Source organism: Sinocyclocheilus grahami, unplaced genomic scaffold, assembly GCF_001515645.1.
Source record: "Sinocyclocheilus grahami isolate Dianchi unplaced genomic scaffold, SAMN03320097.WGS_v1.1 scaffold141.1, whole genome shotgun sequence".
Classification (NCBI taxonomy): domain Eukaryota; kingdom Metazoa; phylum Chordata; class Actinopteri; order Cypriniformes; family Cyprinidae; genus Sinocyclocheilus; species Sinocyclocheilus grahami.
In genome coordinates, this window is record NW_015505320.1 from 761,965 (window position 1) to 905,849 (window position 143,885).

At 36.7% G+C, this 143,885-nt stretch overlaps 11 protein-coding genes and 1 pseudogene across 18 annotated transcripts in view; 5 read left to right on the forward strand and 7 right to left on the reverse strand.

Annotated features, from left to right (window-relative positions):
- Positions 1 to 21,991, reverse strand: part of insra (insulin receptor a) — a 67,876-nt gene extending 45,885 nt beyond the window's left edge. Inside the window, exons 1-2 of the mRNA XM_016280491.1 lie at positions 21,340 to 21,991; positions 13,827 to 14,375 (exon numbers count right to left, since the gene is read on the reverse strand). Coding sequence (XP_016135977.1) covers positions 13,827 to 14,375; positions 21,340 to 21,415 — 625 coding nt within the window. The 5' untranslated portion in view covers positions 21,416 to 21,991. The remainder of the gene's footprint in view (positions 1 to 13,826; positions 14,376 to 21,339) is intronic.
- Positions 21,992 to 32,815: 10,824 nt separating this feature from the next.
- Positions 32,816 to 48,955, reverse strand: mfsd14a2 (major facilitator superfamily domain containing 14A2). The gene is made up of 10 exons (XM_016280571.1): positions 48,752 to 48,955; positions 46,855 to 46,950; positions 40,073 to 40,135; positions 38,823 to 38,950; positions 37,980 to 38,094; positions 37,511 to 37,733; positions 36,042 to 36,186; positions 35,359 to 35,456; positions 34,427 to 34,593; positions 32,816 to 34,342 (listed from the first exon to the last, which is right to left on the reverse strand). Exons 1-10 carry the CDS (start codon positions 48,833 to 48,835, stop codon positions 34,130 to 34,132), a joined length of 1,332 nt encoding a protein of 443 aa, XP_016136057.1. The 5' UTR covers positions 48,836 to 48,955; the 3' UTR covers positions 32,816 to 34,129.
- A 1,198-nt stretch (positions 48,956 to 50,153) lies between these two features.
- Positions 50,154 to 75,422, reverse strand: LOC107591353 (unconventional myosin-IXb-like). 4 transcript variants are annotated; one of them, XM_016280493.1, is made up of 41 exons: positions 74,545 to 75,421; positions 69,322 to 69,416; positions 68,966 to 69,028; positions 68,748 to 68,847; positions 68,378 to 68,478; positions 65,837 to 65,960; positions 65,227 to 65,316; positions 64,889 to 65,005; positions 64,608 to 64,742; positions 64,394 to 64,515; positions 63,832 to 63,973; positions 63,513 to 63,708; positions 63,347 to 63,422; positions 63,156 to 63,248; positions 62,821 to 62,928; positions 62,602 to 62,641; positions 61,910 to 62,032; positions 61,598 to 61,678; positions 61,389 to 61,499; positions 60,070 to 60,192; positions 59,821 to 59,970; positions 59,080 to 59,204; positions 58,529 to 59,005; positions 58,118 to 58,205; positions 57,500 to 57,676; positions 56,189 to 56,277; positions 55,939 to 56,030; positions 55,548 to 55,732; positions 55,262 to 55,369; positions 54,976 to 55,146; positions 54,615 to 54,656; positions 54,403 to 54,514; positions 54,242 to 54,315; positions 53,882 to 54,071; positions 52,840 to 52,968; positions 52,642 to 52,747; positions 52,424 to 52,555; positions 52,053 to 52,176; positions 51,249 to 51,355; positions 50,862 to 50,989; positions 50,154 to 50,629 (listed from the first exon to the last, which is right to left on the reverse strand). In XM_016280493.1, the coding sequence occupies exons 1-41, from the start codon at positions 75,382 to 75,384 to the stop codon at positions 50,379 to 50,381; spliced, it is 5,937 nt and encodes a 1,978-aa protein (XP_016135979.1). In that variant the 5' UTR covers positions 75,385 to 75,421; the 3' UTR covers positions 50,154 to 50,378. The 4 variants fall into 4 exon arrangements, with proteins under 4 accessions (XP_016135979.1, XP_016135980.1, XP_016135981.1 ...); XM_016280496.1 differs by having other exon boundaries at positions 50,550 to 50,629; positions 50,850 to 50,989; positions 74,545 to 75,422; XM_016280494.1 differs by lacking the exon at positions 62,821 to 62,928 and having other exon boundaries at positions 74,545 to 75,420.
- Positions 75,423 to 82,165: 6,743 nt separating this feature from the next.
- LOC107591354 (unconventional myosin-IXb pseudogene) lies at positions 82,166 to 84,142 on the reverse strand (annotated as a pseudogene).
- Positions 84,143 to 87,334: 3,192 nt separating this feature from the next.
- Positions 87,335 to 91,827, forward strand: myadmb (myeloid associated differentiation marker b). Of its 3 annotated transcripts, none has more exons than XM_016280593.1 (2): positions 87,335 to 87,402; positions 90,609 to 91,827. In XM_016280593.1, exon 2 carries the CDS (start codon positions 90,703 to 90,705, stop codon positions 91,582 to 91,584), a length of 882 nt encoding a protein of 293 aa, XP_016136079.1. In that variant the 5' UTR covers positions 87,335 to 87,402; positions 90,609 to 90,702; the 3' UTR covers positions 91,585 to 91,827. The 3 variants fall into 3 exon arrangements, with proteins under 3 accessions (XP_016136079.1, XP_016136080.1, XP_016136082.1); XM_016280594.1 differs by having other exon boundaries at positions 87,356 to 87,402; positions 90,613 to 91,827; XM_016280596.1 differs by lacking the exon at positions 87,335 to 87,402 and adding an exon at positions 88,523 to 88,587 and having other exon boundaries at positions 90,613 to 91,827.
- Positions 91,828 to 97,820: 5,993 nt separating this feature from the next.
- ftr66 (finTRIM family, member 66) lies at positions 97,821 to 102,045 on the forward strand. The gene is made up of 6 exons (XM_016280597.1): positions 97,821 to 98,402; positions 99,134 to 99,229; positions 99,495 to 99,716; positions 99,811 to 99,961; positions 100,097 to 100,156; positions 101,477 to 102,045. Exons 1-6 carry the CDS (start codon positions 97,821 to 97,823, stop codon positions 102,004 to 102,006), a joined length of 1,641 nt encoding a protein of 546 aa, XP_016136083.1. The 3' UTR covers positions 102,007 to 102,045.
- A 3,261-nt stretch (positions 102,046 to 105,306) lies between these two features.
- Positions 105,307 to 117,864, reverse strand: nfatc4 (nuclear factor of activated T cells 4). 2 transcript variants are annotated; one of them, XM_016280497.1, is made up of 14 exons: positions 117,278 to 117,864; positions 114,557 to 114,708; positions 111,462 to 111,968; positions 111,266 to 111,348; positions 110,774 to 110,866; positions 110,098 to 110,260; positions 109,247 to 109,347; positions 109,054 to 109,155; positions 108,785 to 108,972; positions 108,521 to 108,661; positions 107,958 to 108,013; positions 107,738 to 107,864; positions 106,186 to 106,878; positions 105,307 to 105,636 (listed from the first exon to the last, which is right to left on the reverse strand). In XM_016280497.1, exons 1-14 carry the CDS (start codon positions 117,411 to 117,413, stop codon positions 105,566 to 105,568), a joined length of 2,613 nt encoding a protein of 870 aa, XP_016135983.1. In that variant the 5' UTR covers positions 117,414 to 117,864; the 3' UTR covers positions 105,307 to 105,565. The 2 variants fall into 2 exon arrangements, with proteins under 2 accessions (XP_016135983.1, XP_016135984.1); XM_016280498.1 differs by lacking the exon at positions 110,774 to 110,866 and having other exon boundaries at positions 111,173 to 111,348.
- A 2,891-nt stretch (positions 117,865 to 120,755) lies between these two features.
- ltb4r2b (leukotriene B4 receptor 2b) lies at positions 120,756 to 125,454 on the forward strand. The gene is made up of 2 exons (XM_016280572.1): positions 120,756 to 121,038; positions 124,749 to 125,454. Exon 2 carries the CDS (start codon positions 124,771 to 124,773, stop codon positions 125,452 to 125,454), a length of 684 nt encoding a protein of 227 aa, XP_016136058.1. The 5' UTR covers positions 120,756 to 121,038; positions 124,749 to 124,770.
- Positions 125,455 to 126,147: 693 nt separating this feature from the next.
- sdr39u1 (short chain dehydrogenase/reductase family 39U, member 1) lies at positions 126,148 to 128,525 on the forward strand. Its single transcript, XM_016280574.1, has 3 exons — positions 126,148 to 126,171; positions 127,388 to 127,580; positions 127,849 to 128,525. Exons 1-3 carry the CDS (start codon positions 126,148 to 126,150, stop codon positions 128,271 to 128,273), a joined length of 642 nt encoding a protein of 213 aa, XP_016136060.1. The 3' UTR covers positions 128,274 to 128,525.
- A 1,911-nt stretch (positions 128,526 to 130,436) lies between these two features.
- LOC107591358 (methyltransferase-like protein 17, mitochondrial) lies at positions 130,437 to 134,874 on the reverse strand. The gene is made up of 11 exons (XM_016280501.1): positions 134,782 to 134,874; positions 132,827 to 132,977; positions 132,552 to 132,701; positions 132,366 to 132,453; positions 132,171 to 132,252; positions 132,015 to 132,076; positions 131,765 to 131,805; positions 131,613 to 131,683; positions 131,418 to 131,525; positions 130,899 to 131,007; positions 130,437 to 130,789 (listed from the first exon to the last, which is right to left on the reverse strand). The coding sequence occupies exons 1-11, from the start codon at positions 134,860 to 134,862 to the stop codon at positions 130,767 to 130,769; spliced, it is 966 nt and encodes a 321-aa protein (XP_016135987.1). The 5' UTR covers positions 134,863 to 134,874; the 3' UTR covers positions 130,437 to 130,766.
- Positions 134,875 to 135,004: 130 nt separating this feature from the next.
- On the forward strand, positions 135,005 to 140,508 carry parp2 (poly (ADP-ribose) polymerase 2). 2 transcript variants are annotated; one of them, XM_016280499.1, is made up of 18 exons: positions 135,005 to 135,100; positions 135,347 to 135,435; positions 135,700 to 135,903; positions 135,986 to 136,159; positions 136,431 to 136,504; positions 136,668 to 136,718; positions 137,179 to 137,275; positions 137,371 to 137,446; positions 137,528 to 137,630; positions 137,716 to 137,869; positions 138,021 to 138,159; positions 138,611 to 138,674; positions 138,787 to 138,921; positions 139,054 to 139,181; positions 139,346 to 139,445; positions 139,585 to 139,683; positions 139,939 to 140,063; positions 140,153 to 140,508. In XM_016280499.1, the coding sequence occupies exons 1-18, from the start codon at positions 135,009 to 135,011 to the stop codon at positions 140,310 to 140,312; spliced, it is 2,064 nt and encodes a 687-aa protein (XP_016135985.1). In that variant the 5' UTR covers positions 135,005 to 135,008; the 3' UTR covers positions 140,313 to 140,508. The 2 variants fall into 2 exon arrangements, with proteins under 2 accessions (XP_016135985.1, XP_016135986.1); XM_016280500.1 differs by lacking the exon at positions 135,005 to 135,100 and having other exon boundaries at positions 135,205 to 135,435.
- A 2,663-nt stretch (positions 140,509 to 143,171) lies between these two features.
- The window catches only part of LOC107591359 (protein lifeguard 1), a 5,204-nt gene continuing 4,490 nt past the window's right edge, over positions 143,172 to 143,885 (reverse strand). The window contains exons 6-7 of the mRNA XM_016280502.1: positions 143,740 to 143,883; positions 143,172 to 143,642 (exon numbers count right to left, since the gene is read on the reverse strand). Coding sequence (XP_016135988.1) covers positions 143,490 to 143,642; positions 143,740 to 143,883 — 297 coding nt within the window. The 3' untranslated portion in view covers positions 143,172 to 143,489. The remainder of the gene's footprint in view (positions 143,643 to 143,739; positions 143,884 to 143,885) is intronic.

Genomic DNA, 143,885 nt, shown 5'->3' on the forward strand with positions numbered 1-143,885 from the left:
GAGGGGAATAAACTGAACTCACATGTTTGTAGAGAGACGTGCTGATGCATGTTCACACACACACACTTCTCTCTCTCTCTCTCGATCGAATAATTAATTCAAGTAGCTAAATGTTATAATTAATTAACTCAAATAAATGTGATCTTACCACACTATTTCATCTGTCTGATCTGAAGTGGGCAGAATACTGAGCTAACGAGCCATAGCTTCGCGTCAGTCTTGCCTTCACGTCGTGCATTAATATAGTTTAAAGCCGTGTATTCGCTCTTTAGCAGCAGTTTTTACGACAATATTTAACTGACACCCTGGTCATTCGGTGTACCCGAAATGGTCCCACACTATCAACTTCAGGCATTTCTCTGGTGGAAATAAAGGATCGCTGTTTGGTTCCTCTGTCATAGTTCATCTAGTGTGTGTAGTATCCTCCGTGTCTCTGATAAGCACAGCATTTTAAGCTTGTGCACCGCTAGTGTAACTTTGCTTTCGTTTTGACATAAGAGGGAACAAACACTTTGGCTGTTAATCGGCCATGCAGGCACGGTCATCAGTCAATTTCAGATAATCACATCAATAGGTGATTAATGGGCCTGGCTGATACATCAGCACTGCACTGTCAAGCCAAAGAAACAACAGACGCAGGATGACTCTAAACACAGACAAAAAAGCAACATTACATCTTTGTTCAACAGGTTAAAGGGTTAGTTCACCCAAAAATTAAAATTAGCCTGTGTTTTACTAACCCTCGAGGCATCCTAGGTGTATATGTCTTTCTTCTTTCAGACGAATCATATCGGAGTTATATTAAAGGGGTCATATGATGCGATTTCAATTTTTCCTTTCTCTTTAGAGTGTTACAAGCTCTTGGTGCATAAAGAAGATCTGTAAAGTTGCAAAGACTAAAGTCTCAAATCCAAAGAGATATTCTTTATAAAAGTTAAGAGTCAACCACGCCTAATTAAATAATGCCTGGTTCTAACACGCACCCACATGACTACGTCACGATGTGGGAAGATTTGCATAATGCCACCCAAATGTTCACGCAAAGAAAGAAGGTGTAACTTTTATTCTCACTGCAGTATTGTTGCCGCCGCCATGTCGTGAAGGCGCTGTGTGTCTCACTCAAGACACCGGGCCTCCGCTCACTCTAGCCCGCCGTGTGTGACGCTGTGTTTCGTTGTGAAAGTGAAACTACTTTGTTTGGCCTTCCAAAAGAGGACACGCCTAGAAATCAGTGGTTAAGTTGTATTTACAACACTGTTCCAGAATAGTTGGAGGACTGTTTCCTGATCCTGGTAGAGTAGACTACAATGCTGGCTGTTCTGACTCACAGTCTGTAAGTAAGTTTTTTTTATATTTATAGAATTTGCCACTGACGATTCAAACAAGTTTTGAGCAGTGTAGAGTAGCGCTTGTTCTTTGTCATTTCTCCAATCACAAATGCAGACATGGTTTTTATGTTTACGCGGCGCGATGCAACGCAACGCGTAAAAAGACAGTACAAGTCATTATAATCCGTAATTATGTCCCCACTGGATGCAACAAATGCCTCATTTATAATGGGTTTTAATGTTTTGTCTCGTCTCTCCGGCCTGGACAAGGCATCACAGTATGTTAAGGGACGTAATATTTCCGTCACACGCTTGAGGTATTCGGCCAACGCACTGGATAGCTGGCCAATCAGAGCAAATCTCGCTTTTCAGACCGATGAGCTTTGTAAAAATCAAGTGAGAAAAAGTGTTTACTACGTTTGAAATTGGGATATTTTTCTTATAAAAATGCATGGATTTGCTACGGGAGGCCTTTATTCACCCCCCGGAGCCGTGTGCGGCATGTTTTATTATGGATGCGCACACTTTATTTGATGTCTTGTTGACTGTTCAACAGAAACACCCGCTGACTGCAATGATGGAGCTTGGAATAGCCAGGACAATTTTTAATATAACTCCGACTGGATTCGTCTGAAAGAAGAAAGTCATATACACCTACGAGTAAAACACAGGCTAATTTTCATTTTTGGGGGAACTAACCCTTTAAGATTGATGATCATCATATCGTTTACTCTTCCTATTTCGGTTCATTTTTTATGGGTTATTCCTAGTCAGTTATGTGCTTGTGCTGTTGACCATTAGGAATGTCTTCTTTTCCTAGCTGAATTGCAGAAGGCTAACCTGCACGCAGACATCTAAACACACTGCTCAAACTACACCTCACATGTGAAGACAAGACTACTTCTTTACTTATGGGCCTCTCTGCCAAAGCAACTTGAGACTGATGAACACCTCCTGTCCAAATAACACACAATTCCAGAGTAAGGCGTTGTTTTATCATAAACTAGTGGGATGTTCTGTACTTCAACTGTAATATTTCCCAGCCTGTCATAGAGTCATTTAAATGTTTCATCCAAACAGTGAAGAGGAATTACAGTAAAGTTTGGATGACCCTTTAAGTTATAAATATTGTCAGACTAGTGGTCTACTACATATGCACCTGCATTCAGAGCCCTTTATTTCTTCAACATTTTCTGGTTATGAAGTTACTTCCGAGTGGATTAATTAGATTTCCTTTCCCATCAATCAATACTCAGTGCTGCATAATGATTCGGTAAAAACATTTAGCAGTAAAAATAAAAATCATGAAGGTGATTAAATAGAGAAATATCATTTTTGGTGAACTATGAAAAATGAAAAAATTAAAACCCTTTACATTAGATTTCAGGCCATCTACTTCAAAAATTTGACTTGTGTAATGTGCTTGCTGTAAATTCACTGTGCTGTATTTAGAAAGGCACATGACTACAGGAGGTTTCACAGTTCATGACAGGGCAAAACCAAGCCATGAACTCTCTGCAGACCTCTGAGGCTTTCTCACCTTTGAGAAGAATATAAATTTAACATTCAAGACTCCGAGGCGCAAAGTCAGAGAGGTGAGGAAGCACCCAATGGCCCCTTAGAGCTCCCGAGTTACTGTGCAGAGCTAGAAAAACATCTTGGAAGGACAATCAAGTCTTTAAGCAAGGACTGAGAGACTGGCTCAGCATCACACAGCGTCACACTAGAGAGGACATTTAGTAAGACAACAACTTGAAGCACACAGCCAAAACAATGCTCAAGTCTCTCAATGCCCTTGATAGCCTTGTTGTTGTGGGCATTTGTGTGTCGACTGACAGCAAAGAAATCTTTTCGATTCATTTTGAACTGAAGTCTATGGCTGCATTTTCCAACAATGCACCAAAAGCACATACTTCATTTGTGATAGTATGCACATAACATACTTATGATACTGCAGATATACTTACATATCTGATTCACACAATGATTCCTGAATAGGCAAGAGGAACAAGCCATTTAGAACATCAGGCGTTTTAAGAAATAACCGTCCCAATGAAACTGATCAAACAACTAAATAATCTTATATTGAGTGTACCTGCGTCAGAGAGTGCACATTTGGCTCAATAGCTGGCAGTCAGTCAGTTCTCTTGGCCTTATCACGTGCATTTGGGTCCTTGTAACCAGTTTAGTCTGACAGGATGCTGCTTTAATGTGTGCTTACACATTCATTAAGCGCATCGATGAGGATGTGTGTGGCCAAGAGGTCCTAACGTGTGATATGCGCTTGTTCTACGATTGGATGAGGACTGTGAGAAGACGACGGATTAATGAGATGCTACAAGGACAGCTATTATTTAGTCTCTGTGTTTTGGGGTTAATCGTGGTTTCAGAGAGGTGACAGGACTATGTGACACACTGCAGGCGGTGAAACAGTGGCTACTAGCAGAGACAGATGCTGTAAACACTTTCATTAGGCAACCAGCCACCCGTAATGGAGGAAAAACACTCCAACATCACGATTGTACTCGTTCAGGTTTTGTTTTTCATTGCCACCGGGTCGAGTATTGCAATGACAGGCAAGATATCTAAATTCGACATGAAGATCCAGATCACAAACAGTGCTGCATCAACCGCACTAATGTGTTGATGAATGACACAGGGACATCATGCAAATAAAAAACATCTACACAGGAAATTAGTTTCTCCTACATTGTGTAACAATCATTTATTAAGACTGTAATGAATATGAAATTAAGTAAAACAAAAAGCATTGAAGGGATGATTCACCCAAAAATGAAAACTGTCATCATTTCCTCAACCTCACATAATTCGAAGCCTGTATGACCTTTTTTTCTGTGAAGCACAAAAGATGATACAATGGCCGGTCCATACAGTCAATACAGAGTTATTTCAGCAGCACTGAGATACTTTATTAGATTTTTTTAAATATTTTGAAATAGTTATTATTTATATATTTCCTATTTTAATTTTAGTTATAGTTTTAGTAATTTTGGTTGGTGTTTTTGTCATTTTAAATTACATTTTGTTTCTGTCTAATTTTTATGAATTTCTAATTCAATTTTAGTTTTAGTTAATTTAGTACACTGTTCAACTATATTAAAATGAAATGTTTTTTTGGCAACAAGCTGAAAATAATATGTTAAATAAATATGTTTGTGCTTTGTTTCGGTTTACGTTTATTTTTTCAAGTAACAAAATGCGTTTTTATGGTTTTAAATTTAGTCGAGTATCTAAATCTAAATTCATCTAAATACCATGTGCTATGTTTAGCAGAGCAAAGAAAGTCATACAGGTTTGGAATGACACAAGGGTGAGTAAAATGATGACAGAACATTTTTTAAGGTGAACTATCCTCAGCATGAAAGCAGATCTGCAGATGTGAAAAACATCTAAAGATCCTGGCCAGAGACGTCTTCACAGAGAAGCTTTGAGTGAAAAACTGTTAAAAACACTGATGAAATGCTCGTCTGCTGAGGTTTAATGAATGCCTGGGATTTCTGGGATTCCAGGAGAAGGGCTTGAGCAGTAAGGGTTTTGACTGAGTTAATACCTTTGGCACTCAATGGGCCCGTCTCAGCCCTAAAGGAGGGGCTCCACTTGAGTATACGGCCTTGATAATCAGCCCAGTGAGAGCTCAAGCATCCAAAAGAGCCAAAAATGTATGTGGAAACTTAATCAGAGTTAACCAGATCCATTAAACAGGCTGTTATCAGCCAATTATAATCAATAATCATTGACTTACAATTTGCAATGACGTATAATTGAGTCTTTTAAGTGGCTGAAGGATCCCAATCTTTTTCCAGACCTTAGTGACCTCAGAAGTGGGAAGAGAAAACCTTCAAAATGTGTTTTTGGCTTTCTGACAAAAACTCCACCTGATGATAGGGCTGTGCGATTTTGGGGGAAATATCAAATTGCGATTTGTTTTGACAGATATTGCGATTGCGATTTGATTTGCGATTTTAAATTTGCAAAGTCAAGCTTCAGCTCAATATTGCCAATAATGTGCAGCACAGTATGGGTATCATTACCCTGTTGAAAAAAACAACAGAAACTATCACAGAAATTCTTATAGTTTCCATTAAACCATTACAAAATTCCTTTTTGTTTTGGGCATTATTCCAATAGGAATTACTGTTGTTCTATTGGTTGCCATCTGCCAGATTACATCCCACCAATAGAATCCATCAAATAGACACCGTTATAGTTTACATTAAAACCAATACAATTCCCATTATAACCCTGAAATCCATTAAATTTTTTATTGTGTTTTGGGAGGGGTTCTATTTTTAAAAAAAAATTTCAGCAGGCAAGATTATAATGGTATAACTACTTTTACAGAATTAACTTAATTACTGAATTTCACAGAAAATATTTGTTTATTTTTTATAAATAAAGAACTGTATTTCTTAAGTCAGTTATTAAAGTATTACATATGTTACATAGGCTGATTTATTCATTTTAAGTATTTGGGATTTTAAGAACAAGTGGAAAATGTGCTGAATGTTTCATTTCATCTAAGTGAAATTAGCAAAGCAGTTAGACTGAAATTACATTCGTTTTAAACGGGGAGCCAGGCACGGGTCGACACAGGTTGCACGCGTGCATCAAGGCACATCCATACTGCCAGATGCGCTCATGGAGACTTGCGGTGCGGAGCTGGGTGCGAGTATAAACGAGCATTACGAGACAGGCTGCGTGTTCTGGAACAGAGTAATATCGCGTCCACATCACAGGCTTTGCGATTAGGAAATCGCAACGTCTCAAATCGCGATTTCGATTAATCGCACAGCCCTACCTGATGAATACATATGTTGTTCATCCACTAAAAACTGCACAGCCCATATAATTTCAGTGGATTAATGCTGAATATGGCATGATTCATTTCCTGATATTACAGAAGGGCTATTTAAAGAGGCTTAAGAAATCACTTTTAGGGATGCATGTTCAGAAGCAATGTTCAAACATTTCACCAAGAGGAAGAACGTTTTGTTGAGTAAGGCCGAGCTAAAGAAAAGATTGGCTGCAGAGTAAGTGCATGGTTTAAAAAAACAGACAGTGATGACAGAGAGAACAAGGGTGAGAAAGGAAGAGTGTAAAAGTGATTCATTTAGAGGCAATGATGTGGCTCTGGCTGGTGTTTTAGGAGGCTACAAGGTGCGTAATGACAACATGCTATGGAAGAGTTTTGAAAATTACTTGTGCAGCAGTTCTACATTTTGAACGAATGTCAAAAAGCTGCTTTAATCCTACAAATCGGGTCAAGTGAACATTCAAATATTCATCAATTTACTATCAAAGTAAAGATGCTGAAGAGGAACTGGCTCCTCAAAATACTTAAGAAATTAAATCGAAATTGTTTGAGTTGTTTTGGCCTTTACTCTATGTCTGTAAACCTTGAGGCTAATCTATATGTTAGTGTACTCCAAAATGTTGACAAAATTCATTTATATACATAAATGTCTTTGTCTTTCAGGAAAAGACCAAAAATATTGACTCATCCTATGCTACAAAGGTTTTGACTAATCAAATGGTAGAACGAGAATGTCCCACACCCAAAAAAACAAATAAAACTGACTAGAAAGTACCTAAACATGGCTACTCAATTTTACCAGTATTATAGTATTTATTAATGTTTTGAATTTGCATTTATTTTCATATTTCTCATTTTCATTTTAATTGTAGTTTAAGTTTCAGTCAGTGTTTAGTAATTTTGTCATGCGCTTTTGTATTCTTTTTATTTTTTATTTCTATTTTAGTCATTTTAGTATGTTAACAAAAACAAACACTTAACAGGTTTAGGTAAATTAACAATAACAACACTGAATATGACATGGTCTCATCTACACGTCCAGTGTGCCACATACACACAAAGCAATACTTTAAAAGATATTACACGTATGGCTAAAAATGTTGCCCATATTGTTCAACTGTATTTAAAATAATCACTTTTTATTTTTGGTGGGGTGGGTGAGGTTGTAAATTGTATTATTAGGCTTGTGTTTTTGTGCTTTTTATGTTTGCCTATATGTCTTGCTGCAAAACTAATTGCCCCTTGGGGGACATGAATAAAGTTGAATGAATGAATGAATGAATAAATTCGATTTTAACATTTTCTAAAGAAAGTGTGAGCAATACTCGCCTGTGCCAACTTTCACATATTTTGTGGGTGGTTATGGAGTTTCTATGCGACTGCTAAGGTGTTTGGTGGTTTTTGTCAAGTGTCCATTCTCCGTTTCTCTCAAATCAAGCATGGTTCATGTGTAGATCCTAACACGTCTTGGTCTACCCTTGAACTCTGGGAAAAAACATCCTCCCCACAGCGAAACGGAGCACTGGAAAGGTTTGGTTCCTGTCTAATATTGTTGGTGCTGATGGTCAGAGGGTCTAGGAGCTCTGCCCCTGGGACCATTCATAACATCCCACTAGGAAGCTGCCTAACAATGCCCAGAAACAATTGGGACGAACATTCTGTGAAGTTCGGTAACAGCTATTGTTCCATGCTGAGATTGAATTGGCGCCAGTGTATCCTGTAGTATCGGAGTGTCAGGCAATTGAGGGGGAAACGGGGGACTCGACAGTGAAGCCTCCTGCCGTAGACGATCCTTCCTTTAGGATACACCCCTGCGTGCACTTTATACACACTTTCACCCCAGAGTTACTTGTTTCTTAGCAGCACTGAGAAACAACAAGTGTGTACATAAGATCTCATTTCCGCACATAAATAACAGAAGCATAGGTGAGTTCTTTTCTAGCTGACCCTTACGGGCCCTCAGAGATTGAAACGGATGGAGACGTGAAGGTCGCTGACGTATGTGAATCTGGAATCATCTCACATGGAAAAAACTACAGGAAGAATCACACTCCTCAAGGTCTAACACTTATAAAGAGTGTTAAAAATAAAACGGCTCCATTAAAAATGTTTATTTCAGCCTTTATCGTCATTTCTCGTGCCATTAATATCTTTTGACATGTTCTTTTGCAGAATCGGTTCCATTTTTTTAAATAAGACAAGAATAGAATGACGTTTGCATCTGTTAAAGGTTCCCATACGTGTTTTATTCCACCGATGTGTGCAGAACCACAGAGACACACTTTGCCATCACGGGTATAATATAATATTTCACAATAATACAGATTTGACTGCATTTTTGATCAAATAAATGCAGCCGTGTTGTAAAAGAGACTTCTTTTACAAACATTAAAAAAATCTTACCGCCTCCAAACTTTTCAACAATTATGTACTATAAATTACTTTGTTTCCTAAACTAAAACTCCCTTAAATAGCATCTAGTGAGGTATTTTGAGCTAGTTGCTTTATTAGTAGCTTGTAGTGTCACAAACTACTTTTTAAAAGGGTAGACAGTCGTTTAACGACTTTAATTTATGTGTACCTTGCAGCTTAGGAAGCTACAGTTTCAAAGTAGTTTCCTTAACATTGCCGCGAGTGAACAAGTAGTCAGACAAACTATATGACCCAGACTGAGCCTTGAGCAAATCGGATACGAATGGCTACACAAAGCTCATTATTCGAATAACTAAAAAAAAGAAACATACTATATTAGCTAATCAAATATGAGCCAATTCTCTAAGCCAAATACAATCTGTCACCAGGGAGGTGGACGTTAAGCCACAAATTTCAACATTTAGCTACATGTAGTGTTTCTATTCTCCCAGTCAAATTACTGTTTCTCCATCCCAGCTGTGTTTCTAATCCCCTCTGAGGACAGATAACGAAGATAATTTTTAATGTGTGTAAAATATTCAGTGCTGGGGGAAGCCCAGCCTCATTCAGCACAGGCTGACAGACTCAACAGAAGCCATGGCGCTCCCCTAACAGATCTAACACAAAACATGGACTTTAGCCTACACAGACAGTGAACTTCACTGGTATGAAGAATGGGCAGAAACTGTTCCCAAATCACCAATGTTCTCCTCATTTGTCCTTTACATGATTACACGAGTGCCTTTAGAAAAGCATTCAAGTATATTATCGTCCTTCAACGGTTCCCGTTTTGCCCATATAATGACTGAGTTCCCCACAGGGCAGCTGGCGGGCACAAGAAGTCAGGCCCATTGCTGTGTCATCGTGCAGGATGATGCTCGGTTATTCAGTTTGGCGCAGTTGGTTGGTATAAGCGAGCATCAGGCATTTAAAAACCCCAAAAAAGGGCCTGATCTACTGTCAGACTTTATTAATTCCTCAATGGCGATAGATTTAAATCAGTTTTACTGCTTCCAACAGTCAAAATATGTTCACTGAGCAAAAGCTGCTCAGGAAAAACCAGTGCCAACAATTCCAAAACTATTCCAAATATGAAACAAAACCGCTTTTGTACGGCTGCCAACAAAACCGCGGAAATCTGCAAAAGAAACTTTGGCAGCACGTCCCTGCGCAGTTACGACAGGCTTTTTTTCTTGCTATCTCTTTCCCTCCTTCTCTTTTAGAGGCAGCTGCGCAAGAGGCCTGCTAAACTGGCCGTCCTCAGTAACTTTCCTCTTTCTCTGGATCACACACAAGGAAGGGTGCGCAGCTGCTGCACTTGCCGCTGATCACCTACAGACAGAATTAAGCAATGCAACTCTGCAACTCCCTCTAAGTGGTGCAGGATTGAGGGCGAGGGACACGCTTGGATTCCTGTTGAAATCCAGCAGCTGGATAGACGTGTGTGTAAGACAAAATCTCTTAACGTGATTCAATATTATGCAAAGAGGCATTTGGGATAAAGGGACCTTAGCAAATGAGCAAGAATGCTAGAGAGAGAGACAGTACGTGTAAGATCCTCCACGCAGAGGGATTAATGAGCGAGGAAAACTCACCTCACTAACAGCTTAATCCCACTGTGATTAACGCTCTATTATGGAGCTCATCAAATTGATACGTTGTGTAGAAGCCCTCATGTGCTTTAAATGTACAGAAACAGTAAATGTTTATGCATCCCGAATAACAGCAACCAATGGTAATAATTCACCTGCCAACAAAACAAACACTTTGCCAGTTAAACGCATCTTACAAAGAAACTAACTTGCTGAAAACATCATTCAGGAAATAATTTTTGTGGAAAGCGTAATACAAAATATTTCTATTTTAAATAAAGTATGCTCTTTTGAACGTTTTATTTATAAGCCAATCCTGAAATAAATGTAACACTACAAATGTCTTTACGGACACTTTAAATTCAATGCATGCTTGATGATGATTAAAAGCATTTATTTCTTTTTTTTATTTTATTTTACTGACCCCAAACTTTAAACCCTCTGATGCTGCATTTTTTTTTTTAAAGATAAAGAAATTAATGTACTATGATTTAGTCTTATAATGTTTTTTTATTTATTTAATATTTAGTATTTTTAGGGGATTTTATGGCACTCAATTACATTTATGCAGTAGTTAAAATCAATTTATTACTTGTTAACCACTTTTTGAGCATTAAATTCCCAACTTAAACTGTGAAATTAAAAGTTTAAGTTTATTGTTATTGTTATTAAAACTGCACAAAAATACCCTTTTACTATCACTATACTATTAACAGTGTGTCACCTTTGTGGCTCCTTTACGCAGCAACAAGCTGATATAGTAAGTGATGTATGCAGCTATGAATTCAAAGGCTCTCCTCTCAACAAAATCTGATCACAAGTGGCTACAAGAGACACATCTGAGATGCACGTCAATGCCAAGTGTAAACAGTAATGTATCTCAGCCGACCACCTGTGATCAGATCAACCATGAGAGATGTCAGTGGCCCAGTTTTGAACTGGTATTCAGTAGCTAGGACACAGAAAACAGTGTTTTTTCCCCCCCAAGAGTATTTTAGGTTAAAATGTATATATAAGAGGGGAAAATGTATATTGTAGATGCTGTTGTTTTAGCACTTCAATAATCTTAAAATCTTCAGTGTAGCTAGCTTTTTTAAAGTACACATACTGCAACAATATGTGGTCATGAAAATAAGAAAAAAAATATTATAAAAATTACTACATTAATAGTTTTGAAATACACTGTCAAGCCACAGAACAGGGCCTAAATACAACATCTTAAGGCATTGCTACAACATGGATGACGAAAACAAGACAAGACTTATTGCCAGAATTAGCTCTTGAGGTCAAGTGCCAAATGGCAGAAAACCTCTCATGAAACTGCACAAAATATACTCACTTGAGTACCTACACAATCAGCCATTTCTGCAAAATCCACAAAAAAGAGTATTTTAGGTTAAAATGTATATATAAGAGGGGAAAATGTATATTGTAGATGCTGTTGTTTTAGCACTTCAATAATCTTAAAATCTTCAGTGTAGCTAGCTTTTTTTAAAGTACACATACTGCAACAATATGTGGTCATGAAAATAAGAAAAAAAATATTATAAAAATTACTACATTAATAGTTTTGAAATACACTGTCAAGCCACAGAACAGGGCCTAAATACAACATCTTAAGGCATTGCTACAACATGGATGACGAAAACAAGACAAGACTTATTGCCAGAATTAGCTCTTGAGGTCAAGTGCCAAATGGCAGAAAACCTCTCATGAAACTGCACAAAATATACTCACTTGAGTACCTACACAATCAGCCATTTCTGCAAAATCCACAAAACAACATCCAAAAAGGGAACTTTACGGTTCACTACCTTCTTAATCCATTATAAACGGAGAGCGTAATTCCTGCGGTACACACAACAAACACTATGAAGTCTGTGCAACATACACAAATCAAAACTGTTTGAAAACAACGTTCATCTTACAGTATCTCTTTGCTCTTTAGTGCTCTGTGGCTTTATAAGCTGCTGCACACTCTAAGCAATATTGGACCCCTAACCACAAGTCCATCACCACAGACCAAGCAGCAGGCCAGGACTGATTCTATCATTAGATAATGCTTTTTTAATCTCCGCCTTTGGCCAAAAACTCCATCCCCTACTGTACAACTGCAACTCAGCAGACATGAGTCAAAGCAGCCCAAACAAGGATATTATCAAGGCACTTAACAAGGACTTCAGTCTATCTTTACTCTTGCATTAATCACCTACAGGCAGTTTGTCCCTCAACTGCACATGAACAGATAAAGCAGCATTACGAAAACCGTTATTGTTTTCTGAATGTTTTTCAAAGTCTCTAATGCTCTCCAAGGCTGCATTTATTTGGTCAATTATAAATGATATTGTGAAATATTACTACAATTTTAAAATGTGATTTATTCCTCCTGTGATGGCAAAGCAGCCATTACTGAAGTCTTCAGTATCACATGATCCTTCAGAAATCATTTTAATATGTACATTTGGTGCTCATTTTTCATTATTATCAATGTTGAAAAAAAACTAAAGTTCAAAAGAACAGCATTTATCTGAAATATAAATCTGTTGTAACATTACAATTGTCTTTACTGTCCCTTTGAACAAACAATGCATCCCTGCTAAAAGTTTTCATTTGCAGTATATTTACCGTGTATATTAATAGCAATACTAGAGTTACATATTGACACTGGAATGGTTTTAGCATGTTGCTATATTGTTTGGATGGTTGCTAGAGAACTGTCACAAGTCAAAAGAGCCCATCTCTACATATTTATTTTGGTCACTAGAGACTCAGGCCCTCCTCCAACTTAAGACAAAGGGATTTCTGCCCGAAAACGAATTGCGCACATCTGCCTTAGAAAACACAGCTAGAGAGGAGAGTATTTTCTTTTTAAAATGGGGCCGCAGAAAGACCATAACCAAACAAAACATGATCATGCCTCCAAGACACACATGACACCATACAGCTGGTTCAAAGAACAGTTATACGATGTGTCCCATGTGTTGCGTAATTGTGAGCTCAAGGGCTTTGCACCAATATGTAAAGTTCTTCCTTGTGTTCAAAACTCAAGCTCTTTGGTACTTCGAATTGAACTGACGGAACAAATTGCTGCAGACGGGTTCATTGGTTGCAGACCAGCTCAAAACGTGCGACTGGCCACTCCAATGGATCCTGACAGGTAAAAAAAACACACACAAACACCTACACAAAGCACCACCCACACCCCGAACTACTGCACAAACAGGGGAGTTGCGTCATAATCTGGAACATGGTTCAGGCTTTGACACAGAAACTTGGCTTACTAAACTGCAGCTTATCACCTGACTTGTTGCTTCCAGGATGGTTGCTGTTAGCCGCCTTTACTGCTGAAAGAAACCAGTGAATGTACTGCCAACACAGTCTGACACACACACACACACACACACACACACACACACACACACACACACACACACAGGGCCCTGACAACTTTCCGCTCACTTCTCAAAACATCTCAAGACTCTATGGTAATATAAATATTATTACCCTAATGCGCCAGTGAAAACGGAGATTTGAAACAATTATCTGATGACAAGGGGGAGGCGAAAACGAGTGGGATTCCTCTTGAGGGTGTAAATACATTCTGCATGATGGTTTAAAAGCGCAAAACTAAAATAAAACAAAGTGCTTTAGGTTACGTACTTCTCTGGCAATGCTTCTGGTTCCAGCAGCGCTCACTGAAGTCCCCGTTGATGGTGGTGAGGGGGCAGGTGGTTTTGCCCTGAACCGTGCCGGGGCAGACGTCTCCACACTCTCGATCATTCTTATTGGCCACGATGTAGTTGTCCTCGACCGAGTCAAGGATCACGGACCAGTCGAGGGTGGAGAGGTAGCAGAGGTCAGGGTTCTTCTCCACGCGCACGGCTCCACGGGTGATGTTCATCAGGCTGTGAAGGCCGATCTCTTTCAGCTGCAGCATCTCAAACAACACGAGCGCATAGTTGAAGAAGAGATTATTGCCGCGCACCACTGTGAGGTTGGGAAATAGGTTGCTGAGGCTCTCCAGGCCGTAAACACGGAACAAGAGCAGGTAGTCCGTCACTACTGTCAGCTTGGGGTAACTCAGGCCACGGAAATCCTCTGGTTTGGTTGTGAACATGAGCAGGATCTTTAAGTGGCCTTCGATTACAGTGCAGTTCTCCAGCACCCGCAGGTTGGTCACATTATTTCTGATGTCTTTACTTGAGCAAACTGCAACGACAAAAAAGACAGCAAAATCTTAAAATTGGTTCGGTGAGAATGTACAGCAAAATTTGCTTACAGATGATGACCTTCAATTTAACAGGATTTTATTCTGTAACAAGCATAAACAAACAAAAACAAAATGTGAAAATGGAGATCATATACAGAACCATAAAAAAATTATTAGAACTACATAAAGTTTTCTGTCGCACTGTTCAATTTTCTCCCTTTGAGCTGATGCCTTTCATATGACATAACATAGTTAATGAAGATAATAAAAGCTAGGGATGCACGATATATCGGCCACCATATCGGTATCGGCCGATAAATGCTCATTTTTTCTGTTATCGGTATCGGCCTGATAAGAAAATTTGGCCGATATCTTAAAGCCGATAAATAATGCATTATTTCCATCAGAGTCACTTCAGATGCGCGCTGTTCGTTTGCAGCCTTTTGGGAAATTGTACGTTGTAATATTGTGTGCTTTTCACATTCCAGTGCTGTATGAGCTGGAGAGATGCTTCTCAAGTGAACCAAAATTGCTTTGCCTAAGGTATGAGAGAATGCCACATAAATGGATAAATAGACAGACAGACAGATGGATGTATAGATATATGGACAGATTTATTTATTTATCATTTAATGCCATAACAGCATCCAAGCATTTCAAGTCCAAAGTTAATCTATACAAATAGATTAAAATTCTCATTTGTACCATGTGCTATCAACCCTGCTCAATTCTAATGGAAAGAGGTAGCTTTTTAGACTTCTTGTTTTTTATTATTTATGTTTAATGTATTACTGATGTTTTGTATTTGTTGTCGTGTACGTGTAATCGTAATTCATGCAGCAGAACAAATTGCCCTCAAGGCAGAAAATAAAAGGGTAAAAGGTTAAAAAAGGGCTATATTCATAGAATAATAAATAAATAATAAATATTTAAAATAACAATGCTTGAATTGTATACAATAAACAAATGAAAGACATATTATAGACAGATATTTTTACAGATTTAGTTTTTACAAAATGTTTCACATTATCATCAACTAAAATGTTTTTAGTTGATGATCAAACGTTTCTATCTACTAATTAATTAATGAATATGACATTATGAAATATTGAAAAAAAACTACAACTAAAAATTGACAAAACAAAGAACACAAATATGCAATTAAACAGCGGTTACAAAATCATAAACAATAATAATACCTAGGATGCTACACATCTAATTGTGTCCTTTTAGCTCCCCGGTCCCCTTTAAATGAAAAACGACCCCTGCTGCTCATGACTTAAAAGATTCCACAAGGGTTTACATGAATTACACGCATACATGAACTCTGATGAGCGGTCAGCCCATGCATAACCGAGACCTTTTAAACACTGGGCAGTCACAGCATGAGACATTGGGAAGGTCAAAAATACCTTGCACTGGCTACTTGTTTACATTAGTTATAACAGTGGCCCCACCACAGGGATTCATAAATGTGGCAGTCCGGAAGTTTTGAAGCACGGGGAAACTGAAACACGTAGTATAACCCTACTGACATGTGCGTCCTCTCTCTCTAGCAGACACACACAATGTGCAATACCTCTACGCTTACACTTATTTTTAGCACCACACTCCTAATACACCATGTACAAATGGGGTGCCAGGCACTTGAAAAGACTATCATTGAAGCACATGAAAGGAACGGCGGCACAGTGAGATGAGAATGAGATGTGTCCTGGCTGACTGTGTGTAGTCATTCACTTTATGCAATGAATCTCTGAATGACACTCTAGACAAATTTAAACCCTGAACAACATCTAACAATGAATAATTTAAGTTATTAGCATGCATTCATTTAAGAGGTGGCTGCGTCAGTTTGGATGATTTTTTTTAATCAAGAATTGCTAAAATTTTAATCATGCATTTACATTTTAAAATCAATTAATACTCAATATACTCAATACTTTAACACTGAATTATTCAAAGCAAGTTTTACAAAGGTGTTATTTTATACAGGGTACACATTATTTGTTTGATTTATCCATGAAAAAATACGTTAAAAAGCATTTTTCATTTGTAAAAGATCAAAACAGAAATCATAACTTTAACAGGTTCATCTTAAAGTAAACTACAGGTTTAAGAAGAAGAAAAGGCATGTAATTGAGGTAGTGATTTATGGCAATGCTGATTTCTCTGACTTTCTCTGCAGCTAGTTCTGCTTTGTAACCGACCTGAAAAGTATATTTCGACCTGACATATTGATTGAAATATGCATTCAATCTGCATAAGTGTGTTTGCAGCCACCATTAAGAGATCAAAATAAATCGTGCTTCAATGCAATGCAAATATTCTTGAATTAAAAAAATAAATAAACGCAGCAAACGGCTAAACCACACAAAGTACTCTCTTTCCTCTGAAACAAGACAAACAATAGCAAACATTTCAACCAGGACACGGGAAGGAACTAAGTATGACCATATAAAAGCAGAAGAGGCAGGTCTCCACATCTCTCATCCCACTTCCTCTTTGAGGTTTCGCTGGTTTGTATTCATCTGCTTTTTTGGGTTTTACCCATTAAACCGAATTGTAATTTAACAATATGGCTTTGTAAGAAAGCGACTTACACATGAACATCCATTCAATAATAATAATTTCAAACAATCTCATTCTCATTATTACTTTAAAAATCATGAATTTGCTTCAGACGTGCTTTGTGCATTGGGCCAAACTGCCATTATGAACATCCTTCATATCTTTACACTTTAAAACATATTACAGCATGTTACATAATTTATGTGAACACACTGGGGGCATAAATGTGACACCATAGTGACACACCTCACCCCTGTGAAAAAAGGTTACAGGAAATAAATTTAGCATACAGAATGAATGGGCAACCAATAACAGTGAGCGCAGAGGAGAGTCTAGACACGGGATGATTTAAAGATGCACCTGCACACCAGCTGCTGTGGTGTCCTCAAACTGAGTGAGAAGAACAATATTACTGCGCGAGTTTCCACCGCTAAAGTGTGTAAGTCCCTGGCCACACACTTGAAATCAGAAGAAAAGCGGGGGTTATAACAGTTGTTGCACAAGAATTTGCATGAGCGGAATAAGTTCTGATTGGAGTCTGCAACTAGCTGAATCTATTTTAAAACTTGTGAGAGACAAACTGCATGTGAAATCACAATAACTCGAAAGGTTGGGATTTGACAAACTATTGTTTGGAAAAAATGACCCATAAATGTGCTTTAAAAATTAACATTCTGTGTCAACTTCATAATAGCATGAATATAGCTGAACCAGTAACACATTCTTAATAATTTCAAAGTAATAATGAATATAAGCACTGAATGCAAACAATGAAATAAATATACAGAAGATTAAATGATCGTGACACAATCAGAATTATTGCTAACCAATATCCTGTAAACCACTCACAATGATACAGCAGTATATGAATTAATAGTAACCTCCTTGTGGGACAATAAAACCACCTTGAAGAGCTATGACGAACTTTAAAACAGAACAAATAACAGGCTCTTAAGGGGAAGCTTTTAATCTGTGGTTTGAATGAGGTGATCGTAATAGAAACTGACAATGTGTACAATCAGGAAGCACAATGAGCCGCAAGATCTGAGAAAGCATGGAGTAACGTGGACAAAGCGTGTGGCAAATACATTCAAAATGATTTCTCACAGCTTCAATGGTCATGCCATGTCAGCCAAGACTTGACAAGGTTGAACATAGCAATTACGAAATTATATATGACTTGTTTTTGGATATTAGCAATGTAACCAAGCAGGTGATTCAGTCAAACGGTTTCGGATTCTAGTCTGCAGAGGTATAAATTATGTTGTCATGTGCTGTCCGTGTCTGTAAAGACACACGACTGACAGAAGAATGTTAAGAGTGACAGCTGTACTATTCATTTGACCAAATAAAAACTTACAGACTAGCTGACTGACAGCAAATACGATAGATAGTAAAACTAGACATACAGACGGCATTGGACAATTAAGAGTAAATTTATACACTACATTTTTAATTTAGCATTGCAAGCGCAAGTAAGCAATTAAACATGAAAAAAGCAAAATGTGTAAACCAATAAGGATAGTTTATTATTAATAATTATATACAGTCAGAGGGGTGCAAAATCTGAGACAATATTGCAAATCTGGGAATCAAAATATTATTTTAGAAATAAACCAGGTTAATAAAATAAATTAATTCTTTTGAATATGAAGTCATATGAAGAAATATTTTGACAATCTGAATAAAAGAAACTTAGAAAGATTCTTCATTATATCTAAGTCAATAATCAAACTAGGAAATTTGCGATACTGAGCAAGTGAACTCCTCTGTACAAAAGTTCAGATGTCCTCGTTTCCATTTAAGAACAAGATGCTCTTTAAATCATTCTCAGATCAAGCTTGAAAACATGATCGTCAGGTTTTACTTCGGGATTTCACACAGTTTGTGTGGTGCTGACATTGCAGCAAAAGGGTGACCAACAAAACAAACAAAAATATCTTGTTCCTTTTTTATTAATTTTTCACTCAATTGTTTCACTGGGATTATAATTCGTAATAGAGAAAAATGTATTCAATCAAAAAAGTACAATTTAGCAGTATCAGACTTTTCAACCCCACTGTAAGATAGAAGCTGAACTTTGAATTAATAAATGTTCCAAGATGAGCTGGGCTCTGAGCAGATTTACAGTCTTGACGAGGCTGAACTGAGGCCCTAAAATAGTTCCACTCTTCCCTACAGTGATTCACTACAAGCCTAAGAGGAACAAGAAGGGGGCCAACTTAGCAATTACACAACTTGTTTATGTTCAATCTGCCCTTAAAATCTCACACAAACTGGTTTCTCGATATTACTCAATCTTTTATTTTCAGTTTTAATAAAAAGGTGGCATACATACACTCCCAGGTGTTGACTTGTCTACTGCTGAGTACTATGCTGTGATAAGACACAAAGATGCAACACACTCTAAATATGTTCTTTTCGTAGAATATCTTACAGATTTGAATTGCTGATAAAGAAAATTTTGCCAAGCAACTTTTTAAATAACAAACAGGAATTCAATTCAGTACAAAAAGATTATTTTTTTCTGAAAGAGGCCTAGAGTGTAATACGAATTAAAAGGCTGATTAAAGCCACAGATTATTACAGAGAGAGCCAACAGTCTGTTCATTTGTAACTTTCCATACAGTGCTTGTTATTATTTTCAAACCTACGTAGGTCTTAACCTAAAACCTAACAGAGTTTTTAAACATACTGTTTTGATATACAGTAGCTTAACCGTGAGACACATGGAAGAGAGTCTCAAAATGGAAACTGGCAGAACTTTGAATGCATAAATTTCATCCAAACCAATGCTATATTTAGAAATCTGCAGAGCAACAAGATAAGAAAAAATGTGCTTGGGGTTTAACACAGCTCACAAATCAACAAATAAGGCCTGAAATTATCTGAAATGCTCCTAATGATAGCGTGCAACTTGGAGCATTTCATTTGATTTTCTCCAAAACAAGACAAAAAAAACCTTAATGGTAAAAATACTATTGTATTTTTTACTTTCCAAAAAATATGTTAAAACTCATTTGTTGAGCAAACTGAAGATAAGCCAATGTTTTGTTTGGAGCTGAACACAGCCAAGTGTGTCAAAAGCATACTTATATTTATTTAGCTCTTGCAGGAAGTCTTCCAAGACCACTAAAAAACAACAAGTGGTACCTAATTATACAATCATTTAAATGACTACTGCCTAATTAAAACCAATTACCAGCATGTATGCGTTTAGTAATCATTTTTATTCTGAGTGTTTTATATAAAATATTACTACTAAAGTAATACCAACTATATTAAGCATTTACATAGGTCACTATACATTAAAATATACTCTGTATAATCAAGCATACAGATAAACTATAGCAATCTAATATTCAGCATTCAATTCAACATTTTTTATTCATACAACGAGTCTTCAAAGTGCAATGCCTTGACTTGACATAAAATAAGTGACTGATAAATAAAGACTTTTCCGCTGCTAATAGTTAGAGTAGTTTGCGAATAAAATTTGTAGCCCGGTGATATCAATCTACAATGGTTTTATTGTGCAGAAAGCTCAATTTTAAAAGGACATCTGCGAGCTCTAGTACTAGTTTGCTGCCGAAGTAAACGCACTTTCCAAACTTATAAAGATCGGATCACAAGCCTCCAGTCAGGTTTCAGGACCTCGGATGATGCCAACCCTGAAACAACATACAGAACTACCACATTTTGCACCATATAATAATTGCTGTTAATAGTGTTCATCGTGTTTGATTACGTCTTTTCTTGATTTGTCCGTACATTTCTGCCATATGTACATTAACTGACAGTCAACACTGATAAGCTACCACTAAATATTGTAAAAACTTAATTTGCGTTGCAACGATTTGTATCGTGAAAAGCGCTATACAAATAAACTTGAACTTCTCTGAACAATAAATAAAAACACAGCCCTATAGGTCTTGACTGATCTGATTAGGATTTAGAATCCTCTTGCAACTGTGTCAACGCTGCAAATGGCTGCATGAAACAGGGGCCTGGCTGAACTTGAAAACCATTCCCGAGCCTTACTAGCAGTTCGAGCTACAAATAGATCAATGCTGTCCTCAAACGATCGATAATCTGGCTTTAGGGTCAAGGCGCACACTCCAGATAATCGATCGTACCATTAAAGCCAGTTTGAAACGATTTGTCTAAGTCAAAACGACCCGATATTTGATTTATTCGCCCCTTGCCCTGCAATGTCCTTCTGTCTGGCTCTGCTTTACCAAATGTGTCACAGTGGTCAAGAGCTACGATCCCCTTTTCCCGTTCAGAGCGCTCGATAACGTTTGTATACTAACATTTAAACAGACAAGACTCCTATAGTATTAAATCCGTATCCATGTGAAAGACAAAACAAAGCCGTTAAGTTACACTTACTTTCTCCATTTGTTTGTTGACAGTTGCAAACCGTGTAGACAGACGCAACCAAAACAATCAAAGTCCGCAGCCGCATTTTGACCCCGGGGAAACCGAAAATCTGTCCAAAAATCCCCTCCGAGTACGTCCTGGTGTGGGTAACGATCTGTTTTAATAGTCCAGTGTTGTTTTTGGAAGATAAAGACTAAAAAGAACAGAAAAAGCCCTCTGTCACCCCCCTGAGAAAAAATGGGCGGAGGAAAATTCAACGTGTTCAATCCGCTCTGCTGTCGCACGCACTGACTGATGCTGGCGCTCGAGCTCGAAGCTAACGACAATGCGTGCTGCGACTTTCATTCACTGTGAAGCAATCCACACCTATAAAGCACGCGGACGGCATCGTTTCCGATCGATTGCATATATTTGTCCAGCACTTGCGCAGATTGCTACAAGCCTGGCGAGGGGGAAAAAAGGTGGAAACTGGCGGAGTACGGGGAGGAATGGCTGCGCACACCGAGCGCAGGCCGAAATAATCAATTGGGCGTCTTTTTTGTTGCGGTTTCGATTTATTTTTCAGATGAAAAGATCTTATAGTTCTAATAAACCGTCTACAGACTTATAAGTTGCAGATAGTGCTGCTGCAAATCATCCAAGATGTCCAGGGTTTCGTAACGGGTTTCCAGGTTCCTGCTGACTGCGAGCTTTCGCCGTAGTGCGTTTACGGGTCACACACGCGGTAGTTTCTCCGTACTATTCCTCGCGGCGAGCCTCTAAGCTGGCAGTTTAGTGAATCTTATCAGTTCTGGAGGTGTCTGCTGAAAACACTGCAGTCGCCGAGATTTCCGCGAGACTTCCAGCACAAAATACTCCACGTGCAGTCTTTCTGCGTCGCTTTGCTGGCGAGCAGTTGCCTTGCTTCACAGATCAATACAACGAAGTGAAGCTGACTTACTCGTCTTTAACTCTATCGAGGAGAATAAAATGCAAGAAAATTGTGTGCGTGTGTGTGTTTTTTTGTCCCCACGCTGGTTGTAGCTAGTGCATATACCCTCCGTCCAAGGATCCCCTTTCCTGTCTTTGCGCCAGTAAACAAGACCCGCCAGAGAGGCAGATCGAGCACAGGGGAAATATGGACTGGAACGGTGGACCGAGACAGCGTGCGCCGCACACTAAACATTGGCGTGCACTTTGCATATTCTAAAACACTGGCTTCTAGGCAATGCATTGACATTGAATTATGTGGTATTCAGGGCATAGAAAAAAACACTTATTTACTCTTGTTCCTGGTTGTGAATCTTGTCCTGGTAAAACACTGTAAATCTGCGTTACAGTGAATGGGGCAGATCTGTAAACTTTAAAATACCCAGTTTCAAACGTATAGCCACAACGCGGTAGTTTCTCCGTACTATTCCTCGCGGCGAGCCTCTAAGCTGGCAGTTTAGTGAATCTTATCAGTTCTGGAGGTGTCTGCTGAAAACACTGCAGTCGCCGAGATTTCCGCGAGACTTCCAGCACAAAATGCTCCACGTGCAGTCTTTCTGCGTCGCTTTGCTGGCGAGCAGTTGCCTTGCTTCACAGATCAATACAACGAAGTGAAGCTGATTCCACAAAGCCCACTTACTCGTCTTTAACTCTATCGAGGAGAATAAAATGCAAGAAAATTGTGTGCGTGTGTGTGTTTTTTTGTCCCCACGCTGGTTGTAGCTAGTGCATATATCCTCCGTCCAAGGATCCCCTTTCCTGTCTTTGCGCCAGTAAACAAGACCCGCCAGAGAGGCAGATCGAGCACAGGGGAAATATGGACTGGAACGGTGGACCGAGACAGCGTGCGCCGCACACTAAACATTGGCGTGCACTTTGCATATTCTAAAACACTGGCTTCTAGGCAATGCATTGACATTGAATTATGTGGTATTCAGGGCATAGAAAAAAACACTTATTTACTCTTGTTCCTGGTTGTGAATCTTGTCCTGGTAAAACACTGTAAATCTGCGTTACAGTGAATGGGGCAGATCTGTAAACTTTAAAATACCCAGTTTCAAACGTATAGCCACAAGACAAACAATATGCATGTTAACAGTTTTAGTGTGAAAAATCGCTTACTAACCTTTTCTGTGTGAAGTTATACATTTTACCGTCTCACTGTCATTATAACATAAAGCCATAAACCATAAAAATCCTGTATAAATGACGAGAAAAACTTTACAGCTAAAGATACGCAAGTTTCAACAGAAGAGTAAATGTAAGTGCTTTTATGAAAAGATAAACTTCACATTTCTGCTTTTAATTACTCCAAAAACATGCCCCATAACATTGTTTTTTTCTTTTCTAAAAGTCGAAATATTTTTGTGGTAATCAACATTTTTAGCTACTTCCAATTTACACTAAATCTACAACCTAATAAACTGTAATTTAATGTTAAGTACAAAGAGTACTGAACTTATTAACTTGATTGAATTCAGTGATCATGGATGCCCTGTGGTCTCTTTAATCTCATAATAAAATGACTTCAGCTCAAATCAATATTTCATGTCAATTTACTTGTTGTGTATTAGGTAAGCAGTCGTGTTAAAAGCGAGATAATGTACAGCCAGCCGGTCATTATGCTTTACTGTCAGGGTTTATTCTGTGATAATGGAAATAATCTTTAGACAGTGTAGTCTAAAATCTGACTTGCACTTCCAGCCTCACACTGTCCAGCATTAGTATCTGTAATTATGTGTTGGCAACAGCTGTATTTATGAAAAACATGCTTACAAGAATATTCATATTGTTATGTATTAGTAATGCAGGATTTTGCCAAATAGATGCAGTAAAAACAAAACATGTGAGTAATAGCTGATGTTGTACAGTATATGCCAAAGACTCAGTTTGATCCAAAGTACCTTCTAGGTTCCTTTAGGTAAGGTTAAAAGGGTTTGTTCAGAAAATGACTAGTTTGTATTAGAACTTACTGGTTATAAATCTGTATTTGAAACTTGTTGAGCAAGTAGCACAACTATATTAGTTTAACTCTTTTCTAAGACCAAGGAAAGTCTTTGAGAGAAAAAAGGAAAATATAGGTTGATGTGTAGTTCTGTTGAACTTATGAGCCTCTAAGATGGAAAGAGATCATCATAGAAAAACAGTGTACGCTATGTCAATAAACACACATCCTGGCCGTCAGTGAGAACTGTGTTGGTAAGAAACAGGACTGTGTTGTACAAGGTGATAAATATGTTTATGCTGCCACACATTCCTTACAGCTCAGATAAGTTGTCCAACTACATATATGTTTAGGAATATTCTGGGATCAGTAGAAAGCTGATGGCACAATGGTGATTACAACAAAAATGATTTTGACTTGTCTCTTTTAAAAAGCAGAAATGTGGGTGGGTTACAGTGGGGTACTTATAGTCGGACTGATCTGTAAATGTTAAAATACTCTGTTTCAAAAATTAAGCCACAAGATGTAAACAATATACATTTTAACATGATTTTAGTATTTCTGTGTAAAGTCATGTGTATTTTTAACAACTCTGGTGCCATGACAACAAAACACCATAATCTCTAAAATCACTGTTAAAATTATGAGATCAAATTTACAACTCAAATATACACATACAAACATTAGAATTAATGTAATTGCTTTCAAATTCTGCTTTCAGGTCCTTCAAAAACAGCTCCATTTGCTTCCATTCTAAGTGCTCCTCAATTTTTGCTTTTTTAATACACAAGTCAAAATTAGTTTTTGTTCAACATTTTTCCACAAATGCCTTAGCGTAACTTGTTTTGAACCTGACATATTTCTTTAACACACCCATTTCTCTGTAGAACAATTCTCTGTAGAACAATAGAAAATCAATCCATAATCCCTGAGGCCATGTAAATTCATAATACATTTAAATCTGCGATTTCGCCAATTTAATTGTGATCTGGTATAGAAGGGGGGCTTGTGTGTACACAGCCACAGGCCGTGTCTTAAAACAAATCACACAATGTGTAGTCTGACTGATGTCTTCCCTTCCTGATGAACATGAGAGAGAGGAGGAGGCACAATAACATCCCCAATCCCTCTTGCCCTACAACCTGTTTACATCCTCTGTTCTAAGAACCGCCACTATTATGTGTGGGAACACCACGTTAAACCCTTCCAAATGTCAGGTACACAGAGAGAAAACAACTGTCTTCGTCACCACTGGAAGTGAAAAAGACACCAACGCCTTTGCAATATAAAATACATAAAAGCTTTAGTTATGAAGTGAAACATAATGGACTGAATTTCATAATGGACTGAATCCGAATGATTCATCTAATGCAGCAAACATACAGATGAAAAGGGAATCTGTGAGAATGAACAGGTTGCTAACAACACTAAAATTGTTTAATATTATTATTTATAAATTTTTTGCCTTCATTTGACAGAACAGTTGAGGACAGGATGCAAACAAAGAGAAGAAGAATCGGAAAAGGATATATATATATATATATATATATATATATATATATATATATATATATATATATATATATATATATATATATATAGACAGAGAGAAGAAGAATCGAAAAAGGATATACAGGTGCATCTCAATAAATTAGAATCGTGGAAAATTTCATTTATTTCAGTAATTCAACTCAAATTGTGAAACTTGTGTATTAAATAAATTCAATGCACACAGACTGAAGTAGTTTAAGTCTTTGGTTCTTTTAATTGTGATGATTTTGGCTCACATTTCACAAAAACCCACTACTTTTCCACGGCATTCTAATTTATTGAGATGCACCTGCATATAGGCTATATATATATATATATATATATATATACACACACACACACACACACACACACACACATATCAGATGGACAGTTGGCAAGGACAGGATGATGATTCAGTCTGTAAGCCAATGATGGTAACCCTCATGATATATGTGGATGTATAATCTGATGTAATAGTGATAACACCACATAGTGGAACTACTTAAATGGGATCATCAACAGTATGCTGACCACTCATAACATGATATTCATAATCTCAGACTACTTGAAGAATACTAATAAATTCTGTGGTAAAAACAAAACAAAACAAAAAATGCTCCAGTGCAGGGGCAGAAATTAACTTTTTCAGTAAGTGGCAATATTTCTTACCTTTAAGGCAATTTTCTAATTACCTTACTAAATGTATCTTTTTTTATGACAAATTCTTATATTTAACTAGTTATTTTAATCAATAACAATACTGTAGACAGTTTACTAATCATTTTTCAGCATCAACAAAAGCCATCTTTACACTGCAAAGGTGGAATAGAAGCTGAATTAGCAGCTCATTAGAGGGTGAAGCTGCACTATCATGACAAATCATTATTGTTGATTATTGCTCTTGATATTGTAATAATGATTATTAATGGCGATTAATAGATTTATTTTTAATGGGGGAGATAAAGAAAGTCATACTCTGGCTACAGATAAAACCACATAATAGTTTTTTTTTTTTTTACGGATTAGAATACCAAGACTTTACATTGATTATTCCAGCATGAAAAAGAAAACGGTTATTATAAAGAAAGTGAGCAAACAACACTCAAGTGGTCACGGCTTCAGTCTGATAATGTGAGTTATGCGTTTAGCAAAAACTCCCCTTATAATCACTGAAGCTGTCTAAGCTGCAGAACAAATATCTTACTTACATATTTTCTGCAGGTCGTTATTGTTTATGATGATGAGAGAATTCGCAAATGCAGATTCACAATTCAGTCAGTGAGCGCGCACACTGGAACAACTCTCATTTAGTTAATTTTGGTCAGAAAAAATATGGAGGTGATGGTCATAGATGGTTAAACGTCCAACAAGGACTAGTAGACATCTAGGTCGTTGGCTGGTCTGTGCTATTTGCCATCAGAGTGGTCTGATCTGATTTAATACCTTAATTTCCTCTCAAATTACTCTCTCCATTTTTACAAACATTCATATTAGGAGCAAATAAGCATGAATGAGAAGCAGGAAATCATGAGAGTAAATTGCTAAAGCTCACTAATCACTTCTTTACAATATTTGGTGTAAGGTCTCCATGACAACATGCTTTTATATTTCAGGACTGTGTATTGTGTTCCTTCCTGGGATTGGTGGATTGGTTAAATGATGGTGGAAATGTGCTGGAAAGGTCAGTGAAAATAACTCGAAAACATGACACTTTTAGAGATGGGCTAAAAATGAACACAAAATAGGACAGGATGTTATTTCTCTGGCCACGTATCGTAAGAACGGATGTCCTATCAATTGCTTTATTAAATTTGCTGCCTTTTCATGCTATTTTGGACTAAAAGGAGAACATGAAGTATTATCAAATTTACATGCAAGTGATTTTTATATTCTTTCTTACTTATTGAAATGTTGTTGGGAACTTCTCACATCTGACATCAGATCCGAGCCTCTCCGGGGAAGCTAAGCCTCTCAGATCTCTCACTTAATGCATGGCATTACTGCAGTGATATAACTGCTCACAATAGGCTCAGTTAAGAGCTTAATCAACAACATATACAAGCAACAGTGGGATAAATATGATAGAGTAAATTATTAAAGATGGGCTTTGGATTTACTTTTTATGGGGTCTCTTAATACAGGCTTTGCTTTAGCAGGAATTGTATTTAGTTGTAGGAAGACCTGATGATTTTCACATTGTAAAGTAGTCACAGGTAAGTCAAAAATCCAACTGCATTAAGTATTTTTTTAAGCAGAGATTTTGCTTGTGTACATATACACTACCAGATTGTTTATTTATAATTAAAAAACAATTTTGTTCAGCAAAGACGCTGTAACTTGACAAAAATTAAACTCTTTTAAAAGGTTACAAAACACTTCTATTTCAAATAAATGTTGGTCTTATATTTTCAATTAACCTAAAAATCCTGAGGAAGAATCACAGTTTCCACAAAAATATTAAACACCCTCAATAATTTTAATCATGAGAAAATAATGAGAAATGTTTCTTGAGCAACAAATCAGCATATTAAAATGATTTCTGAAGGATCATGAAACACTGAAGAATAAATTACATTTTAAAATATATTATATTATAGAAGATATTTTAAATTGTAATACTATTTTACAATGTAATAGTTTTACTGAATTGTATTTATTTTTTTATCAAACAAATGCAGCCTTGGTGAGCATATAAGAACTTTCAAAAAAAAATCTTACCGACTTCAATACAGTTTTGGTTTAAATAGAACGTTTTCATATTCATCTTTTTTTTTTCATCTTGCCGTAATGTGTTTCGTCTTTAAGGCAATGTGCTGCTGAATAATTTCTTGATCTTAACGATTTCTCGGTCGATTTCATGATGTATGGAACATTTAGCTTAAATTAAGTTCAGATAATATAATATGCCCTTTACCTTTGAATAACCTTTCCAAACTAAATTCTTTGCTGTTATCTTCAGGAAGCGCTCAGTGCTGAGTAACTGTGTTGAATTACAGATATAGCTTGAAACAGTTATTATGCAACTTCCACATCACCTCAGGAGGAAATGAGGTCAGCTATAGGGTAATAAAAAGGACAACACCAGCACTCATCACCTATGTAAAAATGTTGGCTGTAGTTGTTCAGACTAACTGAATCATTCCTTTGTGTATTCAGCACTAACTGATAAAATGAGCTCACTCAATGCAGTTCAATCCACTTGCATGTACTCTAACACATCACGCTGGCATTCACAACCCAAATATGACCTGACAGCACAGTCCCATGAGCTCTGACTTCTTTTGTTTAGCAGAATACACACCCGCTGAGGGTTAATGCTCAACCTCTGCCCTTAGTTAATGAAGGGAAAAGGCAGAAGTCTATACATATCTGCTTGTAGAATGGGAAAGGAAACAGAACAGGAGCCGTGCAGGCTCCCACACTGGACTCCTGTCAGGAATGAATTTCAACAGAGATTCACCCCAAACGTTCCTCATGCATTGCTATCTAATGTAAATATATATGCTGGGGCCGATGCTGACTGAGTTTTTATCAGTCCTCCGTCTCTACCCTTATATGTTTCCCCTTCGGAGCCACTCCAGCTGACAGTAGTGTCCTTCTGAAAACAGAATGTATCCTGTTTCTGACCCTGTCCCTGTTGCACTGACCCACTAATAGGTCTAATAGGATTACATGTGCTGAGGCTGCTTTGAAAAACAGTCCTGAGCCACTGTATCGTCTGTGTGAAACAGTTGCAGAGACAGTGAATTTAAAAGAATCTTGCAGATAAATTTAAAAGACTTAATGCAGGGCAGCAGTTTTAGTATCATTGAGATATTATATTATATGTGACCCTGGACCACAAAAATAGTACAGGTATATTTGTAGCAATAGCCAAAAAATACATTGTATGTGTCAAAATTATTGATTTTTCTTTTATGCCAAAAATCATTAGGATATTAGGTAAAGATCATGTTCCACGAAGATATTTAGTAAATTTCCTACTGTGAATATATCAAAACTTAATTTTTAATTAGTAATATGCATTGCCAAGAACTTCATTTGGGCAACTTTATAGGCGATTTTCTCAATATTTAGATTTTTTGCACACTCAGATGACAGATTTTCAAATAGTTGTATCTTGGCCAAAAATCGTCCTATCCTAAAAATCAATACATCATAACCATACAACAATAGAAGGCATATTTATTCAGCTTTCAGGTGATGTATAAATCTCAATTTATACATGATATAATGACTGGCATATGACTGGTTTTGCAGGGTCACATGTCATTTTTATTTTATTTTACAATGTAATATATATTTAGAGTTAACTATAATTTTGTTTTCAGTTTTAGTTAACTATAATAACTCTGATGGCCAGCTATTTCTACCTAACCTGCCTCTTAAAAATTCTGTTGGTGCAATCTAATCAGGTTTAAGTCAAATTACATTAGATTTTTGACTTGTATAAACCAGTTAATTTGACATTTCTTTTTGTATTGCGCATATGTGCAAATCTTATCAGTACTTGGATTGAAAATAAGCACGAATTAAGTGCAAGAAGAGCACTTATATATTATTACATGTGGTGTAGCGCTGGTGTTATTGTGAAACTCTGACTCAGCTCTTCAAATTGTTTGTTTCTCACTGCTCATGTGTGATTTCACCTTGTAAGACGCATTTCTGACACATGCTGCCGTTGGTGGCAAAATTACGCCAACTGCTAACTTTACAGTCTAATACAGGGCTGTTCAAACTCGGTCCTGGAGGGCCGGTGTCCTGCAGAGTTTAGCTCCAACCCTGATTAAACACACCTGAAGCAGCTAATCAAGCTCTTACTAGGCATAGAAACTTCCAGTCAGGTGTGTTGAGGCAAGTTGGAGCTAAACTCTGCAGGACACCGGCCCTCCAGGACCGAGTTTGGACAGCCCCTGGTCTAAAACTATGGCATTTACACCAGTCACCAATCCGCATAACGAAAGGCGAAAGAAACTTAGAAAGTAAAACCAGAGAAATGTCTTCAGCTGCATCACGTCCAGTTTCCAAACACGCTGTACAGATTGGTTATAAAGCGGTCCACTGCTGCCCTCTGGTGGATTCACATCGCATTGTGTTTTACAAAGCAGTACAGATATGTCTTTGGAAATTCGCGTTATCAAAAGCTGGAGGTAGATTTCAGGAAGACGATGATTAACCTAACGCAGCACACATTTTTACAGACATGTCAAACTTGGCTACAACCCCCAGATGTCAAATATATTAGTCTGAATACAAAGAGCCTAGATCATTTTTCTCATTGCCTGCTTTAAATGATGGCAACATTTTGTTAAACCCGGAACATCGCTTGTATTGAGAGAGACTTAAAGGCACAATATGTAAGATTTTTTTTATTAAAATATCCAGAAACCACTAGAACAGTGTTATATATTTTGGACTCGTGTACTTCCATTATCCCAAATGTTTTGAAGAATGTTTAAATCCAGAGAAATAAGCAATTTTAACTAGTGACACGACCGGTCCATTGTGTCGCCTGCCAATGACGTCATAACACCTCGATTTCCGGTTTTGTTTTGTTGAAAACACCAAAGACGCTTTAATATGTTGTGCGTTTTATTAGACCGGTGACGACCGCACAGAGTAGCATTATAACAGAACTTTCAAATGTATCTAGTATGATAAAACAGCTGTGTTACTCCACATGCGCACGACCGGAAGGAGCGGAAGCGGTCGACTGCGGCATAATAAAAGCTCCGCTGCTTTCGAGGCGTGTGTCATGCTCGTTCAGCGGCCTCGTTTCGCTTCGACTCTGCTTCATTCTACTATGTTAATAAATCATTATTAAAGGGTGCTCATCCATGAACATGATTTCTGCCCGAGCCCTGTCGGATTGCATCGGCTGTGGGGATGAAGACAACAACTCCCATGATTCCACACTAAGTCACGGCCTTTGTCTCTTTGTTTGTTTTGAATACGCGCCCTCTAGCGGCGAAAATGACATTGTGCCTTTAAGAATAATCTTTTAATTTGAGCTGATATTAAAATAAAACTATAAACCATTATTATACCATGATTTTTTTTTTGAAGAGAAAACAGACTTCAATATCAATAAACTTTTAATAAATAGTTTCTCATTAGTTCCTAATATTTACAGCCGGTTCACCATTCACATATAATGTTTCTATTCTTTTAGAGCACATTTCAGGCACAAATTAATTGGCTTTTTTTCTGAGACAAACACCAGATTTTTTTTGCAAGTTAGTGGCTAGTGGATGAAGTAATGATGCAGGTACAAAACAGGATGATAACCATGGTCTCTGTTCCTTGCTAGTATGACAGAGAATTCCATTCAAATTTGGACATACAGATCAATGCAAAATTAAGTCTATTTTAAATAACATTTAAATTTTCAATGCAGTAAGAGAACATAAATGGTCCAAAATGTTAGCTAAAAGAAGTTACGATGACTAAGCCCATGGATCATCTTGTTGATTGGTCTTGAAAATAGTAAAAGAAAACCAAACAAATACCAGAAAGTCAATAAAAACACACAAAGACAGAAATAAAGTCATAGGTATGGCACCTAAAACCAAATAAACAAAACCTAGACATCGGTTAAAAAACAAAAAAACTAAAGTGATCTGAATGCACTTGAGATTTTCTCTGGAAAAATCAAACGTTTATGTTGAGATCTGATAAAAGTATTCAAAGTTTGTCCCGCCAGAAAAAAAAAAAAAAAAAGCACCGCAAATAGAAATCGGCCACAAAATTTGGGGTCTAAAATTACAACGACGTGCCCAGAAAGCTCAGCTCTAATAGAAATACCACGTTTAGAGTCTAGTATAATACCACAGAACTTTGTAACCTTGTACATCCTACAGTAATTTTAAATAACATTTAAATTTTCAATGCAGTAAGAGAACATAAATGGTCCAAAATGTTAGCTAAAAGACGTTACGATGACTAAGCCCATGGATCATCTTGTTGATTGGTCTTGAAAATAGTAAAAGAAAACCAAACAAATACCAGAAAGTCAATAAAAACACACAAAGACAGAAATAAAGTCATAGGTATGGCACCTAAAACCAAATAAACAAAACCTAGACATCGGTTAAAAAACAAAAAAACTAAAGTGATCTGAATGCACTTGAGATTTTCTCTGGAAAAATCAAACGTTTATGTTGAGATCTGATAAAAGTATTCAAAGTTTGTCTCGCCAGAAAGAAAAAAAAAAAAAGCACCGCAAATAGAAATCGGCCACAAAATTTGGGGTCTAAAATTACAACGACGTGCCCAGAAAGCTCAGCTCTAATAGAAATACCACGTTTAGAGTCTAGTATAATACCACAGAACTTTGTAACCTTGTACATCCTACAGTAGCAGCATGTGTGATATTAATTGACTGGATCTAGCGACGCTCATCCAATAACATGTAAGCTAATCCACCCACATCAGTGCTTGCGGTAATATGAAAACTAGGTATGCGGTCAGTAAGCTCCTAACCCTGCTAGCCTGTTGTAACATGGCAGTGCTGACGTTCACAGGGAGCTCTGGCGGCGAGGCAGATGATAAACAAGAATGAAATATGCGCAGGCTCTGACAGGAGCGATACGATTGACCCTTCTCAGAGCGAAGTCTTCATCTGGGTTTGGTAATTGCAATAGAAAGTCACTTAAAGGCATCTTTTACTTCCCCTGCATGAAGTTTGACAGACCTCTCATGATAGAAAAGGAGAGGAAGTACAAACCATTTCATCTGATGTACAAGAACAGAAACTGTAGGCTGAAAGAGCATGATACTACAGCGATGACTGCATGAAATGACGCTGATGACCTTCTTTCTTACATTTCTTGTTTGCGTTTCCTCTAGGATTCAAACAGATGATGCTCAATCTGTAGTACAAAACCAAGAAGAACCAGTAGAAAGCAGCACATCAAAAGTTAGCCTGTAACATCACGACAGACACATTCCCTATTGTTACAGTTACCAGGTCTTTGGGCAAGGAACATTTATATAATTTATATGTTGAAACTCTGAAAGAGAGAACCCCCCCCCCCCCCCCCCCCCACACAAAAAAAACTAAGTAACAGTAAAAATTAGGAAAACCGTCACCAAGTCTGTATCGGCACACAACTGCGTCTGCTCGCATTTCCCTCGCTTGTGCAAGGCAAAATGTCTTTAGCTCCACTTCCTGTTCCTCAAGGCCAAGATCAGCTCCCGGTTGGCCCAGTTACGCACTTGCAATATCTGCACCAGAGAGGACGGTGATGCCATCTTGTGTAGAAGGTGCACTGCACGTGTGCGTTTGGGGAGGTTGGGGTGGTGATTATGAGGGGGTTTGGGGTCCGATGCCCATCCCCCTCGTCAGTGGGGTTATACACTGCTGTCCTCCAGTAGAGGCTCCTTGCCCTCGCAGGGTCCACCCTGCGAACTGTGTAAGTGGCTCTGTGCGCCATTGTTGTGCTTCTTGTAGCTGCCGGGCCGCAGGTTGGGGGCATTGTGCTCTGGGATGAAGAGAGCAACCAGCAGGGACAGCAACACTGAGCACGCTCCGAACAGGAAGGGAGGGCCGGGGATGATGGCACTCTGAAGAGGCACGGATAGAGAGAGATTTGTGGGTAGGTGCATGTTTTGTAATACAGAGATTTCTTCATGCTTTTAATCACTCACCTCATCTGTAGGGTTGGCCATGTTGGGTTTGGCACCCTTCTCTGGGCTCTCTGCGGGGTCCATTTCACTGAGCTCCACATGGAACAGGTAGAAGACGAAGCCGTAGAGCGCTGGACCCAGACCGTTACACAGACCTCGGATTCCCGTGATCATTCCCTGCACCACACCTGACGCAGAAACAGGACAAAAACACTGAGGACTGCAGTAATGGCTCCAATTCTATATTAAAATAGTTGTTTTGAATTGTAATAATTTCACAATATTACTGCTATACTGTATTTTTGATAATAATAAATGCTGCCTTGTAAATATAAGAGTATTCTTTCAAAAACATTTTTGTATAAATTATTTATTTATTTTTAGTTTTAAACTGTAGTATATTTAATTAAAATTATCGTTAGTGTATTATCCTACATTTACACAAAATAAAACGTAATATAAAATAGAATATAATATAAAATTAAATGGAAAAATAAATTAATGTATTTTACTATCAGCATAACATTAAACCTATTAATCAGCTAATTATAATTGACCACAATTCGATACATAAATAATAATTCAACCAATTGCATAAGATCAGACAGTCATTACTGGGTTAAAAGTAAACTGAATTGGTTTATTCTGCACTGGCTGACTGTATATTATCCTGTTTATTACATGGCTACCAAATACACAAATACACAAAATATCAATGAGTTGAAATTATTTTATTACTTGAGATGAGATTGTTAGTTTCATGTCTCTTGTGTAACTATGCAAAGCTTTGTTTTTGTCCACGGAATGCAGCGAATATTCCAGAGAGTGATGTAATAACAATAAACAGTAGCTTATCATAATCATTCTGCGGCTAAGCTTAACTAAACGTGCCAGCCAGAGGATTTTGTGTGAATATTTTAAGATTGGACACTTTGTGGCTGCACGCGTCTCACCTTGTTGGTCGGGGTCTGCGTTGCGGGACACTATGGCACTGATTGCTGGGAAGGTGATGCTGGACATGGCAGCAACGGCTCCAGCGGCCCACATCATCCTTAAGAGACAAATCAACCATCAGACTCTCTCACACACACATATATAACACAGACTCTCAATCTGTTTAAGTTTATGAGCATGTGTAACTGGTTTCAGGAATACACACTGATCCAAAACACACACACTGTTGAGGTCATGTTTACTTGTCTATTTGAGTTTCAGCCAAGAGACACAGATAGATAACTTGCTGATAGCTTTCCTATAGTTCAAAGAGTAAAGCACGGTGCTAGCAATGCCAAGGTCACATGTTCGATTCCCAGGGAAAGCATGAACTGCTAAAAAAATAAATGTGTACCCTGAATGCAATGTATGTCACTCTGGATGAAATTGTCTGCTAAATGTAAATGATGCTTGTAATGGCATGATAAGTGAGTCAACATCTTTTCTGGCATTTCCATTTTTCCAACATTATGTTTTAGGAAAGTATCTAAGCTCTAAAACATCTAGTTCAATTGCTTTAAATAAAGCTTATGAAATATCACAATAAGTTCTAATTTCAAATACAAATCCGATTCCAAACTGAACTATGCCATGTCTAATGAAGAGTGCTGCCCTCTAGTGGGTTTCTAGATGATCAACTCACCAGGGCTGGGAGCCAAAGCCATACCAGGCCAGCTGTAGGATCTGAAAGCCGAGGCCTAACAAGATAGTGTTCTTATTCCCTATGGAACGCATCAGGATTCCTAGGACAACCGTCTGCACAGAGAGAGGAACCATTATTCTGAAATCTTCACTGGCGTCCATTTACAACAATTAATTTTTTTATTTTTAAATAAGTCTCTTTAATGCTTTTCAACTATGTATTTGTTTACAGTAAAAACAGTAAAATTGTGAAATATTATAAATTAAAATTATAATTTTCTAGTTAAATATATTTTAAAAAAATGTAATTTATTCCTTTAGTGACAAAGCTGAATTTTCAGTTGCTATTACTCCAGTCTTCAGTGTCACAACAGAATTCTAAACATTCTGATTTAATGCTCAAGATGCAGATCATCAATGCCGAAAACAGTTGTACTGCTTAATATTTTTGTGGAAACATTTATTCTTTGATGAATTAGAAGCATTTATTTGAAATAGACATATTTTTGTAACATTGTAAATGTTTTTACTGTCACTTTTGATCAATTTAATATATCCTTGCAAAACTAAATTATTAATTTTTCAAAAAAAAAAAGAAAAGAAATCTTACTGAACCCAAAAATTTGAAATGTAGTGTTTTCCCAAAAAAGAGGGTTTATTAATTTATTCATAGTTTATTATTTATATTTTAGTAATTTATTATTCATATTAAATTATTATTAATTATTCAAATCTGTCAATTGAATATTGATCAACTATGATACATGATATTGAATATTTATAAACTACATAAACCATGACTGCTTTCATTAGCTATGTTTCCATTCAAAGTTACGAATTAAACTTATGTTCAAAATTAGAATATCGCATAAAACATTTGCGAATAAAGCATCTAGTGAGTTGAAGAGAACAAAATCGTCACTTGCTGATTAACTCACGCTAAGTATCATGAAGAAAAATGTAATTAGCTGCAGTAGGAGAAAGCACTGTATATAATAATTTTAATATACAATAAATTACGAGCTTCAGAACGCGCAGACATCTTATTATCTTATCTTATTTTCGGAGCCTGCTGTTTGGGAACGCAGTTCTGGGAGTTAATTATAACGAAACACTTTGACGAGACTTTGCTCAAGCAAGCATTTTAGAATGACAAAACTAGCATTTCAGACGCTGTGCAACAAGATCGGTCCGCTGGTTAGTCAAGTTATCCCATCGCAAAGTCACGTGTCTTTTTTGATGTGCCTTAGGGAATTTATTCTGTAAAAGTGTTTCCATCATAGTTTATGCCCATGTTTTCTTACCGGATAAGAAATTTATCCTACTTAGTTGAGCACATACGTCTTTTATGCAAATTTTTAGAATTTATGCACATCTTGCTGTTTCCATCCAGCATTTTTTAATGCAATATCCCGCATAAAATATGCGCATAAACCTAGGTGGATGAAAACAGCTATTGACATCAGCGACTCACTGCAAAGGGGTCTGCCTGCTCCCATGAGATGGGGGCTCCCCATGAAACTGGTCTCATCTTCTCAGGCAAGGACTCAGGAACCGCTACCAGGATAAAACAGATGTCTAGCAGAGCAATGGCCGTGGCAAGGATCACCACCAGAGTATCTCCATATGCCTCTGACAGGTAAGCACCGATCGCTGGGCTCGTCACCAAACTGGCTGCAAAAGTGGCCGATACCTGTGGGAAATTAATCTTGAGATTAAATCAACTGTGCTGACCGCAAGGGAAATGTTCATCAATGCAATTAACACATTCATTTCTTATTTGCAGGGCAAAAATGGAAACCGCAGATGGCTGTTAAAACAACAGGAAACCAATATCCGCCAAAGCGTTACAAAAAGTAACTGCTGTTGCACATATGCTGTGAAGTCAGGTTACAGCACAACATCAAAGGGAAGTCATGAATCATGGTCCTCTGCTCACCAAGCCATATGCTGTGCTCCTTTCATGCTCCTGAGTGATATCGGCCACATATGCAAAGATCACAGAGAAAGTGACTGCAAACACACCAGACATGGAGATCACTGCAAAGTACCACCTGTGGGATCAGACAGAGAGAAGGAGATGATCACCAGAAAAATGCTTAAATGAAATGCTTAAAACTTGATAGTAGTAAACAGGCAACTTTAAAATAACATTTACAACTTGGGCAAAAGCGTTCCAAAATAGCTTAAAATTAAGATGATGATATAAATAAATCAATTAAATGACAATTAACAACCTTTAATAATGCACAAAATGCAATAAATACATTGACCATCTCACTGTAAGGTTAAACTCACAACTGTGTGTGTGTATATATATATATATATACACACACACACACACCAGTATTATATATATGTGCGTTTATTATTCTACCCAGACACAATGACAGATTTGATCAACATAATAAAGAATACACATGGAGTTACACATTACATTAGAATAAATTTTTTTTTAAATGGGTGTCAAAATGCCTTAATTTTCTTTATTCAAAATAATATTTTTCCATTAATTTTTAAAAAAAATGTAAATATACAAAATTTCTTGATTTTTGTGAAATTAACTTACTAAACCAATACTAATATCCGCAGAAGCATCATGGCTATGTTGCCTATTGTGCTGCGACATATTATCACTAAATAGGAGTCAAGAAAACAAGCATTTGTAATGTTAAGGTGTAGGTGATCTAGGTTTTTTTATGTGCTATCAATGTGAAGTCTATATAGTGGGTGATTCTTGAGTCTTTGCCTGTCTGCATCGGTCTTCATGTAAGAGACGTACCATGGGCTGATCTTCATGAGAGGGATGGGAGCGCAGGTAAAGAACACAGTGAGCAGCAGGAAGGACTTCCGGCCCCACACATCTGACAGAGCACCGATTAGTGGAGCACTCAGAAAAGACAGCAGGCCCTGAGTGAATACAAAGACTCCCTTAAATGACACATGTACTTCAAAGTTACGAAAATATCTGAATGACATGACCAGAGCTTGTCAGGATGTGATAAACTTGATGTGTGACAGTAACACTTGGGTCAGGGTGAATTTTGCCATAAGTTTGATTGCATCATATAATAATTGCTGTTAATAGTGTTCATCGTCTTTAGTGATTACGTCTTTAATTGATTTTTCCGTACATTTCTGCCATATGTACATTAACTGACAGTCAACACTGATAAGCTACCACTAAATATTGCAAAAACTTAATTTGCTGTAAAGTTGCTTTGCAACGATTTGTATCGTGAAAAGCGCAATACAAATAAACTTGAATTGAATTAGGCTGATCACAGAATCTTGTTTATCGGTCAGGTCTAAAAATGGTACATTATGTAACACTGTGTGACCAGGGCTTATCATGAACAAACATGGCAACCGAAAGAGCAGCGAACTTCAATCATGACTTCAATCACAAAAGAATAAAAAAAAAATATATACACACACTTTTTTGGAGACGGCTTATGGTAGAGACATGAACACTCAATTCACGGGCAAAATTCCCTCAAAACTTGCGACATCTGTGGCATTGTGCTGTGTGATAAAACTGCACATTTTAGGAGTCGCCTTTTATTGTGGCCAGCCTAAAGGCACACCTGTGCAATAATCATGCTGTCTAATCAGCATCTTGATATGCCACACCTGTGAGGTGGATGGATTTTCTCGGCAAAGGAGTAGTGCTCACCAACACAGAGTTTGACAGATTTGTGAACAATATTTGAGAGAAATAGGCCTTTTGTGTACATAGAAAAAGTCTTAGATCTTTGAGTTCAGCTCATGAAAAATGGGGGCAAAAACAAAAGTGTTGCATTTATAATTTTGTTCAGTGTATATACATGTATTGGTCTTTTATTGATTTATTTATTTAAGTATTTGTTTTAATTGTAAACCTTATTTTTGCACTGAAATAGGATTGCACAATTTCGTTGTACTTTTTGTATAATGACAATAAAGATTCTGATTCCTTATCTCTTCTCACATCAGAAAGGGAGAAGAGGAAAAAGCATGAGTAAAAGTGAACAGCTGGAGTCAATGTCCTACCTTGACACCATGAATAAGTCCGTTCATCAGGAATGTGTGCTGGGGGAATGTCTGATGTAACACCTGAAACGAAAACACAGACTGACCATAAATGTATGCTGTAAACTGATAATCTGTTGGCTACAAAATAACCATGAGATTCACTAGCTTTACTCTGTCAGAACTCAAAGAAGCACTGCTACTGGCTAACAATAAGGATTGGGTGATTCATCACAATATATTTACACAGACTTTGCTCACAATATAAAAGTATGCAACATCATGAACCTTACAATGATTTTAATGCACTTTTAGACTCATTTCAAGATTCATCTTTCTCTCATGAGTATAAGAGGCACAGATGCTTTAATAAGCTCTTATTTAAACTTCCGATTTCAATTAAACATTTAAAAACTGACGTCGTTTATTAATTATGTATTGTTATATCAGTGAACAATTACAATATGATTACAACATGTCAAAATATCAATAAATGTGTTTATGTAGTATACAACTGTAGAAAACGTGCCTTATATTTTACTTTACTTCATGCATTAAACATTTTGATTGCACTTGGCAACAATAAACAAGTTTGATTAAACAGAATACAAAAATAATAAATGGATAAATACATTTCTGTATCTCTACTTATTTGCTCTGAAAATGCTTACATGTTAAATAACATCATCAAACAGCTGAAACCAAACAACAATCCATTTCCACATTAAAAATTATTAATAGGGTAGAAAAACGTATGTAATCTGTAATGTCCATGTCAAATACCCAAGCTGTCCACAAGCTAAGTTTGCTGCATATACAAAAGGTTATTTGTTTTTCCAGATAAATGACGAGTGTCATTTGTTATTGCTGCTTTTCTTTGTGAAGGTAACAAAATAACCACATCAAGTACAAAACATGTTGTTTTGACTGTGCATTGAAATGACCAACCTATAATAAAAAGTACAAGACAAGGCTGTATTAAAACAGCAATGTTACTTGTGCATTCTAAGAGGTGAACTGCTTTCTATTTGAGGCAGAGCACAAGTACCGTCATTGCTGTTGATAGCAGGTGCAGGCCTCTAACTGGAGCAATGATTCCCACAGCTGGATTAATCATTAAACTCACTGTATACAACAATGTCAATGTTTTACATATGTTACATAAGTGTACAAAAGAGATCTGTTCTTTTATGATTGGAAGACAAATCAATTGACCTGTATACAAATTCAAAGACAAAACCTTCAGTTCCAAGAGGTCAAAAGTCTAACAGGGAACATTAAGCTTTACTTATACAGCAGCATGGTCAATTCTCGATTCTGCTAGGCTAAAAAAGGCATTTATCAGTTATGTTCTATAACTGCACAGCTATAACAGACTTAAATAAAAGAGAAAACCAACTGGTTATTGGTAATTCAATGTTGTTGGTCTGTTGTAAATGACTTATGTATTGTCCTGCAAAAATTATTCTGCTTGTATATAGGTCAGATTCATACAATGAGCATGGAAATGTAAACAGTCTAACAAACCCACAATGCACCTGTGGGGAAAAAAAAAATTTAAACTGAAATGAGTAATAAAGAGTAGAGCCCGACCGATATATCGTTTTGCCGATATTATCGGCCGATATGAGCCTGTCACCGATATATCGGTATCGGCGAATATGCTGCTGATATAAACTTTTTTTTTTACAGAACATATAATGTAGATAAAATGCTTGAAATGGTGTAATTACTTGGTATGTCCAGCAGAGAGCGCTCCATTGTTTGCTACTGGCGACCTGGATGAAACACTTTAAAGCTCAAGTCTATGGAAAACCATTGAAATTTTGAACGGCCATATCTCCATAACAGCGCGGCGAATCCGCACCAATTTCGGGGGATCCCTTCAGCTCGAGGAACCCTCTCGAACATGAATTGATTGTACGTTTAGAGGCCCACTTTCTAATGAGACCACTGCCACGTCAATAGCCCCTACCTGTCGGGGGGCTACCGACACGCGGAGGGTGGCGTTCGATAGGGCTCCTCGAGCTGAAGGGATCCCCCGAATTTGGTGGAGATCCGCCGGCGCGTTCGCGAGATAGTGACACCAGTCAACACTTTCACTTCAGTAAGGAGGTCTCTTGTTCAGGCAGCAGCATTCAAGTGTGGTCTTATTCGAAGTGGACTTCACCTGAAATTCCGCCATGATTCCAGTTCCAAGGGAACGTACACGATACATTCAAAGGGCATTAAAGTGTGCGAGACGTGAATTTATTTTGTATTTATTTACAGAGGTATATTATGTCACACTTCTCTAGTAAGTTTCCTCTGTGTGTGAAGACAGTAGCGCAAATCCGTGAATGAATGTTCCGAAGTGAAAAACTTCAACAGAATAAAGTTGAATGGAATTAAATTGAATTAAAGTTGAATAACCTTCAACTTTACTGTTCAGTGCAATGATGACTCATTTTGGATAATAAAGTTTGTTAATTTGTTAAATGCCCTGTCTCCATTACCTATCTCTGTCACGTCATTATAAGCGTTTCATCACCACATTTGAGTGATCATTGCAAAAAATGTTTATGTATATACTGTATTCTACATATAGTACCAGTCAAATGTTTGGACACACAAATGGGAAAGTGTCCAAACATTTGACTGGTATTGTACTATAATATACACAAAGAATATCGGCCGCTATATCGATATCTGCCTTTTTTTACTCCCCAATATCGGTATCGGCCCAAAAAAACCCCATATCGGTCGGGCTCTAATAAAGAGCATGTGAACCAGATCTAAGAAATTGGAATTTATCGTTTCTTCACTTTTGCTTAACGTTTCAATTGTTCTTTTCTCATTTAAGAAATGATGGGCGATTTTGAATTGTACTGAAATGTAATGGTACTTTTCCCCACTCTAAATGTCAGAACGAATGCTGTGAACAGACTGTTCCGTCGCTCTGTTGGGAGATGAAAACAATGCATTTCACCTGCTGTGTTAGTTTGATATGGCACTCAGATTTTAGGGTGCGCTGAAGCAGATCTCGATTGCACTGTCTGAAACAGCAAAACTGTGCCTCTCGCCGAGACATAAGACTTGTCAGTGTGGCTTTCAGCTGGAAGGGTTTGTTAGGCTCATTAGTGCTTCAGTATCAGAGGCTAGTAATCAAATAAAAGGCCAGAGCAAAAAGCGCGGAGGCGACTTTCTGGCTCAACTGCACCAACTAATGCAAATCCTCCTCCCAAATTAGGAAATGAGGACAATAAAGGGACAAAAAAGGGTCAATTTATACATATTCAAGACATTAAGCAACTAGGGTCCATTTAAATTTCAGCCACTACCAATAGCCAGTGATAAAACCTAAAAAAAATTATAATTATGATGTTACATTACTTTTCTATTTGAACACAATTTCCATTACAAATAAGAAGCATAACATGTTAACATTTTTATTAAATTGGAAAAATCCAATTTCAAAAGATTAAATACAAGAAAAGCAGATTTTAATTTGTTCTCAGACTTTTGTATGCTGTGGCTGATAAATGATATCAAGGCTCATATTATAAATCTATATGGTTCTGTGTTTATTCTGCTGAGTTAACAACAGAACAGACAGTGGTTAATTCAGCAGAAAATGCCAATATTTGCAGATACTGATACGGTAACAGATACACTGCACCGTACATACCTAGAAACAACTAGGGGTGGGGGGGGGGGAAATCGATAGAGCATAGTATCACGATATTTTCTGCGGCAATACTGTATCGATACACGGACGCCAAGTATCGATCTTTTATTATACTATTTGGTAGAATAATAAAATCTATTTCTTTACAATCCACTAGATGGTGGTGTTGAGTTTTTTTCTGGTGAAGTCAGCTGGGTCACCTTCAACATGCAGTACGCTAGTAAAATAAAGAGGGCAGCATCGTCCGCGTTTAAATCGGATGTATGGATTTACTTCGGATTTGTAAAAAAGGAGGGGATGCAAGTAGGGATGCACTGAAAATATAGGCTACTTATAATAATAATAATAATAATAATAATAATATTATTATATGGCAGTGTTCAGCGCTAGTGACGGGAAGTTCAGATAATTTTACCGTCTCGGACCTTTGAGTCTCGTTCAGCAAAATGAACAAATCTTTTTTCGAGTCATTTCATTCATTTTAGCAAAGTATAATTAAAATGTAACGTGTTACTTCCCTAATACGTCTACTACTTACACAAACGTTGATCACACTACAAAAAATACAAAACTGCTATAAGAAACAGAAAAGATTAATTCATTGTTTACCTGGGTCTTCAGTTTATGGTTAGCTCACCTCACCTCTTATCTGACAAGTCTTCGGGTTTGAGTCGTTCGTTCATCACGTGACAGCCCCATACGCTTTAACCAATGCAGTCTGAGCCGGAAAGAGAATTGATTAGTTCATCTCTCAAGTCTTTCGAATCGTTCGTTCTTTTGTCACGTGATGTGACAGCATTGGATAGAGAAATTAGTTAATTTACAAGCTTCCTTACAAATGGGTGCATAGTTATTATTATTATTATTATCATCATCATTATTTACTCTTACAGTTACGTGATGTGTTTCTGGTCTCAAATTGTAGCTTTTTACTTCTTACAGTTTATAAATGTGTGAATTTCTGTCATTATGGTTCTTTTCCATAACACTGAATGTTGTAACAAAGGTAACAAAGAGTTGGTTATTATTATTAAGTCTCTTTCCGGCTCAGACTGCTTAGAAAGCTTATGGGTCTGTCACGTGATGAATGAACGACTCAAACCCGAAGATTCGAGAGATGAACTAATCAATTCACGTTCCGGCTCAGACTGCATTGGTTAAAGCTTATGGGGCTGTCATGACTCGAAAAATGAATGAATGACTCGGAAAAACCCGAAGACTCGAACCAGGTGAACTACTTGACTAATTCCAGTACAGAACCTATAGGATGTTGCGCATGCGTGACTGAACGAATCACTCCCCAAGACGACTCGTTCTTCCCGAGTCACATTAAAGAGTCGGTCAAAATGAACGAATCATTCAAGAACGACCCAACACTATTCAGCGCGAATGTTTCACTCTCCTCGTCACTGCACGGTTTGACGCTCTGCTATTCCGATCTATGAATGTACATTCCACTCGTGTACCGCTCATGCTCATCGGAAGGACTATACATTATTTGGATAATTAGTAAAAAAAAAACATCTGATTCGGTTACATAGAAGTGAATAAAAATAATATATTGATATTTAATATTAAGGTAACACTTTTCAATAAGGTTCCATTAGTTAATGTATTAACCATCATGAACAAACAATACATTTATTACAGTATTTATTAATCTTAATGTTAGTTAATGAGAATAGTTATTCACTGTTAGTTCATGTTAATTCAGAGTGCATTAACTGTTAACAAGCACAACTGTTGATTTTAATAATGCATTAGTAAATGTTGAAATTAACATGAACTAAGATTAGTAAATGCTGCAGAACTATTGTTCATTCTTAGTTCATTAACTGAAGTAGTTAACTAATGAACCTAATTGTAAAGTGTTACCAATATTAATATAAATTCTGTCCAGTTTTATTGTGTTACTTTCAGTAAAAGTGTGGTTATTTTATTGGCTGGTGTCTTTTTAAATTCAGTATCATTAAAATAGAATTAAATTAAAAAAGTTAACAATTTCTTTATATTATTTAATAAAATAATAAATAATTATTACAAAGCATTTTAAAAACGATTAATCGAGTAATTGGGGGCGGGGCTTCTGCGGGGGCGGGGCATGGCCGTAATGATATAATGAAAAAATCTGAAGACTGTTATGAAAATGAATGTTAAAAATAAAAATATGACATGAAAACCTGTCTATGAAAGCATGAACGCATGATTAGGACATGTTAGATTATGATTATGATGAAGCAATGTTATTAATAAAGAAGCATCTAAAAAGGAATAGCTGCCTGAGGTGAAGAGTGACTTTATGCCAATAAACTGAAGCTCATTCTATGACACATCCTATGATAAATCAGATAACTTAGATACATAGCAGACGTAACATTACAACTTGTATCTGCACAATAGGATGCTAAGTTATGCGCTAGACAGAGAAATTTTAGATATTGTGTGTGTGTATAATATATAATAAATATATCAATAAATGATCAAATATACATTTAAATGCATATTAATATGTACTGAGCTTGGCCCAATTGGTCCAGATTTTACTCTAAGGGGTTGCTGACTTGTACTGAGAGTGAAACCCAACCCTGCTTTCAATTCATGCATTATTCAAGAAAAGGAAACTGCAATTCCACTTTGCATGCATTGTAAATATTAAGGAAACACCGGTTACAATCAGAGCCACGGATCACTTTGAGGCAAAAGGTTTTGCAAACCTGCTGCTATGCTGACCGATATAAAAACAATTGGCACAAAGATACAAAGTAAATCACAGGTTCAGCTTCATTTACAACCATGTGGCCTGACAAACCCTCCAGTTAGCCTTCAGAATAAAAAGGTCATTATTAGCATGACACCGTTTGATGTTGTTTTAATCTGGCTGTGTCCATTATACTCTGCCGACACAATCAGCTAAAACTGAGTGCATCTTTCTGCCCTCTCCATTTGATCAGGATTTATTTATTCAGAAATTTGTACAACGCTCCTCAGATCCGGGCAATGGGAAATGTCACTCCTTGTTATGGATACAAAAGGAAGGAAGGAAGGAAGGAAGGAAGGATGAATGCAAACATTTATTGCTCGTAATTCGCTCTGATCTGAAACTGCGAATGAGGGTGATGAAGCAAAACTGGTTTACCGCAAGCATGGGAGTGGTGAGCAGTCCCCAGGCGAAGAACTCCAGGAAGATAACCACCACCGCATGGTAGACACTGGGCTCTCCAATCCCCTGTGGCTAAACGAGGAGGATTTACATTACTAATAATGTTACTACAAACAAACAAAATACAGGCTGTAATGTGAACAACATAGATAAAGGAAGCAATAAGGAGGACGTTTGGACAAAAGAAATAGGAGAAGGCATGATACACAAATATAATATATTTGACTTAACAGATGTTTTATTATCACTAAATAAACAAGATCACAGTTTGCAATAACAGGGTCCAAAGGGCCTTCAATGCCAAACTCATTATCTCACACTTACTTGCTCTTTATCTAGTGCACTGCAAAAGCTTTCACTTAACCAACCCCTAAAAGCAAAAAAACTGCCTTGCCATACCCTTACTGAAATTATGCATGCTGAACATTGGAAGTAACTTAATGGTATGCAAGAAAGCCCGACATGAATAGCTTGAATGTATTTGTAAAAGCTCTCAAAGTTTAGAAAATCAAAATATTAACTGGTGAGGTGAGTTTGAAGAGCTATTGTTGATACCTAGAGCTATTGTGTCAAACGTTTAAATCAATTTCCAGGAGTCTCAAGCTAATCACTTGTACAATAAGTCAATGATTAGAAAGCTCTGGTTATGTACAACTTGTTTATGATACAGTGTAAAACCATCTTACACTTTTTGGAAAATGCGTAGTGTTCAAATTACATAGGACAGGGCAAAGAAAACATATTTACTTTCTTAGCAAACATGTAATTTAGCCTGGTACAAAATTACCATTCAACTCAGGGGGTTTGTGATGCGAGTTTATAAAAACCTAATCCTTAATTAAACTGAATGTAACATTAAAATAAACAAACAGTGCTGCACAATTAATCAAATGTAAACTGAAATACGTTTAGTGCTTTTTAGCAATATTAATCAAAAGCAAAAGGTCAACACATTACATGTTAAAAGCTTTTGGGTTTAAATGTTTGAAAGCGAAGAAATTAAGTCAAATATTTTTTTTTGTAACTTGGAACCGTGTATTAGACCATGCAGACAAGCACAGGTTGCAAATACATGCACAAAATACCATGATTTCAGGGTGTATAACAAAATTTAGTTTATCTTTATAATTAATCTTAATGCCCTTGTAGTCTTTTCAGACATTTTTGAGTTTAAGGCCTTTAAAGATGTATTGAGAAGTGTTTCCTTAATAGATAATGGTGCCATGGACTATACAGTATATCATGGGAATATATCCTACTTGATCCATTACAATTTGACAGCCCATTAGCAGCTGTCTTGACATTTTAAGGCCAAATCGACTCTTTTTAAAATAAGTTTACAACCAAAACACCATGATAAAACCATAAACACATAATTCTTATAGAGAACACATCAGGTGAACTGTCGGACAAAACATGTCATAAAAAGCATGTTGATTTCTATCCTAATGGGACACCCACTTCTGTCACTGGTGGTCACCATAAAGACTACTGCTCTTACTAAATTATGAATTATCCTAATTTCAAGGTTCCAGTTTCATTTCCAGGTTTTAAGCATAAGGTAACTCACTCGATGTCAAACCGCAAGCCATGACTGACCTGGTTGGCTTTCTCGCCAGCTGGCTTGTTGTTTTTCACTGTTGGCTGCCTAATGAAACTATTGTCTCTCACAAATTACTGTTCATTTCTTCTCGTAAGTAAGAAGAAACGAGTTTACCAGAAGGTGCCAGACAAGCTGCAATCGAAACGACATTCAATGTAGAGCTGTTACAGCTCATCCTGTAAAAACCATACAGTCTATGGTAAACACTTGCTTAGCTTGCTAGCCCTGACTAGCATATGGCTAACTGCCACAAAGAAATGTTTTACTCACAGTGCCTCCATCTTTAATGATGATTTTCTTGGCTAGAAGAATGCTGCGGTTCAGCCGCTTTTTCTTCTTTTTCTCTCCAGTCATTGTTAACTTATATCCATTCTTGTTTGTGGGAGATGGACCTGCGAGGTGTGGCTAAATATTACAGTTTTCCGTTAGCATCCACGCTAAGATATGCGACTTCCTGTCCTCAGTCCTCGCTCTCGGGAGTCCGGCCCATATTTCTCAATGCGTTCTTCTTATTGGTCAATGTCATACGGGAGTGGTTTTCCTCGCGATTTGATTGGCTGAGTATATCGTCCGTGCGAGTGAGCCCAAAGTGCTTATTACCATAATCGGGTACACAAAACAATGAGGAATCCCTCTGTCTTGTAAACTGCTGACTGTTGAGCTGTTTTTATCGTGTTATCCTCTAACAGCCTGGGTGTTGCCAGGCAAAAAACTCTGGGGATGTTATTTTGTTATTTTAGAAGAATAAACGACAGTTCACAATCATTTTGTTGGATCTTTATATTGGATGTCTTCAATGCCACCAGCAAAACTGAAATCATTTGATTTAAATGTACATAACATAAAAACATTTACAGTCAAGATGTAGCAAGATGTTTTCTAATTTATAATCTGCAGCATTAACCCAGTTTTGACACACCTGTTGTAACCATTTCTCCTCACTAGAGCGGAATATATCAGAACTATCCTTACAGTATAAAACATCTGCCTTTATGACACTGACATTTTCTCACAAATTTCTCCTTAAAACAAAAGTAAATTGACTACTGATAAGAGAACATTTTAGAATCTGCAGTGGATAACTGCATTAAAAAATGCATATATATCTTGCAGCAGTTTCAACAGTGCACTTCACACAGGCATGCAAGAACAGCAATGATACTTCCAACATCTCATCTTTAAAAAAAAAAGAATATTAAAATAACTCATCAGATTTGATTTAATTGAGAAAGCACTGGTTTTTCATTACTATTTACACCACATACAGTAATTTCACAAAAAAACTTAGAATAATGCATTAAGAGAACAGTCCTCTACAGTTTCTTGTTTGCATAAATGAAGAATGAAGAACTATGACAAAATAGAAAAAAACTGTTAATAAAATATTTTGAACAATCAAAAATGTTGCCAAGATTAGAAAGAATGCTTAAATAATCCAAGCAAAACAAAGCACAAAGTAATTATGGCTTTTAAGATTGAAAAAAACACTTGTGTTTTACAAATGTATTCTAGAAACACAACACAACATGCTATAAGATCACTTGCATGAACCTGGCATTTGATTTATTCCTCAAAACAAAGTGAGTGCTGATGCTGATAGATATGTCAGAAATGGGACACCGACTGTTGCTTGAACCGTTGCAGGAAAGACAAAACACAAAGTAATTATGGCTTTTAAGATTGAAAAAAACACTTGTGTTTTACAAATGTATTCTAGAAACACAACACAACATGCTATAAGATCACTTGCATGAACCTGGCATTTGATTTATTCCTCAAAACAAAGTGAGTGCTGATAGATATGTCAGAAATGGGACACCGACTGTTGCTTGAACCGTTGCAGGAAAGACAAACATTTGCATAGATTTTAGAATATGCTCTTTTTGGTGTAACAATGTCAAACATCCTCATCTATAAAAGGTATGTCAAGGTCTGAAAATCTTCTCTTGCCCTGATGGCCTGCAGAAACGGAGGCGCCGAGGGATTCTGCACCGTCTTGGCTCTGGATGACACACATGGACTGGACTCCTTCTCGGCGTGAGGCGGAGCGGTTTTGGTTCCGTTCCTCAGCAGGCTCTTTGATCCCTGTTTCGGGATCATGTGGTTTAGCAGGTTTTTCTGGCTTAGAGCTGTTCAAGGCAGTGTTTCCTGAAAGAGATGCTTTGGATTAGCCACTGGTGACTAAATATATTAACACAATATTGTAAATTTTGAATAAAAGCAGCATTGCAAACCCATGGTTAGAGAAACAGCAGGTTAAATAACTGAAGCTCAACAAACAGCTCACCGAAACAGCAGCGAATCCAAGCCCTCTTTAACACAGAGCATGCGGGGCGTCCAAGCATAATGTAATTAAAATGTCCTGTACCTCAGTACTGACCTTCCGAGTCCAAACTCACACAATGGTCTTCTAGTAGACTATCAGAGCTGACTAATGATTCTGAGTCCATGTTCTCAGCATCAGAGCTATCCTGGTCAAACTCAGGCAGTCTGAAGGCCAAATCGTTCCTAAACGACAAACAGGAGATTTTATGAACTGTACAAGAGGTATTAATAATTCTCAAAAACATCAGCACAAGCCTAATCTGTGCCATTGGACAAAGGTTACTGAGGTTTGAACATAAGATCAAAATGCACATGTGAACTGACACTACTTCACTGTAAGTTAAGCACTAGAAACAAATAACAATTTGTAATTATTTTCCCAGGAATTTCCCAAGAATAATTAATGAATGAAACAATGTTAAACACTTATTTCTCAACGTACTTTTCCTTCTTAATGGACTTGATTCTCTCAAGCAGGTTCTTTTCGATTTCAAGGTTGGCTCCGTCCACTGAGGAGACGTCAGAACCTAATTTTGGCCTCTCAAATATCTAATGGAAAATGAGATCATGAAATCATGATAGGTTAGAGCCATGAGGTGTACTTTGCTAACTGTTATACTAAAGGGGCTAATTATTAAGACTAGAAATGGCATATACATTTAAGCAATGAGGTACGTAAGGCTTCACTCCATTATGAATAGTTAGCCACAATGTGTCACGGGTTGTCTACAGCTACGACAGTATTCAGAATAGCATAATCTTGAGTGGTTTACTTCTTTTATAAAATGGTTACCACATACTAAAAGTATTAATTACACATTCTGATGTGATTCTTAATGAATCTGAAATATTAAGTATCTATTTTATATAGAATCTATCTTTCCACTAGAAAAAAAGTCTCATATCTACCAAGGATGAATTTATTTGTTTAAAAAATACTATTTAAAACAACTGTTTTCTATTTGAATATATATATGCTGATTAGATGCTCAGGAAACATTTCTTATTATTATCAATGTTGAAAACAATTTTCTGCTGAAAAGTTTTGCGGAAACAGCGATATTGTTTGGCATTCTTTGATGAATAAAAAGTACAAAAGACCAGCATTTATTTAAAAACAAAAATCAGTTTAATCAATTTGTCAATTTGATCAATTTAATGCCTACTTGCTGAATAAAAGCACTAATTTCTTAAAAAATAAAAAAAAAAGTGTATTTTGCAACCTAGCATGTTATGGGTTTCTTACCGTGTTCTGCCTTCTGAGCTTGAGCTGTTTAACGGCCATAGCTTCTGCATTTTCCAACTGCTGAATTTCTTCCATTTTCTGATTATAACGCCTTGTTTGCTCATTAATCAGAATCTCCACACAACTGCACATAAATGTTAAGTTAACCATAAGGTTCATATGTGAGGCAATGTAGTCAAAGTTGGCAAAATATTGGCCTTTTTACAAAAGTGTTGGCCAATTAACAATTAATCGGTAATAATTAACAATTTATTTGCTTACACAATTTATGTATTTTTACCTTTTCCTGTTTTACTACCAACCACCAGTACCAAGTCAAACCATACAAATCTAATTATAAAGAATAACAAATAAACCAAAATGATTCTCACAGAGTGGTCTTGTTTATATCTTTCATACTGAGAAGTGGGTCAGAAGAATCTGGGCAGCGTAAAATGCAGGGTGCAAACACGATAGCCAGAGCGTTAACGGACATTCGATTGTGAGCTTCCTCTTTTGCCACTCTAAATATAAAAAGAAAGTACACAAGTGGTGAGGCAATGCACAGGATGTCTAATATTCACCTTAGTCATATGCAACAGTTCCTTACTTCACAAGATGAAAAATAAGCCTTTCGAGAGTAGAGAAGTTTGGGGGAGGTAGTTCATCCAACCTTCGGTAGACAGCACGCAACCGCTCAGATTCTTCTGGCAGATCTGGAGGGGAAGAAAATGTGCCATTCTTTCTAAAATATGTGGCATTCATGTTTAGCCTTCACACCAAAAATTGCATGTGGTGAAAAACCTACCCGCAGCATACAGGAAGTCATTGTAGAGGCTGTATGTCATAAGTGGGTCGGGTAGCTCCCGTAACCACTGTTTGACCAGGCCAGTGATTGTGTGGATGGGGTAATTGTCAAAACTGACAGCCTGCGGACCTGGGGAGATAAAAAACTTTTTAATGCACAAAGGTTAAGCAAAATAATAGATTCTAGTAAATAGTAAGCACATGACAAAAGGTTGCAAAACTCAAAAATGATTATCTGCTGAAAATTACAACAGATTTTGAGAAATTTAGCATCACTTGCTCCTCAATGGATCCTCTGCAGTGAATGGGTGCCATCAGAATGAGTCCAAACAACTGATTAAAACATCACTATAATCCACACAACTCCAGTCCATCAGTTAAAGTATTGTGAAAAGCTGCATTTTTGTAAGAAACAAGTCCAATATTAAGTCCATAATCCATGATAATGTATCCTCAAGTGAAAAAGTCAATCCCTTGTCATTATGTTACAATCAAACCATTTTGTACTGTTTTTGCATGTAAACGGTGCTTGATCTGTGCATATTTCTCTCCTGATTCAGACAAGATTACTTTGGATTTTGGATTGCTCACTGAACAAAGCAATATTATGAATAGAGGATTTATATTTTAGCCAGAAGCACCGGTCTGAAGTTAAACTACATCTCGATGGATTGTTTCTTACAAACAAGCAGCTTTTCATTTCACAACATGTTGATTGATTGACTGGATTATGATATTTTTATCAGCTGTTTGAACTCTTATTCTGATGGCACCCATTCACTGAAGGGGAACCATTCGTGAGCAAGCGATGTAATGATAAATATCTGAACTATTCCTTTAAAAAAAAAAATCACTTTAAGTACCTTCTAATTTCTGATAATTAGGTGTTAAAGTGCATTTCTTTATTTAGTTATAGAGCCCATTTAATTTCCAAAGTGCTTCACTATCACTAACACACATGCATAACATATAACCAAAAAAAAAAAGAAATGGGTAAAGAAAACGGTAAATAATCAAACAATCAATTGAAATCACACTATTACTTTTCTCTAATAAGTGATGAAGCTCTTTGGCTCGGCAGACTGAGCCAGATTTGCGGTAGATGCCCTCTGTGTACAGTCCGTTCATTTCAACATGAACCAGCATCTTCTCCATGACGAATGGTACAGAGTCAGCTGTGCGGACCAGGGCACAGACAGGTACACCAAAGTGGAGGGTCTGCTCACCATCTTTCTAAATAATGGAAACACACAAATAAACTGTAACTATATGATCTAACACATCTTTGATTACAAATAGAAATTCAACTTCTGTCACTATCTACGCTATCATGTTAGCGAGGTTGAGAAGATGAAGGCAACGGTGTGTAATACTACGTCAAGTAATATGACAGCAGTGCTCACCTTCCTGTCACAGTGACCTGTGCAATTTACGGTTATCTTGCTCAGACACTTCTTATGACACACCATTTTACAAGCTGAAACAGAGAAAACAGCATAAAGTACCGCTGTCTGGATCCTTGTCCATTCACGTAGTTTAAAGAAAAAGGATGGTGGATACTTACAGCTGCACATGAAGGCCTTTTCCATTCCCCATATGAATGAGCTGCACTGGTCACATGATTGCATAATGGTCACCTGGTATGTGCTAAATAAGTGACCCAGTTGGCTGTCAGGCTTACAGACAAAACAAAAGTTTTTTTGGAAGAGGTGCAATAAATATTCACATCATATATCATAAATATAAATGTGTTTCCGTGTCACAAAAATAACTTACACATGTATCTCTTTTAGATTTTCTTCTATTCCTCTCCTTAACCTGAAAATTAGACAGAAGGGCACATAAGCGAAATTCAAGGATAAATGATAACTAGTTTGGGTCAGATTAAGAATTTTTTTTAAAGAATCCTTTTTTTTTTTTTTGCATGAAATTGATCAACTGTATAAGAAACATTTTTCAAAAACATTAGAAAATTTGCTAAATTGGATGCAATTGGGAATTTTTTGTGTAAATCTAAAGTCCTCTATGGAATTCTGCAGGCACAGATTCTTCAAGGATCTAGTGATAACTTGCCTTCTCAAAAAATATTTAAGCAGAGCTAAGCTTCTGTGGAAATCTTTACAACTTGTTAAGTTACCTTACAAGGCTCTGCCTCCAGTCGTTTGAGCTCTCCCCTGATAAATCCATCCAGAACTGACTGAAAAAGATTTACCACCAGCGGCACCTCAGATGCTTTCTTCAGCCCTGCAAGACTGGATACCCTTGTCTGGTAACCTGACATCAGGGTCTTGTAGCCAATATTGGGATTCTTTTGCGCACAGGAAACAGGTCATTTCAAACACTTGCCGAAAAACAAATTTGATCTACTGCACTTGTGAAACTATGATGAGAGTAAGGTTATAAATGAGCACAGATAAACTTACTGATATGGAGTACATGCTTTTGATGGTGTCTCTGAACTGTGTGGTGGCTAAAAAGAAGACTTTCTCCGTTTCTGAGAGCTCCTTTGTGCGGGTGCTTAGATCGTTCATCTGGATTCAACACCACACCAAACAAATTAAGTACTTAAAAGTGCAAAGTCATGACCATCAACAAACTTCAGGAACTCAGAAAACAACTTTTAACAACTAGGGTGTCAAATCCAACTTTAGAATTAAAATCCAAATGCCTTTCAAAAAGTTGAAGAAGAATATAAACATCAACACAAACCTGATTTCCCAAGAACTCGTCCAAATGGCGAAGTTCATTACTGTCAGTGATTTCTCTGTCCAGTGAAGCATTCCACTTCTCCTGGACACGAGTAGCTCGGCTGATTTTAATGGTGGGGTTGCGACGGGGTCCAGGAAAAGTGGCTGAGCTCTTGACATGTGGAAAATTAGAGTGAGAGCCACTGGCTTTTGGCCCGAAGAGAGAGATAAATGAGAGAAGAAGAGGTAAGTCATTGCAACTGAAACATTTACTCACAACTGGTCTACTAAATGCATTTTTCTTAACTTATTTTTTATTCATTCATTCAAATATTTAACTAATTCATGAATAAGTAAATACAAGATTAATTTAATTATGACTGAATGAAGTGGGTCTGGGAGAATAATTCAACCTAGCTCCTCTTTTTCTGCCAATGTCTTTGCCATAGTTATATTCCCATCCTGGGGTGTCTGACGCTTCTTAAAATATTTTAGGAATCCCCGCCTACAAGATATAAACAGAAAAAATTATTTAAATTGAAATTCAAGCAACGCGCTTATATTATAAAATATCATAAACAAAAAAAAAAATACATTAGCTTTGATATCTCAAACAAAAGCTAGAACAGCAAGGTACCATGCTGATGGAAAAGGACTGATCACCTTTCTGGTGTGCTGGACGGTGCAATTACTTCTTCACTTGTCCTCCTTTTGATGCTAATGCACGCATCCGTTTCTACAGGTGACTGGATCTGAAAGACCACAGCAAGTTGACTCAAAAATTATCATGAAATTGCAGAAAAAAAAAGAAGTGGTTCACTAATCCAAACTCTGAATGCCTGACAATCACTCCAATCAAAATTACACATAACAATAATGAGTTTTTATAGTATATATTACTTTGTTCCCCATAGTCCCGCCATGCATTCAGATCAGCAAACCAGCCACAGACAGTTCAGGAAAAAGCAAGACAATATTCAAGCGGATGCAAAACAACAGTTTAGCTGACAACCCTTTAGCGAAGAATGTTTTCTAACCATAATGTTGACTGACAATGCAAATTGATTGGGTTTATTTCCTCAAATTAGTGCCACCACCAACCTCCCACAATGCATCCCAAGATCCATGTTGACCTTTTTTGCTATGGGTTATGGAATTTTAGCAGTATTTCATATTGCTGTACAAAATGTGTCTTGCTAAACCTGCACAAGGCCTGACAATTATGAGTAAATTAATGGAAATTACTGTTAAATTAGTTGGCAAAGCTCTTCAGAGCCACAGTATCCACAAATGTGAGATGATTCTCTGTGGCAAAAAGTGAATAAATAAGAAACTAAAACCCTCATAAAACAGATACCGGAGCTGTTAAAGCTTGGGGTCAGTTTTGAGGAAGCGAGTGTTACAAAAAAGTTATAAGGGATAGTTATAACTTAAAGTAAAGGGATAGTTCACCTAAAAATGTTAATAATGACAGAATTCTTGGGTGAACTATCCCTTTAATATAAAATAGAATGTTTATGATAAAAATATTCTAGTATATAATGTTATTTAAGACCCAAATAGTACTATAAAAGATGATTAAATCACTTCTATGATGATACTAATTGTCAAAGTCAAACAAACGTCAAAAGCATTGGTCAGTTTTTTGTATATAGAGTCAAACATTTAAAACATCTGCAACTCAACAACCACAACATTATTCTTTTTATATCTTGAATATTACTATATTCACTCATTAATCGCACCTAGCAGCAGCCTCAGTGTGTGTACAGTGTCAAAGGAAACAAAAAAGGTCAGAAACCAGCTTCCAGTCAGAAACATCCAAGAACAGGATCAGCCTGGTTTTCGAAGAGAAGTCTTTGAAATGTTCTACATTGAGCTAATGCTGATTCTCATGGTATGTTAGCTGTTGCGTGCAAAAGCAAGGCCCACAGCAGCTCGAATGGTCCCTTTGTAACTGGGTCAGTCTTTTACCACAGTCTCCAGTTCCATGCGGACACTGGACTGGTTGGGAGTGGAGGGGCTTATGGGAGGAAGGGGAAAACTCCAGTACTCCGTATCGCTTAGATCCATATGATCCCACTTCAGCCCGCTGCGGGGACGTGCTAGCCGACGTTTTTGTCTGAAGCGCTTACGGTTTTGAACCATAACCTATGATACGTGAACCAGTTTAGATGAGGGGAAAAAATTACCTGTACCTGCTGATCCAGTTATCCATAAACACTGTAAAATAATTAGTGCAGCATCTTTGAGATTCTCTCAACATACACTACCGTTCAGAGGTTTGCGGCTGGTGAGATTTTTATGTAAACTGCATATATTTTTTTCTTTTCAGGATTCTTTGATGAATAGAAAGTTTAAAAGAACATCATTGATTTGAAATAGAAAACTTTTGTAAAATTATAAATGTCTTTAAAATCATTATAAATGTCAAAAAAACTAATCTTACAGAACCAAAACTTTTGAATGGTAGTGTATATGTTGGTATACATCTGTTTTTGGGGACAAGAATAAATGAAAGTCAATTTCTTTTGGAGTTCTCACAACATTTTTGATTTAACAGACTGACCATAACTAGTTTTTGAACAGTACCTCATTTCTGGATGATGAGGCTGAGCTGTCTGACTCTGAAGAACTCATTCTGGACACATTATCCAGGGACTGAGAAATGCCACATTTCCTATCATATGAGAAATAGTAACAAATAAATAAGGAATAATGTACTATCATTAAGCCAGGAATTACTGCCTGAAAACTGAATATACATCATTACATGGCTGCTTAAATGACTAATTATTATACACGAAACATTGATGATAGTTTCAGGTACAAGCATTCAAATATACAGTTTAATGGTTATACAAAAATAATTAATTACATAATGACCAATCAGAATCAAGCATTCCAGAGAGTCACAAACTAAAGAAAAGCTAAATAAAATGAGCCTTTAATTATAAGTCTTTATTTAAAAAAAATAAAAAAAGTCCAAAACAAAACTCTCACCATAAACCTGATTTTCTCTGGCTCTGAAGTCGTAGTATCTCAGCACTGACGTTCTCCATACGTGTTACTTCACTGCTCCTCTCCTTCCATTTCTCAGGCTTCTCCTTCAACCTTGTTGTCCTGTTGTGACGTTGTAGGTGTACAGCATTTTGAGTTTCATCAGAAGCACTTTGGCTCATGTTCAGTGGAAGCGACACAGGCCGAGGAAGGCCTGCAGGAGATGGTTGTTTTTCTTTATTGCCAGTCTTGCCTTTATCATCTTGAACGGGTCGGTCCTCACTGATACTGAGTTGCTTTTTGATTCTAGTAGGCTGTACTGTGACTTTAGGCTTGGTCTCTGTGTTTGACTGCTGGCTCAGTTCCTCTGTCTTCTTTCGTTCAGGTGTGCGGGATTCATAAGGCAGCGGAGGCTGTGGCTTTGGCTGACTTGGCTTCTTTTCCTCAGCCTTGTTCAAATGGCCCAGCTCTGTCTGAGATCTGAAAGAAAGATCAAAATGACTAATATTGTTTTACCTAGAAGTAAAAAACACTCAAAGGTAACTTGGATTTACGTCGGTGCTTTGAGTTTTTCTCGCTGCTTCAGATATTCAGCTCTCTCCTTGGAAATTCGCCAGGCAGTCTGGATCACAATGGCTGCCCTGCATCGGTATGTCTCACGCAAATAACGCCACGATCGCTGAGGGATGAGAGAGGAAACATCTGCTCAGGAACATTATCATTTATTGCAGAGTTTCCCAAACAGGTCCACAAACCGTTTAAGGCTCATGACGATTCAAAATTAAAATAAATTACACAATACTGTAAAATGAGAATATTTCATTTGAACATCTATGTCTAACACAGGATGAGTCTTAAATACTATTGGTTTGTTTAAAACGAAGAGAGACTTAATTTTAAATGCATACACAACTGTTCAAAAAGATTGTGATGGTAAGAGTTATTTAATGTTTTTGAATGAAGTCTCTTATGTTCATCAAAAACGCATGTATCAAACATACAGCAAAAACAGTAATATTGTTAATTATTAACATTTAAAATGATCTTTCTTAAAATATAATTTATTCCTGTAATGCAAAACAACATTTTCAGCAGCCATTTCTCTAGTCTTCATTGTCACATGATCCTTCAGAAATCATTCTAATGCCTAGCAAGTAAATGTATCTAGGTAGTAAGGTTTTAGCTGACTTTCAGCAGACCATAATCATAACTGAGACACACTGAAGATCTGGTTGATATTATATAAGATTGTCTAAAGTCCCTAGGCAACCCCTGGACAACCAAACGAATAGTACCTGAATGGTTATAATTCCTTCCCTCTCACGCAAATATTGTTTCCTCATCAAACAGGCACGGAACCATCTCTGCAGGATGATGATGCGCCTCATCACTTCTTTATGAAGGGCTTCTTGAAGTATTTGTCTTTCTGACTCTTTCAAGAACACCTATGCATATAGATTCACAGTCAATTAAAGCTGGAAACTGATCTGAATGACAAAATGCAGATCGTGAGTACTTTAGTGAAGAGTGCAAGTAAAATAAACCTTGGTTCGGCCAATCTGAAAACTGGATCTGGGTAATCCCATTTTGGTCAGCAGGTTGGTGATATCCTGTTGAGGTGTTGATATTTCCTTTGGCAGCAGCACTCTGAACTGATCTGTAAACTCCTGCAGTGACATTGTAAAATAAGACATGTCTGTTTAAATCAAAATATGAAAGGCATTTGCATTCATGGTTCCAAAATGTATTATTTTACAATAACTAATCTTAAAGGAGTAGTTCACCTCAAAAATGATAATTTGCTGAATTTACTCACCCTCAGGCCATCCAAGATGTAGATGAGTTTGTGTCTTTATCAGAACAGATTTGGAGAAATTTATAATTACATCACTTGCTCACCAATGGATCCTCTGCAGTGAATGGGTGCCGTCACAATGAGAGCATAATACGAGCAAAATTTGTGTCGATAATACATAATAATGCTTCTTCCATTGAAAAAGTTCATCTCTTGTTCTCCTCTTACATCAAAATCCTCCGACATATTAGTTTAGAACTGCTTTTCACTGGTAAACGGTGCTTGATCTGTGTATATTTCTCCCTGATTCAGACAAGATTCACTGGAGAAAGCAATATTATAGGTAGAGGACTCATATTTTAACCTGTAGCCACTATTTAAAGTTAAAAAAGGTCTTAATGAGGCTTTCGCTTCATAAGACGTAATTTGATGGACCAGAGTTGTGCCAATTAGTTTTTTTTTTTTTTTTTAGCTGTTTGGGCCCTTATTGTGACGGCACCCATTCACTGCAAAGGATCCACTGGTGAGCAAGTGATGTAATGCTAAATTACTCCAAATCTGTTCCGATACAGAAACAAACTCATTCACATCTTGGATGGCCTGAGGGTGAGTACATTTTCAGTAAATTTTCATTTTTGGGTGAACGATTCCTTTAAATAAAATGGTTATTAATCAATTAAAACAAATCAAGCAATCAAATTAACCTCCAAACAATTGCAAACAACTGCTGAGAAGTCTTAATATGAAGAAGAAACTAAGAACATTATTTTAGCAGACGAGTAAAGCATTGAATAGACATTAAAAAAATCAATATATGCCTATTACTGGCATACAGTCCACCACAAACCATTTTGTAACTGTTTGTTAATCTGTCCCTTTTTAATGTTTTTAATCCTCTCAATGTTTTTTAAATTAATAATTAAATGCCATAGTAGCAAATTTATATAAGGATTAAGGGGCATAATCAAATTGGTTATTTAAACAGTTACTTAAAAATACTTTAAAACTGTATTAAATTCAGAGCCCTAATTAATAACTCATAATTAAAAACAGTCTATATTGCATTACCTTGAAGGTGAATTTGGCTCCATACCCAGACCTCCTTATCCGAACCGTCTGCAGCATGCCTGTGTACCTCAGCTGCTGAAGGACTAGAGCATCATCAAAGTGCATTTCCCTCTGTAAACACATTCACCAACATTGTTCTTTATATATGATCCATGACCCAATACACAAAATGGATGAATCGCAAAACTTACAACAGCTCTCCACCATACCTTATCACCATTTGATCTGATACAGCGGACAAAGAACGGTTCTGCTTTCCTCAGGGTTTCCAACAGCTTGCTTAGAGATGCCTGGACAGTTTAAGACATGAAAGCATGTGACTCATTGATTCGTCCATCAGCATCCATTAAACCCCTGCAAATCATATCAAAACCTCCCCACAGCTTTGGGGGTCTGAACCTTTTATCTCATTTACAACTACCACAAAAGAGGCTTTCACACAGAGATGGAACACACCGATCTATGAGCCCTCTGATGAATCAGCTTATGCTTTCCACACTAAGATAATAATAATATTGAACCTGGAACTGTGCGCTGATGCTTGGAGGTTTCTTCTTGGTGTGCAGATGAAGCAGAGACCTGGTCGCCCGGTTGTGCTGCGTCAGGTTCATAATGAATTTCAGAGAGTGTGAATCTATGAGATTCTGTACAGAAAACAACACAATAACATTTAGCAACATCTCTCATATTTTAACCAAGGAAAAATAATACACATACTGCAGAATAGAAAATGTATTTATTATTATTTTTTTTTAATTTTCTGAAGTGAGTCTTGCCCATGTACAACTTTGGATATACCCGAAATGAATTTTTCTCATAATTCTACAATAATTCACATAGTTCTTGTAATCTACAGGCATCTTAAATATTTTAAAATATTTAGTATTTTATATAATAAATATTTATATACAAATATATATAATATATTTTTATTATATTATATAGCTGAATTTTCAACTGCAATTACTGTGTGTTTATGAAATACCTGACATTAGCTTTGTAGACAAAAATAAATTGCGACCATGTATGACACTGAATGGTAAAATTTATTTTTATTTTTATGTATGTTATTCAATGAGCTAAACAGCCCAAAATTATCATGCGTACATGGACATGTCCTTCAATACGGTTAAAAACATTATCCTAGATGGTACCTCATAAAGTTGCCTTAGCAAAAACTACTACAACAGCAAGTTTTGACGAATGAATTTACCTTAGGAATTAGCTGCTTGTGTCTGTTTGGCCTGTTCTTCCTAGAGTGTAATAAGATACAATTAAGATTTTGATTGAAAATATTAAGATTTTGAAAAGAAAAACAAAAAAAGGGACAGAATATTCAATTTGATTTTGAAATTACACATAAGCACAAGCTGAAACAGAGAACAGTGGAGCCGCCACCGACAGATGGTCACAGAACATGTGACCCACTCACTGAGTGAAGAGACGAGACTTCCTCACAGAAATTGTGGATAGATGCAACTTTTGAGGAACTTCACCACCAAACTGCTTAAGGGATTGGAGGACTTTGGCATGCAATTCCCTGATTGACCCCAACCCCAAATCAGAAAAGTTTAGAAAGGAGATAAATACTACAAACACAATGAATAGTAAACAGCTGAAATTAGTCAGTCCAATCACCCATTTCACAGAAAATTAATCCAATCAAAAAGGAAATCAGTTAGACTCTTAATTCACAGAAGGAAATCATCATCAGATGTAGAAAAACCCAAGCCTGGTACAAAGATCCTTAAGTGATGGTGAACTTACTTCTTATTTTCAAATGTTGTAAAAATGTCCTCAAATGCTTCAAGTGGACTCTCTTCAGACCGATCAAAAGAAAAGTCAATCAAAGACCCCTGGCTGTAGAGATCGAAATGCATTTAAATGGCCATTTGTATAGATCAAATATAAAACAAACACCGCTATTTGCCATAAATCCACTAATCCAGTCCATTTACCTCTTTAGCCTCTCTACCACAGTGCTGGGTCTCCTCTTTTCCCCAAGAGAGCGTCTGGAGTAGCGCCTGACCTGATCTGATATGGAAACAAACATGTTGAAATCAATGGTAATCCACTTCTGCAAGCTGTAAGTTAAAAGGTGTCAGTAGATCGCATAGATGTTACCTGGATGTTTTTCCGCCCAGCTTCGCCCAGCCTCGTTAAACACAGCCAGTGTACGTATGGTGGCCCTAAGGATGCCCCACCTGAACACAGCCACCGGATTAGCCCCGATCAGCTGCCGCAGGTAACTGCACTCACTACTACGAAGCAACGCAACAATATCCGGCCTCATGTGGTCCGTGTTCTTCTCTCTGAAGTCCTATAGGGCAGGAACATCACAAACGTTATTCAGTATTGTTTTCCCACCATAGACACATAATTTGTTTCACAACTACACTCTTGTGCAAAGGGGAAAAAATAGTTTCAGGGTCTGTTCCTTTACCTTTATCTGGTATTTGACCTTGCCAGCAAAATGCTGGATAACAAAAGCTGGTTCCCGCACTGGGGTTTGCACAAAGAACGGATTGTCCTGGTGCTGCTGCTTGAACTTCTCTAGTAGAGTGCTATCTGTGGCTCGAGGAAAACTAGGGAGGGAATAACACAGAATATTAATTACTGAACTACTAGAAACCACATAACAAAAGATTGGCTGCATAACAATTCATATTCTGTACCATCCATCCTAACTTGTATGCAAGATACAATTCATGTAGTGGATTTGCAGAAGATATACCTTTTTCAGTGGATTTTTACAGCACGTACATGCTTTTAACAATAATTAATATACATCTGAATATTATTTTTTTGTATATATTTAATATTATTTTTTGCATTTGTTAAAAAAAGGGTATTTTTTTCCCATTATAAGGAACTAAAATTATATTAGTCATTGTTGCAAAGTAGGTCCAAAATGTTTAACTAAAACACTGTAAAACCTAAGCAACTGTACTTTCCACTAAAGGAATATTACAATACATACAGTAAGAATAAGGGATTGAACTCACTTGCTCTCCTCATCCAGCAGGTAAAACAGCCCGGTGGGTTTCTTGCTGAAGAGACTGATGCAGCCAATGTTGTCGGGGTAGTCAATATTGTGCCATGTGATTCCTTCTGCCCTGTACTCCTCCTAAAACACAATGCATGCGTGAGGCATATGCTGCAGAAATTCCCATCCACCACAATTAGTGGAGAAATCAATCAAAGTACAACTCAACTCACTTGTTCAAGCGTAAATATGCGCTGATTGCAGTAATACTGTAGTTGTTCATTGGCATAATTAATGCAGAACTGTTCGAAGCTGTTCATCTTGAAATCTTCAAACCCAAAAATGTCCAGAACTCCAATGGATAAGCGCTGTAAGGAAGATAATATTTTATCAAGTACAATGTCAAAGCAGATGCTTTCAGTTTGCCAAGTAAAGCCCTGCCATCTAAATTGTGTATGTTATATGTAAATATAATATCACATAAACAAATATACTAAATGTATAAATTACACACCGGGACAGACTCCTCCAAATCTCTCTTGTTTAGTAGAGCATGGTTGATTCGCAGGACAATCCAGTCAAACAGGGCACTGTACAGAGACTTGGCCATAGAGTCTCTGGCAGTGATGGCCTGAAGACAAGAGTTTCATTATGAGGTCAGCAGATTTTTACAGTACAGAAATGAAGAAAGACAAATGGAGAGGACAGAGCCACCTCTTCAAACAGCTGACTTCATGCATAAAGTATGACAGATATGCATTTAACACATGAAGAGTCAATTAATGGATTGTACAGAGTTGACAAATGTCAATGTCGAGTATGTACCACCTAACACATAATAGATGTATTTACCTCATTGAGACTATAAGGCAGGATCAGCGTGTCATTAGCAGTCATTGCTTTCCTTGTAGTCAGTGCTTCCACAAGCAGCTCCACTTTAACCTGTAATTGAACAGGGATGATATAAAAAGAAGCATTCAAACAGAGAATGACCGGAATCTGTCACCTGATCTAAAAGACTTTCACAGATTGTGTAATCCTTTAAATGAAATGAAATCAAAAAGTGTGAAACGAGTAAGGGCTTCGGACTGGAAAATCTGAAAGCCTATCATAAAGAATCTAAAAGAAAAAAACCTGCTAAGAGTCCTCTAAAAATCACGATTCAGGGTTTCTGATTCTACAATATGCATTGAATATGATATGTGAATGCATATTTTGGTTTCGCTTAGTAATGACGATGCTGCTACTTAGCCATGTAGTTGTGATGACCCAGTAAATTAATAGATGTCACTGCACAGTATTTCCAAAGAACTGGGGGGGTGAGGTTTACTGTTGAATATTACTATTTAAAGTAATTCTGTTTCTGTGTGGTGTACCACAATGAATAGAAAAATATTTGAACCAGTAGAGGGAAAGACTCTTGTGATGAATTTATCTTGAACACTAAAGTAGCCAGTGGTACCTTGAGCAGGTCAGAGATTGCATAAAGGACACGATCAGGCCCAACTTTAAGCCCCTCGCCAACATCTTTTGGCTGATACGTCACATTTCCCAGGTACAGAATGGCAGAGAGTACAGAGAATATCCTGGAAAAGACAATCAATCATTGAACTACAATACAGTATGAAGTATATTTATAAAATATATTTACTTTCTTCCCAAGGTGCCTCAAGGAATCACATGTCCAAAAAACAATGCAGTGGAATGTTTGGTACTTTTTTAGGTAAATCGAATGACACGAGAAAAGATCTTGAATAATTGAATACATTTCCTATTTTGTCTGAATAATTGTGTTTCTAACAGTGTATAAATAATTATTAGTTAACAGATTTATATAACCATATTTACATAAGGAAACATTGCTGTTCCTTGGAAGACAGCTCATAATGATCTAAATATGTCAGGTCTGACGTTGCAGTATTGCATTCTTTTGTCATGGCAAAAAGAGCACAGTGCATATTGAAAGGCTTGATATATTTTTTCCCTCCATGACAAGCACAGACTTGTACCAGAGCAGAATTCTTCATTTGTTAGTCACGCAAGCAGCTTGTAAATTTTCTGCAGTGTGACTTTATCCTTCTAGGACAAACTAGGGATGCGCCGATCCGATATTCATATCGGGTATCGGCTCCGATAGTGCCATTTTTCTCGGATCGGGTACCGGGCAGAGAGAGCCGATCCAAATCTGAGAATTTTTTTTTTTTTTCTTCGATTGTGCGAATTATTCTGTGTTACTTCTGAAGCCATACGATAGCTTAATGTGAGCTACATATGAATATTTAAGTCCTTACATTAAAGTTCACACAAACTCTTTTCTCTGCTGTGGCTGTCAGTCATTCATTCAGCCTTTAAACCCTGGTCGTGTTCGGTTACAGCAGTCAGCTCGGTAAAGCTCTCTCTAAGATCATTCTGTGTTCCCATTATACTTGATTTGTAAATACATGTCTATGATTTTACAAAAAGGACTTTATCTTCTTGCCGGAGTTTAATGTTTTGTTACTTGCTACCGGGTGTCTGTGAGAACAAAACACGGGCGTAGAAAAGACTATAAATTGTTTTTAACGTGCACAGTAACTGAAATTGAAAACTGTTAAAAGAAAGGCTCAATAACTGTTGCACAGATATAATACACTACGCATCAATCTCTCTTCCCTTTGTGCTTTGCAGTTTTAAACACGAAGCGTAAGCGCTTATTCGTGCTCATAGACTGTCAACCCTCTACATTGCGAGTAAATCACTCGCATATGCGACTAAATGATGTCTAATATTAGCCAATGGCTAATAAATTCTCAGATTTTACTCGCCAGTGTGTGAGTTGGAGGCTGAGTATATGATTAGCACAGATATATTTTCACTCACAGAACACTCTGACTGAGCACTTCAGAGTTTCACTCTCTGTCAAGCGATCTGATATTTTTCAGTTCATTTGAATGGATGCGCAGCGCACCTGTGTTTGTGTATTTGGTGTAATGTGTTTCTAGTGTGAAGGCACACGACTCGCCGTCGCTTTTTCTCACTGTGAGTAAAGAGCGAGAGCGAGCCAGAGTCTTACATAACATGCAGAATTGATGCGCTACATGTAAACGATATACTTTGTTGTATTTTCCAATGAATGGATTTTATAATAATACAAATAGCAATGTGTAACATGTTACTTATATATAAATACATTCATGAATGTTTTTAATGAATCGATTACTATAATAATAGCAAATAAAAAAAATATAAAATATAATATTAAAATTAATATATTAAAAAAAATAATATAATAATACAAATAGCAATGTGTAACATTTTACCATATTTAGCACTTTTATTTGTTCCCCACAAAATATTGTTTTTCACTAAATGTTTGGATTTCTAAAATTATTGTGCACTGATTTTTCTAGAATAACTTTTGCTGCCGAATTATCCACTAACCTAGTTTATGATAAATTTTTGTCATAGATTATAAATATACATAGGCCTATATTTTTTCATATTTGTTTATTTTATTTTTCTTTATAATGAAGTAGTCTGTATCTAGTAGATTGTGAAAGAATGATTATCAGTTCCACACACAGAGATATATAAATTCTACATTTATTTAAATGAGGGGAAAAAACTTCACTGGTATCGGATCGGAATCGGTATCGGCCAATACTGAACCCTAGGTATCGGAATCGGTATCGGAAGTGAAAAAGGCGGATCGGAGCATCCCTAGGACAAACCTAATTAGATGTCAGAAATCTTATTTATACTGAAGTAATCTGTACATATATTTACTATTTATGGGTAATTGTTAATGTACAGTGGTTTAAACAGAGCTAAATAAATATTTCAGATTAAGCATAATACAAAAATTAAGTTTGAGTTCATTATAAACATTATAATTTATTACAATTTAACCTCTGAGACAACTGTACTAAAATAATTTAAGATTAATTAACTTAATTTCAGAATCTTAGTTTCAAAATCCTGCATCCCCATCATAATATTTTACTTGAAATCGCTTCTCACTTACTGCTTTTTGGTCGATGGCAGAAAGCCAACCATCTCCATGGCCTGATCAAGTCTCCTGAATTCATGTTTCATTTCTGCTTGATCCTCCGCAATTGGGATTTCCTTTGAGGGGCGGAAAAGTGAAGAATTAATGTTAAGTATTAAAAAAATAGTTATATAAATAAAATGGACAGGTCAGCCCAGAAAACATAGTCTTGAAAGAATTTGACTATTACAGTGTTTTATCAAACTTAAGCAGAAGTCTCTATTTGCTCTCTGTGTCATCTCACTTTTGCCCAAAAGACAATCGAGAGCATCATGAACACTAATTGAAACTAAAATGGCTTTGTTAGGGAACACTGATTCTCTGTGAAGGCTGTTCTGAGAGTTACTTCTTTGAGGTAGTGGTATTGTTCAGGATGCAGGAGCTTGAACTCATCTTTCTCCTCTTCTGAGGCTCCAATCAAAAGGTAGTAAAAAACATGGTAATTCCTGAAGGTCAGATAACAAACAGACACGGAATGTATGATGTTGTGATACATTTTTTAACATTTTCAATTTAAATGTAAAATGGATATAGATAATGGTTTCCAATTTTTTATTTTTTTACCTTTCAGTTTTGCCTCTGGACACTAGGCGGCATTTCTCTAGTAAATATTTCTCAACAACAGCCCTAAAACATTGAGCAAACAGTTTTAAGAATTTTAGATCAATTCAAATCAATGGCATGTAATTTTTTTTATTTTTTGCCAATTTTCTGAAAAGAAGGGGAATGAGATCAACAAATGTTGTATGGTGGTTATGAACATGAATTAGCAGTATTACATAATATTTATAAATTAACATTATCGTCACAAGATAAAATACATTAGCATCAAGTGCAGAAAATCTCCTATGTGACTGATGAGAAGCTGTGGGAGTTCTGGTGTGTGACGTAGAATGGGCAGAAGTACACAGATGACTCACCCTCTCACAACGCCGCTCTCCAGATAATTCACTTGAATGAACTTCCCAAAGCGGCTCGAGTTGTTGTTGTGTGCTGTTTTAGCATTTCCAAAGGCCTGAGAAAGCCAGAAAGGAATGCATTAGAGAGGCAAATTGTTTTAATCTCACAGAAAAATATTTCAGACTAAAAAACAAACAAACACTGATATGAGTTTCATGAATGTTGACAGACAAACTCTTGTGTTGAGACAAAGATGGTGGCCTAACTTAATCAGTTCAACTAGCCTTTAAAACTTGTCGAACAGAGAAACTGGATCTGAAACCACAGCCAACAGCAGAATATTACTATTATTATTAGTTGTTCAAACCACAGAATGTAGGTTGTCGTAGATTACAAAAATGAAATAAATAAAAAAAACATTTAGTGGGCAGCACAGAGCTACTTTAATATCACCCTTATCACAAACAAATGAACACATCTATCTTAGATGGGTTTGTTGCCCAGTTTGACTTGCTTGTTGATGTAGTTAATGCTGATTTATGTGTACTATTCCTCCTATTCCAGTTAAAAGCAATAGTTCATCCAAAAATGAAAAATCCGTCATCATTTATTCAACCATGTCATTTAAAACATATATGACACTCAGTGACATACAAATTAAGATGTTTTGAACCACTCTTTTTGATACAATGAAAACACGACAAGGTTCCAAAATGCACAAAAAAGTACTCAAATCACTTGTTTGCTACATTTAAGTCTTATGATAGCGGTGTGAACAAAATACTAAAATTTGAGTCATTATTCAGTGAACATATAGCTCTCTTTTTGCCAGAACAATGGCAGATAAGGGGAGTCTTTGAGAAATTATATCTGATATTTTGTTTTGTGCCACAAAAATTGAAGAAATTGCATACTGCAATTTTTCAACTAAATTTTCTGTAGACAGACTTTGGCATGTGTAACATGTAACGACAGGCTTGCTCACTGCTCCCTATTGATTCTCAATATGTGCATACTTTCAAGACGATCTCTACATTACCATCATTCAGGACTTTATCCTGTTGTAAACTTGTTTTTAAACATACAGCTTCCCTGTTCCACTTCCATGTTCAAAGGAAAGTGAATACTAAGGAAACGCATTAATAGAAAGAAAACTGAATGAGAGGTTGCATCTGTCAGTTGTTAAGTTTTAATCAGCTGGCCTGACTGAACCTGTCATGACATGTTGGTGTACGCCAACTCGTTCTGGTATTCTGAAGCCAACACCCAGGGCTTCCACATATGACACAAAAAATTCAGAGTTAGAAGCTCAACAACAAGAGTGAGATCAGGCCCAACACTGATGTACATCTTAAACAGCTGCTAGGTGTGTTTTCCCATAGAGCTCTTTCTTATGTAAAAGGACAAAGGTCACAAGCGCACTCCTCAGATGCCATAACAGAGCACTGGCACCTCTCACGACTATCAAGTAAAAGTGAAAACTGAATTGCAGAAAGTGAGAGTAAAAATTCAATGCAAGTGCAACAAGTTTTATTCTCAAAACATGACATGACCCAGTTTTTTGTGACCCATTTTTGTTTCTCAAAAACATCTGTTTAGTATGTTTTCAGCAGTAACCCTAAATATGAGCAATTGATGCAAGCAAAATGATGCTTGCATTATAATGCCCATAATTTCCATAATGTAAAATCAACCACAATGACAACGTACATCCCATCTTACCTTTCTGGATCTTTTTCAGAAATATACCTCTTCTTATTTTGTTACAAAAAATTGGCCATTAAGAAGGACTATCTTTTTAACACAGGACCAATTTAATAATTTCATAGAGTTTTCAAATCTGTTTGAATACCTAAATAGGACAATGCTAACTGGATATCTAATGAAGAACTCTTTAGGTGAGGAAAGCTGTAAAATGATCTGCTCAAGGGCTAAGCTCTATGAACCAAAACATAAAACACAATTATTGCGGTGGTGGAGTCTCTAGAGCGGATGCATAATAGATAAACAGCACCATGTGTAAATAACACTACCAGACAAACAATGTGCATATTGTTGTGAGGGGTGTACGTGAACGCAATACACAAAGGTCTCTATGAATGAGTGAAGCGGTAGACAGGGACAGGTGTTTTTAATTCAACAAAACCAAAGGAGGATAACATAGAACTCAGTAATATGAAGCAACACTTATTTGTACCAAAAAATCTCTAAGCACTAACAAGTTTGTGTATTTTTTAGGGATGCACCGATGTATCGGCCGCCGATATTTATCGGCCGATTTTTCCTCAATTTTCAACCATCGGCATATCAGCTATATAAAGAAAAAGGCCGATATAACAAACCGATAGTTTATTAATTAACTGCGTGAAGGCACTGAGCTGTATAATGCCTGTTGCATAATCCTAGCTCTGCAGTCTGCACGAGAAGTGCACTTTAAACTCTCTCTCTCAGTTGCATTATCATCAACAAACAGCGAATTACACAAAACACTTATTACAACTAACAGTAAACAAATATATACAGATCTCATGCGAAGAACTGCGTGCTTTCATCACCCATATAGCTCCGTAGACTAGACCCGTCAAAATAAGAGTCCCGCCTTAGTAAAGGAGATCTCATACATATAATTAAAAACGTACAAAAAAATATTAAAATGTATACAAAAACAAATTAGAAGATTAATCATAATAAAGTCTGTTACAATAAAGGATTAATATGTATTTAATTTATACAGTGAAGTGTTATTTTACATTTGTTTACTTTATTTCTGTACCTGAAAACTGTTAAACCTACCCAAAAAGCACTGTTTATTTAATATGTATCTTTGTTCTGTTGTATTTATGTAGGCCTGTTAAATTTTAAATGGAACCAATCCATGTTCATTATTTGATGATGCAGCAATAAAACTGCTAGTATAATTTAATGCAGATGTTTTTGCACTTTGCTGATTTAAAACATGATCAAAATACTATCTATTTTGAAGCCAAAATTTCAAATAAGAGCGGAAGCGACAAATATCGGTATCGGAATCGGCCAATAAGTGTTTGTTAAAATCGGTATCGGTCCCAAAAAATCCTATCGGTGCATACCTAGTTTTATATTTGTTCATATTTAAAAAAAAAAAAGATGAATAGAAGAGTTCAAAAGAACAATTTTTTTCATACTTCTTAACTGTGACACTGTGACTTAATTTAATGCATCCTTGCTGAATAAAAGTATTAATTTCTTTCAAGAAAATAAAAACTTTTTGTACAGAAGTACAGAAGTGTTCCCAAATTAATGTCCCAAGTTAATGTTAACAAATGGAACCTTATTGTAAAGTGTTACCAAGTACTTAATCTTGGAACAAGAAGACTTCAATGATTCATTTCAGGAGCATGTTTTATTTATCATTTACTAAGGCACATGAGATCCAATAATCATCTAATATATTAATTTAAATGCGCATGAAATATTTATGGTCACACACAACCTCAGGCGTATGATGATAAAGTTTCACCAATCCCACTCTGTTTGCTTGTTCTGCTTCTTCTACCCATTACACACAACTACTCAAAACATAACCCTTTTTCTTTTTTTTTTACCATCCCTCTTTATAAGAAATATAGCCTATTTTAAACCAGCAAGGCATAACGCAAGCTGCTTGTTCCTCTTTGCCATTTACTTTCTTTGTAAGAAGTACTGCAGAACTGAGAGAGGCTGGGTCGAGCTGATAAAAGAAAGCTTTTACGAAAAACAGAACTTGCTCAACCTGTTTAGGATCAGATTGAGAATCCCAGTAGGTTAGTGCATGACTGACAGCTGTGTTTAAGAGGGCGGGACTTCAAGCCACATTAAGGAAACCCAATGAATTATGAGTTATTTCCTCAAGAGAACTTCATTGGCACATTAGTAGCACTTCATACTAAATCCTGAAGAGGACATTTAGGAAGTGGATTATTCAGAGATATATACCATACTTGTATTGAATATATTGTATACACAATGGAAAACTCCTAAGAGTGTTGTGAACTAGTCATTCATCTCATTGTTTTGAGTATTAACAATGGCAGCACCTATAAATATCAGTGTGTTGAAACCCTTAAACTGTGACTGAGATTTTCATGATTTATAGCGTCTATTTATAGTGTACAAGGAGTCAGAGGTCTCCCCTTTTCTCTGGGAGAAGCAGAGGAAGCGGTGTGAAAGTGCCCTGGCCATGTGACGAAGCAGAATGATTTCTAGATCCTAGTTTGGCCATGCTTAACGGAGAAAAGGGGAAATCATTCTCACACAATCTGTTGCACTATTTAAGGACAGTATCACATTTTTCAGTTATCTTGCACTGTTAATAGTCCTCAACATAAAGAGCTCAAAGCGTGCTAAATACTATGATAGGGCAAGCCACTTCCTGTACAGAGGTCATCATTTCCGTCCCGAAAGGGACTCTTTATCAGCACATCAAGAATAACAGATGAGTCAAGTCAATATTAAATGAGACTACAGTTACAGACAAGATACAGAGTGTAACTTTTAAAAAAATCTAGACCCATGGGAAAAAATTTAACTTAACTAAAAAAAATAAAAAATTTGGAAACTGAAATAAATAAATTAAAGCCGAAGTGAAAAGAACACAATAAAAATATGAAAATATAAATTAAAAGTGAAATATTAATAATACTAATAAATACTATATAAATAATTCTCAATTAAAAATGACTTGGACACTGAAAATATGATTTAATATTGTGTACTAAGGACATCAAAAATGCTAGCTGTGAAACGAGTGCTAGCGAGACAAAAAAAACTGTCTTGAGTCCAAGATGATTTTCATCATCTTGGTCTTGTCATAGACTCAGGACCATTTGGAATAAAACTCAAGCTTGACCTTGTTCTGGTCTTGGTCTTGACTTGAACTCAACCTACTCAGGTCTTAGCCTGAACTCGAAGTCACATGAGCTTATCACACCTACAACACTAACTCCATCGTCATTTCCACTACAGAAATGCTGTTAAAACCAATGCATCATTTGAGATTGGAAAAAATATATATACATTTAAGTTGAAGAAATAATTTATTGCTGAGTCCTGAACAAGGCTACAGCTGCCATTTATCCAACAGACATTTTCATTGTAAAACATCAGGGTCTCAAAATAACTTGCTGTTTTGCATCCTTTGTTGGTTTTCTATTACAACTATAGTACTATAAGACTTCAAAGTAGCGATGAAATCGGATAAACCTCAAACCCACAGCAGAACTTACCTCAAGCACAGGGCCTGCCCCCAGGATGGTTCGCTCCACTCCACTAGTATAGCCCTTCTGGCTGAGGGCAGTCAGGCAGTGGATAAGGAAGTTGGTGCTTTGCGTCTTACCAGAACCACTCTCACCGGAGATGACGATGCACTGGTTGACCTGTTTGTTCAGCATTGTGTGGAAGGCAGCATCCGCAATGGCAAAGACGTGAGGTTCTAGCTTCCCCAGCGTGTGGTTCTCATACATCTTGACATATCTGGGATTGTAGATGGGGAGAAACTTGAAGGGGTTGACCGCAATAAGAATGTTGCTTGCAAACGTGTAGATCTTCTGCTTGTGGAAGCGATGCCGCAGGGTTCCCAAGATGCTCTCCTCCGTCAACTCGGGGAGGTTACATAAATCATCGTATTCCTGAGGCTGTTGCGTGACAAAACCTCGATTCGCAAGTCCCTGAGCTACTTTCTCTTGCCGGACAGATGTCATAACGTCATACTGGATGGATCCATCGTAGCTTCCCTCTTGAAGGGCGAAAAAGTATCCATCACTTTGAGGGTGCTTGTCTTGGGCCTTTCTAGGCCAGAGAAGGACTCTTTGAACAGGCTGATCGCTGGCATGAAGGACCCACTCCTCTCCGCCGTACTCCTGGACCTCCACGAGGACGTAAGTCTTGGACGTGTCCAAGCCAAGTGTGGCAAGAGCGGTCTTGATGACAGTGGCTGCCGTTGCCTCTTTTGGGACCCTGAGGATGCAGCTTTGCCCAGGTTTGACGGACAACCTGGGGTAAATTTGCAAAGTGCAGACCGTTTCATCCTGGCAGCTTGTCGTCTTGTTGCCGTTTGTGACATTCATTCTTTAAACACACAGACATGCATCAGCATACCGCACTGCACAGTACAGCATGATAAAGACCTGGATACAAAAGAGAAGAAAGAATGTGAGTTTAAGTGAGAAACAGCAGTCAGACCACCAGTGTATGCATGTACACACTTGTCTAATGTTGGAACTGCATCAGTTTATAAATCAGCATAAACTGTGTGCCACAACTATTATTTAGTTAAAAAATAATAAAAATGTAAAATTAATTCAAAAAGTCAATTTCACTTTCAATGCTCAAGTACTGCTGTTTATTTATTTATTCTTCACTAGTTTTCTCTGTCGACTAGGTTGACTTTTCTTTCTGTGTGATTACATGTAAACCATGTTAAAATATAATGTGAAAAATAATATTGTCCTAAATGTTCACAACATGGTCAGAACGTACAAAAACATTTTTTTTTGTTTTTAAAATATTTTAGAAATTTAGAGAAAAATACAAATACACCAATTCCATCCTAGCATAGCATAAAATGTATTTAATTTTATATACAGTGTAATAAAAACGCATCCAATAATCAACAAACACGAAACAAACGTCATGACGCGTTTTAACGTTGACAAACTGTCTTTTTAGAAAATCTGACTATAGTTATCTTTCAATGGACTGCCAACACAATAAAAATAAAAAGTACATTAAATACCAACACCAATAAATTTACCTGTTTCAAAACACACTCGTTGTGTTCCAGAGCGGAGTCATTTCCAACATGGAAAAAATCCTGCCGTGCTTTCCAGATAAAACTTCCAGTGCTTCAACTACTATTAAAAGCCACCTGCGTTACTGCCTAACCGGGCAAGATAAACCGACATATACTGCACAGGTAAAACAGTCAAGATTCTGTAAACAGCATAAATGACTAACACCGAGAAATGTTCAACGAGAAATAAGGAAGAATACTAACTCGCCTCCAGAATGTTGACGACGCTGGAGACTTGTTACTTCCTGACATCGCAGTGTGTTTTAATTGCCGTTGAAATGTGTGAGGACACGCCGCCCTCGCCTGCATTCACACTGCCACTGCAGCTGCCACGCGCTCACGCAGGTAAACACAAGTGATACTTTTGATACTTCAATACCCACTTGAATACAGATCCAGCACCCTACCCCTCTCAAAAGTCATTGTTATATTTGTGATTATGATCGTGGGGGGAAAAGTATTTATTTATTTAAATTAAAAAAAGAGCTGGGAACAGGAAAAGTAAACTAAATGGCCATGTGTAATTCCACAATGCATGTTTGGTTCTCACCAGCAGGTGGCAGCATATAACACCAATTTCCCTTCAGCAAGGTGAGTAATGGCCCCTCACAATTATTTCAATGAGAGAAAAGCTATAAAAGTTGTATGTACAACAACTTTCATTAACAAATGTAAACAAACATTCTTACCAAGTACTAACTACAATGCAATTTTAATATTAACCCTTATGTCCATTTGAGACCCCAAATGATGTTTGCTGAAAAAAATAAAAATAAAAAGTTACCTTCATAAAATAAAAAATAAAAAATTGGAATGATTTCTGGTTGTATGTTAGTGTGACAAAAAGTCAGAGTCAGGATGTTCGGGGCCTGGAGACCCACAATGAAATTGATTCTTTTTCTTTTCAAATTTGTCAAATAAAATCCCCAAATGAGTCACAACGCAGAACACAAATACACAGAAATGAAGTGGCAGTACTTCCACACATCCACATTGCAAACGCTGTCTCTCTCTCTCACACACACACACACACACACACACATCTTATGATAGCGGTGTGAACAAAATACTAAAATTTGAGTCATTATTCAGTGAACATATAGCTCTCTTTTTGCCAGAACAATGGCAGATAAGGGGAGTCTTTGAGAAATTATATCTGATATTTTGTTTTGTGCCACAAAAATTGAAGAAATTGCATACTGCAATTTTTCAACTAAATTTTCTGTAGACAGACTTTGGCATGTGTAACATGTAACGACAGGCTTGCTCACTGCTCCCTATTGATTCTCAATATGTGCATACTTTCAAGACGATCTCTACATTACCATCATTCAGGACTTTATCCTGTTGTAAACTTGTTTTTAAACATACAGCTTCCCTGTTCCACTTCCATGTTCAAAGGAAAGTGAATACTAAGGAAACGCATTAATAGAAAGAAAACTGAATGAGAGGTTGCATCTGTCAGTTGTTAAGTTTTAATCAGCTGGCCTGACTGAACCTGTCATGACATGTTGGTGTACGCCAACTCGTTCTGGTATTCTGAAGCCAACACCCAGGGCTTCCACATATGACACAAAAAATTCAGAGTTAGAAGCTCAACAACAAGAGTGAGATCAGGCCCAACACTGATGTACATCTTAAACAGCTGCTAGGTGTGTTTTCCCATAGAGCTCTTTCTTATGTAAAAGGACAAAGGTCACAAGCGCACTCCTCAGATGCCATAACAGAGCACTGGCACCTCTCACGACTATCAAGTAAAAGTGAAAACTGAATTGCAGAAAGTGAGAGTAAAAATTCAATGCAAGTGCAACAAGTTTTATTCTCAAAACATGACATGACCCAGTTTTTTGTGACCCATTTTTGTTTCTCAAAAACATCTGTTTAGTATGTTTTCAGCAGTAACCCTAAATATGAGCAATTGATGCAAGCAAAATGATGCTTGCATTATAATGCCCATAATTTCCATAATGTAAAATCAACCACAATGACAACGTACATCCCATCTTACCTTTCTGGATCTTTTTCAGAAATATACCTCTTCTTATTTTGTTACAAAAAATTGGCCATTAAGAAGGACTATCTTTTTAACACAGGACCAATTTAATAATTTCATAGAGTTTTCAAATCTGTTTGAATACCTAAATAGGACAATGCTAACTGGATATCTAATGAAGAACTCTTTAGGTGAGGAAAGCTGTAAAATGATCTGCTCAAGGGCTAAGCTCTATGAACCAAAACATAAAACACAATTATTGCGGTGGTGGAGTCTCTAGAGCGGATGCATAATAGATAAACAGCACCATGTGTAAATAACACTACCAGACAAACAATGTGCATATTGTTGTGAGGGGTGTACGTGAACGCAATACACAAAGGTCTCTATGAATGAGTGAAGCGGTAGACAGGGACAGGTGTTTTTAATTCAACAAAACCAAAGGAGGATAACATAGAACTCAGTAATATGAAGCAACACTTATTTGTACCAAAAAATCTCTAAGCACTAACAAGTTTGTGTATTTTTTAGGGATGCACCGATGTATCGGCCGCCGATATTTATCGGCCGATTTTTCCTCAATTTTCAACCATCGGCATATCAGCTATATAAAGAAAAAGGCCGATATAACAAACCGATAGTTTATTAATTAACTGCGTGAAGGCACTGAGCTGTATAATGCCTGTTGCATAATCCTAGCTCTGCAGTCTGCACGAGAAGTGCACTTTAAACTCTCTCTCTCAGTTGCATTATCATCAACAAACAGCGAATTACACAAAACACTTATTACAACTAACAGTAAACAAATATATACAGATCTCATGCGAAGAACTGCGTGCTTTCATCACCCATATAGCTCCGTAGACTAGACCCGTCAAAATAAGAGTCCCGCCTTAGTAAAGGAGATCTCATACATATAAATAAAAACGCACAAAAAAAATATTAAAATGTATACAAAAACAAATTAGAAGATTAATCATAATAAAGTCTGTTACAATAAAGGATTAATATGTATTTAATTTATACAGTGAAGTGTTATTTTACATTTGTTTACTTTATTTCTGTACCTGAAAACTGTTAAACCTACCCAAAAAGCACTGTTTATTTAATATGTATCTTTGTTCTGTTGTATTTATGTAGGCCTGTTAAATTTTAAATGGAACCAATCCATGTTCATTATTTGATGATGCAGCAATAAAACTGCTAGTATAATTTAATGCAGATGTTTTTGCACTTTGCTGATTTAAAACATGATCAAAATACTATCTATTTTGAAGCCAAAATTTCAAATAAGAGCGGAAGCGACAAATATCGGTATCGGAATCGGCCAATAAGTGTTTGCTAAAATCGGTATCGGTCCCAAAAAATCCTATCGGTGCATACCTAGTTTTATATTTGTTCATATTTAAAAAAAAAAAAGATGAATAGAAGAGTTCAAAAGAACAATTTTTTTCATACTTCTTAACTGTGACTTTTTTTTTCAATTTAATGCATCCTTGCTGAATAAAAGTATTAATTTCTTTCAAGAAAATAAAAACTTTTTGTACAGAAGTGTCGTCTTGTTCCCAAATTAATGTCCCAAGTTAATGTTAACAAATGGAACCTTATTGTAAAGTGTTACCAAGTACTTAATCTTGGAACAAGAAGACTTCAATGATTCATTTCAGGAGCATGTTTTATTTATCATTTACTAAGGCACATGAGATCCAATAATCATCTAATATATTAATTTAAATGCGCATGAAATATTTATGGTCACACACAACCTCAGGCGTATGATGATAAAGTTTCACCAATCCCACTCTGTTTGCTTGTTCTGCTTCTTCTACCCATTACACACAACTACTCAAAACATAACCCTTTTTCTTTTTTTTTTACCATCCCTCTTTATAAGAAATATAGCCTATTTTAAACCAGCAAGGCATAACGCAAGCTGCTTGTTCCTCTTTGCCATTTACTTTCTTTGTAAGAAGTACTGCAGAACTGAGAGAGGCTGGGTCGAACCTAGTTTTATATTTGTTCATATTTAAAAAAAAAAAAAGATGAATAGAAGAGTTCAAAAGAACAATTTTTTTCATACTTCTTAACTGTGACTTTTTTTTTCAATTTAATGCATCCTTGCTGAATAAAAGTATTAATTTCTTTCAAGAAAATAAAAACTTTTTGTACAGAAGTGTCGTCTTGTTCCCAAATTAATGTCCCAAGTTAATGTTAACAAATGGAACCTTATTGTAAAGTGTTACCAAGTACTTAATCTTGGAACAAGAAGACTTCAATGATTCATTTCAGGAGCATGTTTTATTTATCATTTACTAAGGCACATGAGATCCAATAATCATCTAATATATTAATTTAAATGCGCATGAAATATTTATGGTCACACACAACCTCAGGCGTATGATGATAAAGTTTCACCAATCCCACTCTGTTTGCTTGTTCTGCTTCTTCTACCCATTACACACAACTACTCAAAACATAACCCTTTTTCTTTTTTTTTTACCATCCCTCTTTATAAGAAATATAGCCTATTTTAAACCAGCAAGGCATAACGCAAGCTGCTTGTTCCTCTTTGCCATTTACTTTCTTTGTAAGAAGTACTGCAGAACTGAGAGAGGCTGGGTCGAGCTGATAAAAGAAAGCTTTTACGAAAAACAGAACTTGCTCAACCTGTTTAGGATCAGATTGAGAATCCCAGTAGGTTAGTGCATGACTGACAGCTGTGTTTAAGAGGGCGGGACTTCAAGCCACATTAAGGAAACCCAATGAATTATGAGTTATTTCCTCAAGAGAACTTCATTGGCACATTAGTAGCACTTCATACTAAATCCTGAAGAGGACATTTAGGAAGTGGATTATTCAGAGATATATACCATACTTGTATTGAATATATTGTATACACAATGGAAAACTCCTAAGAGTGTTGTGAACTAGTCATTCATCTCATTGTTTTGAGTATTAACAATGGCAGCACCTATAAATATCAGTGTGTTGAAACCCTTAAACTGTGACTGAGATTTTCATGATTTATAGCGTCTATTTATAGTGTACAAGGAGTCAGAGGTCTCCCCTTTTCTCTGGGAGAAGCAGAGGAAGCGGTGTGAAAGTGCCCTGGCCATGTGACGAAGCAGAATGATTTCTAGATCCTAGTTTGGCCATGCTTAACGGAGAAAAGGGGAAATCATTCTCACACAATCTGTTGCACTATTTAAGGACAGTATCACATTTTTCAGTTATCTTGCACTGTTAATAGTCCTCAACATAAAGAGCTCAAAGCGTGCTAAATACTATGATAGGGCAAGCCACTTCCTGTACAGAGGTCATCATTTCCGTCCCGAAAGGGACTCTTTATCAGCACATCAAGAATAACAGATGAGTCAAGTCAATATTAAATGAGACTACAGTTACAGACAAGATACAGAGTGTAACTTTTAAAAAAATCTAGACCCATGGGAAAAAATTTAACTTAACTAAAAAAAATAAAAAATTTGGAAACTGAAATAAATAAATTAAAGCCGAAGTGAAAAGAACACAATAAAAATATGAAAATATAAATTAAAAGTGAAATATTAATAATACTAATAAATACTATATAAATAATTCTCAATTAAAAATGACTTGGACACTGAAAATATGATTTAATATTGTGTACTAAGGACATCAAAAATGCTAGCTGTGAAACGAGTGCTAGCGAGACAAAAAAAACTGTCTTGAGTCCAAGATGATTTTCATCATCTTGGTCTTGTCATAGACTCAGGACCATTTGGAATAAAACTCAAGCTTGACCTTGTTCTGGTCTTGGTCTTGACTTGAACTCAACCTACTCAGGTCTTAGCCTGAACTCGAAGTCACATGAGCTTATCACACCTACAACACTAACTCCATCGTCATTTCCACTACAGAAATGCTGTTAAAACCAATGCATCATTTGAGATTGGAAAAAATATATATACATTTAAGTTGAAGAAATAATTTATTGCTGAGTCCTGAACAAGGCTACAGCTGCCATTTATCCAACAGACATTTTCATTGTAAAACATCAGGGTCTCAAAATAACTTGCTGTTTTGCATCCTTTGTTGGTTTTCTATTACAACTATAGTACTATAAGACTTCAAAGTAGCGATGAAATCGGATAAACCTCAAACCCACAGCAGAACTTACCTCAAGCACAGGGCCTGCCCCCAGGATGGTTCGCTCCACTCCACTAGTATAGCCCTTCTGGCTGAGGGCAGTCAGGCAGTGGATAAGGAAGTTGGTGCTTTGCGTCTTTCCAGAACCACTCTCACCGGAGATGACAATGCACTGGTTGACCCGTTTGTTCAGCATTGTGTGGAAGGCAGCATCCGCAATGGCAAAGACGTGAGGTTCTAGCTTCCCCAGCGTGTGGTTCTCATACATCTTGACATATCTGGGATTGTAGATGGGGAGAAACTTGAAGGGGTTGACCGCAATAAGAATGTTGCTTGCAAACGTGTAGATCTTCTGCTTGTGGAAGCGATGCCGCAGGGTTCCCAAGATGCTCTCCTCCGTCAACTCGGGGAGGTTACATAAATCATCGTATTCCTGAGGCTGTTGCGTGACAAAACCTCGATTCGCAAGTCCCTGAGCTACTTTCTCTTGCCGGACAGATGTCATAACGTCATACTGGATGGATCCATCGTAGCTTCCCTCTTGAAGGGCGAAAAAGTATCCATCACTTTGAGGGTGCTTGTCTTGGGCCTTTCTAGGCCAGAGAAGGACTCTTTGAACAGGCTGATCGCTGGCATGAAGGACCCACTCCTCTCCGCCGTACTCCTGGACCTCCACGAGGACGTAAGTCTTGGACGTGTCCAAGCCAAGTGTGGCAAGAGCGGTCTTGATGACAGTGGCTGCCGTTGCCTCTTTTGGGACCCTGAGGATGCAGCTTTGCCCAGGTTTGACGGACAACCTGGGGTAAATTTGCAAAGTGCAGACCGTTTCATCCTGGCAGCTTGTCGTCTTGTTGCCGTTTGTGACATTCATTCTTTAAACACACAGACATGCATCAGCATACCACACTGCACAGTACAGCATGATAAGGATCTGGAAAAGAACAGAAAGAAGTTGAAGTGGGAAACAGCAGTCAGACCACCAGTGTATGCATGTACACACTTGTCTAATGTTGGAACTGCATCAGTTTATAAATCAGCATAAACTGTGTGCCACAACTATTATTTAGTTAAAAAATAATAAAAATGTAAAATTAATTCAAAAAGTCAATTTCACTTTCAATGCTCAAGTACTGCTGTTTATTTATTTATTCTTCACTAGTTTTCTCTGTCGACTAGGTTGACTTTTCTTTCTGTGTGATTACATGTAAACCATGTTAAAATATAATGTGAAAAATAATATTGTCCTAAATGTTCACAACATGGTCAGAACGTACAAAAACATTTTTTTTTGTTTTTAAAATATTTTAGAAATTTAGAGAAAAATACAAATACACCAATTCCATCCTAGCATAGCATAAAATGTATTTAATTTTATATACAGTGTAATAAAAACGCATCCAATAATCAACAAACACGAAACAAACGTCATGACGCGTTTTAACGTTGACAAACTGTCTTTTTAGAAAATCTGACTATAGTTATCTTTCAATGGACTGCCAACACAATAAAAATAAAAAGTACATTAAATACCAACACCAATAAATTTACCTGTTTCAAAACACACTCGTTGTGTTCCAGAGCGGAGTCATTTCCAACATGGAAAAAATCCTGCCGTGCTTTCCAGATAAAACTTCCAGTGCTTCAACTACTATTAAAAGCCACCTGCGTTACTGCCTAACCGGGCAAGATAAACCGACATATACTGCACAGGTAAAACAGTCAAGATTCTGTAAACAGCATAAATGACTAACACCGAGAAATGTTCAACGAGAAATAAGGAAGAATACTAACTCGCCTCCAGAATGTTGACGACGCTGGAGACTTGTTACTTCCTGACATCGCAGTGTGTTTTAATTGCCGTTGAAATGTGTGAGGACACGCCGCCCTCGCCTGCATTCACACTGCCACTGCAGCTGCCACGCGCTCACGCAGGTAAACACAAGTGATACTTTTGATACTTCAATACCCACTTGAATACAGATCCAGCACCCTACCCCTCTCAAAAGTCATTGTTATATTTGTGATTATGATCGTGGGGGGAAAAGTATTTATTTATTTAAATTAAAAAAAGAGCTGGGAACAGGAAAAGTAAACTAAATGGCCATGTGTAATTCCACAATGCATGTTTGGTTCTCACCAGCAGGTGGCAGCATATAACACCAATTTCCCTTCAGCAAGGTGAGTAATGGCCCCTCACAATTATTTCAATGAGAGAAAAGCTATAAAAGTTGTATGTACAACAACTTTCATTAACAAATGTAAACAAACATTCTTACCAAGTACTAACTACAATGCAATTTTAATATTAACCCTTATGTCCATTTGAGACCCCAAATGATGTTTGCTGAAAAAAATAAAAATAAAAAGTTACCTTCATAAAATAAAAAATAAAAAATTGGAATGATTTCTGGTTGTATGTTAGTGTGACAAAAAGTCAGAGTCAGGATGTTCGGGGCCTGGAGACCCACAATGAAATTGATTCTTTTTCTTTTCAAATTTGTCAAATAAAATCCCCAAATGAGTCACAACGCAGAACACAAATACACAGAAATGAAGTGGCAGTACTTCCACACATCCACATTGCAAACGCTGTCTCTCTCTCTCACACACACACACACACACACACACAGACATACATAATGTGTCATAATAGAAAAAAAGATTCAGTACCCAAAAATGCTAAACTTTGACATTTCCATTAAACTTAACACAACACAATGAAGGGCAAATTTCAAAATACAAGTAAAACACCTGCAAAAAATAAAGAAAGAAAATTCCTTCATATATAGCATATTGTGTATCGTCCTATTTAAGCCATAGATTTTTATGTTAAAAGTGTTTGTTTTCCAGTAGATGGCAGCAATTTTCCATTACGCCATGGCACATTGACCATGTTATCCCCAAGAATGAAAGTTAGAAATGTGGATCTTTTAAAAGTGAATTTTACATAAAAGATGTTAATTTATTTATATAAATTAAAACACAAAAACTCACAAAACTGCATACCTGTAGAGGAAAAACATTAATAAAGTGAGTGATATTACATTCGTTTAGAAAAATGACATTACTATGTTACAAAATCACATTTACTGTCTCAGCAAAAGGGTTCATGTTAAGATTATCAATGTACCACATTTAGAAATACATTTTGAAACGTAATTGAATTTGTCCACACATCTGTCCACTCACCCTGCACTAGAACAAATGGCATTAATCTCATCTGGAGGCAAATGTAAATGACATTTCAGTTGGAATAATTTGCTGTAATTAATCAATATGAATTAATAGTTAAAATGATTATTAATACATTACTTTTTTGATAATTTACCAGTCAGAAGCAGCCTTTAAAAAATAATGTCATATGAAATGAACTATTGTGTCATCTTTTGATTACTGACAAGTAGTGATTATTTTAAATCAGTGGTGTTAACAATAGTGGACTGATAATTACATTAATAATTATATTGTCTGTATTTTCGTCTCGCTCAGCTACACTCTTCCTTCCTAGTAAACTCTCATCCTCTCAGTATAGTTTCTCTCTCTCGTTTCGGTGTGTGGACATGGTAACAGCTTGTGAGGAAGGGAGTGGTTTGAAGCAAGAGGGGAATCACTGTTTCTGTTTTTTTGCAGCAGTTCTCTGCAGTGAGCAGACATGTGCTCCGAGTCTACATCACTCTAACCACAAACAAACAGCTGGTTTCCATAGTAACATGCTCTTGCATCCTAGCAACAGAAATAAATACCAAGAGGTAGATATTATTGCATGATAACATAAGGTGCACTTTTTTTTTCTTTTTAAAGAAACATTGAATATAAAGAAAAATTGAAAGAAAAATTGATATACAGTACTTTTTCACTATATCACCCTATGAACCCTTATTGAGACATTAATTTATTTCAAGACAGTTGTTGGTTAAGTATTTGGTAATGGCAAATTATGTTTCTCATTAATGCACATAGATAAGAATCCAAAATTACTTTTATCTTGACAAATCTCTCTTTGACATGGGTGACAAATGGCTTGCATTAAAGACAATATAATTTTTTTTTAAAATACTGTTAACTGTGGCTATGAAGTGAATGTAACACTTATATCCAGCTTGTACTGAACTCACAATAATACAAATAAATAAATAATACGCTAACATCTCTCTGAAAGTCTCTTTTTTAAAGTTTCTGTCTTCTCCTGACCAGCATCCACTTGAGATACTTGATGATGTAAAATAACAATAGTTACACAACCAAGAGGCCGGACATGGACAAATTAGACTTGTTTAACTCTCTTAACTTTTTACCAGTATATTTGCACCACTAGTTTTCTTTAAGACATTTTATAGGAGGTAAAAGATGCTTTAATCTTTACTATATTGACCTAACTTTCAGGTTTACGTACCCTCATTATAAATATACAACATTAGGTTTAACTTGCACTCTAAAAAATGTTGGGTTAAATACAACCCAGTGCTGGGTTAAATAGGAACAAACCCAGCAATTGGGCTGTTTTGACCCAGCGGTTGGGTTAAATGTTTAACCCAACCTTCTAGGTAGAGTGTGTTGGGTTTGTGAGCTAGGCCTATATAGTCTTTCCTCTCACAAGCTGTTCGCAGCGCTTACTGACATTTCCTGCATGACATTCATTTTCAGCTTGCATTACAACAGTAATATATCCAGACACTTTAATGCCTGAGAAGATGTGCGATAATTTCAAAGACGACTGTTTAAATGGGTCATTCTGATCAGGTAGGTTAGTTTTCTGGGATGGAATGTAAAATGTAGTGGTGAATTTTAGTATATTTTTAGTTAATTCAGTTAGTTTAGTCAGTAAAACAGTAAAAGACACTATAGCCTAATGAAAACACTCTATGGGTCTTTTTCTTTGGCGGTGACTGAATTCAGTAACTGTATGAATGAGAAAGCAAATTCATGCTCAGAAATTCTTGTGAGGAGCAATTGCAGTTTATGAGGGCTGAAGAAAGAGCAGAAGAGAGAGTGAGAGAGTGAGAAAGTGAGAGAGAACATATTACCTAATTTGGCATGTAATGGGCGGATTGGGTGGTGGGTGGAGGGCATAAACTAGGGTTAAAGTGTCCTGACTGATGAAAAGTCAGATCTAAGACCGCGCCTACTTGTTTCAGACTGAGCACGTCGAGAGAAAGATAACGGGACAAGCCGGTAAGAAATAGGCAGAGAATAGTTTATATATTTTCATCTTTTTAAAAGCAGACGCGTCTAGCATCCAGCACCGTTATATTTACCTTTGAATACACACACACGTTCTTTATCTAACTACAGATCGTTTTAATTGCGTTCTGTATTCTGATAGCGATACAATTCTTTGTATCCGTAGCGATCAATCTGACAGATGCAAATTAAATAAAATGTAAAATATTTCTATTATATTTGCACCCGTCACACACGTTCTTTATCTAACTACAGATCGTTTTAATTGCGTTCTGTATTCTGATAGCGATACAATTCTTTGTATCCGTAGCGATCAATCTGACAGATACAAATTAAATAAAATGTAAAATATTTCTATTATATTTGCACCCGTCACGTGATGCGCTTTGTAAAAATTATATTGCGTCTAGAATAATGACTGAGACAGAAATCTAAGAATTTACTAAGACATTAGTAAGAACTACTAAGAACGTTTTATTTCAATATGCGTTCTTTTTTATTATTTTAAAGAGAACTTTATACTGTATTATGGGTGCGGCACGTGGAGAGGCACGCCCACTACAGCAGCCAGCGTCTGTTAGGATGATCTCATATCGAGCTAAATGTCATTTTCACGTTCTGTCGTTTTAGCTGTTTCACATTTAGTTGATCAGTTCATTTGATACAAATTGTTTACATTTCATGCTTCCATCATACATTAAACAAATTTAATTTGATGTTTTCCTTTTAAGCTCAGTTTAGACTAGTATTTATGTTTCCATTCTGGTCTTTTACATAAGACCAAACTTAGTTTCTGATACACAAAGTGAATTTTTCCACCAAAAAAATAAATAAATGTGTTGGCAGTCAATAAAGGGTACCTTTCTTTATTCTTAGCGCACCAGGTAAAATGATTTCACAGAGGTAGTTTTTTTTTCTGCAGAGAAAAGTAACTGCACTGTACCCAGATTAAGGGAGAAAATCGAGTTATGTCTCATGTCTCAGACATCCGCGTGACCTCCAACTCTGTCTCCAGCTTTCCAACCTCATGTCATGTCCTGTTTTCTCATACATGTGTTTACTTGGGTCTATTTTCATTTTTTTCCTTGACATGGGCAACTTCTGTTGCATAAGGAGAAGATGAGTATTCGTATATTGCATTGAATTCAGCAACATTTCATCTCATGTTAAACAGCTGTGAATGGATGACAAAAGCAAGGAGTTTCCTACCACTGTTAGTATAATGTTTCTTTAGTAGCCTAACCAATTCAGAATGGGAATTAATGTATAAAAAGAGAAAGGCTTTGAAAGGTGGACATGGGGTAGAACAGCAAGTGAGGAAAGAGAGGTTGGCGGAATTCAGTGTGGAAAACATCCCTCTCTTTCTGCAATTTGATGGGATGCAGCACATTTGGAATAGATCAGCAAGTTGGAAAATCTGACACTAGGCAGAGAAAGAGTGTAAGAGAGGCAGAGCCGGAAAAAAACGGGGGAGTGAGGGATAAATGACTCACAACTATACTATTCCGGCCTGTGTTTAAAATATGGCTCGTCGTGAGGCGAAAGTACGCTTTGTCAAACCCCTTGGCTGTCTGTCCATATGTGGCTTTGAATTCGTCTGTCTGGCATCTTGCTTCTTTTTCCACTTATTTAATGCTTTTTGTCTCTATTTCCTAACCATGTTCTTTTCCATCTACTTAACCCGAAAATATAAACACGCATGCCTCCATTGTTTACTTGAACCTCTCCGACAAGATGAAGGAGGTATTCCTGGCTGTTACAGAACTGTGTTGGAGGGCTGGGAGAGGGTCTCAATGCTCCAATTGTTAGCCTATCTGGTTCCTCCCACAGAGGTTGATGACAGATGGACTGTAGGGTTGAGTAAAGGTCTTGCTTGTGCCGCATTTGTCTAAATAGCTTGAATACATTACAGAGATAATTTCACTGACTCCCAGTCTGGAATCCAGAAAGACACTCAGAGACGTTTTGTTGTAGAGTTCCAATTTATTCAGTATATGACCATTTTGATTTGCATGACTATATGGCTTATTATTCTACAAGTTTCAGTTGGACATTGTGAGGAATTTTAACTACCCATGTGACCAAAATGAAATTATTGTCATCACAGATTAACTTCTGCATATATTACTCAGTAAACAACCTCACTCTGCCTTGATATTAAAGTGACCGGTTACCCAAAAATGACAATTTGTCATCATTTACTCAAACTCATTTTGTTGCAAACCTGTATGATACATGCATGTATGACACATGCATGACTTTTATAATCTGAAGGGATTTTAAAACACTAGATGTTATAAATTTGTAAATGATTACTAAAAAAATGGACATAAACAATCGAGGATCACACACTAGACTTTCAGTTTGTTCTGAGAACAACAAACTCACATAGAAACATGTGCCAGGTTGATAGGAGATGCACAACAAATGAAAACAATATGTGTTCTAAAATAGGCTCAAAATATCAAACATGTTTGGTATTCGACCAACTGCATAGAATCATAATCTGAAGCTAAAAAAACAGAGTCTGTGCCCATTATACAATATAAAAAAATATATAATATATAATATATATATATATATATTTTTTTTTTTAGATTTTGAGCCAATTTTAGAACATTTCAGCTAAAATTGGCACAAATTATGAAACTTATTTTGTATCCTCTGCCCTGATGGAATCAAAGTCTGAAGCTAAAAAGTCTGAAGCATATAGTGCCCTTCATTCACTATGTGATTTTCTGCTAAATCTAACAACTCTGTCTGCCCAAAATCTGCAAACTGGCTGTGACTTTTGTCAATTAGTGTCAACATGTCCAGACTGCAAATCACGGCAAAATTCTGGGCAAAAGTTGAGTAGTGTATTCCAGGTTTAATTTTTTTCCCCTTCATTTTGTTTTGTTGTCCAATGTAAGTCAATGGGGTCCAAAACATCATTGCATGGAAAACACACACACACACACACACACACACACACATACAGATATTTGCCAAAATACAACTGTGTTCCAAAGAAGAAAATAACTCATACAGGTTTGTGACAACAAGAGTCTGAATAAGTAGTGACAGAGTTGTCATTTTTAAATCAACTATTCCTTTAATCTGTAAAAAAAAATTATGAGATGTTTTATTCATATTATATAAGTGTAAACAATTCTTTCTTACCACTGACTGATAACCGTTTTTTCATTTACTCCTAGACAGCCAAGAAGCCCCCGGATAGAAGTGGACATCTATACCTGTTACTCACAACTGACATTAATTGCTCTGTAAATCTTCTTCTGTGAGCCCATCATGCCGGTGGTGTTGCGTTCTTCGCCTCTCCTGTGGGCCCGTGTGGCTGCCATGGTTTTCGCCTGCGTAGCATTCAGCGTAGCTCTTTATGGAGCGAGTCTAACCCACGGCACGGGTGACTGGTGCGTGTTCTGCTGGAGTTTTAGTTTTGTTGGAACTCTTCTGATAATCTTAGTGGAAATGTTTGGCCTGCAGACACGCGCCCCGGTCTCATGGAAGAACTTTCCGATCACGTTCGGCTGCTACGCCTCCCTCCTCTGCCTCTCCGCCTCAATCATATTCCCTCTGTACTTCCTAAAGGGCTACGCTGGTCGCAATGAGATGATCAACTGCCGCATTGTGTCTACCGTATTTTCTTGCCTCGCCACCATCGCGTACTTAAGCGAGGTGAGTCTGAGTAAGGCTCGTCCAGGAGAAGTAGCCAGCTACATGGCCACGGCACCAGGGCTGCTAAAGGTGTGCGAGACCTTCGTCGCCTGCATCATATTCGTCTTCATCAGCGAGCCCATATCGTATAACCAGAATGCAGCGACCAAGTGGTGCCTGGCCGTGTACTGCATCTGCTTCATCTTGTCGGCAGCCGTTATCGTGATGTGCGTAGGAGACTGCACAGGTTGCCTGCCCTTCTCCTTTGCCCGCTTCCTGTCCACATACGCCCTCCTGGCTGTGGGCTTGTATTTGTCTGCCACCATCATCTGGCCCATTTATAAGTTCGACAATAAGCACGGAGGCCAGAGCCACAGACCCAACAGCTGTGGCTCCAGCATCGGCCTGTGCCCGTGGGACAAGCTGCTGGCCATCTCGGTCCTCAGCGCTCTCAACTTCATTCTTTATCTGGCTGATCTCATCTACTCAGCTAGGCTGGTGTTTGTTAATGTTTAAGGGGTTTAGTGGGAATTAAAAAGACCGAGTAACATAAGAGGAAGGCAAAACAATAAAAGGCTGAAAGAGGGAAGTGGGTTGGAGAGTAGCGATGTTGAAATGATAGGTCATAAACTATATTCACTGTTAGCTATATATAATGTCATGCCTGTTTAGCAATCATGTGTACAAAACGTTAGACTTTGAAAAGGTTACACAAAAGTGTCAAATGTAACAAATGGACAAAATTAATTATATATGTTAAAAAAAATAAAGATTGCAATAAAAAAAGAATATATATATATATATATATATATATATATATATATATATATATATATATATATATATTAACTTAAATGATTTTAGCAAATGGCTGCAATATAACAAAGAGTGAAAAATTTAAGGGGGTCTGAATACTTTCCGTACCCACTGTATATATAATCGTTCAAAAGTTTGGAGTCGGTAAGATTTTTTAGGTTTTTGAAAGAAGTCTTAGGGTGAAAACAGTAATATTGTGAAATATCATTAAAATGCTAAATAGCTGTTTAAAAATGTCATTTATTTCCATGATGGCAAAGCTGAAATTTCAGCAACTATTACTCCAGTCACATGATCCTTTCGAAACCATTCTAATATGCCGATTTGGTGCTCAAGAAACATTGCTTATTAAAAATATTCGTTGCCTAATTTTTTTGTGGAAACCATGATACTTTTTCAGGATTTATTTGAAGTAGAAATCTTTTGTGACAATGTAAAAGTGTTTACTGTCACTTTTTATCAATGTATCGCATCCTTGCAGAATAAAAGTATTAACTATTAAAAAAACCTTTTAAAAAGGTCAAACTGGCCCCAACCTTTTGAATGGTATATATAAAAGTGTATAATTGCCTTAATTTGCTCAACATAAGTTTGACAAAAATGGCTTGTTTTTTCTGTTTTTACATGTTTCACATATTATTTTACTTTTTTGTAGTATGTTTGCTCATTATGCATTATGTTGCTTTGCATGAAGGATTTTGGTACTAGTTACTTTAACTTTGTGAGTAAGTATGAGTGAATGTCAAACTTTCAATCAACACAATAACACCCTTCAGTTCGTTCAGGAAATCAGCATCATAAAAACGGTTTCACTTAATATGTGTGAAGTAATACTTGATATGTATCAGTACATAACACTGCTGTTTGGTGCATATATGTCAAACCATTTATATGGTGGACTGAATAGTACAAAATTAATTCTTAAAATCTAACTTCTGTCACATAAGACACGTTGACGATGAAGGGAAATATAAATGTATATTTGGACATATCATGAAACATTGAAGATATTGACTATTGAATATACACATTGTACTGGATTTATATTTACAGGATATTATTGCTGTATGTGTAAACATGGATTTGCCAAGTAAATGCAAATGCTATAGATGTTTTTCTTGTCAAATCTCTTTTCAAAACCATTGCTGTTCTCTTGTACACCAGCAGTGCAGTTACACAAACACCTCACGATAAGAAAGAAAATGAAATGTAAGTGCTGTGCTGTGCTGTAAGTCTCTGGGATCTGCATGTGCCTGTCACAGACTGTTACACAGTCCTCGATGCTTGAATGAGAATGTTTTCATTGTGTTATCAAAGAGCGAGAGAGCATTTGTGTAAGTCCCTCTGTACTAAGAGTAGAACAGCACACACCGCAGCGTTGTGTGAATGTGTAATCTAGCTCTGAATAAATCCATGAAAAAGAAACAAGCGTGATATCTGGGCATCTGCACTCTTGCCTCATTTACCATTGTATCTGGTGATTCAGACTTACCTACCATTTACTCATTCTTTGTTTAAAGTTAAGCCTGTGTGAAAAGATACAGAACATCTTCCCAGGGGAACATTTAATTGCTCAGAAGTCTTTCAGAGCACAGGGAACTTGGATGGATTGTTGAATTATGCTGAATTTCTAAATCATCTTTGCCAGATGTGTTTTTCCTAAAATTAAATAGGAGAAATAATAATCTATCAACTGCTTATGTACAAAAAGTGTATAGAATACTACATTGAAGTATCTACATTTGCTGTCTATTTTTTCGGAAATCAATCTCTTAAGAGTCTCAGTACAAACACATGGAAGAATTTAGAAAATACAAACAGACACAAAATGGCCATAGGCCTTGCACATCTCCAAGCAACACATGACAAATTATGTTTCAGGTTCCCAAATGAATCTGGGTATTTGACCGAATCGTTTAACTGAATGACTCACACATAAAGACAGTCACTTATTTTGTTCGTGAATGAAGTAGCTATTTTAAACGAACAGATTCAATGAATGATTTTAAGAACCACTCATAAAGACAGTGGCTGCCAAAACAGCACAACAGTATGTAAAAAAATAAATATGTCCGAATTCACAGTACTCATAAAAGAGTAGGCAAAACTTTACTATACCATGAGGTCATGGGAGAGGATTTATGAATGGCAGTAACATGATGCAACTGACGGTGGGAGGTCAAGTGACAATGACAACATGGTGAATGCAGTACGTCCTGATTACATTTACCATGTTACCATTGCCTCTTATCCGGCAATGACTTTGCAGACAACATTTGCACACAAAGGCACCTCACGAAACTGAATTCGGACATGCTTCTGAAGCAGCGTAACAGTTTAATGATTTACAACAAAATAGAATGAGCTTTGGTGATAACGAAGCGAACATTTAATTACTATAATACTGATGTATCGCTAGAAATAACATCAAAAGTGCAAAAAGTTGGTCAAAAACAAACATTTACACACAAGCACAACACTCAGATGCCATCTTTATTTTTTGCACAACCATCACGGAATGGGACACATAGGAGGAATGTGGGATATCAAAGGCAGTGTAGGATACATCTATGCTGCCTTCAAAAATCAACCAGATGAAGGCCTCTCAAGAGACAGGAAGTGAAGCTAACACTGGATTCAGACATGCCTTGGTGCCTTCCTACCTTGAAATGTGTCCTCCGAAGGCAGCATTTTCCAATTTTCGGATGCAGCCACTATATAGAACATACTCTATACTCTATAACTTTGAAAGTTCCTATTCAAAAGAGTATGCGATTTCGAACGCAGCCGGTCACTTTTTCGTTTGTGAATAAATTAGGTATTTTGAACAAATCACTTCAATGAATGATTCAATGACTCACTTAAAATGTCACTTGGCACCACCTACTGAGAGTCACTGAAATAAAAACATCTAGAGCAGGTGTTCTTAAACTTTTAACCAATGAATTTTACAATCTTTCATTATTTATAAAGATTAGGAATTTTTGAAAGTATATTTTACTTTTGTACCCACTAAAATATTTTATAGCCCAACCTTTTGAATGGTATATATAAAAGTGTATAATTGCCTTAATTTGCTCAACATAAGTTTGACAAAAATGGCTTGTTTTTTCTGTTTTTACATGTTTCACATATTATTTTACTTTTTTGTAGTATGTTTGCTCATTATGCATTATGTTGCTTTGCATGAAGGATTTTGGTACTAGTTACTTTAACTTTGTGAGTAAGTATGAGTGAATGTCAAACTTTCAATCAACACAATAACACCCTTCAGTTCGTTCAGGAAATCAGCATCATAAAAACGGTTTCACTTAATATGTGTGAAGTAATACTTGATATGTATCAGTACATAACACTGCTGTTTGGTGCATATATGTCAAACCATTTATATGGTGGACTGAATAGTACAAAATTAATTCTTAAAATCTAACTTCTGTCACATAAGACACGTTGACGATGAAGGGAAATATAAATGTATATTTGGACATATCATGAAACATTGAAGATATTGACTATTGAATATACACATTGTACTGGATTTATATTTACAGGATATTATTGCTGTATGTGTAAACATGGATTTGCCAAGTAAATGCAAATGCTATAGATGTTTTTCTTGTCAAATCTCTTTTCAAAACCATTGCTGTTCTCTTGTACACCAGCAGTGCAGTTACACAAACACCTCACGATAAGAAAGTAAATGAAATGTAAGTGTTGTGCTGTGCTGTAAGTCTCTGGGATCTGCATGTGCCTGTCACAGACTGTTACACAGTCCTCGATGCTTGAATGAGAATGTTTTCATTGTGTTATCAAAGAGCGAGAGAGCATTTGTGTAAGTCCCTCTGTACTAAGAGTAGAACAGCACACACCGCAGCGTTGTGTGAATGTGTAATCTAGCTCTGAATAAATCCATGAAAAAGAAACAAGCGTGATATCTGGGCATCTGCACTCTTGCCTCATTTACCATTGTATCTGATGATTCAGACTTACCTACCATTTACTCATTCTTTGTTTAAAGTTAAGCCTGTGTGAAAAGATACAGAACATCTTCCCAGGGGAACATTTAATTGCTCAGAAGTCTTTCAGAGCACAGGGAACTTGGATGGATTGTTGAATTATGCTGAATTTCTAAATCATCTTTGCCAGATGTGTTTTTCCTAAAATTAAATAGGAGAAATAATAATCTATCAACTGCTTATGTACAAAAAGTGTATAGAATACTACATTGAAGTATCTACATTTGCTGTCTATTTTTTCGGAAATCAATCTCTTAAGAGTCTCAGTACAAACACATGGAAGAATTTAGAAAATACAAACAGACACAAAATGGCCACAGGCCTTGCACATCTCCAAGCAACACATGACAAATTATGTTTCAGGTTCCCAAATGAATCTGGGTATTTGTCCGAATCATTTAACTGAATGACTCACACATAAAGACAGTCACTTATTTTGTTCGTGAATGAAGTAGCTATTTTAAACGAACAGATTCAATGAATGATTTTAAGAACCACTCATAAAGACAGTGGCTGCCAAAACAGCACAACAGTATGTAAAAAAATAAATATGTCCGAATTCACAGTACTCATAAAAGAGTAGGCAAAACTTTACTATACCATGAGGTCATGGGAGAGGATTTATGAATGGCAGTAACATGATGCAACTGACGGTGGGAGGTCAAGTGACAATGACAACATGGTGAATGCAGTACGTCCTGATTACATTTACCATGTTACCATTGCCTCTTATCCGGCAATGACTTTGCAGACAACATTTGCACACAAAGGCACCTCACGAAACTGAATTCGGACATGCTTCTGAAGCAGCGTAACAGTTTAATGATTTACAACAAAATAGAATGAGCTTTGGTGATAACGAAGCGAACATTTAATTACTATAATACTGATGTATCGCTAGAAATAACATCAAAAGTGCAAAAAGTTGGTCAAAAACAAACATTTACACACAAGCACAACACTCAGATGCCATCTTTATTTTTTGCACAACCATCACGGAATGGGACACATAGGAGGAATGTGGGATATCAAAGGCAGTGTAGGATACATCTATGCTGCCTTCAAAAATCAACCAGATGAAGGCCTCTCAAGAGACAGGAAGTGAAGCTAACACTGGATTCAGACATGCCTTGGTGCCTTCCTACCTTGAAATGTGTCCTCCGAAGGCAGCATTTTCCAATTTTCGGATGCAGCCACTATATAGAACATACTCTATACTCTATAACTTTGAAAGTTCCTATTCAAAAGAGTATGCGATTTCGAACGCAGCCGGTCACTTTTTCGTTTGTGAATAAATTAGGTATTTTGAACAAATCACTTCAATGAATGATTCAATGACTCACTTAAAATGTCACTTGGCACCACCTACTGAGAGTCACTGAAATAAAAACATCTAGAGCAGGTGTTCTTAAACTTTTAACCAATGAATTTTACAATCTTTCATTATTTATAAAGATTAGGAATTTTTGAAAGTATATTTTACTTTTGTACCCACTAAAATATTTTATAGCTTTAAATATCTAGAAAAAAATGTGAGTTATTTATTTAAAAAATGCCCATAGCATTTTAAGATTTTATTCTTTTACATGACTTTTCCAGGTCTAGACATCGCGGTTTTCCAAGACCATAAGAATCTTGGCTCTACAAAGAAAAAACATTCCTCTTGAGGTGTTCATCCAGTATGGCAATTTGAGGAACCCTAAATGGTGTTTCAATTACCTTCAGTTTATATAGATATTGTTTAGCTTACAGTGCAGCATTTTTATTCAGTGCAACAGACAGGCACATTTACCTATCTGTCATCTAAATAGGAAGAACTGAAGGGTGTGGCCCAGAGACATCCGTGCAAAACTGGGAACTGCTTCTCAGTGACAGAACCATTATCATTTCACACATTTTCCTACAACAGAATACAACTAAATGGAAGGGCTCCTGAATTCAGAAGAGTTTTGCTGTTCTATTTGCCTGGATTTGCTGAAAGATCCTGTGGCGATTCCATGTGGGCACAGCTACTGCATGGAATGCATTAATGATTATTGGAAGAAAAATGATCATTTGGGGGTCTTCAGCTGTCCTCAGTGCGGACAGACGTTTAGCCCTAGGCCTGTTTTGAACAGAAATACCATACTGGCAGATATGGTGGACAAGCTGAAGAAACTGGAACTTCTGGGCAACTCTCACATTTACGACAACTGCATGCCAGGTGATATGACCTGTGATTTCTGTACAAGTATCAAGCAAAAAGCTGTGAAGAGTTGTTTGGTTTGCTTGGCATCTTACTGTCAAAACCACCTTCAAGCACACTACAAGTCTCCTGCCTTGAAGAAACACAAGCTGATCGAAGCCTCCGTGAACCTGCAGGAGAAGATCTGTCCTCATCATGACAAATATTTGGAGATGTATTGTCGAACTGATCAACAATGCATATGTCTTTTGTGTGTGATGGACGACCATAAAGGTCACGATACAGAACCCGCAGCTGTGGAAAGCACAAAGAAACAGGTGAAAAAAAAATGTCCTTGTTTTGCTTTGCATTGTTTAAGTGGTTTTATTCAATAAGAACTTTTCATGGTTCTTAACTTCTATGGAAGATGCAGTAAATTACAGTACTCTCAGAATCCTTCAGTAGCCAAAGCCATTTTCCACTGAGGCAAAACACATTTTCCAAAGTGCACTCCACCTCAATATGAACAGCTTTCATTGTACAGAAAAGTTCATGCAACAGAGTAATTGGGAAAAGAAATGTGAGAGAAAGGAGGCATTGAATTGATGTGATGAGGAATACACTTGTGTTTCCAACCAAAAACGATAAAGTACCCGTAAATAAGTGTAACATTATAACATTAGAATAATATTACAAAAACAGTTTCCTGCTTCACATACAAATTTCAACCTGCGTACACAAAAGGATGTTCAGGAGAACTTCCTTTAAGAGATAATAATCTTTCCCCATCAACCAATCAGAGAGAGGCTTTGTCTGTTCGCTTTGACTGTGTGGTCAGCTACTTTGAATAGTCTGGTAGATATCCTCATATATGAAGTGTATAAACTTTGTTAGAGACAAAGGTTATTCTTATGTAACTCATAAAAATAAACAGTGGAATAGAATATAGGGCTATCCTGAGCAACGTAATGCAGTGTGTCTATTTTGTGACATTAATCACATTATATGAATTCTACACAGAATGATTGTAGTTAAAAAGCATTTCGGTTTTTATTGTGTTTCTTCACAGAAAGAACTAGGCATGACACGCCAGAAATACAAGCTCAAAATCCATGCTAAAGAGAAGGACCTACTGGAGCTTAAACAGGCTGTAGATGCCCTGAAAGTAAGAAATTTCTAGTATGATTTGAACTTAACGAAATTAATGAAACAATAAAAACAACAAAAAACAATTAACCTGAAAATGAAGCATCAATCAATTCTTTATTTTGTATTAAAATATTATTATTATTATTATTAATAATAATTAATAATTAATAATTAATTAAATTATTAATACATGATTAATATTATTATTATGTAATTTTAAAATAATTATTAAATACAATATTTTAAAAAGAAAAATACTGGATTTTTTTTTGCCCTAAAAGAGCTCTGCACAGACTGCTATGGAAAATGGTGAACAGATCTTCACTGAGTTGATGCAGTCTATTGAAAGGAGGAGGTGTAAATTCAGAGATCTGATCAGAGATCAAGAGAGAGCTGCGGAGAGCATGTTGCAGACACTGGAGCAAGAAATCACAGAGCTCAAACAAAGAGATCATGAGCTTGAGATGCTTCTGAAGTCTGAAGATCATGTTCATGTTCTTCAGGTAAGCCTGATCTTAGTGCTGACTGTGAAAAATATAGCCCAAAAAATGCTCAGAATGTGTCATTTGACAAATTGTTGTCTCTCTCTCTTTACAGAACTGTCATTCCTTCTCTTCTGGCCTTCCTGACCCACCCTTCACAATAGCTACACTCTCAGATTTTGGCAAGGTGAACGATGCAGTATCTGCTCTAAAGAAGAGGCTTGAAGATGTCTTTAAAGGGGAATGGCTCAGAATCTATCAAGCAGGTGAGGGGAAACACCCTAAGTTGATTTTTCCACCTTAGCAGTTTCTCTTTAGTGATTTGCAGATTGTTGTGTAATTCTGCCTTTTTGTTAAATAATTTCCTTGTGATGTACACATGCTTTCCATTTTCTCTCCAGCAAGATCAATGAAGATCCTTCATTGCACATTGCCCAAAATTAGATCAGAGTTCCTGCACCGTAAGTCAGTCTACTGCACTAATGCAAAGTGCTATCGATTTCATAATGTTGGATTCTATTTAAACATGGATTTCTTATTAAGCAACACAAACAATTTTTACACCCATGCTGATATTCAGATCAACTTTGCATGAAACATTATGAATGTGATGGCTGTTGTTTTTACTGTTAAACTTTAACAGTTTAGGATATAAGAAGTTAAGAACATTTATTTTAGACCCAGTTACGTCTGTGTTCCAAATGAACCCTTTTTAAATTATTTGGTTGAGTGAATGATTAAATGATTCACTTATAACAACAGTAATGTTTTGTTCCCTGAATGAATCTGTGTTTGAATGAGTCGGTTGAGTGAATGATTAAATGCAGTTGAGGGTTTGGTGCCTTGCTCAAGGGCACCTCAGTCGTGGTATTGAAGGTGGGAGAGAGCACTGTACATTCACTCCCCCCACCTACAATCCCTGCCGGTATCTTTGGGTTATGAGTCCAACTCTCTAACCATTAGGCCACGACTTCCCCCATTATAACAACAGTAATGTTTTGTTCCCTGAATGAATCTGTGTTTGAATGAGTCGGTTGAGTGAATGATTAAATGATTCACTCATGATGACAGTAACTTATTTCATTTCTAAATGAATCTGTGAATGTGAATGTTTTGATCAAATCGATAAAGACGTTCACTTGTCAACACATACTGGTGTAACAATGTAACCTTCAGAAAAGGTCACAAACTAACTGTTATACAATATTACTGTTCAAAAGTTTTTAAAAGGAGTCACTTATGCTCACCATGCAGGGCTGCATTTGTTTGATTAAAAAAAAACAGTAAAACAGAAATATTGTGGAAATATTATTACAATTAAAAGGAACTGTTGTATTTTAATACCTTTTAAAATGTATAGTTTTTTATGACAAAACTAAATTTTCAGCAGCCATTATTTGAGTCTTCAGTGTCACATGATCCTTCAGAAATTATTCTAATATTCTGATTTGATGCTCAATGAACATTTTTTGAATTTTACCAGTGATGAAAACAGTTATGTTGCTTAATTTTTTTATGTAACAATGTAGAGTCGTACAGTCAGTAGACTGTCAATTTTGATCAAAAAGCATCCATCCCTGCTGAATGACAATATTAACTTCTATCCAAAAATAAATCTTACTGACCCCAAAGTTTTGAATGTTAATGTAGATGTTAGTGTTCTTCAAGTTCTCAGCTGATATGTATTTATTTAATCATGGCTCAAGATGAATATGATAAGAATATGCTACACCATGAATAAACATCCTTCCTTCATCTCTTATCCTCTATCCATTACTCAGATTCCTGCCCACTGCAACTAAATCCTTTAACAGCCCACAAGGACCTTAGTTTGTCCAAGGGAAACAGAGAAGTGGCCGTTCGGAGCCGAGTGCAGTCCTGTCCCGACCACCCGGAGCGCTTTGATTACTGGTGCCAGGTGCTGGGCACGGAGGGCCTGACAGGCTGCAGCTACTGGGAGGTGGAATGGAGTGGGATGGGAGTAAACATTGCAGTCGCATACAAAAACATTGCCAGGAAAGGGGAAAGCAGTGAAGCTCACTTCGGTCACAATGACAAATCCTGGAGTTTGTTCTGCTGCAGGAAAGGTTATGCTTTCTGGCACAATGGGATTGTCAGTAAGATCTCAGAGCCTGGCTCATCAAAGATAGGCATTTATCTGGATCATAGGGCTGGGACACTAGCGTTTTACAGCATTGATGACTCAATGACCCTCCTCCACACAGTTCACACCACATTCACACAGCCTCTCTACCCTGGCTTTGAGTTTTCATGCTATGACGCCTCAATCAAGTTGTGTCAAGTGGAGTAAGGGAAAAAGGGTAGGCCCATTTGGCATTGGTAATTAAAGAATGGGAAAAACATTAAAGATATAAGATATAAAATATACAATACATTAGTAAAGAAATAAGAATAAAGAAATACAGTAATATTTGTAAAATTATAGTGGGTTTGCTTCTCCCACTGTTAATCTAGTATCACTGAGATACAAGATTTTGTTAATATTCTGAATTAGATTTTATTTTATATTCTCTGCTTTCATGTTAATTTTAGTTAAAGTTTTAGTAACTTTGTTGTGTGTTTTCGTCATTTTTATTAGTTTTCGTTGTTTTTATGTCTACATAGTTTTTCCGAATTTTTATTTCAGTTTAAGTTTTAGTACATCAAGTTAAAGTAATTGAAAATACGAAAAGTGTCTGTGTGTGTGTATAGCCACAGATAAACTGAAAATCTCTAATAATAAAAATAATAATACAAAAATAAAATCTCTAATAATATATAGTGTTTTTTTCAGTTAGCCAAACAATCCTGACACATTTATATCTTTGATAATCTTCCATTTAAACTACACACACAGTCAATTGCTGTTATTTCTGTCTGTGGAATGTCCCTTGAGGTTAATATTGTGTGAATGCCCTTTACACTTTTTATTCTCTGTCAGCTCTGAAAAAGAAAACCTGTAACAATCACAATAAAATACATTGTTTACCATTATATTTGCCCTTAAGAGACAACCTCATTCTTCACGTCCTAAAAAGTCTTTCCTTTGGTATTTGATGACATCTAGTTTGTAACAGTACAAGTACGCAAATAAATGGTGAAGACAAAATAAAAGAAAGAGTGACCTCTGGTGACTAAAAGTGTTAAAACCAAGCCTTCAGAGGAAAAGCAACAATACAACTATTAAAGTCCCCTGTAGTGAAAATCAAGTTTTTTATGTTGTTTATTTGTCTATGTGGTGTTTTTAATATGCTTTTAGACAAACCATGTGCCAATCTATTAATCAACACCATTGCTGAGTATTTTCTCCTTAAAATTGTAGTTTCCCAAAGGCTGACCCAGAAATGCGGTTTGAAACAGACCTCGGTTTGCTACGTCACAAACCAATAACCAATCACGTCAAGGGATCGATTCCTATCACTAGCATGCAAAATATACCAATTCCAGCACAAAACCAAAAATAAATCAGAGCAAAAAAAACATGCTGCTGTGGTTTAATGTGAATTTAGAACCGCTAACTTGTATTATAACCCGTGGCAACAGTGTAAAAGTAGCCCGGAGTCAGACGCACTTCACACGCGTTGCTCGCGGGCGCAAATTAACAATCACAAACGGCTGCATTTGAGTTTTCAAGGCATTTTAGGACACAACATCGTCAAGTAAGTAACTTTAACGAATGTTACAGTATTCACTGTAGTTGTCCGCTAGTAAAAACATAGTTTTATCAGTCATTATCTGTGTATGCCATTGTTTTGCGGTTACTACAGTTCAGTGGATCAGGAGGCTGGCTGGTGTGACTGAGTGGAGGCGGGACTCATTTACATATTCATAGTTCCGGGTATAGTAAATGAGGCAAGGGTGTGGAGTTACATTCAAGCTTTTTTAAGGCATGATAAAATTATTTTCACAAGAAAAAACATTTAAATATGTCATTTTGATTATCAAAGATAAGTTTTAAGGGATAAAATATTTGACTACAGGGGGACTTTAAATACGTACCGTTCTCTAGTAGTTTAGGTGTTGCTTTTCCTCTGAAGGTGCAGTGGAGTACCAGATGATCAGAAATAAAAACGTGAACTATGAGCTAAACTGTTTAAAAATGACTGTAATACATTAACTAATCATTTAATTAATCATTTTTGCATTGAGTGCCAAAATAAGTGGACTACAAGGAAAGGCACTGTTAAGAGGCAGGATGAAGGACTTTGTGATTGAACAGTTTTTAAAATAAATAATATGAACATGTAAATGTAATGTAGTTTATCTAAGCTCATAAGAGAGTGCACTGATAGACTGAATTAATTACGTCTGGGATAACCATGAGAGACTAACTTTGAGGAACAGATCCGGGTCCATACATAGGTTATAACCTCCCCAATGTGCTTTCAAACCATGTTACACTACCAGCACCAGTTCAGGCTTAAAATATGCTGCTATTTGGCAGTGCACCAAGATGCAGTCCTGCTTATTTTGGAAACAACACAACATTCCCACAAGACATATTTTCACATAGTTACTGAGGTGATTCAGATTAATTATACTGATTTAAAGATGAGATGAAACTATTTGCTTGTCAGCTACAACTTGGGGTTATTAAATCCAGATTTTTTAAAAGGTCAGGTTCCATTGAATGCCGCCTTATATTTTTGCTAAATCTTTTCTTTATCTAAATCAAGCTCATTTTCAGCTCTCATTTGAACGGTCCCATGTCTGAATGCTTTACAACTACTGTAAATGAAATGTTCCTGACTTACCCTCTCACCCATTGCCCTCTCTTACTGAAACATTCAAAGTAAACTTGGGCACTGTTAAGCAACTAAATGGCGTAATAAGTCATGGGACTAAATGTATTTTACAAGACTTTATGAGAAGACTCTCACGTTGTAGACAGTTCTTGTGTCAGAACACACAAAAATGCCATTGTACATGGCAATACAATGTATGTATAGCTTTAAAATGCTTAAACTACCTTTACCTTGTAAATAATGTTTCATGAGTAGGCTAATCGAGTATCTCGTACTTACCTTCATTCAGTCACTGTATCGAGGTGACGTAACCGTAGCCTGCTTTTTTTATGGTTGAAATATAATAAGCAACAAGTATCGTTGTTGGCCTTTTATGTATTAAAAACACGAATGTAATAAAAATGTTAAGTGAAAACACACACTTTCCAGTAGGGTGCAGAGATCCTCATGTCGTCCAAATAAGCAAGTATACCACTTCATTTACACTTGTCAACCAATCACTTAATAGCTAAACTAGTCACTCACAACACGCTCACATCGTTTTCTGACAGTTCACTGTGATAACCTGCATTTATTATAAAACTTTCTTAAATTCTGCCTTTACAAATGTTTAAATGTCTGAAAGGGCTGTAATATTTCCTGCGTGGGAGCAGGGGTGAAGTCACATTTAAATTACTTAGACACTGTGTACAAAGGACATGTTAAGTGATCCCACAGATATCAAGTTAAAAATGAAGTCAGTTTCTCAGATAAAAGAGGGAATGAGGAAGAGCATGCGGTTTTAGATTATATTACCTGTTCATTAAATGACCAATTACCCCCATAAATGCACATATTATTGGATCAAAACAGAAATAATATAATGATAATTTATTTTGCATACAGATTAAAAACGTTAGTTCCATTCAAATATGCAGTCAGGAAGCAGTAACAGTTACATACTTACATACAACTGTATGCCTGCCTTCTGTTTTACCACAGATTTACCACTTAAGTAGCACAGTCTTTATTATTATTGCCATATTTTAGCAATATACCATAATTCAAATAAAAATTATACATAAAAAGTTGATATGATATTAACTATACACTGATTCTCACTGGATTATTACTGAGAGGATGTTGTCATCCAGGTCGACTATCCATGTGTGACCCCATCTGAAAGGATCTTATATCCTCTCCAATGAATTCAGTCACTGTGGGAATGAGAAATTGTGGTAGAAATAATTTAATTGATTGATACAGATCAGTAAGACCCTAGTTAAAGGAATAGTTCACACACAAAAAACGAAATTCTTTAGCAAATCTCACAATGAAAATCCATTTTCATACCACACATTGTAATGTTGAAATGCCTAAATTCACTTGTAGCATTTAAAATAATTTTATTTGTTATTTTTGGTATTTAGATTTTTTTAGACAAAATAATGATATATGATATTAAATAATTATTTGATATGATTATACTACCAGTCAAAAGTTTTGGAGTCAGTAAGATTTTTAATGTTTTTTAAAAAGTCTCTCATGCTCACCAAGGTTGCATTTATTTGATCAAAAATACAGTAAAAACTGTAATACAGTCAAATATTATTATAATTTAAAATAACTCTTATTCTCTGATGAATAGATTTGAAAAACAATCAACATCAATTTATTGGTTATCGGCCATAACATGAAAATAATTATTGGCTTATCATTCAGAATTTTAATGTTGGTGCATGACATATACAGTCAATCATACCCACCTTCCTCTAGTGTGATATGCTGCATGGGTGTGGGGCCCGAGAAGTCCGGGGGTCCCTCCAGCTTCAGACCAGGGCCTATGTCTCTTTCAGAGGGACGCATCTGGTGCTCCCAGCTCTCATATCGGCCGTACGGAGGTGGGCACAGGTCCTGATAGTGGCTAGTGTTTGACGGAGGCGAGGAGCACATCTCTTGGGGGCAAGGACAGTGTGGATATGGGGAGTGAGAGAGTGGAGGAAGGGGCGAGGTGGAGATGGGACTGCTTGCAGGGAATGGGCTGAGAGAGCAAGAGTGTGAGGGAGAAGGTGAGGAGGAAAGATAGGGAGAGTCAAGCCACGGAGAGGGAGACGGGGAGGGGGAAAGAGGTTGTGAGGCTCTTGGGTACATGGGAGGAAGAAGCTCTGTGAAGCCCAGCTCCAGGCTCTCAAAGCTTGGATGCCTTTCGGTCAGAGCACCTCGACCTCCACCGTCCTCGGGGACCTCCGGTTTGTGGCAGTAGTCCTCCTGGTAGCCATGCGAGGAGTAAGGGTACTCATTGGGATATGGAGGTAGGTGGAAAGACATGCTTCTGTCATCTGCGGATAGGTCTGAACTCATGTCGACAATGCTGCCGCTCCCCATGGGGGAAAGCGTCACCCCTTCCAGGGGCAAGATGGAGGGATGGGACAGCAGCGGATCTTCTTCTTTAAACATGACTAGAAAATGTAAGATGTGACTCAACATCACAGATGTACCATGACATGAAAACAATTATATTGTATACATTTAATATGAAATGTGACAAGATATATTACCTAATATAACATTTTTAATTATTTTAATTAATAGTTTTATATTTAATTATGTAATATTAAATAATTATTTTATAATTATTACACTACTATTCAAAAGTCTGGGATCGGTAAGATTTTTAAACATATTTAAAATAATCTCTTATGCTCATCAGGGCTGCATTTATTTTATTAAAAGAAATACAGTAAAAACGAATATAATACTGTAAAATATTATTACAATTTAAAAGAACTGTTTTGATTTTAATAGACATTTTAATAACGTCTTCAGTGTGATCCTTCAGAAATTGTTCTATTATGATGCTTCTGTGCTCAAGAAACATTTCTTATTATCAACGTTGAAAACAGTTGTGCTGTTTAATACTTTTGTAGAAACTGATGCATTTTTTTCTGGATTCTTTGATGAATAGAAAGTTCAAAAGAACTGCATTTATTTGAAATAGAAATCTTGTGTAATATTATACATCTTTACTTTCACTTTTGATGAATATATAATAAAATAATTTATTAAAAGACATAAGAGGAAGAAAATGGTAAAACTACTCTTTTGTGATGCTATTTGGAACATTTTATTGGAGATCAAAGCAGCATATGATGCTTGGGCTGAAAGTGCCTTTAGATAATGAAAGAGAATCTGTTCTTTATTACACACAACATGCAAAAGACATATTTTGCATTTCTTGTCAACAGCACAGATAAATACAATGTGCAGAGGGATTCTCCCAAGTAAAGCATAGCTAATGACCGTCTGTGTAACACTCACTGGGCAGATATTTAAAGCAGTGCGTGCTGCTCCTCTTCCTCTTCCCATTGGACACGTACAGGCAGACAGACACTGGGTGGTTCAGTGAAAGATCATTATAGGCTGGCACTTGTACACACAGCAAATTCTGCACCATAAGAAAATACAGACATAATTAGTTCATTTATTTTCAAGTTACACACAGTGTAGTTTTCATAGATACGATTTATGGTTAATTTACCTCATTGCTTTTGTCCCTGTCCACATGTGCCTCCTCCTCCCACTGGACTTTGCCATCTACAAAAAATAAGTAATAAATACAACATACAACACTGGTTCTGTGATATAATGTCAGTTCCTTCCTTTGCACTACATTTTTCCAAATTTTTAAATGTTTTTGAAATAAGTCTCTTATGCTCACAAAGGTGCATTTATTTAATTAAAAATACAGTAAATACACACACAAAAAAAACTTTAATATTGTGAAATATTATTCAATTTCTTGAAATAACTCTTTTCCATTTTAATATATTTTAAAATGTACAGTAATTTATTCCTGTGATGGTAAAGGTGAATTTACTCTAGGCATTACTCCAGTCTTCAGTGTCCCATGATCCTTCAGAAATTATTCTAATATGCTGATTTGGTACATTTCTTAATATTATCAATGTTGAAAACAGTTGCACTACTTAATCATTTTTGTGAAAATCGTAATTATATTTTTTCCCAGACTCCTTGAGGAATAGAAAGTTCAAAAGAACAACTTTTCTGGTATTGTGCATGAATGCAGGCCTACTACAATACCTGATCCTCTCTCCATAAAGAAAACTCTGGAGGTGGGTAGAAAGTTGGTCCCACCTAGAAGTAGTTCCTCGCCTCCCTCTGTTGAACAGGAAGTAAGACTGATAGACTCCACTACAGGAAGCTCCTGTGCAGAGCGCTGTGCTGCAGGCAGAAATTTAAGCTTAAATTTGAATGTAGATCACAAGTGTATAAAACACAAAAAAGAGAAAAATTACACCTAGGAGCTGTAGTTAAACAGGCATAATTGTGATTTGCCACACTCACAGCATTCAATGGGTAAAGAGGCCACCTGCAGGGCTAAGACTCGTCCTGGAGGGACGATGGGTGGAGACAGAGGAAGGTGTGTGCGGAACACCAAACGCACTCGAGTGTTCTTTCTCCCTACATCTGTCTCTCCTTTCCGGAGTTCAATGTCAGAGTTCCTCAGCTTTAGAATACCTGCACAGTCAATGCTGAGAGGGAGACACAGGAATTCACGTATGATCACTTACTGAGGTGTCTACGACAAACAAATCAGGGCTCAGGAGTCTTACAGGGCAGTCATGCTGTTCTCTGGGTTGAGTGGGATGTCCAGGAGTTTAGTGCCAGCCTGGATGCTCTCCTGACTAGCTGTGCCTACCATCTTCCCTGTTACTCTGTGTGGAAAGAAGTATTTCTCATGTGAAGCCACGGATCTACCAAAAACACTTTTGTTTAATACTTTGAAAAGTCATGTGAGAGTTTTACCTGTGTATTTGATAAAAAGGATGAGGACGTATTGATCTGTCATCAGCAGTTCCTACAAACACCTGTAAGGAGAGCGGCTGCCTTTCAGTGTAACCCACCAGCTGGACAACAGAGAGAAAAGAGCAAAAAATGAACATCAATTCAATTAAAGAAAAGTAATTTCAGTGTTTTCTCATTTCTCTTTTTAAACAGTGGCTGTTTCCAAATATGTGAAAGTCCACAGAGATCATGCCTTTTGTATGGATTTATTTATTTGACATATTTTTTCATTTATTGTTTATTTTACTACAGACCAACAAACAATCTAAAATTCGAATTCATTAATACAAGTAAGTAATACAGCAAGTCACACAATTGACCCTTCGCAGGGAGTTTGACTGGTGATCTGACATTCTGTCCGAAAAACAAACCAGACAGGAGAGTAAATTAACATTGGTGGATTTAAAAAAAGTCGACGTCGGTTGAAATAAGATACCTTTTGATGTTCATTCATGCTTATTTTGTGCTATAATTAGTAAATATGAAGAGATGATCAGTTCACGTGGCGCTTGAACTGAAGCACTACTGCGATCTGTCATGACACATTAACGGGCCACAAAACGGTATTTATTGTTTGAATTTCTTACAAAATTTGAAAGCTGAGAATTTGTTTCATAACAAACGTAACCTGCTCTATCATGTCCGTCAGCACGTTGTCAGTTTCCTCTTTGCTGCGCGATGTATTTTCCACTTTGTGAGAACATGAGAGCACCATGGCTTGTCGGATATAGCAACAGTAACTAAAGGGGGCGGGTCTTTGAAGTAACAGCACCTACTGTACAGGACTGTACATTACAGCTTATGAGCGTCACCTTCACGACTGGATGGCCTCCTGGTGATGCCTTTACTGCTCCTCGACTTCCTTCAGTTTCATAATGCGCACGATGGTGTGGTCTGGGCTGTACCTCTATGCGCAATTCATACTGGTCAAACTGTGAAGGCAGCGGCCAGTCAAGTGGCGGCAGTGCATTAGATCTGGAGCAGGATTAAGGAAGCAGAGACAATGTGAGGTTTGAAGTCAAAGATCAACATTATTCTGATTTAAATCAGAATCTAAAACTCAAATAGTTTAGTGAGCAAAACAGCATGCTTCATTCCATTATTGGTGTTTCAAACTGTAGTATGCTACATTTTTATCACATGACCTCAGAATACTGCATGTTTAATTCAGAAAATCTTAGAAATAATTTTTTTTTTTTTCTGTAAAAATGTCACAACTTTTGACAGTCTTATCAAATAATTAGTATACACACACACACATATATAATACATTTAAAGCATACATATATTTAAAGTTTAAATTAATACATTTTAACTTTATTTAATTAATTAAAAGTGTAATGAAGTCATATGACCTCACATGAGTATGTATCATACTGCTCTTGAAATTTTTGCATTCTTTTGCACATACTATTTTCCTGCTGTTTTAATTGTTAGGCATTATTCAGTGCATAATTCACATTATGAAATAAGAAGTTGTGTGCAAACCTAAAGAGAGGACTGTGAGCGCTGGCCCTGGTTCTGCCCCAGCCCAGAGCAGGAGGCACAGACAGGTAGTCCATCCCTATTGTGGGGGGCTCCCTTATTTTTTTATTTTCTGTAAAAATGTCACAACTTTTGACAGTCTTATCAAATAATTAGTATACACACACACACACATATATAATACATTTAAAGCATACATATATTTAAAGTTTAAATTAATACATTTTAACTTTATTTAATTAATTAAAAGTGTAATGAAGTCATATGACCTCACATGAGTATGTATCATACTGCTCTTGAAATTTTTGCATTCTTTTGCACATACTATTTTCCTGCTGTTTTAATTGTTAGGCATTATTCAGTGCATAATTCACATTATGAAATAAGAAGTTGTGTGCAAACCTAAAGAGAGGACTGTGAGCGCTGGCCCTGGTTCTGCCCCAGCCCAGAGCAGGAGGCACAGACAGGTAGTCCATCCCTATTGTGGGGGGCTCCCTTCTCAGCTGAGCAACCTCTGGGAGGGGGCAGGGAGAGGTCTGAATGGGGGTCAGCTCTGGTTCGATGTCTCTTGATGACATCTGGATTGTGCACACCCATAAACACACCAAGATGGTCATATGACAGAATATGAATGAATTCTTCATTTGATTACCAAGAATGGACCGTCAGTGAGTTATTTCAAAAGGATCACCTGTTCCAGAGAGGTCTTCCTGGTCTTCTGTGGGATGTTGAGCTCACAGCTTGCTGGAGCCTGAGACTGAGCCAAGGTTTCTCCCATGTCCGGGAGGGAGGAGAGATCCTCGGAGTAGCTGCTTCTGCGGGAGGTGCTGGGGGAGGCCAGTGGGGAGCTCCTGCGCTTTTTGCCCCCAGGAGACGTGGGGCGTGAGGAGGGCGATAGGCAGAAGTGGGCAGCAGCTTCGTTGAGCTCATCCTCCTCCACCAGGAGAGAATCACAGCTGGAAGCTGGACTCAGCCATCCACGAGATGAGGAACTGGAAGCAGGGCTGGGGCTGGGACTGAGGGAACCTGCCCCTGTCATGACGTCACGGTAAGAGTCCAGCAGGGGCAGGTATAGGCGCTCCCTGTCCCAGCCACCCCCGCCATCCCAGTAACTTCCCCCCACTGGACCTGAGTCATCTTCAGGGGAGATAGTGGTGATCTGGATGCTGGGGCACTCAAGCACTCTAGACTCTGATACCTAAAACAGAAAAAGAAAAGTTTGTGATATCACTGTGGGCTAAAAAAGAAAATAATTGTGATATCATTGAACTATTACAGCAGCACTGCAACATAACTAATTAATCTACAGCATGACTGAAACACGCAGCAGTGTTTTTATGAATGAAAGATTCTTGTCAGACAGTTCTTTTTAGCGAATCAAAAACATACAGCAATATCATTGTAGTCTAACAGCTGAACGAAACTCTTGTCAGTCAGTTGGTCAGTTTTTTTAGTGAATCAAAAAAAAGCAATACAACCAGTATAGTTACTGACTGGTGATTCATATGCAGTGTTATTTATTTATCTAATAATATAGAATTTATTAATATTTTGAATTAGCTTTTATTTTTAATTCTAATGTTTTAGTTAACAATACTGTTTATTTGACAATGTGTAGTGTAATATTAGTTAAAAATCAGATTTTTCTTCTAAGAAGTGCAAGTTTATATAGAATTGAGAATATTAACTCGCTCACATGCCATTATGACATTTTTAATTTTATTAATAAATATTCGTGATTATGGGATTGCATTTATGCTGTCTCTAAAACGTGAACATCAATAAAAAAAGTCACACATCTTTTGCAATAACTGTTTTAAATGTACTCATTATTTTAATAACTAAAAAAGAATAATTGTAACTTTTCATATCACTTGGCAATGGACTTGCATTTCTTTTTTCCAAATACTTTTTCCATAGAAAGTAATTCTATTTTTTAATGATTCCACACTCTATTGGAGACCCTGTTTACCTCTGTATTTTTGAGTGAAACAAGACATTCAAAGAGAAAGGACTTGATCTCAACCTTTACAATGAGATTACAAAGACAATCATGTTTTTCTTTCGAATAATTTACAGATGAATGATGCACTATATGGCCAAAAACACGAATTAAATAAATATGGTCGCTTTTGGTTTGATTTTGGTTGACTTTAAATGCTAAAGGATACTTCAATTTAATTGAACTCTAACATTTATTTGCAGCCCTTATGTGCCAAAACAAAATATGCACAACAGCTCATGGCAACCGATTCTGTTCACAATAAACATTACTGGGCAACAAAAACGAACTCCTGAAATTAAAACCAGACCTCTGGATTTACAGTTTTTTCTCAATTGATTTGACACATTTCTCCAAACTCAGGTCACTGTTCTCAAAACAGTTAACACAGTGATATGAATACTTTGTAATTGTCCTGAACAGATTGAACGGTTTCATTCATTTCATACACATTACAAATCACGCAAATAATTTTCTCAAATCTCTGAAATGCTTTCACAATAGTTAATACAACCAACCAATACTTTTACACAGATCACAAACTTTTATGTACCATTTGTCCAAACACAACAAACAAAACTCTGTAATTTGTCATTCTATCAAATGAACATGGTGTATTTTCGATTGGCTCTAAACTGACAACTATTCAGTTAATCATACACTCAACACAAGAAATGCCATTTTCCTAATCGTTTACACATTTATCACAGTTGCTTCAGAGTAATAATAAAAGGGAAAGTATACAAAGAGCAAGAACGAATATGCAAAAAAAAATATATATAGTAAAAATAAAATAAATAAAAATAAAAAGGGGGGAGTAAAGAAAGAGGTGTATGTCTATAAGGTGGTGGAGTGGGTATAGAAAGGGGTGTAATGAGAGAGAAGATGAAGAGTGTAACAGGTAGAAAGAGATGAGCAGAGAGGAGGATGTGAGAAAAGAGGAGAGGAGAAGGAAAGGGAGAAGAGATGACTAGAGAGGAGGTTTACTATGATTGCTGATAGTACAGATTTTTAGTCCTTCTGGGACTTCTGTTATTGACTGTAAATGTCCAAATATTTTTCAGAATTTAAGTTTGAGATCATTCAGGTGGACAATCAAGATGATTTTGAATGGAACAGGAGCATTGCTGACATGGTGGTCCAGAACAACATGTGTGAGTATATACAGTGGTGGCCAAAATTATTAGAACACTAGTATTTTCACCAGCTAAAAAAGCCATATATATATATCCACCACTGTGCTGTAAAAGACTGATCTGTAGTTTTCAGAAAAGTTTGTTTGCAGTTCTTGCTGCTACAGGTGGCATGAACAGATTTTAAGTTTAAAGGGGCAATTCGTTTTTTCTCATATAGGTGACAGCAGGTGTTGGATAACAATTTTTATTTTGTTTAGATATACACAATATATAAAACAAAACTCCCTGTTGAAGAATTAAAATAAACATGTATTTTCATTAGCATATTTGTGCATCTACAGCTGAAGGTGTTTTAAAATCAATAGAGAACTCACCTAGAGATTTGATGTTAATATTTACTTTTAATAAATGCATTACTAGAAAAAATTGCAGTGCTTCATTTTGCAGTAAAGTTGAACTGTTTGGTTAAGATAATTTTGTGTTTGGATGGCTGTGCTAATTGTTTTGAGAACAAGTACACTGCATTGGAGAAAAGTGTCAAATCGAGTGAGAAAAACTGTATTTCACCATAATTAATCACAATGTGTAACATGATCTTTTTATCAGGATGTTCTAGAAATCTACAGTTTAGGCAAATGTGCCTCCCACCTGTATTGATCTTGCTGGTAGACTCTCATAAGTCCCACTGAACTCCCTGACGAAGGCCCGTCTGGGGGGTGGGGAATGCATCCCAGCCCTGCGACCGGCTGGCGGTGGGATACTCACGGGTTGGCCAGCCAGTGCGGAAGTCAAGTGGGTATCTGTGACAAAAAAAAAAAAAAAAGATTATTGTACATGGCAAATCACAAGCTTTCCAAGCTTATGCATATGGGATAAACAATTGCTGAAACATGAGACACGAGGCCTCTCATTGGAAAATCATAACACAGGGAAGCCTTTGTGGAGACGTCATTTATTATTTCCATAAGTACACACAGACTTGTTTACCTCAGAAAACGTCCACACGGTTTTCCAAATGGGGTGATTTCTGAAATCTCAATTCTCAAAACTACAATCTGCCACACCAAAACATTAGCATAGCATAATGTTTCTACAAAAAACCTGGGGTAACTCTAAACACATGAACAAAAATCCAGTAAATTTATTTAATTTGTATTCTTATTTTATTAACTTTTTTCATGAGGATTTTTTAGCTCACTCATTTGCTTCACATTCCTTCTTGCTCTAATAACAAATATGCACATTTTAATGAAAAACATAATTATGAATATTATAATTAGTGCTGTCAAATGATTAATCATGATTTAATCGCATTCAAAATAAGTTTTTGTTTACATACAGTATGTATGTGTACTGTGTATATTTATTATGTATATATAAATACACACACATGCACGTATATATTTCAGAACAATATATTATTTTTATATATTAAATATATTTATTTATAATATAAATTATATGAATATAAATATAGACATATAAATACATGTAAATATTTTAAAAATATATACTGTATGTGTGTGTATTTATAAATATACACAGAACACACACAAATATTATGCAAACAAAAACGTTTATTTTGGATGCGATTAATCATTTGACAGCAATAATTATAATTTTAATTACAATAATATTTTAACCCAACATATATTCATAAAAGATAATTAATTTTGTTAATTATTCATTTAGTTAATACAATGTGTTAATACATTCCTTACAGTGAGTCACAATATTTAGCTGATAGAATATTACAGATATTATAAAAGCTACTTTAAAATCAACGTTTCACTGGAAAAGGCCCACGTTTGCAGTCACCGCTCTAGTGTTGTGGTAAACTATGGTGCCATGGTATATGTTTGAAGGGCAATTCTAAAGTAGTTCAGGACCTACACAGCAAGTTCTAATTCCTAAATTTGTTGATATGATAAAGGGCACAAGTAAGTAAATAATTAAGTATGACAAAACTTAAGAACATAGTAAACATCTGAAGAAAGCACTTGTGGTAAAAGGCAGCAAAGTGATGCAGTGTGAACAGAAACCTAAAGTGCATATTTCTACAACTTCACACCAGAATGAAGGCGGAGGGTGGGTGTACAACAGAATGTGTGCCAGGAGTGGAAAACAGGGCAGAGAAAAGGAGGGAATATTGGAGGGAGGTATCCAAATGCATGCTCAGTAAACAGAGATTGAGGGTTCGGGTCCAGATGGCAGCTGTTAACTCTGCTCACACGCACAGCTGATTAAAAACACATTGCGCTGTGCTCCACACTTACCCATAAACACACGCACACTTCAGCGGATAAAACTTAGTTACATGGGCAGCGAGTCAGACTACATGAACATGTAAGCATTCCTTAGAGACATTAAAAATTGTGCCTCTTTAGACATTCAAAGTAAAGACATTCAAAGTCTCCTAAAACAGATATAAGAAGGATGTCCAAGATGAGATAAAAGATGAAATCCTTCAAAAAGCAAGCTCAAAACACAAGATCAACTTCTTTGAATTTATATCAGTTTCATATATTTTAAAAAAACATTTCTACAAAAATCCAATAACTACAAAAATGCCAAATGGTGTAACTATCATCAGGCAAAAAATACTCAAATATTTTCTTTCCACCTTAAATAAACTAGTGTCCACAACTTACTATTTTAATAATAATTCAAACGTATTTGTCAATGTAAAAAAAAAAAAGACCCATTAATATAGAGAGGTGTCCTTAAGATTTCTCAAAAATCATTCCTTATTATTAAAGGTGAAAATGTGTAATTTTTAAACCAACTTAATAACCTATACACACCATGAATGTCCTTTCTGTTGATGGGTTTTTAGTCACGTGACAACAAAATGGCTTCAGTTGCTGATTTGCGAGATAAGTTTTTTATGTTAATAATATTTTAAAGCAAAATTGCTTAACTGCACACTTTAAAGAAATAATAATAACAATGAGCCAAAATATGCCAGTTTAAAAAAAATCTTTAAAATATCAGAAATTACTTTTAATTCAGAAACTGAAAAAGTTGCTTTTTGTCTGAATCGCATGAAAAAAACATTGTCGTCACGTCGTTGACCAATTTATTATAAACTTGTAAAATATATTTATATTCATTTATAATGTGCATATTCTGTAGGATTCTGATATAATTAATGAAACGCTAATTATTTATCCAAAGCTAGCTTAATTTACTTGTTATAAATACAGCGCCCTAAAGCAAACTGACTGCTCACGGGGACAACGGTGATAAATGATGTTACGCTTCGCGGTTTTTAGACCTAGAACATCGGTTTCCAGCCCAGACCTACGAGCACCATCCCAGTATGCATAGCTTCGCCACTCTTTCCATCTTTCCTCGGACCGCTCATACCGGCTGGCTCACGGTGCGTCTGGCCGCTGTCGGTGTCTTCTGGGCCGCAGCAGCTCTGGCGCGGCGGATCCTCCTCGAACACGAGCTTGAACTCGAACTCTCCCTCTTCCCATCCCGAGCCCGGCGCGGCCCCCATCTCTCAATCCGAGAGAAGTACGACCGAGACCGGCTACAGATATATCACTGACCCTCTCTCACTTCTCAGTATCGGCTCCGCTTAAAACTCATGGGAGTCATACAGCTTCTCCAGAATGTCACTTTGCACGATCCGCTTTCTCCTTCGTGCGCCTTCCTTTTATTACACTTAAGAATTAAAAGTTATCCTCAAGCTTAAGTATCACAGTTGCATGGATCATTTTCTTTTTCTCCGCATCGCTCTTGCAGTTTATCAGCTGCTCATCTCTTTCTTGAACTTTTTTTCTTCCCAGTAGATTCGCTTGCGATTTCCGTGACAGTCTGTTATTATAATTTCATCTCACGAACTTCCATCGTTCAGAACCGGCCATGTTCACAGCCTCAAGTCCCTCATACGTTCACGTTCAATAACAAATATCCGTTGAATTTAAATTCATACCATAACTCCTCCACTGCCATAGAACCAAAAAGTTATATCAAGTTCTTTTTCGTTCTTTACCCTTAATTACCTTTGGGCGGGTTCTTCAGTGCCGTTACTCTCTCCCTATTGGCTGTCTGACTTGTCAATCAACAGACCCCCTCTTTCTTAGCTTTACGTACATGCCCGCTTTTGCTGCAAAGTGTGTTGATTGGCCAGTGAGCACAACTACATATTTTAGAGTGAAGTATAACTTTATGATACCCACAAGAATCGATTCCAACACACATTTTTTAAAGCAGAAACACTTTCTCTTCTGTCCAATAGAGAATTCCCTGGACAGACACCAGTGAAAGCCTTGTCTGGCAAACAGGTTCTGAGAAAAACATATTTCATTCGTTTTCCACATGCTTAAGACAGTGGCTATTTTTGTTTCAGACAAGACACTGATGCTGAAGGCTGATCCATCCGTGACGCCATAACGACAGTCATTCCCTTTCTCTCTTCCCATCATACTTTTCCCCTACTTTGTCCCTCCCCTTCCTTCTTTCTCCCCAACTCTTTATCCCAGTTCTCCCTCCTTTCCCTCCCCCTGTAAGATCTGTTTCTCATTATCCTCTGTAGTCTGCACTCTGTCTGAGACGGGAGATGAAAAACTTAAATAAACATGTTCTCTCTCTCTCTCTCTCTCTCTCTCTCTCTCTCTCTCTTCCTCCTCCTCCTCTCTGACAATTCTCACAATTATTATCTTTTGTCTTATTTTAAAGCTCGTCTCGTGTTTGATGCTTGGAAGTGAGCTTTCCATGGCATCTGTTGCTTGATAAAGTTGATTCACAAAGGCATCCGTCAGGAATTCATCAGTGCTGGAATTACATTCCCATTTAATTTAGTGATGTGAACAGCCATAATTCTGAACACATAAAGAAAATGAGCCTTTTTGAAATTGGATCTCATGGTCTTAAGCACAGGGCTTGATTACGAGGCTGCACATTTCATCAAATTATAAAAATATCAGAGTATCTACAGTTATGCGTGAGCTTCTCATCAGCAGCAATCTGTGCTGTCTTTATATACACTAGACAAAAATCACATTTATGCAAGAATGTTGCCATCCTGTGGACAACAAAGATAGCTAGTATGTTTAGTTCCCACACAGCCTCCAGTCACGTCACAATGACATATATGCAAATCTGAGTTACTATAAACTTCATGCAAAGCAATGATTAAGCTGCACTTTGGTGAACATGAGAGTTTGGAGAAGCTTATGTTACTCATGGGAATCAGGTCACTGAATAATGACCCAGAGGTCAGAAATAAGGAAGTGGATTTTCTCGCTAAGTTTTCCTCTCCCTCTCTCTCCATCTCTCTCTCTCCCACAAAAATGTCTTATATATATAACAGTAGTTTCCCATTTGGAGCATGGATAGAATGTGTAATATTTTTAATAATGGACACTGATAGACATGATGACTCATGCAATGAGTTTGTGTGTGAAAATACAATTCCCTATTCACTGACATCCTTTTACTAGATATACTGTAAAAAAACAAAGGTTCTAATGCCATATATGAACTATTCTGCATTTCCCAAAGAATCTTTCAGTGAACAGTTTTTAAAGTCTGAAGAACATTTGAACCTTATAAAGCCTATACTAACTGTATCAGATTTGGTGTGTACATTTCTAAAGCCTCTAAGTTAGCATCATGATTAAAACTTGTACACAATCTTCAACATGCCTTCTTTCATGTGATCGGTAGTTCATACGTTTTTTTAGAAAGTAAAAGGCCTTTTAGTATAATTCTAAATGTCCTACACATGTCTTTTTGCTGTGAAATCTTTATTGATTTTTGTTAAGTAACAGTAAGAAGAACTTTTCTATTGTTAGTAATATTTCATTATATATAGATTTATCTTATTTTTCATGTTAAAATGTGAGAATCAAATATGATACATTGAGCATATTTTAAGGAACATTTATTTGTATCCCTCAGTAATAATTGTATTGCATGTTTGGATCTTTTAGCCCCCACAAATAAAACTACAGAGCTTTGATCACAAAACTAAGCATTTAAATATAATCTTACTAAGACATATTACTGGGACATATAGAGGCTTCTGAATAAAAAGTGATTTTTTTTCACTTAAGCTTCACATTCATCTATATGAGCAATAAAATATGATGTATCAAATATGATATTTAACAAAAAATACATATGCAAAAGTCAATTTTTTAAAACCATTTTTCTGACTATTATTTCATATTTCAATCTTTACAGGGTTAATAATTTAAATAATCTTTTTAAAGCGATGGAACATGGATGGAACCATAATGCCAATAAAAATAGTGCTGAAAGTGCCATATAGCACACAATTTCTTGGATGAACCTGACTCTTGTGTCCTTCTTTGCCCTTCTATTTAAAATTCTTCTGAGAACCAAGAGAATAATGTACTTTACAAATAAGTATGGCTTCAAAAGACGTGGAATAATGAAGATGAGTTATGGACCAGTTTTATGATACTTTTATCCTTTAATTTAGGAGCCTAACAGTACCCATCCCTATTCATTATAGAGAAAAAAAACATTCTTCAAAGTTTCTCCTGCTGTGTTCCACAGAGGAAAGAAAGTCATTATGGAACATGATGGTGAGTAAATGATGCTTGAATTTTTAACTATTCCTTACATAAACCGAGAAAGTTGTATAGTAATCTATGATAGAGATCTATAAGATAAGTTGGTAAGAGCAGGTAGAAGAAACGTGGGTGTGTGCAGAAGTGTGGAACTGTGTCACACACCACACCTTCCTATATTCTCCTTGCATGCTGTAGCCTGCAGGTAAGAAAAAAGAAACTTGTACTTTTGTTAAAGGAAAAAGACATAGAGAAATTGGTGTGTTGAAATATTAGGGAGGAGGAAGGATGGGGGGTGGAGTAAACATGAACATGAATCTAGTAGTTTAGAGACAGAAAGAAGCAGTTGGATATTTATAAGTGTGCTTGATTAATATAGTAGCCCATATAAATAGATTTTCTGTGATATCATCGAAAAAACAAGAACTTACGAAATGTTTACGAAACTATTTTAAAGTTTATCTGAGACAGTGGAAAGAAAAAGAGAGACCAACTTGGAGACCACACAACCTAACCAGCTCCATCTGGTCACTTCAGGGGGAACACAGTTCAGCCATTCGGATCTAATCAAGTGTATTGGTGAGTTACAAAAAAACTCTTTGTTTTTGTTCTTGTTTTGTTCCTTTATTTGTCTCTTTCATCATTTCCCAGTTGTCTAATTTTAATAAACCCATCCTTACAGAAATACCTGACAGTCTTTCCACTTATTTCTCATAATCAGCCCATTTTTCCATCACCCACTCTCTGTGATCACTCTCTGTTGATGCAACTGTGTCCAGTTTCTCAATTTCAAACATCTTTGAGGCTCTGAGGTCGGCATTGTGTGTAATCAGGGATGACTTTTGTGACAGCATTGCAGACTGGACAATCTTATCTTTTTGCATACTGATTACAATACTGATTCACTACAACCTGTTCACTATGGTTCAGTTGTGACTACCGTACTTTATCTGTTTCTTTCAACTCCTTGCTTTATTTGTGGTCTTTTAACTTAACTTTAATATTTAATGTTTATTCTTTAATGTGGTCTTTTTTCTTGACAATTGCTGTAATAAAATAAACTGATAACACTTTAGTATAGGGACCAATTCTCACTATTAACTAGTTGCTTATTAGCATGCCTATTATCAACGTATTGGCTGTTTATTTAGGGGGAAGTCGTGGCCTAATGGTTAGAGAGTCGGACTCATAACCCAAAAGGTTGCGGGTTCGAGTCTCGTACCGGCAGGGATAGTAGGTGGGTGGGAGTGCATGAACAGCGCTCTCTCCCACCTTCAATACCACGACTGAGGTGCCCTTGAGCAAGGCACCGAACCCCCAACTGCTCCACGGGTGCCGCAGCATAAATGGCTGCCCACTGCTCCGGGTGTGTGTTCACGGTTTGTGTGTGTTCACTGCTGTGTGTGTGCACTTTGGATGGGTAAATGCAGAGCACTAATTCCGAGTATGGGTCACCATACTTGGCCACATGTCACTTCACTTTTATTAGCATTTTTAGGGTAGTCGTGGCCTAATGGTTAGAGAGTAACCCAAAGGTCGCGGGTTCGAGTCTTGGTACCGGCAGGGATTGTAGGTGGGGGGAGTGAATGTCCAGTGCTCTCTCCCCCCTCAGTACCATGACTGAGGTGAGACCCTTGAGCAAGGCATTGAACACCCAACTGCTCCCCGGGCATCTGCAGCTTGGCACTGCTCTGGGTGTGCACTTGGATGGGTTAAATGCAGAGCACAAATTCCAAGTATGGGACACCATACTTGGCCACAGGTCATGTCCTTTCCTTTCTGCATGACCATATTCTATAGATCCCTAATCCTAAACTTAACAACTGCCTTACAAACTATTAATAAGCAGCAATTTAGGATCTTATTGAGGCAAAAGTCCTAGTTAATGGTTTGTTAATGGCGAGAATTGGACTTTAAAATAAAATGTGACAAATTATCTTAATAAAATTGGAAGTAAAATTAGTTTCTTTCCAGATGAGGGTGAGTGTGAGGATATGATCAGTGATATTACAGCAGCAGCGGCATTCCAAGTAGTTGAGCTCAAGATCACTCAGCAAGTTGTAGCACGTTGTTTTTCTTTTTCTTTTCACTGATGGGAGATTACTGGTGAAATATTTACATGGTTGCTGAGAGCCCATCCTTGATACTGGCTCACACTTTATTTGCCTCTGAAGGAAATATTATAAAAGGAAAGTTCACTGTAAAAATGATTTTTCAAATTTGTTATATTATTGGAAAATGTTTTACAAGAAAATACTATTTCAGTCTTCATTTCAGTACTTTGACAAAATTTCATGTTTAACTTAATGTGTAACTCACCATTTCTATAAAGGGGTCCTATTATGCTCTTTTAGAAAGTCTTGATTTTGTTTTGGGGGTGTACTAGAACAGGCTCTCATACTAGGTTGTTCGAGATTATTTTTCACATATTTTACATTATTACAACACAGTTGTGTTGATCAACACAGATCTCCTCAGTCTGGCATGAAGGGCTGGAATAGTTCCTGTATCAAATTAAAAAATATCTCCTTTTGAAGTGGACTTTGAGCTTTGTAACTTTGCAGAACTTTTTTATGCATTCCGAGTATGGGTCACCATACTTGGCCACATGTCACTTCACTTTTATTAGCATTTTTAGGGTAGTCGTGGCCTAATGGTTAGAGAGTAACCCAAAGGTCGCGGGTTCGAGTCTTGGTACCGGCAGGGGTTGTAGGTGGGGGGAGTGAATGTCCAGTGCTCTCTCCCCCCTCAGTACCATGACTGAGGTGAGACCCTTGAGCAAGGCATTGAACACCCAACTGCTCCCCGGGCACCGCAGCTTGGCTCTGCAGCTTGGCACTGCTCTGGGTGTGCACTTGGATGGGTTAAATGCAGAGCACAAATTCCAAGTATGGGACACCATACTTGGCCACAGGTCATGTCCTTTCCTTTCTGCATGACCATATTCTATAGATCCCTAATCCTAAACTTAACAACTGCCTTACAAACTATTAATAAGCAGCAATTTAGGATCTTATTGAGGCAAAAGTCCTAGTTAATGGTTTGTTAATGGCGAGAATTGGACTTTAAAATAAAATGTGACAAATTATCTTAATAAAATTGGAAGTAAAATTAGTTTCTTTCCAGATGAGGGTGAGTGTGAGGATATGATCAGTGATATTACAGCAGCAGCGGCATTCCAAGTAGTTGAGCTCAAGATCACTCAGCAAGTTGTAGCACGTTGTTTTTCTTTTTCTTTTCACTGATGGGAGATTACTGGTGAAATATTTACATGGTTGCTGAGAGCCCATCCTTGATACTGGCTCACACTTTATTTGCCTCTGAAGGAAATATTATAAAAGGAAAGTTCACTGTAAAAATGATTTTTCAAATTTGTTATATTATTGGAAAATGTTTTACAAGAAAATACTATTTCAGTCTTCATTTCAGTACTTTGACAAAATTTCATGTTTAACTTAATGTGTAACTCACCATTTCTATAAAGGGGTCCTATTATGCTCTTTTAGAAAGTCTTGATTTTGTTTTGGGGGTGTACTAGAACAGGCTCTCATACTAGGTTGTTCGAGATTATTTTTCACATATTTTACATTATTACAACACAGTTGTGTTGATCAACACAGATCTCCTCAGTCTGGCATGAAGGGCTGGAATAGTTCCTGTATCAAATTAAAAAATATCTCCTTTTGAAGTGGACTTTGAGCTTTGTAACTTTGCAGAACTTTTTTATGCTCAAACAGCAACATTACAGACTAACTAAAGTCTTGATTTTGTTTTGGGGGTGTACTAGAACAGGCTCTCATACTAGGTTGTTCGAAAAACACATTATTTTTCACATATTTTACATTATTACAACACAGTTGTGTTGATCAACACAGATCTCCTCAGTCTGGCATGAAGGGCTGGAATAGTTCCTGTATCAAATGAAAAAATATCTCCTTTTGAAGTGGACTTTGAGCTTTGTAACTTTGCAGAACTTTTTTATGCTCAAACAGCAACATTACAGACTAACTAAAGTTGAAAAAGTGAAAAAGCATAATAGCACCCCTTTTAATTATTTGTGAAATTAATCAGTTTATCCTATTTTCCCTATTTACTTTCAGTGAAAAGTTAATCCTACAGCAGTTTTTGATTCAGTATATAAAAACATTAACAGGTGACATGACTTCCCTTCTGAAAAAATTAAATTAAATTGAATTAAATTATTCATCCATCCATCCATCCATTCAGGGTTAGGGATATAAAAGCATTTTACATCAGCTTCAAATAACGTTGTTTTCTGATTCCACCAGTTTTTCTGACGCCTTCTTGATAATGGGATCAGATAATGGGACTAGCTCCTTGGAGAACGTGACAAACAGTAACAGCATTGTGAGTAACAATATCTCTGTTACCTTTGGGGCCCTCATCCTCAGCATCGTCTTCCTCCTGGGTGTTCCTGGCAACCTCTTCATTATCTGGAGCATCCTGGCACGTGCCCGCAAACGCTCTGTCACTACCCTGCTCATCCTCAACCTGGCTTGTGCAGACGGTTGTCTGATGTGTCTGACGATTTTCTTTATAATATACCTAGCCAAGCAGAACTGGATATTTGGAACAGTCATGTGCAAGCTGCTTTTTTACTTGTGCAATACAAACATGTATGCTTCTATTATGATCATTACACTGATGAGTCTACACAGACTAGTGGCAGTGATGTGGCCCACATACTTGACCGCCTGCACTCGTAGACGGACAGTATTACTTGTGCTTGGGGGCCTGTGGATTGTCGTATTTCTTTTGGCACTTCCTGCTTTAATATTCAGACGAACAGAGAAGAATTACAATGGGAAGGAACGCACTGTGTGTGCAACTCATCACGAGCATCCACAGCATGTGAGTGTCTTTGCTCCACTAATACTTGAGAGTAACACTGTATATCAAACTACTCAGCGTTATACTTCATATATCTCATATCATACCACAGACTTGCCCTTGTTTCATATAATCCAACTTTAAAAAATATATATATATCAAGGTATATAAATTATTTAGGTATTTTAAAAATATATATTTTTATTAACCATTTCAATTTAATTATTAATATACTGACAGCCCCAGTTTCTGTTATTAAAAATATCATAATTAAATACTTAATAATTATAGCTTATATAAGGGGACTTTGAATATTGTGTTGGACAGCTGGAGGCCACAGACTTGCCCTTGTTTCATATAATCCAACTTTAAAAAAAATATATATATATCAAGGTATAAATTATTTAGGTATTTTAAAAATATATATTTTTATTAACCATTTCAATTTAATTATTAATATACTGACAGCCCCAGTTTCTGTTATTAAAAATATCATAATTAAATACTTAATAATTATAGCTTATATAAGGGGACTTTGAATATTGTGTTGGACAGCTGGAGGCTTTTAAGTAGCACAAAAATTAATCTTGGACAATAAATTGGATTCTTTTGCATGTTCGTATTGTGACTGATACTGTTGGTAATAAACAGGTCAACAATTTCATCCAAAGGGAAAGCAGCCTAAAGACCGTTTTTTTTTAAAAATTTGCTTTAATTATAAATTAGCTATATGCAGCTTGCTTTCATTTTAAATTAGCCTTCAAGTTTACAAACTGCCGATACAGAATTACCCCCATTTGAAGACTGCATTGCAGTTACACATTCATTGGAATAACCATGGTAAATCCAGACTTGCATTGTGTATATATATATATAAAATCTTTGCATTACCTCTTGTGAATTTGTACAAAGATTGCATTTATACTTAAAACACCAGTGTATACATTTACAGGACTGGAATTATTTATTATTATTATTATAGTCATATTGTGAATTCACTTTTTGAAACTACAAACTCGTGCAGGAATCACCTGGTCCCTCATTGGAAATATTTAAAACAATTAAGTTGTTTAAAAACCATTTATACATAAAAGCTACTAAAGCAGTCACACACAAAAGGAAACACCAATCTCTTTTTATAGCAGACTTTAAAATTCATTGCTTGCACACAATCCACAACATGAATCAGCCATGTATTTTAAAATGAGAATTTATTGTAGCGGTTTCAAATCATTACATCACTGACTGACAGTATATTGCTGGCATCTTTCAGAGTTCCAAGGATAGCAAGCACATGGACATACTATACTACAAGTTACAATTATATGCACGCTCTAGTTTTCAATGAAATAATTGGGTTTTTAAAATAAAGGTCAGGAGTTTTCAAATCCATAGTAGTCAGTCTGGTCACAAGTAAATACCTAATAAAAAAAAAAAAATAAATAAAAGGAAAAATGTGATTAACAAAACACATTAAATAAGTGGTGCTTTCACAGTCTGAAATTTGTATCAGAAAAAAAAACAGCCTACCTTTATTATTTCTTATAAATAATTAATTACTTGTAAATATTTAACTTATTTTTCCCTTAAAATGATACATTTTCTCAGTTTAAACATTTGATATGTCATCTATGTTGTATTCTGAATAAAATATCGAAATTTGAAACTTCCACATTGCATTCTATTTTTATTCACAATTTGTACAGTGTCCCAACTTTTTTGGAATCGGGTTTGTATACATTTTGTTTTAAATAATGAATAAACACATCTGTCTCCATTTATGTTCTCCTCTGTACTGATTTGATCAGTTAAGGGAAAAATTATAAAGTGATGTGACATATACTTGGAATTAGTGCTCTGTGTTTAACCCATCCAAAGTGCACACACACAGCAGTGAACACACACCCGGAGCAGTGGGCAGTCATTTATGCTGCAGTGGGGAGCAGTTGGAGTCTCAGCGCCTTGCTCAAGGGCACCTCAGTCGTGGTATTGAAGGTGGGAGAGAGTGCTATACATTCACTCCCCCCACCTACAATCCCTGCCGGTACGAGACTCGAACCCGCAACCTTTGGGTTAGGCAGACTTTACATGCAGCTTTTCTCTGATTTTGTCTTCAGCGTGTTATAAACCTAGTCTTCAAACCCAGTACACTGAGGAGAGCGAATGGACACCATTTGACTTCCTGTCTCGTTTGGTGAAAGAGTGGGAGGCGGCAGGGCAACTACCTGAAAACAACGCTAAGAAAACAAGACAAGTGATCATCAGACCAGGTGAATCTAAACAAATGTCTCACCAGAGTGCTAGATCTCACCTGCAATGTAACAAAATAAAATGTATTAAATTACATTTTAAAATTTGTTAAAATAGAAAAAAATGTATTACATTTTTTAATAATATTTCACAATGTTACTGTTTTTACTGTATTTTTGATCAAATAAATGCAGCCTTTGTGAGCATAAGAGACTCAAAAACAGAAATAAATCTTACAAACCTTTGTTACAGTAGTGTAATTATGTACTTTCTTCCACTCACCCTCAGGTGCAGTGTTAGGGCGTGACGGTGGCGCCATGAAACAGATGTTGATTCCCTTCTGGCTTGGCCTGGGTGGGACGCTTGGCTCAGGACGACAGCCCTTCCCTTGGATCCATGTGTCAGACCTTGCTGGCATCATTGCCCATGCCTTGGAGCCCAAAGAAGAGCCATCCACAGAGCCAGATGTATTTAATGGAGTTGTGCCTGCACTGAATACCAATTTTGAATTCACTAAGGAATTGGGCAGGACTCTAAAAAGGCCTACTATCTTCCCTGTGCCTGGCTTTTTCTTGGATGTCTTCCTCGGTTCTGAGAGAGCTGTCATCCTCACACAAGGCCAGAAGGTGTTACCCAAGAAAACGCTTGAGTCTGGCTTTGAGTTTCAATATCCAGATCTTACCTCTGCTTTAAAAGAAATTGTTGGATATTAGTAATCAGTCAAAACAGAGAAGAGACCTGAGGAGATTGTGATTTTTTTTTAAGCAGACAAGTGCAATATATTTCTTATAATATATCATTTTAAATTTAAACTGAGCATATAAAAAATAAAGCTTGCTTGTACTTGCTTGATTTAATGTAGATACTCAGAAATATACATTGTTCTCAGCTCCTTTGTTTGTCCCCCTTAAGAATGAGTCATATCTGTCTGTGTGTACAAAATGAGCACTTCATTTGTTAATAAATGTTTATATGAAAATGATTGTCCATCTGTGGTATATATATTCCATCATTATATAATCACAGCAGATGTTATGTCTCTCATGATTTTGAGTGGCTATATTTGACTCATCAGTCTGATCCATGGGGTCATCCTCTACATGGAACATTTACATATTTTTCTACAAAACACTACTTTTAGAACAAATGCACATCAACACATGATAAAATCTATATATGGACACAATTCACTTACACCAACTGTTTAATGTTAGATATACTCAATAAGCTTCTTAAGTGATGTATCACATTACTGACTGTTGTAAAACTGGAAATATGACCAAAATAATAATACAAACTTGCTAACCTCTAAATGAATCATGTTTATATATAGCACAAAAGTAAAAATTGGAACTGGTAGCGAAAAGTTTTACTATACAAAATCCTGTGAAAAGCCTATGAAAATACTCAAAATACTACTGGGACATTGACTTTTCTGGTGGTGTAGTTTAGTATACTCCATGTAAAAGTATTGAAAACTTTTAAAACTTGTATAATTATTATGCATGGAGCTATTAGGACATGGGATTTAAAATAATCCCAAACTAAAAACTAGCAAAGGCAAGGGGGTTTAAATTATTGTGAAAATTTTAAATGTACACCTTCTCCTATTTTTAGTTTATTCATAAAGGTGTAAGTATTATTTTAAATCATTTTTTAATGCAAGAAATTTGGTTGGCAAAGAGTCAGTTTCTGCTTGTTTCAATAGTATTTTCTTAATAAAATAGATAATTTCATGATATAATGGTTTTAAATTCCAAAATATAATTCTGAAAACATACAGCTTTCCCTTTAAATGCATATACATGTTGTATGTTTAGAAAAAAAAGGTTCAATGATACGTCATGCATAAACTACCCAATCACTGCGAAGTCATTTACATAAACACCACCCTTAACGTTCGGCTTGAGAATAGTGTGCAATATTTTAACTAAAAACCAAACAATTATCTGGGAAACGAAGCTGACATGAAATGTCTTACAAATATACGTCTTATAAATGTTTTACTTTTCGCCGCCCTACATGGCTAACCGTCATTGTAAAGAGTCGCACAGTCGCGAGGCTAAATAAAGAGGCACAGCCTACGTCATACATCAGAGCGGAAGGAAGCTCACTGTAGAGGTCACGTGCTGAGTGCTCGTCACTCGACCAATCACCTCGGGGAAGGTCTGAGACAAGAGCCAATCGCTGTCCTCACAGGACATCATCTGAACAGATGAGCGAGCGCACAGAGAGAATATGGGTTAGCGCGCGGTGTTCTCGCACGAGACGTTGAGTCCCGCGCAGTTTCAGCGGATCAACTGATGCGATCCCCGCCGACTTGGAAACACTCGCGGCTGGCGAATGAGTTCAATGTGTGAGCTAGTACAAGATACTAGAACCCAATTCAGACTACTCTCCCTCCGCTCTTTTGCTGGAGAAATTTAACGGTGAATTGATTAAGTAACATTAAACACCAATGAAAAACACATTTAACGGTTAATTGATTAAGTAACATTAAACACCAATGAGAAACACATTGATTAAAATAAACTAAGTAACTAATAATAAATGCTTTAGTTAGTTCATACTAACTAATGCAGTTAACTTGTGTTAACAAATGGAACATTATTGCAGTGTTTCCAAAAATAATGTGACCCTGGACCACAAAACCAGTCATAACTATAAATTTTTTGAAATTGAGATTTATCCAGGGTCACGTATAATTTTTGTCCTATTTAGAACTACTGTATATTAACCTTTACCAGATTTTGGGCTTTGATATTGGTGCATAAAAAGCATTGGGCTCAGTGAAATAACAAAACACAATCAGGTTGCATAGATGAACTATTGTATTTGGAAATAAACATTAACAAAATCCAACTGTTATCCACAAACACTGCATTAATAGATTATCGTAGTAGTATCGTCATCTTCTGCATGAAACATTGACAGCAGATCACCCCAGTCACTACTACGAACACATTTGTACATGTCCCTGTTAAAATAGACAATGAAAATTATTGTTAAAAAGAGGTCATTCACTGAAAATGCAAGTAGAGATCCAATAAATGAAAGCATTACTTTCCATGACAACGGGCCATTACAGCAAGCTGTTTGAGTTCACTGAACATGTCTGGGTCGGCGACGGACTTGTGAGATCAGTCTGGCCATCTCCCATGATTTTTTTTTAACACACTGGGGCAAATATAGATGGTCTCCTCAAGTCATGTTTGACCTCCTCTTCTCTCTATAGTGATAGAGCAAAAGTTTGTGAGAAATTTCTGAAAGGTGTTCTACCACTACCACTTCAAACAGTCATGTTAGCAATATTTGAGCAAAAAAATCTCAGATCAAACCTTTAGTATAGTGTCTCTGGCCTCCATAAGGATTTGATGGCCATCCTTGGCTCCATTCTCCACCAATACCTTTACAAAGTACCAAGAACTGCACTAGGAAACAGTAATTCTCCAAGAGAGTAGTGTAATTTTAGTATTAGTAATATATTATTAGTAGTATTTTTTATTTGTATATTTTCAGTTTTCATTTGAATTTTAGTTTAAGTATTTTTTTGTGCTTTCTAAATTTTTTTTTGTTTTATAGCCACTGATTTTCATAGTGTTTTTTCTATACTATAGAAGTCAGTGCCTACCAGCAACTGTAACCAACATTTTTCAAAATATCTTCTTTTGTGTTCAACTGAAAAAAGACACTTCTTGAGGGTTGAGTAAACAATGACAACATTTTCATTTTTTTGTGAACTATCCATTTAACAATAACACAGCAAGATTTTATGTATGAAAATATACTTTTAAGATCACAATCCTATAATTTAAAATATTAGTTTAATCATTAATAAATCAAGCATCATCACTCACAAGGTAGGAGTTGGTTTTTCTCCAAAGTGTGAAAATAACATTCACTCGCTCGTCCAAAGTGGCCAGTTCTGACAAAGAGAAAGCGGCTATCACAAGGTCAAACTGCACCTGCGGGGAAATTTTTTTTAAATTCAGTTTTGTAAAAGCAGTGTATAATTTGAGCAAATAAAAATTAAGTAAGGCAGCTGAAGATACCTTAGGAGAAACAGGGAGGAACTGGCGGAAATATACTTGTTTGATCACTGGATTATCCACCTCATTGCCCCCTGTTTGGTACAGATGAACATTTTTGTCTGTAGATCTATTTGTATTACACTGTGCTCATAAGTTCCACTGAATGTTCTTACCGCTAAGAAGCTGTTCTGCCAAGGTGTTCATGCCTCCAGAGCTGTCTACACAAACATACTCTTTCAGAGTCTCCCCAGAGTGTGTGTGATGCCCCCAGAATCAAATATAGTATAAATCCCCTAATCTTGAAATATGCAAGTTTAATAAATAACATAAAAAATATCAGCAGTCAGCATCCTCATATTTATAAGCCAATGTGGGTTCTTTTCACTTTATAAAGCTAAATATATTGCCATATTATATACTCACCAAGTACCTGATCCAAAGTCCAGGAGAGAATATGGCACAAACACAGGATCTCTCTTCTTAATCTGTAATGTATATTAGAAAGACTGTTTATGACCACATATAGAGAGAGAGAGAGAGTAAGAGAGAGATAAATGATTGTTAATGTGTATTAAATACTTCATTTAATGCTCTGAGGACAGCAGCATAACCACCTACAAGCCTAGCAGCCATATACACCAACCCAAGATCTTCATCGTACCTTGAAACATGCCAGCACAGCAGTGAAATCAAAGTTGAGTTATCCAGTAATACACACAAAACCTCACAGCCCCAATCTATGAAAAATGGTTCAAACCGATTATGCATTTGTACCTTAGGGGAGTCCTGCGGTATGTTGTTCTTCTCAGTTCAGATAATACTCTCTCTCTTATTCGAGCCTCTAGTTTGCGGTCAATGCCATCTAAAGGAAACATTTAATCGCTGTTTTATTTTCAGTCTTCAGTGCACAGACAGTGTGGTTGATCTCTTTATAACATCCCTCCTGCATCTTTAACCCACCTGTATGGATATCCCTCTCTTGCTCCAAAAATGTATTCTCAAGGAGGACGGCTTTCTCCCTGAGTTGAGAGGTTTCTATCACCCGTTTCCTGCTCCAAAGGAAGTTGGACAGCTTATGTGCCTTTTCACTCAGACTTTTTACATCTGCCCCTACATATCAAATAAAGGCATTTCAGAACACAGACTGATTTGAATGCTTGAAACACTAAAAATTTAGACTGGTGGATCAATGTTTACTCACTTTTTAAGTGAGTAAAGACAGATTGTGCTGCTACCTGCAGTTGCTCTTTTTAAGACAGATTGTGCTGCTACCTGCAGTTGCTCCGGCAGGCGCACAGTTTTGAGGTTTGTCACACCTGGGTGCTTTCTATGAGGACCACCTTTCAAAATGTCGTCCTGTTCCAGATGTGCCGCAGAACTCTGACACATTAAAAACAGTAAGACAGAATGTACATTTTACAATAACTCAAGTCAACATACAAACAACATTTGCGACCAATTTCTCTTCCATAATGTGACATATTTATGACCGAAATAGAAAAAAATTGCATTATTTATTGCCAGGTGATTGGAGGGCAGTTTTATTTTAGTATCACTGATAAGTTATTACAGTTTTCCATTATTTATTCCATTATTGTTTTAGTTATTTAGTACATTGAGTTAGAGTACCAAATTTCACTGAGAACTAAATGTCCTTGGCAACTAGCAGAAATAAAATAAGATTGATGAGTCTCTGCTGAACTAAAGGGGTGCTTCCCAGTCAGGGCATTTATTAACCGCCTTATCAGAATGGATGAAATCATGAAGGTCCACCCCTAACCCCATCCCAAAAACCTAGCCAGTGGGTGAGAGCAAATTTGGATAAAGCAGTTGCTCAAAGATTAGGGAATGCCCTTATTTTTTTATGAATGTAAATAGAGTGCTGCAGCACTCTATAAGGTCCATTTTGATTTCATGTATAGAGTTATTTAAATATAAATGTTAGAGACTATCCAAAATGTGATACTGATTAATTAAAGAATAATCACTATTATTAACAATAAACTGAATAAACAGTATCAACAGCATAGACTGTATAAAAACGATCAACAGTATAAAAAAATCACAAGCATGCCAGCACAGCAGTGAAATCAAAGTTGAGTTATCCAGTAATACACACAAAACCTCACAGCCCCAATCTATGAAAAATGGTTCAAACCGATTATGCATTTGTACCTTAGGGGAGTCCTGCGGTATGTTGTTCTTCTCAGTTCAGATAATACTCTCTCTCTTATTCGAGCCTCTAGTTTGCGGTCAATGCCATCTAAAGGAAACATAGAAATCAAAGTTGAGTTATCCAGTAATACACACAAAACCTCACAGCCCCAATCTATGAAAAATGGTTCAAACCATTTGTACCTTAGGGGAGTCCTGCGGTATGATGTTCTTCTCAGTTCAGATAATACTCTCTCTCTTATTCGAGCCTCTAGTTTGCGGTCAATGCCATCTAAAGGAAACATTTAATCGCTGTTTTATTTTCAGTCTTCAGTGCACAGACAGTGTGGTTGATCTCTTTATAACATCCCTCCTGCATCTTTAACCCAACAGTATAAAAAAATCACAAGTTTGGCCAATCACTGCGCAGCAATTAACATGTTCTAGTTCTCCGATTATTATACAACACATTTCGACAAAAAAACTTCTTCTTTCTCAATGAATACTTTTAGTAGGCCAAAAAGGGAATTTTATTTAAAAAATTTATTAACAAATGTAACAAATTATTAGGTCCCTCACCGTCGTCTAAACGAATAGCTTGGCTTCAGCGTTATATAGCGTATGACACTTAACACATGACTCCAGAGCGGAAGGAAGCTCACTGTAGAGGTCACATGCTGAGTGCTCGTCACTCGACCAATCACCTCGGGGAAGGTCTGAGACAAGAGCCAATCGCTGTCCTCACAGGACATCATCTGAACAGATGAGCGAGCGCACAGAGAATATGGGTTAGCGCGCGGTGTTCTCGCACGAGACGTTGAGTCCCGCGCAGTTTCAGCGGATCAACTGATGCGATCCCCGCCGACTTGGAAACACTCGCGGCTGGCGAATGAGTTCAATGTGTGAGCTAGTACAAGATACTAGAACCCAATTCAGACTACTCTCCCTCCGCTCTTTTGCGCTAATATCTTTAGAATTTTGCTAATTAAGACATATTATATTGATATGATACAAGAAATATGACAGATATACTCACCCGTATATGCGCGTCCTTTAAACATAAAGCCACGTGGCATTTTGTACATTTAACATACATTCGGCTGCCTAGCAAATACATGTTTATTCACGATTATCAAAACCAACAACAAATTAGATATTTGATTAAATTAACACTGGTTACAGTCACCAGTCACTGTATGGTCGCATGCTCATGTGGTCGTCGGCAATATGACTTCAAAATAAATCCGTCTAGAAACGAGCTCAATGCTCAATTCGTTCCCAGACAAAAGGTCCGCGCTAATATACTTTTCGCGCCATTCGCGAGATTACACCGAAGTAGAGATCTTAAATCTTAGGTAGGTGCAGAAAACCATTTAAATCATGTGATTATTTAAATTTTAATGTATATTATGTTGTAACATTTCTCTAAAGTTGTTTTGACGCAATATCCATGGTTATGGGATGAGGAGGAGGAAGTAGATAGAAACTCAAATGATATGAGTCATCATATATTCATTCACCACGTTTCTGGATAACTCCGTTTATGTAATACTTGCGTAATACGTAAACCGTCGGTGCAAGAAACGTTTCTTTCATTTCAGCTGTTTTGTGGAAAGCATGCGACGAACAAGAAGTTGCCGGGGCAAGTCTGTGGCAGATTCAAGCAGTGAAGCTTCAGAGGCGAAGACGGGTATGAATTCACTTTCAGTGAACATGCCAAAACAGCTCAAAGTTTCATAACCAGCATTTACAGTATGTTAGTCAAGCACTGAAAACTGTTAATATTGCACATTCACACCAATTGCTTTTTCAAGTAAATATGTGTAAATCCACAGCCACACCAATTTGATCGTGTTTAATCTCTAAATCACTTTGATTGTATAGGTGTGACACTGTTTTAGTTTTAGATATTCATATTTCACTTAATGATTACTGAATATTTCATTCTTTTCAGTTTGGCAGTGGAAGGGGGACGATGGTGAGTGGGAACCGTATCCTCCAGAGGTCTGTGTCCAGCTGGATACAGCAAAGCAGGCCGGTGAAAAGTCGGTGTCACTGGAGATCGGACCTGGTTATGAGGTGGATCTTGTGAAAATGACTCAGACTAATACTGTCACCAAGTACAAACGAAAAATACGCCTTCAGAAAGTGAAGTCAGGTATGTCTGTGTGTACCTGTGTCTGATGTTGCATCAGTATCTGTCACAGAAATCTAATAGCTGCTTATTTATTGCACTGCAGAAGATGCAAATGAAGGGGATGCTTTGAATGGCAAAAATGGAGCTGCAGGTGTTGTTCAGGTTAAAGAAGAGAAAGAAGAGGAAGAGGAGCAACCGGTTTCTAAGAAGAGACGCAAAGAAGGGAAAAGTCAGAGAGCGAACAAAGCCAAGCCCGTTGTAAAAGAAGAGAGTAAAGGTGATGCTTCTTTGATGGATGAACTTCCTTTGACTTTTCTTTTTGTCTGATGTTACCAATCCCTCTTAGTTTTCAACCCCTCTCCTTCAATCACCTGTCAAATTGAGACCACTTTCCACAATCCATTCAATTCCCATTGGACAGAATTTGTCCTGTCCTACATTTTTTTTATATATTGATTGAATATCTTTCACTCTCAAATACATCACATTACATAAGTTTCAGATTGACTTTAACTGTTGTTTTGTTTTTTTCCCCTCATGTTCTGAAGAAGAGGTTGTGAAGATGGTCATTATGAAAGGAAAAGCCCCGGTTGATCCAGAATGCAAGGCTAAAATTGGAAAGGCAATTACCTTAAATGCATCATAGGTTCATGTGAAGTGAAATTACTGTACAACATTTGACTATTGTGCAATCACCTTTAAAACTTTTACAACATCCCTATTCTTCAAGATATAGACTTCAGTGCATTCTTCTCATTATATTTCTTATTTTTGATTATTTACAGGCCCACGTCTACAGCGAGGGGGCTGATGTATATGATGTAATGCTGAATCAGGTGAGTACTGAAGATATAACATTACTGTTCAAAAGTTTGGGGTCGATAAGATTTTCTTTGTGTAAGTCTCCTATGCTTACCAAGGTTGCATTTATTTGATCAAAAACAAAAACAGTAATATTGTGAAATATAATTTAAAAGTAATTATCTTATTTTCAACAGCCATTACTCCAGTCTTCAGTGTCACATGATCATTCAGAAATCGTTCTAATATGCTGATTTGGTGCTCAAGAATAAGTGCTTTTGTAAAATTATAAATGGCTTAAACTGTAAATTCTAATCAGTGTAATGCTTCCTTGCTGAATAAACGCCTTTCATTCTACAAATAAAAATGTCATTCTTACTTTAAAAAAAACAACAACATATTGATCCTAAACTTGTGAATGTTTGTGTATATGAAAACAATATGCAGCGTATGACATTGTGTGATATCCTTTTCTTTGGCTTTTAACTGTTACAGACTAATCTTCAGTTCAACAACAATAAATATTACCTGATTCAGCTTCTTCAGGATGACAATGGAAAAACTTACAGCATTTGGATGAGGTGGGGACGAGGTGTGTACCGAAACACGTCAGATGCTCTTCACCAGGCTGGCCTTTATTATCATTACACATTATCATCCATGTTCTTGTTGTGTTTTTCTCTTCAGTGGGTAAAGTAGGACAAAACAGCTTGGTTAACTGTGGGGGGAATCTTGCTCAGGCCAAAGACTCCTTCAAAAAGAAGTACATTTTTTAAAATTAATCAATGTTATTTACTCATATAAGATATAAGAAAGATTTAGCTTATTATTTGCTTATATGCAGATTCTTTGACAAGACCAAGAATGAGTGGGAGCATCGAGCAAATTTTGAGAAAGTTGCAGGAAAATATGACATGGTATTCGTAGACTACAGCACTGAAGACAAGGTAAAAAGTCCTCAATACCACATGATCCATTGCTCTGCATTACATTTGTTTCATTCCTCATTGTAGTAATTTTTCCTCTCATCAGGAGAAGGACAAGGCTGTGGTATCCTCTCCTCCTGAAATAAAGCCCTGCCAGCTGAACAGCAAGGTCCAGTCTCTCCTAGAGCTTATATGTGACCTCAAAGCCATGGAAGAGTGTGTGCTAGAAATGAAGTTTGACACCAAAAAAGCCCCACTCGGTGAGTGTGTGTGCATTTGTGTACCAAACTGATGGAATGAATCTTGTATATTCTTAGTGATGATGAATGCATTCAAGCTAAACAACACAAACATTTTTATATGATAAAATTGCAAATGAAAACCATTAAATTATTTTGTTTTTTGCTAAAGGAAAACTAACAACAGAGCAAATTCGAGCAGGCTATGCCTCTTTGAAGAGGATCGAGGAGTGTTTAAAGAAAAAGAAGAGTAATAAGGAACTCTTGGATGCATGCAACCAGTTTTACACTCGCATCCCCCATGACTTTGGGTAAGTTAGACTACCATTCAAAGGCTTTGAGTCAGGTAAATTAAATAATTAATTAATACTTTTATTTAGCAAGGATACATCAATTGATCAAAAGTGACAGTCAAGACTTTATAATGTTAAAATGTTTTCAAATAAATCCTGTTCTTTTAAAGACTGGAGAAATGGCTGCTAAAAATTCAGCTTTTTCATCACAGGAATAAATGACAAGTATATTAAAATAGAAAACATTATTTTAAATTGTAATAACATTTCATAATATTGCTGCTTTTTGATCAAATTAATGCAAACTTGGCAATCATGAGAGACCTTTTTCAAACACACACACACAAATCTTCCCGAGGCTACATTTTTTAACAATAGTGTGGCTAATATGGCTTAATGACTCAGATTTTTTTATTCACTTTGTATATGTGTGTTTATGTTTGTTCCTGACTACTTGATGTTCATTCAGGTTGCGGACACCCCCCATAATACGCACAGAGGATGAGCTAAAGGAGAAAATTGTTTTGCTTGAGGTGCGACATTGTAATTGGTGCTCAATATTGCTGATGTTGAATGGTTAGAATTGATTGACAGTTTATATTTCACTGCATTCACATGTTTATAGTCATGTTTTTTGTCTTTTAGGCTTTAAGTGACATCCAGATAGCAGTGAAAATGGTTCAGTCTAGTATTCAGAATGATGAGCATCCTTTGGACAGACAGTATCAGTCTCTACAATGTCGACTGCAGCCACTGGATTCTAACAACAATGAATACAAGGTACAGTGTGGGACTTAACTCTTTTATGGCTGAAGTACAATATAATTTTAATAGTAGAATTTTGGATGGTGGATGTTTACTTAGTCTGTTTAAATATGCAGTTTTAGACACAAACTCTCTGTCTTTGTGAAGGTTGTAGAGAAATATCTTCAGTCCACTCATGCACCCACCCATTCTGACTACACAATGACCATTCTGGACATCTTTGCTGTGGAGAAAGAGGGCGAGAAGGACAACTTCTGCTCTGAGATGGAAAACAAGTACCAAACCACCTTCCTCAATTATACTTCATCAATTATGTTATGCTCTATGTAAACAGGAACTCCCTTAAATTCTGGTCTAGTGTGTGCCTCATCTGATTTCACTGAATTACAGCAATCATATTTCAGATAGTACACTTTGTTTTTGTTGTTGTGGATGCTAGAATGCTCCTGTGGCATGGTTCCCGTCTGTTGAACTGGGTGGGGATCCTGAGTCAGGGGCTGCGAGTGGCCCCTCCAGAGGCTCCAGTGACCGGATACATGGTGAGACGCAGAGATATACTGAATCATACAAATAATATCAATATAATATTGGCTCCCACCATTACAACATACTTTTTAAAAGCAATGGACCACAACAATTCAAACCAATATAATTTTGTAACTTTTCCTCCCCCTCAAGTTTGGTAAGGGGATCTACTTTGCAGACATGTCATCTAAAAGTGCTAATTACTGCTTTGCCAATCAGAAGAACAACCAAGGACTCTTGTTGCTGAGCGAGGTTGGTTTTTTTGTATCTAAACATCAAAAGATCTGCTCCCACTTCCAGAATATTTTTGTGGAAACTGATACTTTTTTCAGGATACTTTGATGAATAGAATGTTGGATACATAGAAAAGGACAGCATTCATTTAGGGAGTATATTTGAGTAAAAACTGCTACAGTGATATAACACTTATTTTTAAAAGATATAAAAGCTAAAATGATTACAAGCTACTGATTACAGGAAAAAGTAACTTCAATATTTTGTTCACAGGTTGCCCTTGGGAATAGTAATGAACTTTTGGATGCAGATTACAGTGCTGACCAACTGCCTTCTGGGAAACATAGCACAAAAGGCCTGGGGCAAACTGCGCCTGACCCAAACAACTATGTTGCGTTGTGAGATTGCGTTTCGATTTTCTTTTTTATGTTTTACATGATTAAGTCATAAGTGCTATACTGAAGACTTTTTTCTCGTTCTCTCTCAGGGATGGTGTGACCGTACCCATGGGACCCTCGGTGAAGACTGGGGTGGGGCAGAAGGGAGGTTACACCCTGCTTTATAACGAGTACATTGTTTATAACCCTGCTCAGATACAGATGAAGTATCTCCTCCGAGTTCAGTTTAACTTTTCTTCGCTGTGGTGAGGCAGTCTGGATTCTTTACATTTAGAACAGTTTTTACAGATGAAGGACCTACACTATAGTTATACTGTATGTAGCTCATGTGTTCATGAATTTAAATAGACTTAAACATATTGTTCTGTAAATGTCTGTTGTAACTTCAATAGCTATCTGAAGTTGAGTAATTTCCGTTGACAAATGGAATATTCCAATTATGAATCAAAATAAAATCAAATAATATTACATTTTCTACTGTTATACTGTATTATATATGATTTTGTTTATGTTTTTCTTTAAATCTGTGAAATACAAACAACAGAATCTATTAGTTTGGTAGAATGTATATGACTTTATTACACTGAAGCATAAATTGAGTAGCAGTACATCAAAATTAATATAAGGGGGAGTGGGTGTAAGATGAAAAAGCTGATCAATTCAATATTTACATGATGATTGTAGAAATACAACTTTATTTAGTCATGTTTTGTGTGAGAGAGAGTATGTTAATGGGCCTCATGAGTATTGAGAGTATTTCTGTGTAAATCAATATTTACTATGTAAATACCACTTTCTGTTTGATTTGCATATGAATGGTTGTATGAGCACTTTACACAAAACTGTGTTCTGCTGCATGAATATATTATATATGTCTATGCATAAACATTGCTTTAGTTCATGGAGTCCACCCCAAATCATGATGTAGAGAAATATCACAATGATATCCACATAAAAGAACAACATATATTATATGAGTAAAAACGTCTAATTTAAAAATAGTGATAATAATTATTATAAAAGCTACTCTAGCATTGGAGTAGTTCGAACCAAAGCTTTTGATTTAGAAAATAAGTGGATTACAGAGAAGCAAATGTTAGCAATTTGTTGCCTGTACATTTAAGCACCAGAATGCACCATTTAATGTGGAAATACTGGGTCTTGATCGAATTAATATTGCATCAGATGTTATCACTGTGTTTTCAGAGTCCACTTAATAGATGTTAGATTTACAGATTAGATTAGAACAGATCTAAATGAACAGTCTTCATGAATATTTTTGTTTCACACAGGCTGAGGTTGGTTTTATCCTCTTACTACATGGTAATGTGTAGACATGTAACCATATCTACATTTTTGTAAACACTTAAGTTACCAGTGTTCAAAAATTTTCACATCATGTCTAAATTTATTCCTGCAGGACATGTTTGAATGACACATGAATCCAACACCCAAAAAAACCCAGGTTGGTCTAGAAAAACTGGTTGAAGTACAGCTTTAAAGACTATGTAGTTTACTTTAAGGTTAGGTATAATTCTCCCTAAAGGAATGTAATTTCAAACTTGTATGCTGTTTCTTTTTTAAGGTGAACACACACACAAAAAGACTTGAAGCGAAGCGTTCATGAAGCCTAGTATATGATCGAACTACACCATTTCTTTCTCAAAATCTCCATTAACACAGTTCAAAAGAAAAGTTGATCTGCAGTGAAAGGCTATTTAAAGCATTAAATGCACCTAAATAGAGACAGTTATATGCTACTTGGGGATTCTTTAACTGAGCCACAATACAATGTAACTTTGAATGACCTTTCTTACCTTGAAATATCAGTTTCAAAATAATTCTGATGGTACACTGACTTCTAATAAGGCGAATGCCTTCTCTTTCTTTCCCTCGTTCCAATGTTGTTATTTGAGCGGGTAAAAATTCAAGTCTATAGCTACCACAAAGAATTGCACTCACTTATTTAGGGGGCTCCAAAGACCTGGTTTTAACAATTAATGAAGCATTGCAGATTTCATTAACCTTGAAATTATATTTAGTTGAGAATATTTAATTAAGTTAGCAATCTTATATATTCATTAGATTATTTAGGCTAATAATATCTAAAAGACAAAGGAATCATGCAATCAGGGTGTTAAAATAAACAAAAAAAAACACCTTTCAGTTCACCGACAACTCCACTGACCAATAGCCACTGCACAAATTGTATGCCCAATTTTAGGATTTTTTGTATTGATTTGAAATGATTTTATGAATCTCTCTGCTCATCAAGCTGTTAAAACTACTGTATTGATGGAAAAATATTGACTTTAATGTAAGGGTTACCTCCTGTGTATTCTTTGAAGTTGACATTTTATGTGTAATTTTCCATTTAAGTTATTTTTAATTTTAATTTATTTATGATTTATTTATTTTCAACAGGGGTTAAATTGGGATTTGTTGTGTGTGGGGTGGGATTGGTCTCTGTGGTTTCAGGCTTTTGAAAAGGACAAAAACACTGTAACAATTGTATGTTGGTATTTGCTGAAAATCTTATTTTCTCTCGTCCTCTTTGTTGTCTTATTTAGAGCTTGACATACATGATCACAATGAACTGTAAGTGTCATTGTATTGAAAGTTATTGTATTAAGATTCTTTAGAATATTTCTTTTGTGTTCACTGGAAGAAATAAATGCAGAGATTTTGAATGACATGAGGAAGGCTACACCCTCTACTACAATGAATATTATTATTACCCTGCCTGGCCACTTCTTAGTTCCATATCTTTTTCACACTCTGGTAAGGCAGAGAGTCTCAATCATTTAACCTACTATTAAATAACAAAGATACAGTCAGCCAATTACCTAACCAAAACATATACATAGCCTAACTGATAAATTCATGAGACCGTTTAGAGATTTTTTTTGTCTGAGAATTAATTGTCTTTTGACTGTCTGTCAGTGTAAATTGAATATTATATTATTATTTTTAATAATCAAAATAATGTGCTATATTTACATGCAATATACATTTTAGTATTCATTTTTACTTGCATAGGCAATTAAAATATGATTTTGTTGAAATAAACAGATTTTATTGATTTAAGCAGTCACATTACAGGGACATACGTGTTAGTAGTTCATGATTCACATCAGTGGGATGTTTATCACATTTATAACATTTAAGGCATTTTACAAAAGGTTCTTGTGATCAACAATTTGTAAGACTGCAATTTATAAATATGGTCATCTACAAAAATAAAATAAAATGAAAAGAGTGCATCTCAAAAGTGCATCTTAATCAAATACAAACAACAAGATACAAGTACGATCAGTGGACCAGTAGAGAGAGCATAGCAGTGATGTAAGAATATTTGAGGTCAGAAGGTTGAATATCAGCCGGCATGTGCAGATTGGGAGTGCCACAAGTTATGCATGTGTGAATTTAATTTTTGGAGCTCCCACCCAAAATCATAAGTATGTAGAGGAATATCATAATGATATCCAGGTAGATAATTAAAGCAGCATAGACATACTCTTCAGGATTAAGGCTGTATGTTTGTCTGCCCATCACCAGCTGACAGTCCACTGCCAGAAACTACATGAGAGAAAGAGAAACATTGGTAACAGCGAGACACAAATTACATCATACTTTCTTAAGTGGTTAGTATTATTAAATGTTGATCGTGCTTTACCAAGGCGTAAAGAAGAGCTCCCAGACATCCATAGACAATTTGCAGAACACTGGAGTAGAAAAAGATGCTGAAGAATCCAAACATGAGTAAGTCGACAGACAGTATGAGCAGAATACCATTACAAACTGTGAAGTCCAAGCGAGTCT

Coding starts and splice junctions, on each gene's coding strand:
- mfsd14a2 (XM_016280571.1), bottom strand. CDS start 48,835: ATGACTGGAGAGAAAAAGAAGAAAAAGCGGCTGAACCGCAGCATTCTT. Junction 40,136..46,854: donor TCACCACTCCCATGCTTGCG/GTAAACCAGTTT, acceptor TTTTCGTTTCAG/GTGTTACATCAGACATTCCC. Junction 34,343..34,426: donor TGGCCAACCCTACAGATGAG/GTGAGTGATTAA, acceptor GTGCCTCTTCAG/AGTGCCATCATCCCCGGCCC.
- LOC107591353 (XM_016280493.1), bottom strand. CDS start 75,384: ATGAATGTCACAAACGGCAACAAGACGACAAGCTGCCAGGATGAAACG. Junction 64,516..64,607: donor GCATATTTACGCTTGAACAA/GTGAGTTGAGTT, acceptor ATTGTGTTTTAG/GAGGAGTACAGGGCAGAAGG. Junction 59,205..59,820: donor AAGGAATTATAACCATTCAG/GTACTATTCGTT, acceptor CTCATCCCTCAG/CGATCGTGGCGTTATTTGCG.
- myadmb (XM_016280593.1), top strand. CDS start 90,703: ATGCCGGTGGTGTTGCGTTCTTCGCCTCTCCTGTGGGCCCGTGTGGCT.
- ftr66 (XM_016280597.1), top strand. CDS start 97,821: ATGGAAGGGCTCCTGAATTCAGAAGAGTTTTGCTGTTCTATTTGCCTG. Junction 98,403..99,133: donor TGGAAAGCACAAAGAAACAG/GTGAAAAAAAAA, acceptor GTTTCTTCACAG/AAAGAACTAGGCATGACACG. Junction 99,717..99,810: donor ATCATGTTCATGTTCTTCAG/GTAAGCCTGATC, acceptor CTCTCTTTACAG/AACTGTCATTCCTTCTCTTC.
- nfatc4 (XM_016280497.1), bottom strand. CDS start 117,413: ATGGGGGCCGCGCCGGGCTCGGGATGGGAAGAGGGAGAGTTCGAGTTC. Junction 109,156..109,246: donor CCTTTTTATCAAATACACAG/GTAAAACTCTCA, acceptor CTTTCCACACAG/AGTAACAGGGAAGATGGTAG. Junction 106,879..107,737: donor CTGCTTTAAATATCTGCCCA/GTGAGTGTTACA, acceptor TACATTTTCTAG/TCATGTTTAAAGAAGAAGAT.
- ltb4r2b (XM_016280572.1), top strand. CDS start 124,771: ATGGGATCAGATAATGGGACTAGCTCCTTGGAGAACGTGACAAACAGT.
- sdr39u1 (XM_016280574.1), top strand. CDS start 126,148: ATGGTAAATCCAGACTTGCATTGT. Junction 126,172..127,387: donor TAAATCCAGACTTGCATTGT/GTATATATATAT, acceptor CCTTTGGGTTAG/GCAGACTTTACATGCAGCTT. Junction 127,581..127,848: donor ACAAGTGATCATCAGACCAG/GTGAATCTAAAC, acceptor ACTCACCCTCAG/GTGCAGTGTTAGGGCGTGAC.
- LOC107591358 (XM_016280501.1), bottom strand. CDS start 134,862: ATGTATTTGCTAGGCAGCCGAATGTATGTTAAATGTACAAAATGCCAC. Junction 132,978..134,781: donor TAAAGGACGCGCATATACGG/GTGAGTATATCT, acceptor CTGTTTTTAATG/TGTCAGAGTTCTGCGGCACA. Junction 130,790..130,898: donor CCAGAGACACTATACTAAAG/GTTTGATCTGAG, acceptor CTATCACTATAG/AGAGAAGAGGAGGTCAAACA.
- parp2 (XM_016280499.1), top strand. CDS start 135,009: ATGCTCAATTCGTTCCCAGACAAAAGGTCCGCGCTAATATACTTTTCG. Junction 135,101..135,346: donor GTAGAGATCTTAAATCTTAG/GTAGGTGCAGAA, acceptor CTTTCATTTCAG/CTGTTTTGTGGAAAGCATGC. Junction 139,182..139,345: donor TGCTCTGAGATGGAAAACAA/GTACCAAACCAC, acceptor TGTGGATGCTAG/AATGCTCCTGTGGCATGGTT.